Raw genomic sequence first — 144,179 nt, forward strand, 5'->3', positions numbered from 1 at the left:
CTGCCTTTTTAATTTTTTTGCCTTTTTTCAAAGGCATCTGCTTTGTGGTGCAGCTGGGGTACTGCTGTCCTTCCTGTTGTCTCCTGAAGATGACTTTCTCCAGGATTTTTGAGACATGTAGCAAGGTGCAAGGAAAAAGAGCGTGCAATAAAAGCACGAAATGCTGAAGCCAGGATCTATGCACTAACAGCCTTGCTCACCTGATGGTGGTGTGGACTGAAGGTCCAGGAAGGATTTGTCTCCTGTGCACTTCCTCTCTCTCGTATGGACAGACAACGGCCTTGGCTGTACCAACTCAGGTTGTCACCATATATCCCAGAGAGTCTTCCAGCACTTACGCAGCCCATGTAAGGCATAGGAATTGTCAGAGCTCCTTCCCAAATGAGCCAGATGTTGTGTACAACGAGGCAGCAGGAGACATCCCGGCTGTAGGACAGCACAGCCCCTGGCCAGCCTACAGATGTCGGTTTGTGCGGGGGGGAATGCGTGTGTATGAGACGGTGCCGTCTTTTAACCTGCTTTCTGCCTGTATTTCCAATTTTCCTAATGCAAATGAAACCAAAGGGGTACTTTAGCTACGAGAACTCACAGAAAGGAAATCAGGAAGGATTTTTAAATTTAGCAGGGAGAAGGTTGCTGTAAGAATACATATTTGGGACTTGAAGCTTGACAGAGACAAGCTAGAAATAGCGACACTTTTGAAGCATTCAGGGTGCATGCTTGCTACAACAATTTATCAAGGACTGCAATAGGTCTTCCACATGTAGATTTGTTTTTCTGTTGTTCAGATTGGATACTTTTCTCATCAGCTATATCCTTCCAGGAATCCATGTAGGAAAGTGTTAAAGCCTGTAGCGCTCAGGATATTAAAGGAAATTATTATTTGAGCTGTATCATTCTGGAAATCACCCTCCTAGAAGAGAATAAAGAAGAAAAAACCTGTGAGGGGAATTTCAGGAGTTGTCGTCCTCACCTGGGCTTGTTTTGTTTCTAACCATAAAGGTGAGCTGCCTGGTTGTTCTCTGTCTAGATTGTTTATCATCACAGAGAAATATTTATGATAGATCTCCTTGTCACTTAGACAGCTTGTCAAATGATGACTGAATAGCAAACGTCATTATTACTCATGCCTATGAATTACTGCAGCTACGCTGGAATGACTGGAAGGTCACAAGGCTTTTTAGCAAAGGGCAGGCTCTCTGAAGTGACTTTTGAAACTGCCTGTAGCCTGAATATACTTTCAAAGGGAGGCTGCTGCGCTTTCAGATTCCCTTTGTAGTCTCGGTAAAACCTTTTATTGACTTATTGTCAGGAGATTGTGAGGAAAAGGGGAAAAACATTCACAAGAAGCGATACCGTTTGATCTTTGCCCTTCCCCGTTGTGTTTATGATCAGTAGTCTTGCTTCAGATAAAACTTCTAGCGGGATTTTGTATTTATGTTAGAATGTTTCTCTCTCCTGCACCGGATGTGGTTTTGCTTTTTCTCCTGGGAATGTATGTTTTTGTTTGACTATTCAAGTGTTCCTCAAGTGGGTGAATGAATCATGGAAATTCTGTATGACGTATGGATGGAAAGATAATAAAGCATCATATCTGAGCCCTCATGGTAAGTTTGCTTTGTCTACTTTGCAGGTAAAACGGATTAGTCTCTGTCTAGTAAACATAAGAGTGTAGAGGATGGAAAAGTCAGCTGGGCTGTTTGGAGTTGTAATGCAATTATTTAGCATAGGCATTTCCAAACTTTTCTTAGCGTGCTGCTTGGGGGAACACAAGCAACTCTGCCATTGTGCGTTACCCAGCCCAGAGCAGGAGCCAAAATCAGCACCCAGGTGCCCTCATGATCATGATTCCTGGGTTAGAGAATCAGAAAACCTCTGTTCTAAGCTGCTTGTTTTGTGTTTGCTTTTGAATTATATTTTAACTTGATGAGGGTCCTGTTAGATGTCAGTCTCTGAGTGGATCCCCCTGAAGATATGAGCATGTGCTGACATGCAATGAGGCCTTTTGACTGCAGACATGCTCTTAATGCCAACCCTGAATCTTAGCAAAAGTGGGCAATCTATAAAGCATAGCACGCCCTGTGGCTTGTATCTGATGGCTTTGTGTTGAAGGACTGCTGACTTCTAGTGGATAATGGCACTTTTACCAACATTTTAAAATCATAGAATCATAGAATGGTTTGGGTTGGAAAGGACCTTGAAGATCATCGAGTTCCAACCCCCCTGCCATAGGCAGGGACACCTCCCACTAGACCAGATTGCCCAAGGCCATGTCCAGCCTGGCCTTGAACACCTCCAGGTATATGGGGCCTCAACAACCTTCTGAGGATGAAAAACACTGTGTGAGAACAGTAAGATGCAAAGCCTTTTTATATCAAATGTCAGGAATGCAGTGTTTTGGAGCATGGAGGGATAGTGGATGCTGCCTATTTTTCATCTCTATTCCCACTCTCTTTTCCAGGCAGATGGATCTTTTTTCCTAAAAAAAAAAAAAAGCTTCATGCCTGGCTTGATCCTCATCTCGCCTGACAGTTCTAGGAATGGGGCATTATGCTGGTCAATAGGAATCTAGAGGACAATCGCTTAATGGCTTCAAATCATTATTTTGCTTGGCAGGAAAAAAAAAAAAGGATCAATCTATCCAATAGATCCCCTTGCCAAGACCTCAAACACCCCCAAACTCAGAAGTACAGCTTAATGCAGCATCCAGGTACCCCTCAACCCCCTTCATGGCCACCATGAGCTCTCGATTAGTTTGCTAGACTCCCTTCCCCATTTGCTTGTGTGTGTGTTGAAGGACATGAGACCTAAGCTATTTCTGTCTGTCCCTCGGAAATCTTGCTGTAGTGCAAAAAACTCAACAACAGTCACAGAAAGAGACCTTCCAGGCAGTAATATCCTTTGATTTCTTTATGGTGATTATGTCTCTGGCTTGCAGCTCTTGGCAGTTTTTTCAGGTGTCTTGCACAAGGAGGTCTTTTTCCCTAGCTTTTAGGTTACACTGTCTGGACTTTTATCATTCACTTTGCATTTCATTCATAAACCTGTGGTTCATGGATTCTTCCCAGGAAAGATGCTCTATTTACCTTGAAGGCCAGCTGTTCACAGACCACAAGCTAAGAAAACAAATGTCAGAGGCACAAAAAGTGCTTATTTTAGGATCTTATCAAATTTCTTTGGAACTACTGTCGGAATATGGCACCAACGTCAACCATATTTGTCAATTCCTCTTTCTAAATGCATTGAACACTGCATTAAACATGTGCTTGCAATGCATTTTAGCTTTATTTTCCCACATGTAATTGCATTTCTATGTACCCTCAAAACGTCTTGCAAGCACGCCTAGGGCTTTTGAGCCGGCTGGGCTCTGTTGCCAAATTTAAACTGGAGAAAGAGGGTAGAGCCCAGGGGACCCCAGCTACTCAGAGCTTTCTAGATTTAGTTCAAATCCTTCATATTGCAGCCAAGTGAGCTGAGAGCTAGTGCAGTCCTGAAGCATGGTTGTTTATTTGCTATGGAGGAAATAGAAGTGCCATTCAGTAGGAATTGGCTCGCCAGCTTTCCCAGCTGCTGGATGACTAGCATCTCTCTTGGGTCAGCTTCTCTGTGGGAACAAGGAGCACCAGACTGTTCTTCACCGTGGCTCCCCTTTGGCTGCGAACAGCAACCTCGATTAGAGGCAGTCTCGGGCACAGGTATGACTCTGCAAGATGCTGAGGACTATGGGCAGGAAATCCTGGCTTCCCCTTCATCTCCTCCAGATAGGTAGCTCCAAGCTGGACCATCAAACTGACCCTATTTCCTCATCATCTCGGACTCTGTCCGGTCTGGTGGGAAAGGCTGCTCTTTCCAGCCAACATAACCAACCTCGTTGCCAATTCCTCTTTCCAGATATAGCTGGGTAAAACAGGGATATGGCTTATTTCCCTGAAGTCCTTTAATTTGCAAAGCTCTGCTTCCATCTGTAGGCTCGGTGGACACCCTATGCTGAGACTGCGGGGCATGTGTGTGAGAAAAGAGCTGCTGCCTCTTCTCCATTAGCACTTTACCATGCCCAGCCTGGGCCAGCAGCGCCGGCTGGCTGCTGCGGTGTGCTGGACGGGGACAGCCATCCTTATGGCTTGCAGCATCAGAAACCATGTTTCAAACACAGTGTGTGGCCATGAGATGCCCGTTTCCCTATACTGGTTGTCAAATAGTACTGTGGCTTCAGCATCTGGGTACTTTGAGATGCTTCGTAGGTATCGATTCCAGTGGTGACAGCAGCAGTAAAGGGCAGTCAGAATAGTGCAAGGTCTAGAAGAAAATGGCCTGCAAACACTGTATATATGAAATGGAAAAGTTTGCACAGTTATTATTTAATATATGGTTGAAGCTGAGAAACCTGAGCCCCACGTTATTCTTGCTGTTTTCTCCAGATGTTCTGGCTGGCTAAGCAACCTCACCCCAGTTGTGCAGGTGCAAACCTCCAGCAGGCGGCTGAACATGTTTTATAAAACCTTAGAACGCTTGAAGGCAATTTGCAGATATGACTATTTTCATCCAAGGCGCAGTCTTTTCTCCAGACTTCTTCTCCAGACACCCAAAAGCAATTTCAGCCAGCGTTTAACGGGAAGGCTGGAGGTCACCTGAACGTTTCAGCTCCACTGGTGGATCCTCATCCTGTGCCTTATATGTCGCTTGTTCATGGTTGCAAACTTTTTTTTTTTTTGGAAGGAGACTATAATTTAACAAAACGCGCTGTTTACAAGGCTGCTGCTTGGAGACCTGGCTTTCACCCTGCAGCTGTGCAAAAGGCATGGGAGGCGGGAGAGCACCGTCCCCTCTGCTTTAGAGGCTCTGAACGCCGTCTCCCGGCTAGTTACACCGTAATGAGATTTCTTTGCTTCCCTCTACCTTAGGGAGAGGTCCGCATGGCGGAGGCTTTATACCCAAAGGTATTTAAGACTACAGATCCCACATCAGCCCGGCTGCTGTGTCTGAGGGGCACCGTGGGGCTAACGCTGCGACACCCACACTTCCACGGCCCCGTCCTCTCTCAGGCCTGTCCTGATGGAGGGGACCAGAGTTTATTAACCCCGGGGCTTTGCCGTTGACGGTGGGTTGGGTCTGAGGTTCTCCATGTGCCTGCGGGGGAAGGCACTCCGCAGGCCGCGCCGGGCCGGTGCTTGACCGGGGGGGGGGGGGGGGGGGGGGGGGGAAGCGGGCGGGGAGGAGGAGAAGGAGAAGGAGGAGGAGGAGGCGGGGGCATCCTTGAGGCGGAGCTGGGGCGGGCCCGAAGGGGAGGTGGCTGGAAAACAGGCCGGCGCTGGTTCTCGCCTCGCAGTGCCAGCAGCCGCCGCCGCCGCCGGGAGCCGCCGGGAGCTGCCGCCGCCGCAGCCGCGCCGGGAGCCGCCAGACGCGGGGAGGGGAGCGAGGCGCTGAGGCGAGCCGGGCGGGCGGCGAGACCCCGTCCTCTCCGGCCACCGCAGAGAGAGGTACGAGGCGGTGGGGGGTGGTGGTGTGGGGGTGTGTGTGTGTGAAGCGACGGTCCCCCTCCCCGCCCGCCGGGGTCCCCCCCTCCGGAGAGGGCACGGTGGGGCAAGGGGCCCCCTCGGCTCCCCCGGCCCACCTCGTCCTCCCCCCGGGCAGGCACCTGCCGCGCCCCGGCCCGTCCTTTGGCCACCTGCGGCTGTCAGCGCCGCCGGCGTCGAGGGGCTGGCGGGAAGGCCAGCGCCTGCCTCAGCGGCGGTCGGACCGGCTTTCTCCTCCTCAGAGCGCGGCCAAGGAGGGTTCCCAGCCCGCCGTGGGCAGAGGGTGGCCGCCGTGGGGTCGGGCGGGGGGTGTTTTGCCTGAGGGGGTTGCCCCGGCTCCCCAACCCAGCCACCCAACTGGACAAAATCACCTCATAAACGTGCCCGGCACCCTCCTTCCTCAGCCCCGAGAAGCCCCGGCGGTGCCAGGCCGAGCCCGGGTGGAAGGCGGGAGGCTGTGGGTGGTGGTTTTATCCCCTTACCCGTGTTTTTGGGGAGGGGTGGGGGAGAGGTCCACCGCCGGTGCGCGGGGTTCGGCCCAGGGCAGAACGCTGACTGGTGAGTGCGGTTGTGGTGGTTGTGTTGGGGTTGGGTTGTTTTTTTTTTTTTTTGTTTTGTTTTTAATTTATTTCCTAACCTGCCCTCCCTCCCCCCCAGTGTGTTTATATTAGTGCATCGCCTGCACGCGATGTGCATCCGCGCGCGCCTCTGCTTTCTCTGCCGCAGCGTTTCGGGCGATGACATGAAGAATAAAGGTTAAGTAGGAAAGTCACCATAATCTGATGTGTGAGGCGGGATGTAAATTACGAGCTGTGAAGACTTGCAGTTCATTTGCGTTTTGGTGTTTCTTGTTTACACAAAGCTGTTACAATACTGGGGGCTTGGCAGTTCCTACCGATCTCATGTTTTCAGTCAAGTCCATTGACTTCTGCAGAATTGCTCCGTCTTTTAAATTGCTGCGGTGGATGAGGGATTAGTCCTGGACGCGCAGTAGTGAAATGCACAAAGCCAATTGTCGGTTGCTGAACCTGACCTCAAAGCAAAAGCTTTTTAGCAATTTACATCCTTGGCCCCAGAAATACAGCTGCTCCACTGGATCCCTGCTCTCTAATCACCCCTAAAAAATCCTTTGTGTGGTGTATAGGCATGCTGTCTCAAACCCTGTGCTGGGACCATCTGTAATTGCCCTGATATATTAGATGTAAACACAAGCTTTACATAAAAGTGAAACCATATGTATCGGGTAATGCGTGTCCACTCTGTGATCCTGCACAGAGTTGAGTCCAGAGCTCTGTCCTTAGTTCACCCTGTTGATCCACTTTTCCCTTAGCCTATACGACACACTCGTGTTCCTGGAGTTACCAGACAGGTTTAGTGGAGGACAAGAAATCAGCCTAGGAGCATTTCTGCCGGTTGTGCAAGAATGCTGTATGTTTTTAGTCTTTTACAAATGTTGTTTTATTGACTTAGTGATAACATTTTGCTCTCCTCAGTCCTTTTCCCTTTCCACGTTGTTAGCCCAGCACTTACTAATCTTTTATGGCACCGCTGTGGAACAGATGTACGATGTTTTTCAGTGAGTAGCAAGGTCCGTAGTTTCAGCTGGCTCTGGCTCTAAAAAGACAGTACTGTCTTTCCCTTGTCCCACTATTCTGCCTGTTTGTTGTTGAGTGGGAAGCCGGACTGGGAAACAGGTTCAGATGACTACTGAGCTGGCAAAAACGTGATGGTCTTGGCTCTGACTCAGTGCCAGGATCCCAGTCATCTCATAGCTGCTGAAATGTTTACCTGGGCATCTTTGGGTTTAGAGGAGCAACCAGATGGTATTTTGGCTAAACGATATGTGGAAATAGGCATAGAAGTTTGGGTCTTTAAGTCCTGAAAACGCCAGCTGATGTTGGGTGCCATGGTCATTTATCATCTCAGTCCTTTGGCTTGGCAGAGAAGCTGCTCTTGAGCTGTACCGTTTTGTGCCACGCTTTTTTGAAATGGCAGAGTATACGGCTGAAACACCACAAATACCCTGCGCATGTCCTGGGAGCTCATGTCCTTGTCCCTGCTGTTGCTGAAAGCATTCCTGGGGAGCCCTCTCTGGTTTTCACTTGAAGGGCTTTCTCTCTATTGTGTCTCTCCCACCAAAATGTGCCCGAGTGCTGCCAAAAGTTAACTGTAGTGTCTCTGAAACAGTCTTTTCCTGGGGTGGGGGAATCTCGGTTGACTTGGTGGGGATGGAGACACTGAGGTAGAGTTTGGAAAGCTTGGTGAAGTTGCTAACGTTCCTCACAAAAAGGAGACTGAATGGTTTATGGGGTGCCTACAGTACACTTTGGTCTAAAAGGTGCAATGATGCTCTTTGACATGCCTCCACCTTAACTGAGTAGTATGATTTGGGTTTTTCACAATCTTCCATCTGCAAAAGGTAGGGGACTCCTGCCCATCTCTGCCTCAGAAGCTTGGAGGGGTATTTTTGCATGTAGTGTATTCCTGCTGCCTGCTACAAAAGTGTAGCTGCCTGTCCTCTTTTCCCTGGTTATATCGCTTCATGTTTTCTGGGACTGTCGTCCCACAGAAAAATAATCCCTGCTAATGAAATCTTAAGATTCTCCATCCAATTTCCTGCTGGCCCAAATGAGGGTCTAGGGAGAATAGCAACACTGATTTCTGAAGTATGTAGATTCACTTACTTTGTGTTATTGGGCTGTATTAAAAAGAAACAAATTATTTTCTCTGTGCTTTTGACAAATATTATAATATAGCCTGCTGTATTTCACAAATCTAACTGCTGTCTCCTTTTCTCAGTAACTGTAATTAACAGACCAGAAAATGGAAAAATGTAGAAATATCCTTTCCCAGTGGCCACAAACATTAGTCCTCTCCGGAAGTTAATGAAGTCAAGTCTATGGAAACTAAATAACTGAGTTTTTTAGCTCTGTTGGTGAGCTAAAACATTGTCTCAGAGTGGTAAATAATAAAGAGGTGTAAACACTATCTCTTGGAAATGAAATGGGTGAAGAATGGGTTTGCTCTTCTCAAGAGAGTGTCTAAACCCTCTGGCTTAAGGATCTGCCCTGCTCTGCTTGGGTGCAAAAATTAACCTGTAGCGCAGCAGTAATGTGGGAGAGTGGTAGTGACCCACCATGGCTGGTGAGCAAGCTGCTCTCTCCTGGCTGTTGGGAGCTGGGGTTCAAATCCTCTTGCACACCAAGTGTGACAAGGGTATAGAAGCATAACTGTAAAACAACGAATGCAAGCAATTCCTTGTATTATGGACTCCTACGAAGTGAACAGTTTTAACAAATGGCATCACAAAACATTGTGGTATTTCCAGAACATGTTATCATCCTTGTTGTGTTCCTGTTGAGGGAACATGAAAATTTTCAACCACCTTGATGATGTGTCCCGTTTGCATCAGGTCTTGTTCATGTGTTCGCTTTGATGTGTCCAGGTATTCCATGCTCTGTGTAGAGGGTGTGTAGGTGTATGCACAGTAATATCATTAGAGTTTATCGTAGTAACCATGGAAATTGGTTACAAATCTTTGCTTTTTAAAAAAAAATCTAATGTTTCTGTGGTTTCTTTTTATTTTAAAAAATTCCAGAAATACTGTGGGTGGGAATATGAACTACTTGGAAAATAAAAATTCGTGGTGACTCCAGTTAGCACCATACACATTGTGACACCTGAAGAGCATGTTGATGTGATGCAGCTGTTTCACATGATGTGTGGCTCTGCTCTGGAGAGTGGCTTTGTAAGAACCTGATGAATTTGAGGTCCTGTGTTTGTGTCTGTGTACAGTTGTGAATGTATTTTTGGGAGCCTGTCAGGTTCAGCTCCTCTCTGTACCTTCTGAGAGTTCACTGCAACCTATAATAAAGCCTCTTGAGGTTAAACTTGACACATGCAACTGTCTTTTCTTAAGTAGGGTATCATCAATTGGTTGCAGAGGTATTGCTCTTCATCTGTGCTGGGCATATGCTCTTTATAGAGTTCATGGCACTGTCCTTTACCTTCACCTGACCAGAGGGTGTCCATAACATCACCAAAACATATAGCATGTTCTTTATTCATTGTATGGGAAGAAAAGTCTTTGAGTACCAGAGCCAGCATCCCTGAGGGACTATGGGGTAGGGACTGGACTGCAGGCTGGAGGAATGCTGCCGGTGGTGGGGATTCAGCTGTCAGCCTTATGCTGTCCACCCCAGCTGTGGGTAACACAGCACGTGGGATTTTTGTAACAACCTGTTTGCAGGCTGAACCTGACAGCTGCGTGACACGGACCTTTGCTTTGGGAGTTGCGCTGTATATATTGGTGACCTTTTCCTCTGGCGGTCTTTAAATGCAGTAGGTTTTTTTTTTTTTAAAGTGGTGTTGCTTTGGTGAATTTTAATCATGTTCTTCCTTGGTTTTAAGTGCAATTTTTTTTTGTTTTGTTGTGCTGTTTGTTTTTTGGTTTTTTTTTTTTTTTTTTTTTGGATGGCCACTGGAGTTTTTGTTTTGTGACGTCTTGGGGCCAGGGACATGAGGTTGTAAGGGTGTGGATGCAGCAGGGAGTGTTTTGGCACTAAGGAAGTCCTAAGTTGCTCTGAAGGTAGTGAGATAAGCTCATCAGCAGGTATGTAATGCAAAAGGGATCAAAAAGCCCCTCACTGCTACTCACATTGGAGTTTGTTCCCTGAGCTATTTCAGGGTAGCTCTCTGCTACCAGGCCGTCCTTTAAGGTTTTCTGCAAGTCTCGGTAAAACAAGACAGCTATTGTTAGTGCTCTCAGATAACTCAAAATGATGGTGGCTGGGAACTTGCTGGGTCTGAGGGAAACAGATTTTGCAGCCCCAGAGTAGTGATTTACACAGAGCTTTGGTTGTTGCAGTCTTTCTTTGGAGCCATTTTCCACATCATCCTCTGAGGCCATGTTTATCTCACTTCTGAGAACAGGAGGACAGAGGGAGAGAGCTGGAGGCCATGGAGCGGATCAGTGACAGAATGGAGGTCGCAGTAAGGGAGGCAGATTCTCAGCTGTGGGGAGCCCAGAGAGCTGAATTGATGTAAATAAAGACAACTTCAGCTTGTGGGGAAACTTTGGTTCTGGTCCCTTGCATTTCTTTTATCCAATAGGTCTTTAAAGGGCCGCAAAGTCTTTATAATGGTTTGAAAATTTCTTTTTTTTTTTTTTTTTTTTTTTTTTTTGTACCTACCAAGTTCAAAGGCAGGAACTACCTTTTAAGAAAATATTTGTTTTCCTGGCTGACGAAGTAGAGAATGAAATGGAGGTAGATAATTTCTGAAGAATGGATAGCTAGTTATAAATTTCTTCATCATTCATTATTTTGCATAATACCAGTTTGGTTTTTTTTTTTAAGTGTGTCCGCTAGATTTAACTGAGTGGCGTTTAACAGCGTAGGTTGCTGGCATGCTTGGAATGACTGAAATATTGGACAGGATGTGATGATGTTTGCACACTTTGGGGGGGGGGGGAGAAGGCACTTTTGGTTTGGATCGTTTCCATGGTGAAATACGTACTCAGGCTACTTTGTAGCTAATGTATCCAGAAAATACCTTGTGCTAAGCTAAGCAGGTAGTCCTGGCCTGGCCTGGGAATTGCATAGGAAAGCAGCAGTTTCTTTTCCTTTCTAAGAACTCTGTTCAGTTTAATTCATTTTGCAGGGCAGGTAGGGAATGGTTTTTCTCCCAGAGAGATTGTACAGGTGTAACACTCAAGTATGCTAACCTAATGTTTCTGCTGGACAGACAGACTTTTAGTCTGAAACTGAATTTAAAATTCTTCTGTCCCATGGGCATGCATGTTCCAGGATGTAGGTGTAACCTCGTGCTTTGATCTCCAGTCTTCTTCTAACAGGATTTTCTTTTTTGGAATCAGTTGCAGTTGTGATCCCAGAGGACTCTGCCAGGAAGACGTGCATCGTTAGTGTGTCTGGTAATCCTTTGGTTGAACTCCTAAAAATCATAGTCCCTTTCGGAAAGTCTGGGTTGCAAAACGACACTCCTTCCTGCAAGACACTGGCTTCAGCAGTGAAGCTGCATTAGGATATTTTCACTGTGCTGTCCTATCTGACTGCTTGTTTCCTCTCTTGCATAACTGTTCTCCACCCCTATCAGGACATAGTCTTATGGGTGACTTACACAAATTTAAGGCGCTACTTCTAGTGAAAGGATTGGTCCTATTCCTCTGTATATTATGGTGTGACTGTGAGCAAGAGATCTTGATCAGGGAGCCCACACACCTGGCAGCAGATTATTACTTATTTTTATAGGGTTATTTTTCAGTTGGGTCAATCCCTGGTCCGTCCCATGATTGCTGCTGTCAGCACTACAACAGGCTGTCAGCACTACAACAGACAGTCAGGACTGTCCTTCTTAAGGACAGGGCGAACTTAGATCTAAGTTTCCCAGGATTGCAAAACTGTACCCTCAGATTTGCTGGGGTGTATGCACAAACACACATGCACGAGTGGGTACTTCTACCTCGGACCACTTCTGTCATCTCGCTCACTGCATGCTTCCGCAGACGCACACGACTGAGAGCTTGGAGATTTGCTTTGCATTTGCAAGAATGAGCCGGGAAGAATTGTGGGGGGCACGCAAGGAAGCAAAAACTCCTAAAACCCCCTTTACTGCTGAAGTTGATTGCTCAAGTTCTAAGCCTGCGATAGAGGTTAGTACTTTGGGGCTTGCAGTTTACACTCTGCTGCTTGGACGGTCTGATCTCGCAAACTGCTATGTGCTGTTAATTAGTGCTTGCAGAAGCACGCTGGTCTAGTAGACTAAATTAAATGTCCCTTTTATAGTCTTGGGGAGCTCACACCATTGCTCCAGTTATACAATAGCATCTGGTGCCTCTATTTGGACTTTGAAGAGAACTTGTCCATTGTCACATTCAGCTCTTTGTCTTTAGAGTTAAGCATTGGGTCATCACCCTTTTTGTCCCCCGATTCCCTTGGGGTGGGATCCAGGTCCGTGGTGGCTTCCCTGTGTGGCACAGCGGAGCGTTAGGAGGGGATCCAAAGTTTTGATGAGAGCTTGGCTCTCAATAGCTGGCTGCTGTGGGCAAGCTGGTAGGAAGCACTGAAGGTTGCAGATCTTGGGGATGGTCAGTACTAACTAAGTGTTTCTGCAGTTTATGCAGGTGGGATTCCTCATGCGAGGCTCCCAGCAAGCAGAGGGACAGGCAGTGCTGGAGTGGAGATGAGTGTCTGTAATACTAAGATGATCTGCAAGTTGGTGTTTTTTTGTTGTTGTTAGAAGCACAGATATTTTGCTCAGGGCTTCCCTAAAACATGAAAGGGATCCAGTCTTGAAGATCTGACACATGAAAATATTCCAGGGAGGAACAGAGAATGGCCTAAGGGAAAAAAAAAAAACCCAAAACAACAAAAACAAAACAACAAAACAAACGAGCTCCTCTGACTGCAGGGTGAGATGTGAAGGAGGCAAAATGGGAGGAAAAAGTGTAGATGGACTCCTGTTAACAACCATCCATCCCCATGCTGTGGGATGTGAGAGGGACTGTCTCATTGAGAAGGCTGTGCTGGTGAGCTCCTGTTTGTGTGCCTGTTCCGTCAGGCCAACTGTTTGTGTTATCTTTGTATTGCTCCTCCAGGAATGGAGGGAGAAGTTACCACGTAGGAATGGGCAACTGCTGCACGCAGGATCTCACAGCATTTCTTTGACGTATTATGGAAATACTAGGGAAGCTTGTGTGCTCTGGGGCTGCTGTTGATACATTTTGTTGTCATATTTCTGTTATAAGCAAAGAACAGCAGGGCCGGAAGGGACTTTAATAAGTTGTCTAATCTGACCTCCTGCCCCAAGACTGGGTCAGATCTATCTAAACTTTCCCAGCAGATGTTTGTCCAACACAGTTGTTAAGTCTCTAGTGATGGACTTTCCCCATCCTCCCTGGGTGATCCTTTAAAGTCTTTCATTGTTCTTACCGTTACCAAGATTCTCCCAGTTTCTGACTTTGATTTCTTGTGCTACAGTTGAAAATTGCTGACCTCTTGCCCATTTGTTACTGTAGGGAGTGAGCTGTTCAGGCCTTGTTGCAGCAGCATTTGGGAATGTTTGAGCCATGGCTTTCTTGAGCTGCAGGGCCCAAAACTTGCCTGCAGTGTTCCATCTGGCACCTACCTGTACTGAGCTGACAGACACAATTTTATTACTCTCAGATGTAGACTTTGGGGTATGCTGGATACACTTTTTTTTTTTTTTTTTTCCTGACAGCAGCGTAGATAGTCTTTTGTCATGGAAGGTTTCATTCTGACTTTGTCTCTTTACCTGCTATAAAAACAGGGAACATGCTTTTCTTGCTCAAGGGCCATCTTTTCCACGGGGCTGTATTATGGATATTCACCACCTGTTCTAGAATAGTGCCTCTCTGTTGTAAGGTGAAGGTCCTTGCCAGCTGCTTTCCCTGGGGCTCTCCCCATGAGTAGCTGGATTGCAACTTGGGCAATTGTGCCCTCCTGATTTGACTTCCCAGCGGTGGTTCAGGAGTGGCCTTCTATTCTCCCTCCCTGCAGTGGTTGTGCTCTGTGCATCTGATTCTGCAGGTACTGCCTCTTCATTTTGTAAAGGATACAGTTATTCATGCATTTCTAAAGCTGATAAAATGTGGCTGTGAAGAGTATTCTGAGAGGAGATGTAGCACTCAAACCTAAAACGTGGCAGATAATGCAGCAGATAAGCACTAGAAACATTACTTACTAAGGTAAACTGGGTAACATGCCAGACGGCATTACAGGAACAATTAGCCATTTGCTTGAAGGTGATTGTTTTTTGGTTGCTGTATTTTTAGGAAAATTATTCCAAACGGCTGCTGTGTGACAGAGACAGATACCTGAAGGCTGCTTGTCCATCTGGGTGAAGTGAATTTGGGTCTTGCTGCTTCCAGGTGGACAGATGTCCACATTACACAAAACACTGAAATTTGCATTCATGGACCTTCTTGTACAGCATAGTTGTATCTATGTTGTCAGGTTTTAGGGGGTTCATTTTACAGGATACTCGGAGGAAGGGGACAGTTACATTTGAACTGTATCCAAGTGCTTCATTTTGTGGACTGCTTCACTTTATTTTTGAGGGAAAAAAAATGAAAAAAATTGTGTATGTTGTTGCAGGCATTTTCTCTAGATCTGTTAATACCTCTTATACCTTTCAGTGGGAGAGAGTAGGATGTGAGAAAGGTATGTCTACATACAGAGAGCCTTTGTCCTGAAACAACTGAAGACGCTAACACCAAAATGAAGGCTGGTCTGGACAGGTCTGAAACACCTCTTGACGTCAACTCATGTTTATTGCAGTGGGAAGAGCAGGTAGGGAGGAGCAGTCTTGATTTTGTTTGTTTGAACTATCAGTATGTATCTTCTTTGAATTCCTCAGTTTTCTTGCAGAGCATTTGTATGATAACTTGTATAACATGAGTCTCCAGTTTCTCTTGTTGTGTTTCAAATAGTGAAAGCTCTAGTGTTTTCCTTCTTACCTTTTTTCCCCTTAATTACAGATACAGGGATCTTTAGTCATGGGGAAGGTATTTTATTGATGGCTTTTGAGTCTAAAGTACTTGTTATCACTGAACAGGTGTATAGTACTGTAGCCTGCTGGGCAAAATCCCTTGTTCAATGTTTCTTCATAATGATTTTTTAGAACTGAAAAGTAATTTAGGTTGCATAGGACATCTGGAACTCTCTCATCTGACCTCCTGCTCCAGGCAGACCTAGAATCAAAGGTAGATTTCTTGTGAACTCTTCTGATCAAATTTCGGACCTCTTCCAGTCAAGCGTGGCAGGTTGCTGCCATGCTTAGTGCTCTCATGGTGAAGCATATTTCCCTCCTGTCTGATCAGAATTTCTTTTGCTGAAAGTTATGCTTGTTGTTTCTTGTCCTTTTGTTCATACTCCTTGAGAAGAGCCTGGCTCCATCTTCTCTGTAACCCCCCAGTTAGGTAGTTGGAGATAGAAATTAGATCCCTCACTAGCCACCTCTTCTTCTCCAAGTTAAACAAACCCCATTGCCTCATTCTCTTCTCTTACGTCATGTATTTCAGTGACAAGTGGTGCTCCACTGAACTCTGAATTTGTCAATGTCTTTTCTGGAGAGTGCAGCTAAATTAGACAGTGCTCCAGATGCAGCCTCCTTGGTGCCAAGAGGAGAAGAGGAGCCATTTCCTGGAGCTCTTGGCTGTTGTCCTTCCCAGTACAACCCTTTATGCAACTGGCTTGTCACTGCACGGGTACACTGCTGATTCCTGTTTGCCTTATTGCCCACCAGGACTGGCAGGTGCTTTTCTGAAGAGCTTCTCTCTAGCCAGTCAGTTCCCAGTTTGTGCGGACAATGGATATTTTTTTTGTCTCAGGTGCAAGACTTCACCTGTATTTCTCAGTCTCGTGAGTTTTCCTTCAGCTCGTTCCTCCAGCTTGCTGGGCAGTCCTGCTCTCCACTGTATCAACCATTCAACCCAGCATGGTGTTGTCTCTGAACTTGCTGAGGAAGCTATTCATCCCATCATCCAGGGCATTAAGATACTGAACAGTGTCAGTATCACTACTACCTATTTGTTGGGGAACACCATTCATAAAGGGCTGCCATTTAAGACTTCACTCCGTTGGATGCTGCCTTTCGAGCTCAATGATTCAACCAAATGTTAACCACCTTGTGTTCCACCCAATCTGTGTCTCCCAATTTGTGGGGACAGGTTAAGTGTGTCTAGGATGGAGGATGGTCGCTCTTTAAAAGATCTGCTAATGAGGGAGTTGCTTCAAAACAGTGAAAAAGTTGGGTTCAGACTGACTTATGGGGGAAGTGTGCTGGAAGAAGAAGGGTGTGAAGTAAACGCACACGGGATTCCAAAAAGCAGTTTCTAGTCTATTTTTAGAGATTGATTAGCCCAAGGACGCTTGTTCTTTCCATCCACATTCAAGGCCATTAGCTTGTTATTAAACAGAGATTAACACCAGAGTGTTAACCTCAGAAAAACTAAACTCTGAATTTTTCCTACTGTATATAGGAAGAAGGAGGCTTCCTCCAGGCTGTGGCCTGCCTGCTTGCCTGGGCTAGCCTGTTCTCAGGAACGTGTCTGGCTTAAATAGATCCCGCTTAATCTCATACCTGGTGTTTTTTAATTTTGTTGTTCTCCACAATACTCTCTCCAGTCTGCTTTTTAAAAAGACTTATTAGCTGCACAGCAGTGAGCAGCTAAGGGCAAAACTTTGCAAGCTAAGGGCTTTCCATGGATCATCACTGCAGGCTTAGGTTTGCCTATGTGCAGCTGTGGGACATTGTTGAACCTCGCAATTGTACCATGACCTTCTAAAATGCCAGAGCCTTTTTTGGAGTCTTGCTGTATAGGAAGTTGCTCCCCATTTTTGCATTTGTACTTGTGAATTCTCTTTTTTAACTGTTTCACAGAATCACAGAATAGTCAGGGTTGGAAGGGACCTCTGGAGATCTAGTCCAACCCCCCTGACAGAGCAGGGCCACCTACAACAGGTCGCGCAGGACAGCGTCCAGGTGGGTTTTGAACGTCTCCAGAGTGGGAGACTCCACAACCTCTCTGGGCAGCCTGTTCCAGTTCTCCACTACCCTCAAAGTGAAGAAGTTCCTCCTCATGTTAAGATGGAACTTCCTATGTTCAAGCTTGTGCCCATTACCCCTCATCCTATCAATGGGCACCACTGAAAAAAGACTCCTCCCATCCCCCTGGCACCCTCCCTTTAAGTATTTGAAAGCATTAATAAGATCCCTCCTCAGTCTTCTTTTCTCTAGACTAAAGAGACCCAAGTTCCTCAGCCTTTCCTCATATGAAAGATGTTCTAATCCTCTAATCATCTTCGTAGCCCTTTGCTGGACCCTCTCCAGCAGATCTCTGTCTTTCTTGAACTGGGGAGCCCAGAACTGGACGCAGTACTCCAGATGCGGCCTCACCAGGGCAGAGTAGAGGGGGAGGATGACCTCGACCTGCTGGCCACACTCTTTTTTGATGCACCCCAGGATGCCATTGGCCCTCTTGGCCGCCAGGGCACATTGCTGGCTCATGGTCATCCTGTTGTCCACCAGGACTCCCAGGTCCCTTTCCACAGAGCTGCTCTCCAGGAGGTCAGCCCCCAACCTGTACTGATGTGTAGGGTTATTCCTCCCCAGATGCAGTACCCTACATTTACCCTTGTTGAGTTTCATTAAGTTCCTCCCTGCCCAACTCTCCAGCCTGTCCAGGTTACGCTGTAAAGCAGCACAGCCTTCTGGCCTGTCAGCCACTCCTCCCAGTTTTGTGTCATCAGCAAACTTGCTGATGGTACACTCTATCCCTTCATCCAGATCATCAATGAATATATTGAACAGGACTGGACCCAGTACTGACCCTTGAGGGACACCACTTGTTACTGACCTCCAACTAGACTCTGCACCACTAACCACAACCCTCTGAGCTCTATTTCTTCTTGTTGATGTTGGACCAGTGTGTGAGGTTCATCTAGAAATCTGAACCTGCACACCATAGTACTTGCAAATCCTCCCAGCTGAATCATCTGTTGGTTTTATGGCCATACATTCCAGTCTGTCATCCAAATTGGTAATGAAAATATTGCACAGCTCTTGTGCCTGGCTGGACCCGCTTTCCAGTGCCCTCCCAATTAGATAGTAAACCCTCGATAATTATGCTCAGAGAACTATGTTGTCAAGCAGCCATTTTATGGTGATTACATCTAGTTCATGTTTTCTTAGCTGGATCTTATGGGAATGTCATGTGGAACAGTGTCAGAGCTAATAAAGACTGCATTTCTGAATATCCTTAACTTCTGTACAGGCATATATTTTCTTCCTGCTGATGCATAGATCTTTTATGGTTCCATAGGTTTTGGAAGCTAGAAGGGACCTTAAAGGTGATGAGATCTGTCTTTGTCCACACTAAAAGTTTAAATGTGCAAGCCGCTCCAGATTTATCAGGGCTTTTGTAATGGGACAGTTGCCATATGACAGCTCCAGGAGATCAAGAGGAGACAAACGTGGTGTGTTTATGGGTCCCAAACAAAATTAAATAATTACCTGAATCCAGTCTTCAGAGCAGCCTTTGAACGAATCCCAGCCCTTGTTCTACAAGAGCAGAACGTGTCTAATCTGTGCCAGATATCAGCCGACAGTTATCTGTGCCTACGTGCTGTTACTCAGATCTTGTTAGCTATCTAATTGGATAATAGGCAGTACACTTCACAACTACATAAGTATATTAAGCTTAATCTGTTTTGAAGCAGGGAGGGGAAGATGCACATGGTGACAAATGGACATAAGAAGCTGCACGGTGGAGCAGCGGTGTACATATGGTCCTGTGTTCCCATCACTTCCAGGATTTCCAGGAACTTTCTGCAGCAGAGGCTCTGTATGTCTGTAGCCTTTACATTAATATTTGAGTCCCATAGCAGAGAATTGCAACACTTTCAGATGTTGCCCATGTTAGCTGGACAATTTCACTTTTAAAAGCACAGTTCTAGTGGTTAAATACCTTTCAGAGATGTCTTTTAACAAAACATGCAGGATAACTTTGTTTCTGGTTTTAAATCCAGTGTGATGTAACAGAGATGCATCCTACGTGTGCGTGGGAAACCTGGACTTTGTAGCGGGTTCCTGGTCCTAATGCTTGTTTTCAGCATGTGAAGAAGATGCAGGGTGGACAGTATCAGAAATCTTGCACAGGGGTTGGCATGACCAGTTCTCTACATGGAAGAGAGAAACTATTTGGTTATGGTAATACTCTTCCCTTTTTTCTTTTTTTTTTTTAAATCCCCAAGAAGATGCAGTTACTTCATTTATCCGTTTTAAAACTTTTGGACTAGATTAGCTCTTTTCAAGGTTAACAAAAACAAAGTCAGACTCTTGTAGAAGATGTGTGTTTATATTTTCCCAGCAGCTAGCTTATTTATTGAAAGACATGTATATAAGCACATTTCACTAGTTGTCACCACTTATTACATTCTCAGGAGAAGGTATGCGCATGTGCAAGGGACGTTTCTGGGTACAAAAGATGCATCTGCCAAGGGGATCTTTAGCTCAAGGTAATGGGAGAGTGACTATGTGAAACATGCCTTGTCCAAAAGTTTTGTGGATTCCCTTGGGATCAATGGAAGCTTTTGACACAAGGCTCAAGTTGAGCCCAGCTTTTAGTCCTGTACTGTGGGTGAGGTGCCTAGGGCGTTTCATTTATAGCCTGCTTACCTCATCTAAAAAGTATCTTCAGCTCATCATGCTGTCCAGTATCTGTCTGTAGTAGGCAGAAAAGACAGTAGTAGACTCTTAATCTTTAAGTGTCTACAGCAAATGTAAACTCAGTTAAGTGTGTTTATCACCGAGCAGCTCATTTACCAGCTGTGCAAAGTACCTTGTAGTTCATTTATGTGGGAAATTTGAAGGATTCTCTGATGCTTTCTGTCTTGACATCTGTGATTTTTGTGGGCAGCAAGGGTTAAGAGTTAGGCACTTGTCCATGTGAGGAAACTATTCCACTGTAAAGTGGGGTGTGAATTTAAAGCATGCTGACTTTCCCATGGAAAATCTTGTTAAAGAACAAACCCCCTAAATTACTTTTATTTTGGATGAAGGGAAAAAGTTGCAGGGTAACAGTTTTTGTTCATGTCAGTGTAGACAAACTCACAAACCACCAATTTATTTTGGATGAACTAGAGAATAGTTGTTCAATGGGGAGGAGTTTTTATAGTATCCACACCTGATTTAGTGCCTGGGCAAAATGTGTGGTCAGCAGGGAAAATTGTGTGTTTTTTTTTTTTTTTTTTTTTTCCAGAGAGTAGTTCACATCTCAGCATCTAAATTACTGGGACAGGCTCTGGAGAGCGACTGTGTCCTTGTTTTCACTACGTAGAAAGCCTAACCTGGCTGAGGCGCTGATGGTGTGTAGCTACAGATAACTGTTCCCTTCTGTTGCTATGTGCCTGGGTCAGGTTTCAATTTAAGGCATCCAGAAGAAGTGAATGAGGGTGAAGGTTATATGCTCTGTAACAACACACATTAATGACACCTTTATCTACCATCCCAGTTTGCTCAATCCATCATCAACTTTGAGTCAGGCTAGACATCAACCTATGCTTATTAAAGGGTGAAGAATGCTCTGTCATAGGCAGTTGATAAGGGAATTCAGAAATAAAAGTGGATATTAAATTACCGGTGGCCTTTTTTCCCTTTAGCTTTAGCTGGGGAAAAAAAATGTAATAGGTTGTTTTCTTTCTCCTGCGTGGGCAATATCTAGACATGCCCAGCACTTCCACCAGTATGGTGGCCCTGTCTGGGCACTGCCTGCTGCAGATCAAACCCATACCCAGTAATTTATGAATCAAAAGCTGAACACTGCTTGCTTGGTCATTTGTGTCTTCTTTACAAAATGTTTTAAAGTGAAAGCCAGACGTGCAATGCTGTATGTTTTCAAGAAGACAAGGGGGTGAGATTTGCGATGCTTCTTAGCTCTTGGGGAGGATTCATCTCATAATTATGGCTCAGCATGGATGAGCTGTCCTTGTGGAGGGATCCACAGTACTCGCAGAGTGAACGTGTCACTCTAGGTCTTCATTAGGGTCTTTAAGCACTATTTTAAGTTTCCTAAGCCTAAGTCATAGAACATTGTATGTCTGGAGTCAAGGCCTTGACTGTGACAGGCAGCCCTTTGGAAAGCTGTGCAAAGATCCTCGTGTCTCTCAAAAACAACAGCCTGTATTTCAGAAGGGGACATTGTAAGTGAGGAGAACAAGTTTCAAATCACATGTCCCCCAGCAAGTACTGTTCTTTCGATAGGAAGACTTGTTGGAGAATGTTAATTGAGTCCCTTTTTAAATGAAGGAGGCTTTGCTTCCTTCCCAAGTTTTCAAAACAAATTTTCCAAATACAGAGCCTATGTTTCATTCAAGTGTAAATCCTTTCTCTTTAACCTGGAAGTTATCCCAGAAAAAAGCCTATCCATTCACTGCAGGACAGACCCTTGCGGTTGCAGTGGAAAGAAAGAAGTGGATAAAATTGTCCAAACAGGAAGGGAATTAAGAAAAGACCACTCAGGGAGCGGAGCTCTCATTTAAGTTTAAATGGCTGCCCTACAAACTCCGCTTTATATCTCTGTTGCTTTTGAAATGTTGCACGATAATTGAAATGTCTGCTAAATTTAGAAATGACAAATTTTTCTTGCCAACATGCCAGCCTATCTGTAGGCTGTATAGATTTCAGCATGTAGTTATGGGATGGATGCAAACAGCGATTTTTAAATTTACTGGCTTGTTACCTCTTCTGACTTCCACGTAGCTCAGTCCTGGTGGGTATCTGATACTTTACACTGATTCCTTTTCATTTGAGGGTATTAATCGAAATGCTTATTTGGCACAGCTAAGTGCTAATGCTGTTTTACATATGGTGAAGCTGAAGTATTGAAAGGATGAAGCGTGATGTGCTGAATAAAATGAGCTCCCATTTAAACACATTGAAATTGTGCTATATTTTTAGCAACTTATGGACAGGATTGTCATTCTTTTACCCCTAGTCACATGGGAAGGCTGTGGAAGAACAGACAAATCACAAGTGTCCCAGTTCCTGGTTTCTGCTGTTTACCACATGACTAGTCTTCCTGCTCAGTGAAAAATATCTTGGATCTAAAATCTCTTTTTTTCCTCAGCGTGTGCTGTTTAATTTTTCTTTCTGAGCAATGTTTTATCTTAATTCTGTGAAGCTGTTTGAGACACAGTTTCCTGAAGAAGAGTAATGCAAAGTAAACTTCCTTTTGGTTCAGTAAAATGTCTTGATTGTCCCAGAGAAGAAATGCTTTTGAGTTCAGGTGTGTCAGGAGGAATGAAGGGCACCTTGCAGAAGTAATAATCCATCATTAGTGTGCATCCCATGGCACTCCATGATACAGTTGCCTGCAGGGCACTTAGTAACCTCAAAGCACAAGAAGTCATCTGGAGGAGCTTTTCTGTTGGAATCTCCAGACAAAATTTCATCCTTGGTCTTTGTTTTGAAGTTTGCAACAAGGTGGAAACGAAGCCGAAGGTGTCACTGTTGTGTTTTCATCTCTTTCCTCTCTCACCCTTTTTTTCCTTGTCTTTCATGAGCTGTTTCTGTTCTCTGCTGTTTTGGTGTGCCTAGCACTCAGCAGGAAAATCGCTCAGCAGGGTGAATTGCTTCTGTTGCTTTACAGCAGGGATACCTTCCTGTAAAAGGTGTTTTTTTGAGCAGTCACCAGTTTCCTCTGGATATCTCTACATGACCTGAATGCAGACAGTGTTTAGTTAGGAGGAGGTCTGTGCTTTTGTATTGAAACATTTCTTGTTGTCATATTTAAAACCCCACACCTCATGCACCATGGGAAAAACACCTATCTCCTTCAAGGGAAGTTTCTGGTTGGGTAAAAATCTCAGAAAGCCAGTCTGCCAGCCATGACCCAGACTTCATCAAGATCTAATAACGTGCTTCCCAACCTGAATTCCCCTGTCTTGGGCTCTTGTCTGATATGTGAGGGTGTTTGTTCAGACAGCAGGATGGAGAAACCTGTCTGTATTGCAGAGTGCTAAAGCCAGCCCTGGTTGCGTGTCTGCTCTCATAGAGCTGGAGCACGTGGTTTGCATTTAATGTTCCAGCAAAGCACGAGCCCAGGAGAAGTCCCCTCAATACAACTCCACCTGGAGAGACATGCTTTTCCTGGAGTCACGTCTAGCCTGTTCCAGGCTGAAGTCAATCCAGTTACTGTGGGAGTAAATCTGTGTGGTGTTCAGTTTTTCTAATTTTGGTTCTCATCTCCTAGTGTTTCTGTTGCATTTGATGATTTTCCCTGTGGCTTGAATAGTAAAGATGTGGTAACTGCTTGGGGATGGCTTAAAATCAAAGATTCAGTGTGGGTGTTGCTTTCAAATAAAGAAGAAATGATGCTATTTAGAGAGTTGTGCTGCTATTTCAGGGCAGTTTGTTAGGTCTGGGTTCTGAGAAGTGGTGAGAAAAAATAATTGCTTTTGGGCTGGCGTGTCTCATGGTGTGTCCTGAAATGATCCTTATGTACACATTGACTTGGAACCAGTGCTGAGCCCCTCTGCATGCAGATTCATTCCCCATCTCACCCTCCTATTACACAGTATGGGAGGAGAAGAAAAGATTCCCGTTGAAACTTTGCTCCCAAGCTTGCTGCAATGAATTTTAAACCCCAAACCACAGAGAATTCCCAAGTGTAATATGGATACCAGTGTTTATTTGACTGAGACCCCATTGTGTTCCGAGTTGTGCAAACATGGGCAAGATTCCTATTTAATTAAGGCTAGTTTTATCAATAGTGTTTCCCAAACAATTGGAGAGAGAAGGAGGGTAGCGAAGATAAGATCGCATGGTTATGCAGATGGGATAGGGTACAGCTCTTTTTGGCAGTCGGAATACAAGTTCTGCAGGAAACTTGTTTGCAGCATTGTTCTGATCCATTATGCCAGTGTTTTTAGTTTGTAACCTTTTTTCCTGTAGTTTACTGTGTAGTTTACTGTCTGTCTCTCCTTCCTTTTACAGTCCTGAAACACCAAGCTTTGCTTTCCCTAGAAGCTTAACAGTGGCAGATACCTCCCAATACTGAAATGGATTGAGGAGCTGGAAATAAGGGGAAGGTGCCCGCTGCGGGGTCAATCAGGGCTTGGCAAGCTTGTAGAGACATGGTAAAATGCAGGCTGGTTTGAGTCTGGTTGCTGCTTGTCCTGGTTAGCTCAACAGCTCTGTTCTGAGCTATTAACCTTCTGTGTTGTCTGAGGCTAATACAGCCAAACTGCATCTTGTTGTACGGGTTTAGGTTCTGGCTGGCTCATGGTGTTGATAGGTCCCCAGTGGTCTATAGGATGTTGAAACAGTGATTTCTACCACAGGCGTAAGAGTTTGTGGCTAGATTGCTATTTCTATCACCAGGGTTAAGACAGGAATACCCCATTCACTGCAGCAGGTTGACATTCTGGTGTCCCTGTTTTCTCCAGTTGCTTCTGATGTAGCAGAAGAGTGTTTTGACAGTGTAAGCTGTCCCTGGTGATGGAGTAGATATTGTGGGATGCCTTCTAAGTAGGTGGGCTCTTGTACCTATCTCTGCAGCCTCTCAAAATAAAGGGGATGGTGATAATGCCAGCTACAGCATATATTTGTTCTGTCTTCAGGGGGTTTGTTGAGCAGAGGATTTATTGGATTTGCTCTTCTGTTGTGCAAGGAACATGCCAAAGCTGTGTTTTTTGTTACTGCTGTGAAACTTTAACTGTGTCCTGTGTAATACTGTAGCCTCTGGCACACGAACCACAGAGTGACAGAGTTCAGCTGCGTGGGCAGGAGAAGCTCCATAGGCCAGACTGCATGGCGCAGGGAAGTCATTGTCTCAGCTGCAGATGAGCTAATCAGCTTTATGTGACCAGAAAAGCTGCAATAAAAAGTAGAAGGAAGAGATTTATGCCTCAAACTGTCCCAAAAGCTCAGCCAGTCTGACCATAGCTGACCCATCTTACCATCACAAGGCGCCCTTGCTGTGTGTTCCTGAAAGGCCTTTGACTTCATTCTCAGCCCATTTCTCTGGGAATCACCCGGGGATGGTGACCACCTCCTAGCACTTCCATGGGAGCTTCTGATGGTGGAGGAAATCATCTAGTCCTTAATTTTATCCCCATGCTGTAAGTCAGGGTGCTGATCGGCTGGCCAAGGTGCATCCCAGCAGGCTGTCAGAGGGGCGTTTGAAGAGTAGTTCAAGACAGCCTGCTCCCTTCCCAGCATCTTGGAGCTGGCTGAGCCTGCTGTATTCTCATGGTGCTCTTCAGCCAGAGGAACACTCTTGAGAATCAGCCATGGACCAGCCAATTATTTTGATTGATTTCTTTTCTTTTCTCTCAGATGAGAAGGGTTCGAAAAATACATAATGGTACATTTTATCAGTGAGTTTTAAATGCTGTGATTCATCCCCTGTGTTCTTGGCATGATGTTCTTTGGTTTATTTTTTTTTATATCCTTGCAGTTCTGTTAGTGCCACACACTGTATGGAAGTGCCCTGTGGCAGACAACCTGCTTTGCCCATATGTTAGCTTTAAAAAAACAACTCGTAATAGGAAGTCTTTATACTGCATGCCAAGATGCTTGGGGCTTGTTAAATATATTCTACTTGTCAACAACTACCCAATTTAAAAAGTAGCCTTGGTGTGAATCAGCTTTGAACAAGTTCATTTGACTCAAGGGATATTTGCAGGCATTAAAACAAGTTGGATCACAGTGGTAAAAATGTGCAGTGGTTTCCTGATCAAAAGCACCATCCAGTGACCCTTTTTTTTTTTTTTTTTTGTTTTAATCTCCTCTAAACATTCAAAAGTGCAGAGATTTTCCCAGTTAGCAAATTTCTGGTGACTTTGGAGAGTAGAGGAGGCTTACTGGGCCAAGTGTTTCTGGGAGCCACTTGGTGTATTACTGGAACACTTGCTGCAGTCAATGCAAACTGAATGTCGGTGTGCAGGGGTATGGGTGGAAGAAGACAAAGCATCCTGACACTTCTTTGCCTGAAGTCAGTATTATTCAATGGGGTTCACTGGCTACAGCAGTGGATTCCTCACTGGTGTATAAATCACATGTGGTGTTTGTGTGCCCCTCAACACGTTAATTTATAATCACTGTGGCACCCATTTACAAAGTGAGCTCTGCTCCCTGCTGGCTCCATCTTTGCTGGCTTGTTGTCTGCCCAGCCTGCTCCCCTGCCAGCTCTGCAAATCATCTCTCAGCAGGGAGGCTAGTCTGCCTGTGATGGGTATGGGAGCCAGTGGCTTGTTGCAATGCTTCCCCACCCTTCTTGTCTTGAAGACTGAATTATCACAGGTGCTGTGTTGTCCACACTTCTACTCTCTGCAGGTTGCTGATCTGATTGCTCAGAGATTTGGATACTAGCTAGCTATGTCTTTCCTTACAACACAGCTTCAGATAAGCTGCTCAGAAAATCAGGTGGCAAAGGAAGTGCCCAGTACCTTTAAGCTAGCAGGAGATTTTATCGTGGAGCATTTTCCGCTGTCTTTGCTGATTCAGAGATAATTATAAAATGTCAGATTTGACAGTTTATTCTCTCTTGTCTCCCCCGCATTTTTCCTGGATGATGGAGTTGTGGGAGGAGGCAAAAAGGACAGCTGTCTTGTATCGTACTTATGAAAAATATTGTTTCTCAGAACAATTTTTGTTGTTGTTTAAGAACTTAAACATTTCTGCTTCCTTTTCTAGGCCAACAGTGTAGGACCACAGAGTGGTGCCATCGTTGGAGCCCATAGCCTGCATCAGGTCTGATGGCCTCAACTCTAAGGTCTAGCAGTTTTGGTCTGCTTCTCATTCATAACTAGTGGAGTAGCTTTACAGAGATGGCTCTGAATGGTCATGCTTATATGACGCAGATAGGTGAAATGGCTTGTCCAAGGTCCCACAGACCATGAGTGGTCATACTAGGAGCAGGAGTCCATTGTTTGTTGTGTGTGTATTGAAGAAGTATGGCTTCTTCCCAGCTTGGGAAGAGGAAACAATTTAGTACGGCCCATCTCTCCTGAGATGTGAGGAGGTGATATTTCTGGAAGTCAGGGGGTAAATGAAGATAAGGCTTGCAGTGTTTTTGTTACAAGAATAAAGGCTTGGCAGCCCAGCTAAGGTCATCTCCTCAGGCTGGAGGAGACCTGAGTTTGGACAGGCAAAGGTTAGTGCTGTAATTTCCTTCTGTCTCTTTTGGGATGTGTCCAGAGGAAGAAGAGTGTAGAGTCAGCCTGAAGTTCTCTGCCGCCTTCAAAAAAACTGATGCTGAGGAGGTTTGGGGTGCGAAGCTGCAGGTTTGGCATATGGGTAAAACGGGAAGCATTTTGTTCATGCTGCTGTCTAAGAGTACACGTGGTGTGTTTTTAATGTGTTTCCTTGATGTCTGATCCAGTTCTGCATTCACTGTGTGTCAGTCATTGGGGTGGGTCAGTAATTTGTAAATAGAGCTTGTAGATGATAATGTAAGATCAATGCTATTGAACTGCAGCCTTTTCAGTGCCTTAAGCCACACTTGATGGCTTGGGCTTTTACATGGGTGAATTTTAGTGGATGGTAGCGTTTCTCTTCGGTTCCAACTTGTTTTTCTCTCACAGTCACCCCTATAAATTCCAGCAGCTCTCTGGAAGTTGAACCACTTTGTTTTGGCTTCTGCCTGCGGAAGTATAAGGCAGGACATGAGTTGCTCATCTGCAGTAGGAGTGCTGGCTTGTTTTTGTGAAAAGCTGTCTGGCTTCCCTGCACCACCATGGTGAGAAAGATGAGCATGGTCATCTCTCCATCACCAAGGCTGATGGGCAAAGGTGAGGCACACAGGATAAATGGTTTGTATTGATGGTATGGGATGCAGTAGAGAGGGTGCTGCAGGGTTGATGGAGGTGCTCCACTCAAAACCTGCTTGGATCCAGGGAGAATTGCTCACTCAGGCTCACATGACCCCGTGCAGTATCTGCAAAGCTTTCTCCTCTCAGGCATGAAGTGGTGATGAGGAGCAAGGTGCCGAAGTTGCACTGATGGGAAAAGCAGGGGATTTTGGATCTGTCTTGCTTGTTTCAAGCACTGGAAAACACTGCATTCAGAGAGGCCGTGGTGGTGATGGTCCTGCTTGAAGATGGAGGTTGGACTAGGGCTTTCTAAGGCCTGCTTCTGAACAACACTTCCAGCTTCCGTGAGCTGTCAGAATAGGTCTCCTCTGCCAAGACCTGCTGCCTGCCCACACCTGGCAGCTGCCTGCAAAAGAGGGCAGCAGGACTGGTGAGGGGCTGAGTGACTTGTTCTAGCTGCCCACATCCGGCCAGTAAACCTGTTTAGACTAAAATACTGAATTGGATAAAGCCTTGAGCATGAGGATGATGATGAAATGCCACTCTCCAGGTGGTTTCAGCCCAGCTGGACGTGGCTTTCCAGCATGCACAGGCGTAACACAAGTTAACCTTGATCTCACTGGTGCGTATGCTGTCGGTCACACAGGTTTATGAGCTTGGGAAGGGCCCTGGTATGTACGTAGATGGCTGAGGACCATTATTCTGCTCCTGCAGCTCTCCAGGTAGCTGAGTAAACGAGGTGCGCAATAAACCTCCTGTTGTGCTGCAGACGCAACCTTGCTGGGTTGGTGTTTGCACAACTACTGTACAAAGGCAGTTTATAACAGCAGGCTTGTTTTACTCGCGTAGCTGACTGACGTGGAGTACTTAAGTTCAATTAATAATGCTCCTGCCTTCTGTTGAAAGGGTGTCTGTACTTAACCCGTGCTGGTATAAATGGTGATTCTGAAAAAGGTTGTGAGCAAGTTTGGTGTGCAACCTGCTGGATTAAAAACGAGGGAGGGTATGTGGAGAAGGAGATGAGGGACGTATCTTCCAGTTTGACATGTTTACAGCCTGGAGAGCTTGGAAAAAGTGTCTTGAAATAGCAGGCAGTAAGGATTAACGTGCTTGCTATTGAGAAGGCCGATGAAAAGGAAAAAGAGGGAGAAGTTGCAAAATGCTTGTTTATTGTGCCAGGAGCTGCGGAGAACCACAGCTAACAGTAATGGGAGGCACTGGCAACAGGCAGTGCTGGGGCCAGCACAGAAATCTCCTTCCACTTCATTTTTGTATCTACTCAGAGATACGATCTGCTCTGTCCTGACCTATGCTCAGTGGACAGCCTGAATCTGAAGCCTGGAAAGGTGTTAAAGGAGATAAAATTGCTCCAACTAGAATAATACTTCTAAGCACTTCTCCCTCGGTTTAGGAAAAAAGGTGCATTAGAGATGATAATTGAAAATTTTGTTATTGCATATTGCTCAGTACAAGTAGTGCTAGACTGCGTAATGAGTTAATGGCCTAAATGCTGGAGTGTCTTTACATCTGCTAAATAAGTTGTTGTTCTCTTTCTGTTGTGAAGCTTTTGCATTTGGGCTCTGCTAATAGTGCTTTCAAACACTAGAGATTATTACATCTGTTGGAAAAAGGCTTTTGAAACTCTGTATCAAAAATTTTGCCTTTTTTTTTTTTAAATTGTTTTCTGAAGCCCAGGAGATGCCCTGCACAGTCACTGTGTGACTGATTGTCATTCCTTAGGCACTATTAGAAACTACCTATGTGTGATCTCTGTCTCTACAACACTGTCTGTGACATTAGTGTATTAGTATGGTTTTGTGAGTGACAGTAGATTCCTGAGGTGCAAAGACCAGAAAGTTTTGTCTTGAATATCTGTCCTGGCCATCTCCATCATATAGGCAGGAGCATTCCCAGCACCACAAGCCTGTGTTCTGGTAGGACTGGAGTGTAAATGTCTGTGAGAGATTGGATCCTGATTTAAAAGCTTCAAACAATATCCTCTCTGTCCTTAGTGAAAAGTGTTTCAACAGCTGATTAGTGTCACTGTTAAAAATAGACATCTTATTTCTGTTCTGAATTATTCTAGCTTCTGCTCATGGTTGCTCAATCTTGCTTTGTTTCTGCTTAGATTGAATTAATCCTTTGGTGTCAAGTATTCTCTGTTTGTAAACACTTTCAGATTGTGATGACAAACCTGCATTATAAACAGATGTGTATGTAGTGCCCCTTCATGTGTTGATGGTATCTTGAATAGTTGCACTTAAAATAATAATAAAATAGGTGTGTGTTGATTTCTTGTGCTTCCATTTAGTATTTCAACTGAAATGAAGTTTTTTTTTTTTTTGTTTTTATCTGAGTTCCTTTCAAACACACACAACATTGTTTAGGTTTCTGATTAAGGATGATCCTTAATTCCCGTAAATTAAAAACCTAGAGGGAATAAAGTGATTCCAGTAAATTCTGGTTGGTTTATGCTGGAGCTGCTTGGTCTGTGCAGTCAGCAGGGAATTTGTTTGTGTTGATAATGTGTTTCTCACCCTTCAGACTGGCTGTTGCACTTGTTAATGTGAGGACTGTCAATTCAACTCTCTACAGAAGGACTAAAAAATTCAGGCAAATAGTGTGGTTAGGATAGAAACTCGTGTCCTTGTGGAGTAGTCTTGGAATAGCATGTGGAAGTGTTGCCACTGGCTGCCTCTTCTGGAGGTGCAGTTCCTCTCAACCTCATTTTACCTATCAAAAGCTATTTCTAGATCAGTAAATAAGTCATGGTAATATGAGGTGATGTGTTGAGTGAAGGTGTCAGTGCTGAGGTCCCAGTGTCTGTGAATGTGTGTCCCTGGAGGCTTCAGATTAGACTTGCTGTGCTCTGTCCCCATGAATGCCCCTTAGTGGCTGGAATGCATTTTGGCTCTCCTGAAGTGCATCTTCTGGTTTAGTTTAATCCACAGAGAGTGAAGCTCTTTGGCTGCTTTGATACCACTTCACAGCATGAATGAAAGCATGGGAAGTGGAGGTGTTGAGGTCACTCTAAAGCAAACTTCTGATCCTAGCTAAACTGCTAGGACTCAGAAAGGTTAGATGATTGTTTTACACTGGTCTGTAAGCCTCCTTTCAGCTTGTCCATCCTAAGACAGGTATGCCAAAGATCAGCAGGATGGATTACTCTTCCTCTCCATCACCTGAAAGGCTGCAGGCAGCAGATGCAAGTTGGACACCCAAATGATGAAATGTGGTGAGCCCCACCTGGGATGACCACGATTGTGGTCTATGGTATGCCGGGAGCTCACAGCTGTGACTCCTGAGTATAAGTCAACCTGCTGTGTGATATGAAGTCAAAAGGGAGAGGAAGGTCACTTTTTTTAAGACTAACCAATCCTGATTTAAAAAAAAAAAAAAAACAAAACAAAACAAAAAACAAAAACAACAACAACAAAAAAAAAACACAAACAAACAAGCAAACCAAAAAAGCCCAACCCACCACCAGACAAGCCTTTAAGCACGCAAACCTTGTTTTCAGTACGTTGCCTTATCTAAGTCTTTGTGTCATCACAGCTAAGACAGTGCTGCCATGGGTGAGCTAAGAATAGCAGATTTCCTTGAGAAATGTTTTTGTTTATTTTGGTTTTGTATTTTTAAATTGTCAGAGCCTTGGTGACCTTTTTCTTAAGGGTCCTAGAAGAATAGCCTGATCAGAGAGTATAGTTGTAATAAGGAGGGCAGTTGTGAACTGCCTTAATTCTCTGGCTTCTTCCTTGTGACCTGCAAGGTTTTACTGGCAAAATGAGGGAAAAAAAATAATCATGAAGTAGACATACCTCTGAACTTTATTGCTATTGCTGCTTGATTCAAGGTAGAGAAGGCTAGTGTGACATTTCCATTCATGCTATTCTAGGTTGCCATTGTCTGTGGGGCCATTGTAACTTAATATTTAAGTAGAAGGCACTCTATGTTAAAGGAAAGATATCCAGGATATATTTTTAATAAAAAGGATGAAACACAAGACTCTGTTCAAAATTATTTCTAAGTGATTGCTAGGATAGCTCTGGTGTGAAGTCCTGCTGAATGCTAACAAGGCTTCTCTGTGCAGATGAAAAGAGTAATTTCTCTGGGAGCAGTCAGTGGGCTGCGTGCATAACTAAGATCAGCAGAGATAAAGGCATGGGGAGCTCATAGGATTGAAGGGTACAAATGCTAGGAATGGAAACCCATGATTCTGGGTTGGTAGAATGATGGCCATCTGAAAAAAGATATTTTTGCAAAGATTCGTCTGCTGGGAAACAGCAGTTGAACTCAGAGGGTTTTTTGGTGGTGTTTTTTTTAGGGATTTTTTTAAGTTTTTTTTTTTTTTTTTGGGATTAAGGACATGGACAGTAGGGAGAAGGGATGAATGAAGGGTAGTGGCACCTAGGGAGGCAGGGTCAGAGTAGCGATAGAGACTGAGAAAAGGGGGCTGGTCTGGAAGAAGTGATTAAAATACCATGACTGAAACACTTGGACCACAAGAGGTAAGAGGATCAAAGCTGTATTTTTAAAAGAGAAGATCTGTATTTGGATTTTATTTATTTTATTGTGGATAGCTGGTGCCTGTTGGATGTCTCGCAGGAAAGCTATAAGCAAGACAAAGCAGGGGGAATTTTACTGTTAGTCAAGCTATGGTTTAGTACTACCCATCCTCTTAGAGGAACACGAAGTAAAATTATAGCCTCAGAGAGATGCACAGTAGAGCAGCTAACACTTCTTACCCCGTGATTTTAAAAAAAAAAAAAAAAAAAAAGAAACAACCCTTTTTGGCAATCAAGAAAAAGTAAAAAGCCAAACTGTCTTTGTCAGAGGACCTAGTAATATTCACTGGCTCAAGCCCTGGCTGGTGGCTTGGCAAGTACTGAAGGTAGAGCATTGCACATAATAGACTGTTTTATGTGCTTGTCTTACTTATAAGCCTAACAGAGTGTATAATTGATACTGAAATAAAGTGTAGCGAGGATTCATATATTTATATTGACTGTTCATTTCACAATGGAGCCTGTATCCTGGTTGGAAAGCCCAAGTTCTTGCTAAATTTTAATTGCCTTCCTTTGATCATACAGTAAAGGTTGTTGGCTAATTAAGGGTGGTTTCTAAATCAGGACTCTGTACACGCAAAATACCCTGTTATTTTCTCATCTGTCTAGACAGGTCACCTAATCCAGTATTAAAATGCTGAAACAGGAGGGGAAAACATTTTCTTGAAGCTTTCATGTGAAGAATTTGCATGAGTTCACCAGAGCCAGGATTAGGAAAGCTGTACTTAAAGAATGGAGCTAAACCAGTTCAATTTCCGTAGGACGTAGATGGCAGAAGAGATGTTTCTTTACTGTGGCAATTAAAATACATGCATCAAAGTGTTATCTGGAGACTGGATGAGAAGTGGAGAGTGTTACAGAGTTTCTATGGGTTGTGATAAATCCTGAAGATGCTTCTAGTAAGAGTTTATTTCAGCTGTGGGTTTATAACAGCTCAAAAATGAGGCAGGACTAACCAGATTAAGATTTATTCTTGAAGAGATGAATGGGATCATATATGAAGGTCCTTAGCACCAAGGAGAATGTGAACAGGGAATGACTGTTCAGTGTTTCTTATAACGTGGTTTTGGCGGATGTCCCTAATTTTCATTGGGTAGCGATTTTGAAACCACCAAAAGAACATTTTCCCTCAGTTGAAGAGGACCGTGTCAGAGACCACTTGGCCAAGCTGGACATTCATAAGTCCATGGGCCCTGATGGCATGCACCCGTGAGTGCTGAGAGAGCTGGCGGATGTTATTGCTAGACCACTCTCCATCGTCTTTGAACGGTCATGGAGAACAGGAGAGGTGCCTGAGGACTGGAGGAAGGCTGACATCACTCCGATCTTCAAAAAAGGCAAGAAGGAGGACCCAGAGAACTACAGACCAGTTAGTCTCACCTCTGTCCCTGGGAAGGTAATGGAGCGACTCATTCTGGATGTCATCTCCAAACACGCTGAGGAACAGGAAGTTATTGGAAGCGGTCAACATGGATTTACCAAGGGTAAATCGTGCTTGACCAATTCGATAGCTTTTTATGATGTTATAACTGGTTGGCTGGATGAGGGGAAAGTCATGGATGTCATCTACCTTGACTTTAGCAAGGCTTTTGACACTGTCTCCCATGACATCCTCATTAGGAAGCTGAGGAAGTATGGGCTAGATGAGGTGACAGCGAGGTGTATTGAGAGTGGCTGCGGGACAGAACTCAGAGGGTTGTGATCAGCAGCACAGAGTCTAGTTGGAGGCCTGTAACCAGTGGTGTCCCCCAGGGGTCAATACTTGGTCCAATTTTGTTTAATATATTCATTAATGACCTGGATGAGGGGACAGAATGTATCCTCAGCAAGTTTGCTGACGATACCAAACTGGGTGGGGTGGCTGACACCCCAGAGGGCCGTGCTGCCATCCAGCGTGACCTGGACAGGCTGGAGAGCTGGGCAGAGAAGAACCTAATGAGGTTCAACAAAAGCAAGTGCAAGGTCCTGCACCTGGGGAGGAAGAATGCTAGGCACCAGTGTAGGTTAGGGGCGGACCTGCTGGGAAGTAGCTCTGAGGAGAAGGATCTGGGGGTCATGGTAGACAGTAAATTATCCATGACCCAGCAATGTGCCCTTGTTGCCAAAAAGGCCAACAGAATCCTGGGCTGCATAGGGAAGAGTGTGGCCAGTAGGTCGAGGGAGGTCATTCTCCCCCTCGACTCTGCACTGGTGAGGCCACAACTGGAATACTGTGTCCAGTTTTGGGCTCCCCAGTTCAAGAGGGACAGGGAACTGCTGGAGCGAGTCCAGCAAAGAGCAGCTAAGATGATTAAGGGACTGGAGCACCTGCCTTATGAGGAAAGGCTGAGAGAGCTGGGACTCTTTAGCCTGGAGAAAAGAAGGCTGAGGGGAGACCTTATTATAGCGTACAAGTATCTAAAGGGTGGGTTGAAGGAGGATGGAGCCAGGCTCTTTTCAATGGTTCCCAGTGACAGGACGAGGGGTAATGGGCACAAGTTAGAACACAGGAAGTTCCGTTCAAATACACAGTAAAACTTCTTTACGGTGAGGGTGACAGAGCACTGGCACAGGCTGCCCAGGGAGGTTGTGGAGTCCCCTTCCCTGGAGATTTTCAAGACCCGCCTGGATGCAGTCCTGAGTAATGTGCTCTGGGCAATCCTGCTTTAGCAGGGGAGTTGGACTAGATGATCTCTAGAGGTCCCTTCCAACTCTGAAAATTCTGTGATTCTGTGATTAATGTTTGCATTAGTTTAATAGACTGTGGACATCTTCACCACAAAATTGTTGTGAAGGCCAGAAGTATGTAGGGATTCAAAAAGAAGTCACCAAACGCAAGGGGGAGAAGTCCTCAGGATTGTTACACTTGGAGGTCTGGACATTAGTTCTACCTTACAATGTTCTTTTTGGACTTGCTGCTGGAAGCCGGTACTACCAGAAGAGGGTCATTCCTCTTTGTACAAACCCCAGGCTCTTCAATAGGACTTACTTTGGCATTTCTTATGTATCCTTTAATAACTGTACTGCTTTGCCCTACATATCCCAGTGATGGACTTCCCTGAAGCTCTGAATACAGAGATCCCACTGTTCAGGGGCCATCTTAAAGATCTTAAAAGAAAACAGAGAAATCTCTCTTCTTATCCTGTTAGATTAAAAGTCAATAAATTGGCATGCTTAGGAGGGGAGGTAAAGGACCAGTGATTGACAGGGCCCAAGAAACCTAGTGGCTTCGCTCAACCTCAAGAGAAGATGGTGCAAACGACATTTCTTTGTAGGAAGTCTAACTCCTTCCTGTTCTGCACTGGTAAGGACAGCAAAGTGATGCTTCCTTGTTTTGGTTGGGTTTTTAACTAGAATGTTGTCCCTCGTCTCTGTTTGTGGTGTGTGTTTGTGTGAATCTGTTGAGGAGTGGTCTCATCCTCATTTGGGCTCCCCAGGATTTAACCTACGCAGCAGTTCCTGACTAACTCCCGAGGGAGGCCCTCCGTACCTTGAGTGCCAAGTTCCTGGTTATCTTAACCCATTCTGAAAATCCACTTTCAGAGTGGATTAAGATAAAAAGGAAAAAACCCACTCCTCTCCCAGGTGAGGAAAATCCACGGGAGAAGTGAATTGCCATCAAAGCCAAGTAGAGAAAAGTCTTAAGGTGTCTGCAACTGGAAACTTGACCCGTCTCACCAACTGGTTTAGGCAAGGAGCTTTGCATCCTCCTCTTCCCTGCCTGCTCCAGATCTTTACTCTTTCTTGTGGAACCAGGGAAGAAATAATTCACTGTCCAGTGTCTGGTTTTGGCTGCATACAGCTTTTCCGCTTGTCAAATGATTGTGATTCATGACTTTTGCCATGGACTAGAAAGCACTGGATGCTTGACGTGTTTGACTTCAGCTTGGAAATAACTCTCCCAACACTGATCTCTGGCTCCCTATGACAAATACCTGCTAGCTGAGATCTGTTGTTCAGGAGATGAAAACAGTGAGACGATCGGTGTAATCGCAGGTAGAAGTTTTTGAGCCAGCTCTGGCTGCAGTCATGTTAAGGTCACCTGTTCTTTTGTTCAGTGGCAATTGTAACAAGTTGTATTGGCAAAAAGCAGAGTTTTTGTAGGCAGTGTGCTAATCTCCTTTGCAGCTGAGCCCAGATAGGGTGGATTGAGCTGAAGTTATTCTGGTTGAAACTAAACGTTTTCAAAATAGTTGTCAAGAGCTCCACTAGGACCACCTTAATTTTTATACCACTGCTTAAATCACTACTGACTGCAGTATGGTGTCATCTCTGTTACAGAGAGCGGGAGATGCTTGGTCAACATACATAAATGTTTTAAGAGCCTGCAGGAAAAGGTACTGTCCAAATGAAACCACTATTGCTTTGTACTGCATTAGTACACATGATCAAGTACTGCAATAGCCCAGCAGTGTCTTAAGCATAAAGGTTTGATTATTCTCCTGGTGATGCAAGAGAGAAATAGATGTCTCTGACAGTGGCCAAGAGTTTGGCGAATTGGGGAAGAGCTCAGAAGGAGTATCCAGCTGCTTTTTAACAGGGAGAGGCAGTATACGAGCTCCTTGGATTTCACTGTGTTCAGTAAACATTGGGTAGGGAGGATGGTAAGGCTAGGAATCATGGGTGCACTTTGTCCAAATTGTTGGGCATCAGCTGGCTCAAGAGCTGATGAGTCCTGGGCCTGTTTATCTTTTGCAAGTCAGGACTGATGTCTTCTTGGGCCTGGTGGAGTATAGGTCTCTGTACGCTGTTCCTTCATGCTCTTGAGGGCAGGCATGAATCTACCCAGAACCTGATTACTAGACGCTGACATTCATGTATAAAGACATCCTACATCGGTGATCACTGATGGGAGCCGAAAACTAAGGGTATACACAGTTAAAAAGATGGCTTCTAGGAGTCTGCAAAGAAAAATAGGATACTGTTTGGAGGAGCAGCTGGATGCCTTGGGTAGGTGGAGGTAGAATTGGACTAGTTAGGACTGGCATGGGTTTGAACCTCTCTTCATCAAAGACTGAGGCTGATCCTGCTGTGACAGGACAGTGGTGGCTCCAGGGTCTGCATCACATCATGCAGCTGTGAATTTTTCAACTGGCCCTCATTGGTTTTCATCAGTCGAAACATTTTTCCGTCTGTACCATTTCTGTAATGATTGGTTTGATATCTGATCTCTATGCTTTGAACTAAATCCTCTTTACCTAGTCCAGTAGTTATATGATCTGAAGCTAATGCTTTGTGGTTGCCACAGAGGCAAAGTGAAGCTTCATCGCTGTGTTGTGGAGCTTGTCAGCACTGGGCATGTGGCTTTCTTTTTTTTTTTTTTTTTTTTCTTTGGAGTCTTTACCACAAAATTGCCACTTTCGGAGGCTATATAAAGAGATGGGAGTTTGAAAATCCTTTGACTTCTCTGGAAATAGTCTACATGGTACCAGAGGGTAGAGATTTTTGGAGTTTCCAGTACTAGTGCTCCAGGGCAAAAAGTTGTTGGATCCCAATTTGACCTCAGTTATCCTTCCAATGCATCCCATTTTGATGGCTGGGTCTAGTTCACAAGTTATCTTTCTTCCCTGCTAGACTTATTTTTTTTTTGGTAGACTTCCTTAGGATTTTTAACTGCAGTGGATAAGTTTGAGCCGAGTTCCCTGAACACGCTTGTTTGCTTTTTCCATAGGTTCCTTAGAAAGAGAGCTTGGACGGCATGCAAAGTTGTGAAATATCTGCAGACAGCACGGATGATCCTCTTAGTAGTGGCCTACGGAGAAAACGACAGCCTCGAATAGTAGTTATCGGTGCTGGGCTTGCAGGCCTGTCAGCAGCAAAAGCGCTCTTGGAAAGCGGTTTCACGGATGTAACTATCCTTGAGGCGACTGACCGAATTGGAGGCCGCGTCCAAAGTGTGAAACTTGGTAAGAGCAGCATTGTGGGAGTAACGCGCTGGGCTTTCTTTATTCTGCTAGCATGACTTCGTGGTGTTACTAGGTTAATTTGACCTTGGAAATGTGCTTCTTCAGTCAATGTGCATGTGGAAAAGGTTATTTGAGGTGTGATTTTGTCAGGAACATAATCCTTGGGCTCCTTTCAATGTGGGTGGGTAAATCTGAGGTATCTTGTGCATCTTTTCTGAGGGACAGCTGCTCCAAAACCATGTTTCTACAAAAAAAAACCAAACAAACAACTCGGTGATTGTTTTCACTTGTACAGGAAGATCCCTGTGTAACAGGTCTGTGAGAAGTGTTCTGTGATTAAATAATTGTATTGGGACAGTTTCCACCAAAGTTTTCAAGCTTGACTCTAGCCTAGGAGTAGTCAATAAATCTCCTGGCTAGCGAAGGGCTATTTCTCAGTGACTTATGTGACTTGTGAAGGGGCAAGCTCCAAGCTATTCTGTTTCACAAATAAGCCCATTCATTTCCCTAGAACTAATTTACTGTGTAGGGCACTACCCACTGTGAATCAGGCTGCTGGAAAAACCTCTTCAATGTACCCTTTCATCCTGATTTGCAACTTTCCTACCTCTGTGGCTTCCTTTCTCAGTGTGGAAAAAAAAAAAAAAAAAGTGCAGACACTGGATATTTTAATCCTGTGTCGATTGGAAGGGCTTCTAAAACCTTTAAATGCAACACTACCAGAATAAATGTTGCCAGTAGTCAACAAAACTGTCCCTGGTATCTAGAATGGCATTGCCTGTCTCTTCTCTGCAGGAGGCAAAAAGCTCCTCACTTTTGCTGAATTGCTTTCCTGATTTCAATTAACTTGTTCTGTTTCTGATCCCACTCTCTCTCATTAACTTTGGCCTCTTGCTGCCCTCCTTTCTTTTTATTTGTCAGGTTGCTTACATCACTTACTATATTTTACTCGATAAACTTGCCATAGTAAATAAACAGCAGTGTCCTATGAACTTTCAGAAGGGAAATGAATGAAAAGACAGACAGACAAATCTAATCTCCTGGGTTTGAATAGGGCACTTTACATTCTGGTGAGACTTGGCATAGAGGTTAGAATGGGAAGTGTGTCATTTATTCACAATACACTGTATTAAAAATATCCTGGATCATGTCTGTGAGAGGAGGGAAGTGTTAAAGACCTGAAATCTTCAGGGAGCAGTACATAATTTTGTCAGTGCATCGGTGAAATAGTTTTGTTGTGCTAGTGTTGAGACCAATTCTCTCGCCTTTGGACATCTTCACCGGTCACTCATATCTTTGCCTTTGCTGAGAATCTACCTCCTGTTTGTTAACTCTTCTTAACTAACATGAGACAAGAGCAGGGTTTTCAGCCTGGTGGAGATCTTGAAGTTTGTAGATGCATCTGCTATTTGCAGAGCAGAGGACTAGAACCCAAAGCCTTGATCTTCTAATACCTTTCTTAAAACTACATACTCTGTCTTTTCTTATCTTCTGCAAACTATCAAAGTTATGCTGTGTGGGTATGGACTGCAGTTCTTTCCCGAGGTGGGTCCATGTTCTGGCCCCTTGTGCACTTTGCAGATTCACATGCCCTTTAGCCAAACAATTTTGGAGCTCTGTTGGGTGGTGAAATCTTCAGAAGCAGCAAGTACTTAGAATCTCCTTTGTCCTTGCTACAAGTGTGAAAGGGCAGCATGATCCTGGGCTGTTTTCTTCTTCTGTACTGCCTGAAGCAGCAAGATTGCAGCTGGGGTGTGCAAGACCTGCTCATTTTTCCGAATGGGCTAAAGCTTGCAAAAAAACTGTTGCAGAAGTGGTTCTTCCAGGTCTTTAACATATTACCACTTTGATCTGCCTCTCTAAATGGCGTTTAAATGTTAAACTTCTCTGGCTGCTCCTCTGTCCGCTCACTTGACTAAAGATCCAATTTAAATCCTCAGCAGACCTATGATGGCACCCTCTCAAGGTTAAATCCTAGTACTTCCACTCTCACTTAGCCATGCTGTGTCTTGTAGGGGACAGTATTTTCCCTCAACTGCATAGAGTATGTTGCTACTCTGCACAGGGGAATAATTTGGATTTTCAGAGGTTTGGTTTATCATCTCTAGCACAGATGAGGCAGAGGGATTTTGTGTTTGTGGATTGTAAACGTGTGTTTTGTACATGATCTACAACATCTGCATCCACTGCAGATACATCACGACAGGATGCCCAAGAAATAGTCAGGGCTGCAAAGGGAAATATGAAAGTTCCCTTTTGTATTCAGAAGGCTTGATACACAATCTGCATTCCTTTGGAAATTTGCTGATATGGTCTATTGTTGTGTATAGGCCTGTTTTGACTGCTACTTGTGCCTCAGTAATTATATTCACAAAATAGGAAGCAGATTTTCTTCTATTTTTGATGTATTGGATGATTCACTTGAAGTAGATTAATACTGAAACTAAAATCGTGTAAGGTCCTGAAAATAAATTAGCTATCTGTTTAAAAAGATGTTATTTAATTTTACACTTTTAAATAATTTGTATTGTAACTTACACTAGCTGACAACTGACTTATGTGCTTGGGAGTGATGATAGAGAGTTTCTAAGTATTACAGGCAAGAATGCCTTTTTTTTAATTTGTTGGTGTTTGGTTATATTCCACATAGCTACTGAAAACAGGAGAACTTGGAACGCATCATAATTGTTACTGAGTACCAACACAGAGGGACCTCCTGGCATATTTTTTTCTTTCAAAGATCAGGTGCCCCATAAATAAGAGCTATATACAAGAGGATTGTTAGTGTAGCAGAGAGCGAGCTCCTGACATAAAGCAGCAGGCAATATTCCTGCTGCTGATCTGGCATGTGATGACTCGCAGGAGGATTGCATTAACAAGGTGACTGCCACATGCAATATTTATAAGCTTTGTACCTTTGGCTGCCAATGTACAGCAGTCATTTCCGCTAGGCTGGGTGCTCTGGGAGTATATTGGAGTTTGTGGCGCCTTAAGTATTCACACGTTTGTGACTTGATGCTGCACACTCTGAAGCACATGCTTTGTTTCAAGTACACATAGAAATCTTGTGCTCTCAAGTCCTGTAATGCATATTTTGAAGGGCAATCGGCATGATCCTTAATGATGAGGTGGTTATCTGCTTGAAAAACAAGATATGTGGAGCTTCCCTTGGAGTCAATGTCTCAGCTGGAGAGCAGCATTTCTTGGAGCTTTCACCCGTTACGCTTGACTGCATTATAGCATAGTGCTGCAGTGTCTTTCAGTCTGAGCATATATTTACATGTTAAACAGTATATGATGACTGGTAACTGCATGATCCTTTCTTCATCAAGCAGGATCCTATTAACTATCCCATTTAATCAGGCATTCACACACCTCTGCAGAGTGAGCTGCACAGTGTGGTGTTGGCTGGGATGCTGGGAGAACACAGCTTTGTCAGACTTTAAAACAGTTAGCTTTGGACTTCTGAGAATCTGTAAAAATGCGGGTGGAGGATATGACCGAAGCCTATTTTTAGCACTCTCTTTCTTCTGCTGAACATCTCCCTGTGCTATCAGCCTAGTTGTGGCAGTGCAGACTAAGGGGGGGTGTGTGTCACAGCCCTGGTGCACACCCTGTTAATTATAAGGAAGGAGAAAGTGAGGCTGACCAAGCTCTTTGTTTAACCTGACAGTGCATCATCTTAAAAAAAAAAAAAAAAAAAAAAACTAAAAAAAACCAAACAAACAAACAAACAAAAAACTGATTTAAATTTTCAAAGGCATAAATAATAAAATATAACCTCTTTACTCATTTAGGGAATAGAAATGCATTTTACTATTTCAGTTAATCTGAGGTATATTTGTACTTAACATGCATTTCTAATCACAGGACAAAGTTCAGTATGCAGGCCAACGTTGCTATCCCAGGACAATCCAAATTTTCCTACATCTCCCTGCTGTAGTGCTTTTCTTCCTGTGTCTGGGTATCCATCCACTCCTCTCAAACACAGTGGATATTTATAGTCTTTAGGTACTCTCTTCTTTCCCGACAACTGTAATATTTATGTAAGTATCCTTATATGTCCTTTTTGCAATAGTGCAGTGTGGCTTCTTAGAGCTCTTTTCTTTCCGACACCCCCTTCACTAGTATGTGGCTTGTGCTGCAGCACGAGCAGTACATTCTCTGCTTTCTGGTCCTGTTCTGAAGTGCAGGTTTAGAGAAGATGATTTAGAAAGGCCAAGTAGCAAGGATAGAGCAGCTAGCAACAACCAGGATAAGAACTGGGAACTGGAATTTCAGAAGATTCTGAAATTCGCCTTAAATATCAGAGGTGTGTCATTGTGTTATATCTTTATTAGAAACATCCCATCTTTCTAGTACTGTCTAAACTTGTATCCCGAAGGAGTGGTTTGAAGAACACTGTCATTGCCCTTGTCTAACAGAAAGCTGCTTAAGTGATGTTCAAATATGTGTTGTCCTTGGCCATTTGTTCTACTTTTGCGCATGTACTTTTTATTTAGGGTTCAATAGAACAAGCTTTCAGGAAAATAGGCTTCAGTAACTAGTTTGCTTGGTTTACGCTCCTGCAGGGCACGCCACTTTTGAACTGGGAGCTACGTGGATTCATGGTTCACATGGAAACCCGGTCTATCATCTAGCAGAAGACAATGGTTTACTTGAAGAGACTACCGATGGTGAGAGAAGTGTTGGACGGATCAGTCTTTACTCCAAGAATGGAGTGGCTTATCATCTTACCAACAACGGGCAAAGGATCCCGAAAGATGTGGTTGAAGAATTCAGTGATTTATACAACGAGGTTGGTATTCAGCTGCTTTGTCAGGTTGTAGATTTGCCTGAAACAGTGAGACCCCTTGACAGTTACAACGTTCTGGGTACTGGACAAAGGTAGAAAAACAGTAATGTCTTTAACTTCTTTGCAAAAAATCGACACTTAGTTTGCTCTCATCTGCTTAACTGTACCCCATTTGTCCCTGATGTGAGATTAACTCACTGTTGTTAGGAAGAATGATCTTTCTACATTTGTCATCAATTTAATCACTTCCAGCAACTATTGGTGGGGAGATCCAGTGTAATTTGCTCTAGAAAGTTGCTACTTAATTAAAAGAGCAGAAGAGGAATCAAATTACTAAACAAAGTAGAACGCAAAACCTTAGCAACAACCAGCTAAATATTGTAGCCCTGTGACATTTTATTGATGTTATAAATACCATAGTGTGCTGTGTAGTATGCCAAAGTCAGCGCAGTACATAGGAATTACAAGTTTTCTTGCATCAGAAGGAACATCTTTTCTGGTAGATTCAGATGAATGTGGACTTCAGTTTAAGGTTATTTTAATTTCTTTCGGTCAATGTTCAGTGACATTGTCTTCAGTTCAGTGTAGATGAGTGCCTCTGTATGTGACAGAAGAGTCAAAAAGAAAAAAACCCAGCAACTACAGAGGCTGAACCTAAAAATACTAAATAAAAGCCTGCAAGATGGAAATGAAAATGTATGTTTAGTGGAAAGATTAACCTCTGCTAAAAGAGCAATACGCCAATGTTTGACTCCCACAAAAAAAGGCCAAATTTACTTTCATAGAATCATAGAATCAGTGAGGTTGGAAGGGACCTTTAAGATCATCAAGTCCAACCATTAACCTACCCTGATAAAAACACCACCACTCCTAAACCATGTCCCTAAGCACCTCGTCTACTCTTTTCTTAAACACCTCCAGGGATGGTGAATCCACCACCTCTCTGGGCAGCTTATTCCAATGTTTAATAACCCTTTCAGTGAAAAAATGCTTCCTAATATCCAATCTAAACCTGCCCTGACATAACTTGAACCCGTTTCCTCTTGTCCTATCATGTAACTTGGCATTGCTGCTGTCATCCTAGTGTTTCTTTCAGAGGGAAAGTGAGGTTTCTTATTAATTTGTGTGTGGAACGCACATGAAAGATTGGTAGTAGTTTGATCTGCTTTCATTGGGTAGACCTGGCCTTACGTAGAATGAAGTGAAAGAAGGAGACTTGCCAAAGTTAATTATAATTATTCCCCACGTTTGTTTTTTTTAATGTCGCTTATGAAGTGCATTTAGGGGGGTCAGTGTAGAATGTCTAGTCCTCCAGGTAATGTGATCTCTCAGCAGGTTATATAAAATGGAGCAAAACAATATTTTTACCAGCCTGTAGCCATGCCTAAAACCTTCAGTTTTTCATCTGACAGTGAACTTCACCAGTATTTGATGCTTGGCTAAACACACACTAGATTCAGGTTACTCTTGCATACTTTGATACTTTGTTTAAAAATATGTCCATGAGCATTTAGAATATCACCAAGAGAAAAGTCACTGTACCCTGTAAAGAATTACCAAGAATTGAATGGGGAGCAGAAATGTGTGTTTTTTTTTTTTTTTTTGTTTTTGTTTGAAAAGACTTTGGACACTGTCCTGGAGCTCTGAACTGGAATCTGTGATGGGATGCCACAAAATCATTTCAGTTTTAGAGAGGGGTAGTAGAAATTTCTAAGAAACCTCATTATGGAAGGAATTTAGCAACCCATGTGTCCTGGTTTTACCTCAAACCAGGACACTCTGTCAGGGAGGGAATTCTTCTTGCACAAATGCAGGTGGAGATAATTCATCTGAACAACTTCTTCACATTACTGGATTGAAAACAAAACCAGAGTCAGCCAGGAAAAAAGACAGCTGAGGTGTGTGTGGAGCAAGATTAACAGCAACTAAGACTAGAAAAGAGGGAGTGAGTAAGTGAAAATACTGCAGTGAGCAGCATTAGTTATGTAAATGGAACACTGCCAAACTGCATGCAGTGATCATCCTGTCTCAAAGATGATAGGAAAATCTCCAGCAAAGGGAGAGTGGCAGAAGCAGACAGACTCTGAAATAAGATGAGAGCTACTCAGCTCTGAGATACAGCTGATAAGATAAAGGCTATAACAAGGTGCCAGTGTTTTAGAAATTATTAATTTGGTAAATCTACCCTTCCTTTTAAAGGAAGAGAAAGGGGACAGCCAGTGACATGAGAGAACAACACATTAAAAGTTAATCTTCTTTACGCAATATGTAATTAGCTTATTGTTGCCACAGGATATCTTTATCGCTAGGAGACAGAAAAGGCTTTCACGTTTATGGATTGTAAAAATGTCTACAGCTACTCTTTGCAATAAAAAGTATGTAAGGGACAGCTTAAGCCAAGAAGAGGATATTGGCCAACCTCTTAATTGTTGTTGCTGGGGAGGTGCTTTCTCTATCTTCCTTGAAAGTGTGCTGGAATTTCTTGTGGGAGCAGTTCATGGTTCTGTTGAGCTTTTGTCCCAGCTTCTTTGGGGTGTCAGATTAGACAGTCTTTAGTGATTTAAGGCAGCTGACTGTTCTTCCCTGTGCTGCTTAGGAAAAGTGGGAATTAAGGAGAGCTGTGTGATCTCCTGAAAATCTCCAGTTAAAAAGACTGTATGAAATACAAGTGCCCCAGTGGGTGGGCAGTCAGGAACATGTGCAGCAGGCATGGGGATTTGGCGACCTTTTCCTCTGGCTTAAGGTGCAGAAAACATTTCTGTTTATACATGCTGAGTCAGCCTGGTGCATTTCTGTTTGGATTTTTTTTTTCCTTCCTCCTCCACCATAATTTTTTTTTTTCATCCTGGCTTGCCAGTACTCTCTTGCTTTAACTGGTGATGAAATGGGTGCTGAGGAGGAACAGTGGGAATTTGGTCTTCAGTTCTGCATCTGTTTTTTTGAGGAGGCAGTTTTTTCGAGACGTTTTAACAAAACCTCTCAAAGTTGTCTAGGATAAAAAGCCAAATCCTGAGGTCAGGCTCCTCCCTTGCCTCATAGGATGTCCCAGACCCTTCTCAGAGTCTTGGGGCAGCCTGCTGTTAGCAATTCCACCATCAAGTCATCTTATCTCTCAGGCTGCATCTTCCCCTTTAGAAGAGGCTTCGGTAGCAAAGGCTGACACACGCTGTCCTGACTTGAAAAGGGGAAAAAAAAAAAAAAAAAACAAACCAACCCCAAAACAACCAGAAACCACAGGATGGGTACAAAGCCTAATCAGGGATGGAGCGCTGGCATTAACAGTGGAAAATGTAGTCCTGAATGAACAGGGCTAAATTTTGCCTGCCCTCCCCTGCACAGCTGGCTCACTTCCCATGCACTCTCACACTGCCCTTCTTTTGCTGCAGCTGCTGCTGTGTGCTTGGGCTTGAGCATATGCCTTCAGCTCTGCTTCTCCATCTGTGTCTCTCTAGCTCCAGTTATCTTGTCATATGGACACCAAATTCTAGCGAATGCAAAGCGCAAAGGGTCTCCCTCGAGTGTTTCACTTGGGTATGGGGAGTCATTGAAGCTGGAGCATAGCAAGGCAAGGGCTCTCCTCTGCGTGCTGAACTTTCCTGGTGTGAAAGACAAGGCACCCCAGCACCTCCAGAGCTTTGCCTTGCTAGTTCATTTGTTTCCAATGTTGTCCTTACGCTTTTTCCAGGCACTTGTCCAATCTTTTTTGGCTGGCTTCTTCTACTTCAGTACAAGTTTTGCTTCTTTTTGTTTGCAGTAGCCTGAATTTTTAATAGCTGTAGGGATGCCTCACAGAAGCCTTTATTTGGTTACGAGGAAGCGATCAGTAAGACTGCTCAGCTCTTCATTTCTGCAGAAAGTTCCCTATGAGAGACTGTCTTAACTGAGAGGCTCTTGCACTGCATTGAAGTCAGTCAAGATTGATCACGAGCTTGTGACCGAGGTGACTGGAATCCTCCTCTGTGAGAGCACTAGAAAACTGATTAATGCCTGCAAGGAAGGTCTTCAGTGCTACAGAACAGCTACCTGGATTTCCAACCACGTGTTGCCAAGCGATGCACCCTGAGAAAGGGCATTGAGCCTGCTGTTGGCAGGACAGCTCTCCAAGCCACTGTTGTTTTAAGACTATCCTTCTTAGACTGTGTACTCTGTGGGGCTGGCACTGCTCAGGGTTATCATCAGTCCATTTGGTCAGTCTCTCAAAGGAAAGGGGTGCCAGCACCCCTGGATGTGATGTCCATGCCATGTATTTATAATGTTCCCACCTTCCTCTCCACTCCTGCTAGGATAATTGGGGGAATTCTACGGCTGGGGTGGATTTTGTCCTCTGCCTGCTTAAACCACATCTGCATGACCCTCAGAGAAAAAGGACAGGAGTGTGACCTTTGAGGGTAATGTCTGCAGCTTCAGTGTCCGTGTGTGCATATAACTGCTGGGAAATCATGAATAAGGACAATCCATCTCGGAGTTGCTCTCCCGTCCTTGCTAAATCCTCATTTTCTTCTCCAAACAGGTATTTAATGCCAACTCCTAGGTATTTGTGAAGGGTGGGAGGGAGGTGGTAAGCCTGACAAGTTAAATGCAGGTGAAAAATCACACTGCTTTGCCTGCCCAAGAAATTCACAGTCCATTGGCCAGCATGATTTAGAAAAAATGCCTATTTTTACTTCTGTTTTCAGTAAGGATGTGGTCCCTAAAGACCTATTTCACAGGAAACCTCCTTTTAACAATCAGCTAATTAATGGCCTTGTTATCTGTCAGCTTTCTCATGTGTGCTGCATAGCTTCTGGGGGAGGGATGCAGCCAAAGAATGACAAAGTTTTCCACCCTTCTCACCCCCACCCTGTGCTGGGCTTGATGCCATCCCCAATTAAGCTCCAGTGCCTTGCCTTGCGTTATCATAGAAAGCAGGACCAAAGGGCCACCGACAGTCACCGTTCCCTCCCTGCCCCTCTATTACACTGACAGATGTCTGGCCTGGTAACAGCATGGACCTATCTCCATCAGGGTTTTTGTACTGACCGGGGATTAAGTCACTGCAGTTTTTAAGCCAAGTAAGAAAAAGACAATGCTACAGATCGTCACCGGCACTGACAGGAAGGAGTGTGGATTGGGATGTGCTTTCCTGACCTCCTTCAGTGCTGAGAAACTTCTTTATTTAGATTTGTTCTTCCTAAGAGACTGCCTCTTCCTGTGGTGGAGGAGCACGTATGTAGTAAACACGTGTAGGTGGAAGCCTGTAGGTAGCAGAGAGTACATCTCTGGTGGAAACCATGTTCCCTGCAGACACCCTGATTGTGAGGTGCCCCAAAGTAGGTCATAAAGAAAACAGATGTAAGATGAAGTGAATCCATTTTAGGATTATGGCCATTCAATTAACTCCTTTTAATTTCTGACCTTCAGACCCATTTCTCTGCAGTATTGTATGTCAACCCTCAGAATTAGAGATGGAAATCTGCTTAGAATGAATAGTCACGTGAGATGTTCTGCATCTTTTGCTTCTACTGATGGATCTTGCAGACAGGCTTCTACAGAGAGTTGTTCTGCCCAAACCCAGAGGAGCTTTAGAATCATAGAATAGTTTGGGTTGGATGGGACCTTTAAAGGTCATCTAGCCCAAACGTCCTGCAATGAGCAGGGAGATCTTCAACTAGATCAGGTTGCTCAGAGCCCCACCCAACCTGACCTTGAATGTTCCCAGGGATGGGGTATCTACCACCTCTCTGGGAAACCTGTTCCAGTGTTTCAGCACCCTCAGGGTAAAGAATTTCTTCTATGTAGTCTGAATCTACCCTCTTTTAGTTAAAAACAATTACCCCTTGTCCTATCGCAACAGGCTCTGCTAAAACGTTTGTTCCCACTTTTCCTATAGGCCCCCTTTATTCTGAAAGGCTGCAATAAGGTCTCCCCAGAGCCTTCTCTTCTCCAGGCTGAACAATCCCAGCGCTCTCAGCCTGTCCTCATAGGAGAGGTGTTCTGTCCCTCTGATCACTTTTGTGGCCCTCCTCTGGACCTGCTCCAATAGGTCCATGTCTGTCCTGTGCTGAGGGCTCCAGAGCTGGACGCAGTACTCCAGGTGGGGTCTCAGAGTGGAGTAGAGGGCAGAATCACCTCCCTCAACCTGCTGGCCATGCTTCTTTTGATACAGCCTAGGATATGGTTGGCCTTCTGGGCTGTGACTGCACATTGTCTGCTCATGTCCAGTTTTTCATCCACCAGTACCCCCAAGTCCTTCTCAGTAGGGCTGCTCTCAATCTCTTTATCCCCCAGCCTGTATTGGTACCGGGGGTTGCACTGACTCAGGTGCAGGACCTTCCACTTGGCCTTGTTGAACCTCATGCGATTCACATATGATCACTTCTGAAGCCTGTCCAGGTCCCTGTGGATGACATCCTGCCCCTCAGGTGTGTCAACCATACCACTCAGCTTGGTATCATCTGCAAACTTACATCAAGTGCACCCTCAGCATCAGGTCTGTGGTAACAGAAAAGGGAGATCAGTCTGGACTGTATATGGCGTAGCTCTCCATGCTGATGGGCATTGTGCTCTCAGTTTGGATGCATGGATATTTTGTAGGGTTAACTAGAAAATGAGCAGAATCTTTCAGGTGATTCTTGATGCTACCTTTCACCAGGCTCTTTGAAATAAAGCTCACATGACAGAAGCGTTCCTGAGGGAGTTCACATCATGATGAAATGATTAAAGGAGAATGTGGTTTTAAATCTCGCAAATGCCTATTCCCAGTGACTTCAGAGGTGGTCCCATAGGCATGATGATGCTCTCTGTTATTATGAGCAGCTTCCCACCTGAGGAAGCAAAGCTGAAGTAACTCCAACTCCAGACAGTACAGTTTTGTTCCTACTTCATTAGAAATGCACCTTAAATGGGACTTCTAGTGAATCTTTTCCATGGTTTCTTATACAGAATTTGTTTGCTGCATGTGTACATTAAAGAATACATTTTGAGCAACTTCTTGATTATTTTATTAAGACAATGTATCTCTTAACGTAGGACTTGCTGTTGTTTCTCCTCTTGCTTCTTTCCTACAACAGCTTTTCCTTCTATTCTTCATCAAATGCTTCAGCACCCCCAAGAAGAGAAAAGCAAGGAAATAACAGGGATTCTGAGGAAAAAATAGTAAATCCTGATGGTGATTATACTTACCTGCTGTGTGATTGATGGGATGACATATATAGGAAAGACTTCACTTGATGTTTACAGCACAGAGCACTATGCATTTCTGCTTTTTTCTCTGTTGGGCAAGGAAGAATACAATGGTTAGTAAAAACATACCCATGGCTCACTTATCCTTTTGGCCAAATGGTAGCTGGGTTTTAACACAGCTTTGCTTGTCTTGTGAATGTGTTATCTGCTTATAGTGTGCAATCAGCTTATGAAAGCTGAGCTGCATTATGCTGACGCAAGGTCTATGCAGCTTGTACTTGCTGGAAGTGGTTTGGGCCTCAGAAATCAGTGGACCTGAGAAACGTGGGATGTTGAAACTGCTGAAGAGCTTCTAGCATTGGGGGACAGAGAATTCACTATTTCTTTTTGTTTGGTGGGAGCCTTCATTTCACATAGGTCATTGGTCTCCACCTTTCTTGTCTGGAAGTTTCCTTGGAAAGGCTGTGTCCGAATCAGTGTCTATAGTTCTCTTCTGTATTCAGCAGTTCCACTAATTTTTCTTGTGATTACTTCTCTGTGGGTTTGTTTTTTTTTTAGTTTATTTTCCCCATTTTTCATTCTTTCACTTATTTTTTTCTTCAGTTTCCTCTCCATCCCTTGGTAGTCCTCATCTAGTCTCCTTCCTCCATTTACTCACAGACATGCTCTCTCTTGCTCTTACCACTATCATGCATTTTCCATCACTACCTCCCCTTCCTTATTATCCCTCTATTTTGCCTCCTTATATTCACTTTACTTCTAAACCCTAGGAGAAAATTAAGCTTCTGGGGGTCATTGGGATGGGAAGAAACTAAAACACAATGAATTAGCCATATCAGCAGAAACTGAAAAGTTGTAGGAGCCCTTGAAGGAGTGGCTGTCACTTTTTTGCCAGCTTCCTACCAGGCATTTACTTTTGAGTTGAACTCCTCAGTATGTCTGAATAATCTGTCTCCGAAGAAGGATCATAAGTTGTATACAAACCATCTTTGACAGGAAAAACTCACCAAGCAGGGATCTTGCCGCTCTATTTGTAAGAGTACTGTGCACTCCTGTGGCATGATATAAATGAGAAGGTGACTCATTCTGGACAAACAAGTCATTAATGAGATGAGTTGCACTTCTGGGAGGCATCTTCTAAAAGCTTTCCTGTGTTAAAAGATTCCTTGGAGTTTTTCCATGGAAATGTAGGGCCATGATTCAACTGCAGGCTCTTCTGGTAATCCTACAGACAGAAGCAATGATTACTCCAGCCAGCCACAAGCAGGTGGCCAAAGTGGATGGTTGTTTTCTTGCTTTTAAGTAGCTTGTACGGTAGAAAACTGGGGTTAAAAAAATATTATGAAGATCTCGTTCAAAGAAGAATGATTTGTTAGAAGGGTTTTTTTTCTTGTGGGTTCTTCTCAGGCTGGCTCCTGGTGGAGGGCTACTGAGGATGTCTGTTTTCCATGATTCTGTACCTGTCTCATGCTCAACAAGTAAAATGTGTGTGCATACAAAATTCCTTTGCTAAGCCTGTGTTGGTTGCTTCCTATTTTTCAGGGGACGACAGAAAACTAAATATGAAACTGAATCACCCCAGCCTGGTAGATTCCTGGGCATTATTAAGAAATAATTATTAATAACTATTATAATGAGGGTGGAAGGGCTGGTTCCAGGTTAGCGCACTCAAAGATCTGAGCCCTGCAACCTGAGAAAGGTTTTGGATATGGAGTCTGCACCTGGGATTGCACCTAAGATACTGAGGTGGGAGAAGACCTGGTGCCTTATTGTCAGATGTGAGGATGCACATGGGTCCTGCTGCTTAAGCTCACTCCCTGTAGACTTTGGATGAAGAATGGGGCCAAGTAACTGTTCAGCAGCGTGGTAAACTATGCGTAGCAACCCAAGCTTACTCTGTAGAGATGCTCTGCAGTCTGTGCTTACTTGGCTTACTGATCCAGCTGCGGTATCTAAACACCTGGTTGAACAACCAGTTTTAGCTACTGAAAATGGCAGGGCTGCCTCACTTGGTCTTTTGCAAGTGATAGAATGGACAAGCTCAAATTAAAAAAATAACTTAATAGTAAGTTAATAGTAACTTAATGACTTAATAGTAACGACCATGCAGGTGATAACCAAGGGTGGTTATCTTTGGCTGGAGGGAAGTGTTGCTTCCTGCCATCTAACCAGCATAGCTGTGAGTGCAATTTGACATGGCGTTGGAGCAGAGTGCACAATAAACTACCGAAGTTGATCTCTAAAGTTGGCAAGAGAAGGTGATCTGAATGTGCTGGGTTTGGATGGAGGAAAAAGCATCCTGCTTGGGGCTTGGATTCTGCTGTGAATCACCTTGTTGCTTTTTTCTGTCATGTCTCTGGCAGGTCTATAACCTGACTCAGGAGTTCTTCCAACGAGGTAAACCAGTCAATGCTGAGAGCCAGAATAGTGTTGGCGTCTTTACACGGGACGTAGTGCGCAAACGTGTCAAGGCTGATCCGGATGACACAGAGGCCATCAAGAGGCTGAAACTAGCCATGATCCAGCAGTACCTTAAGGTGTGTGTACACATCATCGTTTTTTTGTTTTAACTAAGAGCAGATAAATCTTGAACCTCAGACACCTGGCTAAGCCTTGCCCATCACTGGGGAATTGCTTTATGTTGTCTCTTACAGATGGGACAGTTTGTGTTCATATTGACAACTTTTCCTCACAAGGCATATCCAAAGACAGTGGGCTACAAGAAATAATGCCTTTACTCTTTTTGTTTGTTTGTTTGTTTGTTTTTCTTCTTACCTTAAACTTCTAGCTTTCTGATTAGAAGGCGCTTTCCTAGGCCCTGTTAAATTTTCCGGTGTGATATAATGCTTGCTTACCATCTGAAGCTACTCTATTGTTTGGTTCTTTTAGAAATGTCTTGTCTTGTGCCTTACATGAGGAACCCCATGATCTTGCCTGAGTATCTTTTACCCTTCTGCCTCTATCCATATTTCAGAGACCAGAAGTGTAACTTTGATAGTAGTAATTTGCTGAAGAAATCCCTAGAAAACATTTTGAAGGTAAAGCAATAAAATCAAAGGTAGATTGTATAAACCCATGTCCTAATCATCTTTCCTCACGGCTTCCCTAGTTCTTTTTATCTCCTTGATGCCTTGGCCTAAATGAAATCTCTGTGGGATGAGGACTTAATGCTGCATCAAGCACTCCACAAGTAAAGTGTAACAGTCATTCCTATTTCAATTAAAGGCTTATGAATGAGGCAGGGGAGGCAAGCAGCACTCTGATGTGGGTAAGTGTATGGTATTCACTATTTACAGGTGGGAGGCTGAAACAAAGAGAAATAAATAGAGACTCAGAGTCTCACAGGAGATCTGTGATAAACCTGAGATTTGAACCCAGGCGCCCTGAGCACTGTTCTGACATCTCAGAGTCCTAACCCAAGAACTTGTATCACAGGGTATCTCCACATCTGCCACATAAAGACCAGTTATTTATTGTGTTATCCATGTAACATCACCCATGCAGACAATGTTAGTCATTTGATACAGCTCTGGTTTTCCTGGTAGTTACTTCTGTGGTTCCTACAGGTTGCCGCAGTCAGAGACTTTTCTGCAAGTCTTGCAAATCCCTTCTCATGTGTAAATACCTGAGAACAACAAAGCTGCTGATACTTAAAACTATCAGATCAGAGTGGTTGCTGAGAGAGAGGGGATTAACTGATGTCTCAGGCAAAGTATAGCTTTCGTAGTTGCCTGTTTTTCTCTGGCATTTTTCTTTCAAGGTTGAAAGAATCAAATAGCCATTGCTGTTTGTTGTCTTCATAATGTGGAGTGTCCTGTTGGAGCATCCAGGCAGGATGAGCAGCCTGTTGTGTGACCCAGGGTGCAGGGTTTGTGTTGTGGGCCAGCAGAACTGACCCTGGATAAGTGTTAGATAGTGCTCACTCAGCCATCAGATGGGGTGGAACCACAGCAGACTCGGAGGATAGGTCGTCTTCAAGTCCGAGCTGCTGCCGACCTGGCCCAGTGTGCCTGATCAGTCTTCACTGGAGTCATTGGGCAATGACCAGGAAGGGGCAACTACCTGCTTTTCAATAGAGTCACAGAAGCAGCCTGTGAGCTACTTAGTACAGCTTTGACTTGCTTGTTTGACACCTTAGCACAGCACAGAGATTCCTGCCCTGTACCAGGATGTTCCACGAAGAGAGAGTCTAGGCTTGCCAGGCTTCCAAACATGGTCAATAAAGTGTGGAAAGGCTGGGAAATTGGACAAAGAGTGATGCAAGGAATTCCCTTTGCCTGAAATGCTTAAAGAATTACAGTGTGTGAATCATTGTGACTCCAGTGATTTGAAGATTTTAAGATCACTGTGTCCCATGCCTCAGTATTATCGTTAGAAACTTACCGCAAGACAGGCTAAACATCCTGCCTTTGTTCCAGGGATTGTTGGAAGCTGTGGCTCTGCCTAATACTCCTGCAAATATTAACCAACAGGTCCCGAATCTAAACCTTTGATAATCACATCAAGTGAATCAAACGCAAGTTTCTCACATCTTGGCATTTCCCTTTTCTGTCTCCTTCAGTTCCTTCTGTGTTGGGTCCTCTCATCTCCTGCAGATTGTTAGCTTGCTGATTGCTGACTGTTTGAAAGCATGTTGAAGGCTGAAGGCAGCAGAAATAGCTGCCAAAAGTTTTTCATGGCTCCTCACAGGAACATTTATTAACATTGGAAAGAGCATCTGATTAACATAACTCCAGCTTCTGTTGTAGGAGCATCAAGCAGCCAGTCCCTGGCCAGTGAATTGGGTTTTAAATGATAGAAAACAGTCAGAACTGTAACTCAGAATCATGCAGAAGCAAAGACATCATCTCTGAACTCTGGATGATGCTAGCAAAGCTGATGCAGCTTGTTACCATGACAAAATGGTTTCTCTGGTTGAAAGGAAGGCTGGGGATTGATCTTGTCAGATCCTATTGCCAAACATTTATTTCCTAGCAAAAATAGTGTGGATTAAGAGTGGGATTCAGGACTCCCAGCTTATGCAGCTCCTCTGTGCCCTTGCAATGTTGTGCTGTGGTAAAATGAGTTGCTCTGTGGCAATGTTGCTTTTGTGTTGCTTTTCCTTAGGTAGAGAGTTGTGAGAGCAGCTCCCACAGCATGGATGAAGTCTCACTCAGTGAATTTGGGGAATGGACCGAAATCCCTGGGGCTCATCACATCATTCCTTGTGGTTTCATTAAAATCGTGGAGATTCTGGCCCGCTCCATTCCCGAGTCTGTCATTCAGCTCCGCAAGCCAGTCAAGTGCATCCACTGGAACCAGTCAGTCAGCAAGGAGATTGAGAGGGTGGCTGACCACAACAGTGACCTCCCTGAGGGGGACAAGGGCTCTGATGTCTTCATAGAGTGTGAGGACTGTGAGTTCATCCCAGCTGACCATGTCATTGTGACTGTGTCCCTGGGAGTCTTGAAGAAACGCCACGAGAGCCTGTTTCATCCCCGCTTACCCGAGGAGAAGGTGATGGCCATTGAGAAACTAGGAATTAATACGACTGACAAGATTTTCCTGGAGTTTGAAGAGCCTTTCTGGAGCTCTGAATGCAACAGCATCCAGTTTGTGTGGGAAGATGAGGCAGAGAGTGAGAGCTTGACTTATCCCGAGGAGCTGTGGTACAAGAAGATCTGCAGCTTTGACGTACTCTACCCACCAGAGAGGTACGGCCATGTCCTCAGTGGCTGGATCTGTGGAGAAGAGGCTTTGATCATGGAGAAGTGTGATGATGAAACTGTGGCAGAAACCTGCACTGAAATGCTACGTAAATTTACAGGTCAGCTATGGTTTTGTTCCTTTGGTGAGCGGAGAAGAGAGGGAGAGTGGGGCTGGGGTGTTGAATAACTTCTAGGAAGGAAATGCACTAAAGTGATTTTTAGTTCTTTGGTGGTTTATGTCCCTTTGAATGGGCTGTGTGTGTGCTTCCAGCATACCTCCTTCTTGGGTGTGCCTGAAAGCTATTTATACAGAGGGGCTGATAACCAGCTCAGGAAGTGGTGGGCAGATTGAGGATTCCACATCCTCTGTGTTATTTAATGACAAATAACTCTTCAGCATTTGGAACTGTTGGACTCGGTACTCCTGAGGGCTGATCTCAGCTGTGGAAAGCAACATAGCTCTTTTAGAGCCAGTGGAGTTGAACCTGTTTAGATCTGCTGAGATGTGTGGTTCAGTCACATCCCTGACTTCCATTCAACATGAGGCTATATGGAAATCTCATTGGCTTAAATTTTGAGGAATCTATTGATCTTGAGAGTTCCTGTTTTATGGGTACCTCACTTAAACCTTCCTGGACTTCACAGATTTCATGTTTACTGAGCACACATCACATTAAAGGCAGCAGTTGGAGCAAGACAGATCTTAGGTGTATTATACTGAGAAAATCCAAGATGAAATCACTAAAAGTAGTAATACTTGAACATGCTGCGCCTTTGTCTGCAGTCACTTCTCTAGAGGTTGCACACCTTCTCAAGAAATGGACTTTTTGTGTTTGCTGAGGTCTTTGAGATCCTCTGATGGAAAGCACTGTACAAGCACAAGTGTAAGGTAGTAGCACTAAAAGAAATAGGGGTTGACTCATTGGCAGTCTTGAAATAAGGATTTTGAATTTATGCATAATTATAAGCAATTATTATAGCAGCATCCTCCAAGATTAGATGTATTTTATGCTATTCTAGAGATGGGTCCTGTGATTAATCTATTTGTGTCTGTCTGCTAGCCAAATCTCAACACCCAGTGGGTTTCTAGCCTTACTTCTTGTCCATGGACCTCCAATTAACTGAAGAAATTTGTCTTCACAAGTGTAGCTTTCCCCTGTGCTTAAAGATCATTTGTGACCAACAACATGGAGATCTAGACAAAAGGTCCTGGAAGCCGAGGACTGCCTGCATAACTGGGTGCTGCCAAAAAAGGTTTTACATTTTGCTGCTCTCTTCAGAAATGGTAGGGTAGACAGTGGATTCAGAAACCCTAAAGCAGAGATCAAAACTGAATCCTTGTTTCAGCCTGGTCAGTGTTGCATTTATGTTGAATGATGAACCTGTGGCTCCTCTGCAGCCTGCAGAGAAGAAGGATGAATCAATGAATGCTCAACTCTGGGCAGCTTCTGCCTCCTGCGCTGCTTGTTTTCAGTGGTGTTGGGTATCCCTACGTTATGTCAATGTCAGTACATACGCGCCTTCTTTCCTCCTGACCTCAGCAGGCCAACTGCTGCTCTACTCAGGCATAGCAGGAGGCTCTTCTCTTAAGGCCAAGTTGTTCCAGTGCTGACGTCTCCCAGAGTGTACAAACAACGTTGTTTGTTGCAGCTCTCCTTGTTCAAGACCTCTTTTTTTTAAAACCACCTCGATTCGTCAGTGGGAATTTGGCTCTTGGGGTCTGTCTTAGTTTGGCAGGTGGGAGTATACTCTCCTTCTTCCTTTTTGTGCTCCTTCACTGTTATTATTTGCATGTGTTGGGTGTTCCTCTCTTCCTCTCAGGATTGAAATATGTTGGCACTGGGTCATTGGCATGTGCTGCAGTTGCTGTTCCAGCTGATACTGCACCTGGTCACTGTCCATCAGACTCTTCAGTGGTGTGATCTCTATCTCAGCCTTCTGCTAATCCTGGGTTATCTAACCCTGGAGAAGTTTGGACTGAATTTACCAGGGCCTTGCCCTGCAATGAGTGTTTTGTGCGTAAGCTGAGAGAGTGGCCTCTCAGCTGCTTGAAACTGCAAGAAGAAAACCCGTTTCTGGAGCACCTATATCGTGGTTTAGGCTGGGCGCAGTGGCACGTGCCTGTAGTCCCAGCTACTCGGGAGGCTGAGCCCACCGGATCGCTTGAGCCCAGGAGTTCTGGGCTGCAGTGTGCTATGCCGAGTGGGCATCCGTGCTAAGGCTGGCATCAATACGGTGAGCCCCGAGGAGCCGGGGGCCACCAGGTTGGCTAAGAAGCAAAGTTACTGAACAAAATTGGTTCTGTTTTACCTCAAACCAGGACAACCCATTACACACCATGACCTGTTCCGCTTTCTGCCCCAAAAACTTGTTAGTTTATAGAAAACCTTTCCAGAGATCTTCCAGGATGGCCTTGCTAAGGTAGCTGGGTTTATCCTGTTACCTTTGCTCCCGTTTCCCCTAGCAGGTTCACAGAAGAAGCAATATGACAAGGCTAATATGGGCCAGGTGCCAGGCAGGCTGAAATAACAGAAATGTGCTCAGCTCTTCATGCATCTACAGTCTTCTCCACTAATCTGTTTCACTGGGTGTGTGAGAGTGGGTTAGACCAGCTAGGGGTTGGTTGGCGAGAGACAAAGCAGCCTTCTGTCTGTGATTGAAGTGTAGACATTTCTGAAAATGACTGGACTCTTCTGGTCCAATATGCACCACCAAACCCAGCTTTTAAAGTGTTTCCCACCACCCAGCTTCATGTAAGTCAGCCAACTGTGTTGGGAAACTACTCCTCGGATCCTAAGCTCAGTGGAAAGAAAGACTCTTCGATAACACAGTTCAGATCTTCCACACCTCACTTGGTGCTCTGTGACATCTTTCTTCAGAAGCTTTTCTCTACTGATTATAGAGTGAGCCTTATATTAAGTAATGAAAAGTAGGTAGTATGACCCTTTTCATGTTCACTTTGCCTTTTGTAGCTTTCATGTTCTGGGTATGAAATCTCATACATTCTTATTTCTCATTCTTCTATTAAAGAATTAATGCGTTACCAGGTGGGTTCCCATCTTCAGCTGTGTTTTCCAAGTCTGTTGCTCTTGGAGGCCTTTGCTTTAGTTTCAAAGGGTGTTAGACCAGTCCTATGTTAAATCTGTTCTTTTAGATTTACACTGAGAATTTCTGTCTGAGAAGCAGCCTTAAATTTCACATGCAGGTTAGCGTTGCAGATTATCTGGCTTTGCTGTGAAAAGCTCTGAGGATTGTTCTAACCTAAGAACCATTGACAATTACTGCTTTTCACAACTGGATGGCTGAAAAGCAGTGTCCTCTAAATCTGATTAAGTGGGATGCCTTTGAACAAGACTTGCTCTGGTTTCTTTGTTGGCTAAGCTCCGAGTGTTAAAAGCCAGAAGGCAGTAATTGCAGGCCTGCTCCCTTCTGAAGGGCTCGCTGAGTTGTCAAGCTGCAGCTGGAGATGCCCTGAGTTGTACTCCTCGTCCTCTAGCTTTTTCTCTAGAGGGGAACAGATCTCTTTTTGGTTCTGCGTCATATCTACCAGCCCCATGTGGATGCCTGGGATACCCTAATATCTCTCTGGTGGCTGTATAAACAAATCTGTGGGTACTAGCATAGATCTCTGTTGGCTGTGATGGGATCTTAGATACTCTGCTTTCAGGTAGGCAACTACATTTGGGAGTTAGATCTGTGAGTTGATTTTATGATAATCCTCTTTCTCATAATCAGCCCCATAACCAATAAATCTATGTAGCCACACCTCCCCATAACTGAATAAAGACGGGATTGTTTGAGGCACAGGCAGTTATCTTCCATAGCTTCACAAGTAGAAATCTGTGGCATAAAGATATGTGCCCGATATGTACCCTCCTATTTTAGTGAAGGCTAAGATCCATTTTTTAGCTGTTATATCTATCTCTGGACAGTGGAAATTTAAAAGTTTCCACATCTGTATTAATTGTTGCTTTTATCTGTAGGCAAAGGCACATGTTTACCCATCTATTTAAAAACAGATTGAGAAAATCCAATTAAATATGTTCCTTGAATGAGTGTGGCCCTCCCAGTCTTTGTAGTTTCTGTCTTGCAAACAACAGTTCAGGATCAGAGCTTGTGTTACGTGTTCCCATCTGACCTTCAACCAAGCTCCTCCTCTCTCTGCAGCAGAAATGAAGGTCTCCTGATTTTATCTTAGAAACAGCTCCTCACATTAAAAGGTACATAAATGCAGAAGCGCAGGGGCACCATAATTGCACAGTGGACACTCGGATCATGTTCACACGGTCTGATGTGCTGGAGAACTTTAAAGGAGCTCATGAGAGCTGGTACATCTGCACCATGCAGCAAGGTACTAGGGAAGGAGACTGGCTTCACTCCTGGGAGCTGTACAGCTGCGTTTTAATGTGCCCAGGCTCCTTAGCCCTGCTCCACGCTGGCAGCTGGCTCAGGCACCTCTGTGTGAAGTTCTGCCATCTGCCCAATGCCACATGCTTCGTGTTGCTGTGCTGCAGTTTCCCTTGTGATGAAGTTGCTACGTGAAGAATAATTCCTCGGTGGGAAGGCTGCTGTTTACCTGCTTGTATACACAGTACAAAGTCATCCATGGGAAATGTTAGAGAGGGACAAAGCTGTTGCTTTTACCAGTTTGAACGATTGCTCTATTAAATATTGCTGGATCTATACAATTGTTGATTCAGCTGATAAATCCACAAACATTTTCATTAACAAATTTCAGTTTTTTACCAGATCTGTGGACTTGTCTGCAGGCTGACAAGCCGTCATCTCATTGCATGTGACACTGAGTTCATAATTTTAATCATCTTTTTATCACCATCTTACTTGTTGACTCCTGTATTGAAAATCTTCTCGGTACCTTGACAGTGGAACATGAGAACATGCACAAGCTATGGAAGAGGCACCACCAGCCCACCTCAGAGACTCCTTTTATTTGAAAATACATTGTGTGATTATTTTTGTGTACTGCAATGTGATGGATGACTGCTTTGTCCTTGTTTGGTGGTGTGTTGTCTAACGGCTTCATAGTGTGGTGTGTGCTCCTACAGCCCTTAAAAATAAAATGTGATAACTTATTTCCTTGACACATCTGAGAGCTCCCTGTTCTCAGACTCCCTTGGGCTTTTCACTTCCATCCCAGGCATTCCTGCTTTGAAGATTCTTTTTTAGAGGTTTTGTTATGCTAAGTTGTTACTCCTGAAACAACATTTAGTTGTAGGATGTATTTTGTTTGTAGGGTATATTTATTTACTAGTCTGTCCCATATTTTGTTGTGGGTGTTAGTGGTTAGAAAGTGTTCACAGTGTACTCCGGCAAGCCATCCAGGTGCCTTTGCTCTGTTTCAGCCTTGTATTTCATAGTTCTGGTTGACACACAATACTCCTAAAAGTGGTAGCTGAACCAGGGAATAAACTTGCTGCTGATTTTAAGGAGTTGAAGGCATGAGTAAATAACTGTTTTGTAGAACCAAATAATGTAGTGCCTAAGTAGTCCTTACAGTTGGATGTCTCCCTTTCTAAGCCGTGATGAAGAAAGTCGAGGGATTTGGATCGTCTTCATACAAATGGGTCTGTTGGGTTTTAGGTTTATTTTGGGGCCAACTGGGTAGCAGTTGGAGTGAGTAATACAGGTTTTAAGAACTTTCTGACAGGTTTTCGTAAGCCCCCGCGTAATGAGGATTTGCCTTCTAACATCCTTATCTCCATTCCTCTTTGGAGGCACACCTCTCTCGCAAGACTACCTAAACATCCAATTTAGACTGGACACCCAATTAAATACCTAAAATTAGGTGAGATCAATCATATACTTGATGACCACCAGGCTCCCCATGGCAAATGAGACCAGGAGGTGCTCTGTATTTTCAACCAGACTGTGTCCAGGGTGGCCCGAAGCTCCCCGGTCTTTTAGGAACATAAACATTTTATCGCTTTCCGAAAATGGTAGATTGCAGCTGAGATTAAAAGGGATGCTGTTTCTGTTATATAGGTACTTAGAACTCAGTAATAGAAAAGAAATCTGATTTAGGGCCTCTTCCCTGTAGCCTGCAGGCTCTGCTAGGATGTATTTTCAATAAATCAGACTGAATACATGCCACCCTGCACTTTGCACAGGCATTGCCGTGTTTTCTCTTGAACACAGTCTTACTTTTTGTTATCTTCTGCTTTCCGTCCAGGGAATCCAAACATTCCGAAACCTCGCCGGATCCTGCGGTCCTCCTGGGGCAGCAATCCCAACTTCCGTGGATCCTACTCTTACACCCAAGTTGGGTCTAGTGGGGCTGATGTAGAGAAACTTGCTAAACCACTGCCTTATGCTGATAGCTCCAAAACTACTGTAAGTATGGCCCAAATTGGTTCTCTGGCAATAAGGCTAACATGATGCTGGGTAATGGGTTTTCTGGGAGGGAGGTTCAAAGAAACAATATCTGGTTGGGCCTCCAGTAGCGTGCTTTCCATTTTTTTTTTTTTTTTTTTTTTTTAATACACACTCCTCTGGACAAATGATGTATGTAGGATTTTACCTCTTTAACATTTGGAATGCCAAAATCTCAGGGATGCCCACACCTCTCTGAAATTATCAAGAGCTGCTCATCCATGTGGCCTTTGGAATTGTCATCTCTGCGTTTAATGATGATTACCCATATTGGCCAGTTCAAAATTCCTTAGGAAAGTACGGTTTATTCTGTTTTAAAGCATAGTCTGAATGTGTAGCATTAAATATATGACCCTGCTAATGTCTGGGTCTGAATGTGTCTGAGGTGCATATTAGGAAATCTTTCTATGTTGGCAGTAGAGGGTGAGGGAGGCCCAGTCCTTGGCTGGGGGACTCATACATTGGCAGGGGACAATGAATTTGCTCCTCAGACACTTCCTTTGCTTTCTGAATATAGCAAGGAGAGCAAGAGCATGTATGGAGATAGTTACCACAGCTCAGCTGATGAGCAGTAACGTATTAAGCCAAACTCACCCGATCATTCAGGGTTATGTGTCCAAATCCAAAGACAACGGGTGATGAGTATGCAGCCTCCAAGCAGCTGTCCAGTCCATTTCCTCCACCCAGAGCCTGAATCCAACCATGTAATTTTATTCAGCACAGAAATCTATTAAAAAAGATAGCAGGAGCTTTAGGAATCTTTCTCTGTAGTTCTCAGGGAAGAGAGGTACCTGAAATTCCTGCCTCAGAACTGAGTTGGCAGCAATTTTAGCAAGCACCTAACTATTGGTGTGAGAAATAAGGCACTGTGTCGCGCCCTGTGGGTTTTTAGACATAACTATTTTTCCTTCTGAAATTGCTGTCCAGAAAAAAAAAAAATCCTAAAAGGTTAAAGTATAATTTAGGGGAGCAAAGGGAGAAGTCAGAGAAGTACGGTGCTCTGTGACTTGTGCGGATTTGTTTTAGGTTGTCTGGGCTAGTATTTGGCTCTGAGATGGTGCCTCAGCCCTGCAAACAGCTCTGTGCAGGCATATAGCAACGAAGATGAGCTTGACACTGACAGACATGTGCTGTGCCTGTCCCCGTGGTGCACCACATTGGGATTTCAAGAACCAGCACTCTGTGAACACTGGTGTCAGCTCATGGGGAGGTGGGAGGGCGCAGAAAGTTTTGTCTCATTTTAGCCTCACCTCTGCTTTCCAGTAAGCGCTGCTGAGTTTTTCTGCTTTTCTTATCCTCTCCAGCCGATGCAGGTGATGTTTTCAGGGGAGGCCACTCACAGGAAGTATTATTCTACTACCCACGGTGCTGTGCTTTCTGGGCAGAGAGAGGCCGCTCACCTCATTGAGATGTACCAGGACCTCCTACAGTGCCGGAGCTAAAAGGCCCCATGTTTGTGAACACCACCAACTCCCAAACCCTTGTACAGGTGTGTGGAGGGGTTCTTTTTTAATTTCAGTTCACAGTAGAACAGCCTTTATCTTTTTCTATTAAAAAAATAAGTCCTAACTGTTTAAAAAGTTAGTCACCAGTAGCTTCATTTCTGTGTGCTGTATTGTTAACAGGGAAGGGTGCTCCTTTGTCTGGTAAACTGTTTCTTTGTCATTTTAATTCTAACTTCACTTTTGGTGCCTATCATATTTTTTTTTTTCTTTCTGTATTGTAAGTGCCTTCTATACTAAAATAAATGTTGTAATAAAAAGACTGGGTGCTTTGGTACTTCCTGGACACTTCACTCAGTAATTTGCAACTCTTTTATTCAGTGTTTTAAAAATAGGGTTTTTCTCCCTTCCTACAAAATTTGGAGTAGGAGGATCCTGAGGTAGATCTGGATACTCAATGTACCAGTTGATCTTAACTCTTCGTTCAAAGAATTGTGCCTCAGAGACACAGTCATCGCCTCGTACAGATTAGCACAGAAATCACTCTGTACATATTTAACTCCGTGTGTCACCTGTCTATCAGCTTGTGCGGGCCTTTGTGCTTCAGGAAACCTGCCTATAATTTTGTGGGGGGATTTGTCTTCTCTCTGGGTTCACTTATCCAGTCTGTGGGAAGTTATCAAAGGAGTTGCAGCGCTGCAAAGCGGAGAGACAAACAGCCTTGATGAAAGCAGCGTTGGAGACTGTCCACATTTGGTCTGGAACAGTGTCTTGGTTTTGAGGGGAGTGCCCCATTCATTCCCACTTTTCAAAAATTGATTTGTTTCACAAAATGGTTTTGAGGTGTCCGAGTTAGGCTTCTCTCTAAGGAAACTAAACCAGAAGCATTTCTCCAGGAGCTCCCCAGGTACGGTGCAATCTGTAAAGAGAACATCAAAGTCTAATCTATCACTTGTCATTCAAAAATTCTTGAACCACAGTGTGGAAGGAGCATTCACACCTGTGCACCAGACTGAAGTGCAAAGTAAAACCCCCAAACTACCTTGGTAATGCAACTGCAGCTGGAGTATAGTCTACAGCTGTAATTGGGGTGACTAATCCAAGTGGAAAACACCATGCAAATGTTTGTGGGAGTGTGGGCAAGAAGGAGAATGATGAGAAGCAGCATTCTTATACTACCTCTGTGATGAAACTATGTTTTGTTGGGCAGCAATACTGAAAACAGGTGAGTTTTTCACTCCCTATCCCCAGAAAAGAAGCTATTTGGTGAGGTAGACATGCTGGAGGGGAGGGATGCCATCCAGAGGGACCTGGACAGGCTGGAGAGGTGGGCCCAAGCCAACCTCATGAAGTTCAATAAGGCCAAGTGCAAAGTCCTACATCTGGGTCGGGGAAATCCCAAGCACAAATACAGGCTCGGTGGGGAATGGCTGGAGAGCAGCCCTGAGGAGAAGGACCTGGGTGTGCTGATTGACGAGAAGCTCAACGTGAGCCAGCAATGTGCAATAGCAGCCCAGGCCAACCGTATCCTGGGCTGCATCAGAAGAAGTGTGGCCAGCAGGTCAAAGGAGGTGATTCTGCCCCTCTACTCCACTCTTGTGAGACCCCACCTGGAGTATGCATCCAGCTCTGGAGTCCCCAACATAAGAAGGACATGGACCTGCTGGAGCGCATCCAGAGGAGGGCCAAGAGGATGATCCGAGGGCTGGAGCACCTCTTCTGTGAGGAGAGGCTGAGAGAGTTGGGGCTGTTCAGCCTGGAGAAGAGAGGGCTCCAGGGAGATCTTATTGCGACCTTCCAGTACCTAAAGGGGGCCTACAGGAGAACTGGGGAAGGACTTTTTACTAAGACGTGTAGTGACAGGATGAGGGGGGATGGCTTTAAACTGGAAGAGGGCAGGTTCAGATTAGACAGTAGGAAGAAGTTTTTCACTTTGTGGGTGGTAAGGCACTGGAACAGGTTGCCCAGAGAGGTTGTTGAGGCCCCATCCCTGGAGGTGTTTAAGGCCAGGCTGGACGTGGCCTTGGGCAACCTGGTCTAGTGGGAGGTGTCCCTGTCTATGGCAGGGGGGTTGGAACTTGATGATCTTCAAGGTCCCTTCTAAGCTAAACCATTCTATGATTCTATAACATTGATGTTGAAGAATTTTCTCAGGGAGGTCAAGGCTGTTCCCACTCATAAGGAATTTTGAAGGAATGTAAAAGTTTGGCTCAGTCATGTTACATTTGGATTAAAAATACATTTTTCCATGGAGCCTACATGTAGTACCTGACACAGGCTTCAATTAGAACTTCTTAAATGCAATTATCCCAGATTTGTGCTTGGTCCAAAGACAAGCTGGGTAGCCCTCTGAAGAGTTGAGACCTTAGGATACAGCTTGGAAAGCTTAATTTTCCCTGTAGGGATGCTGCATCTCACACTTCAGTGATTTTTATTTGTCCAAGAGGAAGTGACACCCCAGAGCCTCTGATATAAGGTGAGTGTCCCCGTGTCCCTCCCTTGATGTTCAAATTGGGGCCAGTTGTGTATAAATGTGCTTGGTTTATCAACAAGTTTCATTCTCATGTTAAATTATTTCTGCAATAAAGCAGAAGGCTGGAAGACGTTGTTTTAGGGGACTGCCAGACCAGCCAGCAATTGAAGACCGATTGAATAGATGTTCCTTCCTTTGCTTGGGTGGAAGCAGTTTCTCCTCCACATTTTGGGCAGAGAGGCCAATGCTGCTGAACCATGAGAATGAATAAACACCAGTCCCAAGGATAAGGAATGCCTGGCAAGGTTTGTTTATGATCCTGCCAGCTCCTCCTTGTGTTATCTGAAGAGCATATAATCTGAAGAGCCCCTCTGGCAGTGACACCTCTTGCAATGACCGAGTAGAACTTTGAAAATTCATTCAAATATGCTTGAAAAAATGGCTGCAAATAAAATTGATGAAAAAGGGGAAGTTAACAACAAAAATCTTTGAAAATTAACTTGGGATGAATGAATAAAGATAATGCAAGCCTGTCCTAATGTGCACCACTTCTCCCTTTGGGAAGACGCCCAAGATAAAACTTTCCTTCTGGGTGGAGCAGCAAACTGGTTCTCAGTGGAGCCTTAAGGTAATCACCTGTAGCAGTCCTTATGGAAATAAACAATTCTGATTACACAGTGTCAGAAATACATCACATAAATGGTGTTTGTATGGAAGAATCTCTCAGAACTGTGGTTTCCCTATTCCAGCAATATGATCTGGACCAAAGAGGTCCAGTTAGCACAAAGCAAACAGGACTGTGGTGAATGGGAAACTATCTGTGTGCTGTGTTCAAGCTGCCCCTCAGTTTAGTGAGAGAATTCTCTGTTGACCCAAATAGGCTTCCTGAAAAGAAACTTGTTTATTTTTAAAATCGATTCTAGTTTTAGTCACCAAAGCATATGTACGTGTGTGTTTGTGTGCATGGTTTGTTTCCCTCAAAGCGTTCTCTGATTGTGTAGGCAAGTATTTGCTGGGACATATGTTTCTTCCATAAACCGTAAGCCCAATGGCAGCCACGCCAACTTCCAGTATGTCCTGAAGAGGAGCTGGGTGCAGAGTCAGGAAATGTGCAGGCTTCAGGGATTGTCAGGGCTTGGGATCCCCTCAACTGCGTGGGTTTAGCGAGAGGGCTTTAGATAACTCATTCTGGTTTTGAGGCTCTGCCCAGTCTGGCAGCACTTGATGCCACTACAGCAAATGCAGAACATGTGTGTGCGTGTCTTCTGCACCGTTGGGCTGGGGTGTTATAAGCTGTGGTGCATTGAGGCCAACAGCTCACTTCTGAGAGTGGCACTTCATGCTTTGGTGTCACCAGGGCTGACATGAGAGGTCACTTTCTTGCTGGGAGGCTTTGCAGCATGAAGGTTTGAAGCTCAGGTTTTTGCTTTTGGAGCCTTTGCCCTTTTGGCAAAGGGTTGTCCTTGCTGCAGGGGTGGGTGTTTAACCTGAAGAATGTTTGGCTCTGCTCTTCCCCTGGGTTAGCAGCTTCCATGAGGACTTGTATACAATGTGCCCCCTTGTTAATGAGTCTGTTGACTTATGCTTTAATTACATGTCCTCCAGCTTAACAGGAGTACTGTCCCCCAGTTTAAGCAGCCCCTGAACTGTGCAGATGTGTGTCACTAGGCACAGATGTTACTAACTAGCAAGGTTTTCTCTTGACCATGTGAAAGGTGCCTTCTGGAACAAGAAAAAACATTTTTTTTCCTTAGATATATAAATCCTTTTTTAAAGTCAAGGGAATAAAATGTAGACATCATCATAGTTTGAAATTGTCTAAACAGTGTTTTTCCAAAAATAAAAAAGTCTTCAGGATGAAGAAGACGCATGTTTAGCTGTTGCCTTATCTCTCTGCATTTCATTAATCCATCCGGCTGGCTGCTGGCCAAGGGTTCTTGCAAGGAGTGAAGAACGTGTCTGTTTTGGCATCTGCTACCCCACGTGAAGCGTGCATACTCTTTGTGCTTTTCTACGAAGCATCTGGGGTGGGAGTCACATTGCTTAACCACAGCTATTTAGGAGTGGGATGTCCAGTTGATAAATTAGTCACAGAGGGTCCTTCTAGAGCCAAAAGAAGAGAGGGAAAGGGGCAGAGAGAGGGGAAAAAACCCTCTCCAGAGGGTGAGTCAGTGCATCTCAAGATAGATCTGGAGAGGAGGCACCATCTCTGGCTGGCTCTCTCCAACCTCAGCTAAGTTGTGCTGATTCTCTGCTCTTGTGTGGAGGAGGGGTGCCTTCCTGGCTGCTGGAAAGGACTGCAGAACATCGGCTTTATGATGTTTTTCTCCCATTTTATCTCAGAAGCAAACCCCTTTTCATGATGTTACTGAGTTGAGAGAGAGTTGTGCCGCGGGAAGAGAGCGCAGCATGCTTTAGTTGAAGATAGAAACAGAAGATAAAAAAAATCTGTCCAGTTTCAATCATTCAGCTTTTGCCAGAGCTTAATCTCAAGGAGCCAGAGTTGATTTCCCAGCAGCCAGATCTATTGCGAAGTGGAAGCAGAAGAGAAAACCAAATCCTTTGGGCATATGAGGCTATGACCCAGGAAAAGCCAAAGGGTTGCTTTGTCCTGTAACTTCTTTATCATGGGGTATCCAAGAAAAGCTGCTTTCAGGTTTTTGAAGCCCCCTTTTCTGCTTTGTGCAGACAATATGACGATGGTGTCTGGTTTTGCTAAATAGGGCTGGGTCTATGTCAGTACTCGCTCCATCAATAGATCTCTCAAGCCACATTCAGAATCGAATGTCCCAGGACCCTGGCTTTTAATAAAGGGTCTTCTCTCCACAGCTTGTTTCTCTCTGTGCCATTCAGCCTTGGGTCCTGATGTACACCCCACAGGCAAGGGGTGTTGTCCTGCTCGCATCACCCAGTTCCACGGACCTACCTTTTCCTGGAGAGGTTGAGCATTTCTCAGCGAAACCCAAAGTATTCCTCCTGCCAGTGCAACACGCTGCGGTGTTGCTATCCCTTGTGCAACCCAGCAGAACTTGCAGTGCCAACAACTGCTGGGCACAAACAGCTGGACATGCAAACAGGCAGCTCCCAACAAAAAGGGGGTATGCGAGCAGCAGTTTGGGAGCCCTCCAGGGGAGGGGGAGGGCTGGTCCTGTTGCAGGTTGCGGCACAATTCCCCTCTTTGCTGGGGTTTTGCTCTGCCTGAGAACTGGAAACCTGTGTGTGGGCAGGTTGGTGAAGGAGGAGAGGTGAGGGACAGCGCTGAAGGCTAGAATGAAGCTTCACACCTCCTGGCCTGGTGGTGGTTTTCATGCTCCCTTCTTATGGGGCTTCAAGGTAATGTCTCCCCCACCAGAAAAAAATCTTGCAGGGCAATCCCACTTTGCCCCTTCACTCCTCTGCCTCTGTCACCAGCAATCCAGCCTTTAAAACGAGGCTTATGTTTCTCTTGGAGGCACTAAATTTAGCAATTGTTTACTAAGAGGTATTTAAAATTAGCAGTGAAGGCCACCTTGAGCATGTGACTAGGAGAGGTGGCATCACCATGGGGCTCTGTGACCCCCCTCACCCTGTCTCCATTCTCCAAAACCTGCAGCGTCCTGTCTCCTGCTGTGTCCACCATGTGCTCATCGGTAGGACAAAGGTCAGTAGAAAGCAGATGCAGGTGCTGTGACGGTAAAAGGCAACCAATTACCCAGGGGTAATTAAAGAGAGCTTCTCCTGGCTGGCGGGGTTGGGAAAGCAGAGAGTGGGGAAGGCAGGGTGCTGGCAGAGGGGAGTCATGGGTGGTGGTACCATGGGAGGACCATGCATGTCTGATCCCGGCTGCCCGTTTCCTGGCTGATCCCTGAACTTGTTAGGAAGACGTGCTTTAAAAAAGAGGTGGTTTGAAAAGCTGAAGTCAGCGCTCAAAGCTTCTCTTGCACCAGGAAGGTGGTGGTGCTATGGGCCAGGTCCTGGCTTTTGGCTTAACATCCCAGCCTCCTTGCACAAAGCGTTACTGATCTGTGGTGAGCAGAGAACCCCTTTAGTGTTGCCATGTGGTTAAGCCTGAGTCGGTGGCACTGAGTGGTCTGCAGTTGTCCATGCTGCCCCACACAGAGGGGACCGTCTGGACTACATCTGCACTGGCACGTTTAGTGCTCCTAGTATGACGTTTTGGCACAGGGCTGTGAATATTTGCGGTGTTTTTCCCTTTCCCCCTTGCCCTGCAGGAGCGGTCCAGGACCTGTGCTGGTCTCTGGACTGAACTAGTGGGCACAAGCTGGGCTCGTCCAGGAGCTGCTAATTACACAATAGTGCAAAGAATGGAGTTTGGTGCCCAGGCAATTTCCCTGGTGCTGATTTATTTGCAGTAGCAAACACTAAGCAGAAAAGGACCCCCTGGGCAATACGGAGGACACGTAGCAGGAATTAGGAGAGGGGACAGGAAGGAATCCCAGCAGCAGCTTGGGATGTACCTCTGTGTCTCTCCATACCATGTCACTACCTTGGCTTGTCCATGTTCTTTTGATTTTGCTGCTGCTCAGGGCTCACTGCAGCCTTCGCCTCCTCTTTCTCAGCCCAAACATCCCCTCTTACAGAGGCTTTTTCCTGCATGGAGCTGCAAAGCCAGGAAAAAAAAATAATGAAGAAACCCCTCAGCTTTCTGCTGGGTGCCCTCAGGACTGATCTGCCCCAAATTCAGCTCATTAATGTGCGGGCTTTATTTGCCTCATCTGCAGTGACTAACACCCCTGGGCACATCAAACCAGCTTCTCCAGCACCTCGGTGCTGTGGGGTGAAACGAAGAGGCTCCGGGGTCCAAACCAGGCTTAGAGTCACCTCGCAGCTATTGGATGAGTGGCTGAAAGATGGACAAACTGAGCAAAACGAACGTGCTCGCAGTGAGTGGATGCTGAAATTGCAGATGGCTAAGTGATGAAAAAAGTGGGTCCCGGCTCTGCACCTGGTGGGATTGGATATTTTCTCCTCCTGTGGCCGCCCCTGGGGTGAGACCGCTGCCTTCTCCATGGCACAGGGTCTGGGGGACGTTCTGCAAACGGACCGCAAACCGGGGAAAGGTGATTTTATGCTGCCACCTTGTGGCGTTATAAATCTTGTTTAGAAACGTCAAAAAATTATATGCTGTTAAGAAATATGTGCCTGCCTCCACACGTATATGTGAGCGAAGTAAAAGAGGTGGGAGCCCCGAAGGGTGAACGCAGACAGGGAGCAGGGCGTCGATCAGCCGGTTTTGTTTCCAGTCCGTGGGGTTGAAGAGCCCGATAGCGCGGGGCATCTCAGGGTATCTGAGACATCGGGGCGGAGGGCTTGGCAGGAGCTGTGGGAGGTGGGCTGTGGGTTTGTCTAGTTTGGAGAAAAGGAGGCTGAAGGGCGACCTCGTGGCTCTCGACAGCTTCCTGAGGAGGGGAAGCGGAGAGGGAGGTGCTGAGCTTTTCTCCCAGGAGAAAAGTTTTCTCCCAGGACAAGTGGGAACAGTTCAAAGCTGCTCCAGGGGAAGTTTAGACTGGACGTTAGGAAGCATTTCTTTACTGAGAGGGTGGTCAAACACTGGACCAGGCTTCCTAGAGAGGTGGTGGATGTCCCAAATGTGTCAGCCCTTAAGAGGTATTTGGACAATGCCCTTAACAACATGCTTTATTTGGGCAGCCCTGGAGCAGGCAGGCAGTTGGACTAGATGATCGTTGTGGGTCCCTTCCAACTGAAACAGTCTATTCTTATCTACTTTTAATTCAGTGTCAGATCACATCTCCAGAAAGTTAAGGCTTGACTTACATCAGCTGGCTTCAGCTGTGCCGTGCTGATTTGTGGCCGTTGAAGATGCAGTCCTCAGTTTCTGGCATCAGAAGAGTCAAGATACTTCAGCGATTTTGGGGAAGTGGGTTCTCTGTGTGGGTGTAAGGCCCTCAGCTGAGTTGTAGAGTACCAAATTTAAACTCCATGCTCTGCCTGAAACTGTGAATTTTCTGATGCAGAAGGGGTGTGGAGACTGAATGACAAAATCTATTACAATTTGAGTAAACGAGAGGGAGACACAGAAAAGAGCCACCACAAAATATACCTTTTTCATTGCCTGAAATTGTTTTAAAAAACTTATGAAGTTCAGTTACCTGAGTTTATACTGTCTAAATTGCATGTCAGTAGAAATTGTAACATTAGAAGGATGGGAGAAGCTGGATGATCTTCCATCGCTCAGAGCCTGTGTGTGTGATATATGTGTGAGGTATTGGCCATGCTGCAGGCTCCCTGGGAGCCCCGGTGCCAATTACTTGGTGTCTTGGGCAATGGCACTCCACCTGCTCCCCATCTGCTTGGCCCACAGGAGCTTCAAGGTCAGCATCATTGCACGACTGTAGCAGCTGGCACATGAACCTCCACCTCCCCCAGGGTCTTTGAGTATCCCCTTGTAGAAAGAACGGTCATTGATCAGGACCTGTGTGAGGGTCTGACAACGATGTGCTGAATATGGAGGATTTCCACCAGCTGCAGGGACATCTGACAGCTCAGCACCTTCCAGGATCTCCCTCCCTCTTCTCACCCTCTTCCCCTGATGTAGTCCCTTGCTGGTCTACAAGGAAAACTGGTCACACGTGGTCATGGGCTGGTGACCATGTGGATTGGCCTCCTTTCTCATGGGCAGGTACCAGTGATATCTCATTAGAGGGACAGGCCACATGGGATAAGCAACTGGCCTGAAACTGGCCCAAGCAAAGGACTCGGATCCCAGCCAACTTTGTCCAATGCAAAAAAAAACTTTGCGAAACACAGGGAGAAATTTCCTAACCTCCGTTAGCCTGGTGGCTTCGCAGCAGGGTGGTTTGCTTTGGGTATCTGTAAGATGAGTGATGTGAGTGTGAGAGCAGCAATAAAACAAGCAATTACGTTCAGAAGAGACACAACAACGTCGTTTTTCTCATGGGCAGCATGGCCCCGGCCAGGGTGGCTGCCAGCGGGCAATTTGCAAGGCATTTGGCAAATGAGCATTGCCTAGTGGAAAGGCAATAGCACAGGCAGTGATTCAGGGGCTGGAGAAGTTGATTTATAAGGGGAGAGATTAAAAAAAAATAAAAATTACCAGAGCTAAATATGTCGTGTTTGGCTGGGCAGCAGGCGAGGGCTGAGCCGGTGGGATGCCAGGAACGTGGGAGGATTTGGCAGAGGGTCAGGGGAAGATTTGTGGCCATCATGGGTGGCGCAGTTGGGTGCAGGGGATGACAGCAGAGCAAGAAGAGAGGGTATGCAACCATCCTGGTGATGGGAACGTGGATGTGCCAATGCTTGCAGTAGCGCTGTGCTAAAACTCACCAGCTGAGGGCCTTAAATCTCCAGAAAACTCCAGTACGGGGACATCAGTACAGAAGCTCTCCTTCCCTGCCCTGACACTTCATTTCAAACACAGCTGGAAACACTAAATTTACCTGTTTACAAGTAAGCATGCTTTAAAGTCCAAACCGGTGCTTTTTCCCTGACCTGGGGATGTTGAGACCACCTTGGTAACACCTGGACTTGCTTGGGCTCGTAAGGATGTCAAGAAATCATTGCTTATTCCTGGTTGTGCTGCTGTTTCCCAGGTGAATGGGTGGAATTTTTACCTGCTTTTGTGATGATGAGCATCGTGCTCCTGCGTGGTAAGAAGAGACTTACACAAGCCAGGAGCTGTGCTCCTGTCCAGTCCCACACTTCTCCCTTCTCTGATCTGGACCATATCTGCCTGCTTCTTGCTAACTTGAGCAGATATGAACATCCAGCAGTCATAGAGGGACGGCTGCTTGTTGAGTCAGTGACCTTGTGCCACCTTCCTCATGTTTCTGGATGCTGCAGTGCTCAAGGGGGAGACATCAGTTGACCCTCACAGCTGTCATGTAGGATATTTCCTACAAGGGGAATCAAGGGGTATTTTGGCCTCAGGGCAGAGACATGGCTGCACTGGCTTTTGGTTCAATTTGTAGTCACAAAAAAGACCACGAGCAAGGACCTTGTTTTGGGCTGTCCTCCTGTATCGCTGGTTTGCATCCATTTGTTGGGTGCCACCACTCACGGCTTAGCAGGAGAATCCATCTTGTCCTGGTATCTCTGCTCCTGGATCACTTTCTGCTCTCAGTGAAGTTTCTGCTGAGGGCCTATGGTCCAGGAGGGTGTTCCTTAGCTTGGCAGTGAATGTCTGCTGATGTGTCCCTGAGGTGGTCCATGAACCCTTGCACTGCTCTGCAAGCAAAGCCAGAGTCTGAACTGGACCTGTTGGCACAAAGATAGACCCAGACCCCTGTTTTGAGGATGTCTATTTTGGGATGGCCACCTCAGAGACTGATTTTGGCCTGAGCCAAATTGCCAGAGCAATTACCTGGTGCACACATCATTCCCTGGCACCATCCCTCCTGATGACTCTCCAATGTAGGGAGGGAAGGGGTTGTAGCCTACATGAGTTGTCCTCAGGTCCTGTCTTTTAGAAATGTCCCATCACCTGTCTGCACGTGACACGTGGCTGGCATTGCCACATGCTGGGCACATGCTCGTGCCTGTTGGCCCCTGTGCATGGGGCTGGTTTCACCCCATCCTGCTTTTCCATGATACATCAGGTCTCAGTCAGAACCTGATATCTTCCATCTTTGCCCAGGTTTAGGGCAACCTACTGGAAAGGTTCAGCTCTGTTTTGTTTTGAAAAGAAACCAACCACAGTGCCCCTTTTTGTCTCATTTCATCCAAAAACCTCAACAGCTCCTCTGCTGAGGGTGTGTTTGTCCATCACGTTTGTTATGGGAGGACTCTGGTGCTCATCTGTACGTAAACAGGAATGTCTGGTGCACCATCTCGCCCCTCCTAAGCAGAGCAACCCTTTTGGATCTTAAAAAAGCCCCCCCAACAAATAAACTAAAGTTTGACCCTCTAATTTCTGCTGCACTTCCGATTAAAACACCCCTTTAATTCCCACGTAACCGCCTTCTGATGGGGCTGCTGGGAAGGGCTAGGTGATTTTCCATGGCCATTTTGTGATGCTGAGCCCACGGAAACCTTTCTGCTATGACTTTTAAACAGCAAAAAAACTTTGCCGTCCCCAAAGAATAGGAATATCAAGCTGCCTGCTGACACAATCGGCTCTAAATGGGCCAGGCTTTCAGCACAATCAGGATGGAGGAACAACAGCTTTTTCCCGTAATACCTTTTCAGACAAGGATTAATTTTAGGTCGACCGTCTCCGCTGCCCGAATCATGTCTGGAGACGGTGCAGTCGGTGTATTGAGTGTGGCCCTCTTAGCAAGGGACGGCTCCTCTAGTAAAGCCCACTTCTGTCCTGCATCTCAGAATCACATTTTCATGATGGAAAAGCTGTATTTGAAATGCTGCACAGAGCCCCACTTCATGAAAAGCAGCGCTAAGGTATCCCCACTTTCTGATAACCTGTCCTCTCATATAATCTGCACACGAATGAGAAGCAGTGGGGTAGGGAGAGAGCCGGAATAGGTAACGACAGGTCAGAGGTGAGTGAAAAGGGTGAATTTGGATAAAAGCGCCCCTTAAATTATCTGGACCTGTAAGCAGTTGTCGCTGTAGCTGAGTCACAGTTTTACTTGCTTGAACTGAAAACTCTTGGTAAATATATATTTATAAATATGAATTATATCTATTTATAGATAATTTATATATATTTATAAATATAAATTATATATATATTTTATATAATTTTTATATTTTTTTTAGATATGCAAAATTGCAATGACCCTCATTCCCAGGGCTCTCCTAAGCAGAGGCTGCCCATGCAGTGGACTTTGGAAAGTGGCTGCATGGCCTTGAACTCATCAGACTAGCTCTGAACTCATTTTCCAGCAGGATCCCTTCCCAAAGCTTGCTCGAGCCCTGCGCTCTCCACCCTCCTTCCTATTCCCTTCAGCCTGTGCACAGCGTAATGTCCTTGCTATGCGGTAGCGTCACTGCAGCCACGCCTGTTGTCCAGGACAAATATTTCCACTGGGAAATGCAAGAGTGGGAGAGAAGGAGGTTTGCTGAGTCAAGCAAGGCTCTTTGCCGCTCATCCCTCCTCTGAGGACAGCTGAGACACGTTCTTCCCAACCTAAAGCGACCCATCTCAGTTCATCCTGGTTTGGGGTAGGTTGCCTTTTGCTGGAGGATTTGGGTCAGGATGGATGAGGCTGATCCACTGACCAGTCCTTCCAGGGGACGCAGAAAGGAGCTCCTCAGTGGGTAAGGAGAAAGAAAGAGCAAATAACAAGAAAATCTAGAGAGAAAGGGGAAAGGATGTGATTTTGGAAGAGAGATCTGCAAGAGACAGGTGCTCTGAAGACAGTCCCAAGCACGCTAGTTGCTGGATGTAAATAACACCAGGAAGAAATGCTATTTTTCATCACCCTGAAAGTGTTCGATATAAGGGCAGATGTTTTTGCACTGCATTTCAGTGAGAAATTTTCAACCTCTTCCTTTCACCTGAAGGTAGATGGCCACGTCTACTAAAGATTTTTCTTTTGTGGCATGTTCCATGATGTAGATTAGCCCTTTAGCTTAAGCAGGTCAGTCCGTGCAGGCACTTGCTTATCAAAAAGTGGGACGGTGGGAGGTTCCCAAAGCTGCCTTCTGATTTTGGTAAAAAAAAATATGTGTGCATGTCCATCTTTGTCCTGCTGCTGCATCCCAATGTACCTTTCCGGGTACACAGCCTCCAGTCATCTGATGGGGAAGTGGATCGGGCCCTTCCTGGCAGTGCTGTGAGGGGCTGCACGCTGCAGGTGGGGCTGTGCGGATGAGATGCCTTCATTGCCTTCTGTTCCCTGTTCCCTTTCTATCAGGGTCCTGAGACCAGAGCTGAGCTGAGTGTCAGGCAGAGCTCCTAGCAGCTGGGGATGGCACGGAGCTACTGGGAATGAATACCCACGTGGCCTTTGTCTTCTGGGCTGTGACAAAGGCAGAGCCTAACCGTACTCAAAATACATAGGAATATTTACCTGAGCAGGAAAATATCAAGCCTACAAGTGTGGCAGTCACAAAGAAGAGAGAGTTGCTAAATACATTGGATACAGGGATTTTTCCTTTGGGATCAGGACCTTGTGGCACAGCAGGTAGCTGACCTGCACCACAACGGGGCAGAAAAGACTGCTTTCCCCGTTCCCTTCTCCCCTTGCCACCTACTGCTGCACTCTTGCCCTTGATTAGATGTGGGCTGCTTTGGCCCATCTGGAGAGAGGACACACTCTGACCAGGGTGCAGGAGGGGAGAAGAGAAAGGTGAGGACAAGTGCCCAGCATTAGGTGGAAAACCTCAGGAAGAACATCTGCTGAAAGTAATGTTTTTTGGAGAGCGGGTAGGTTTTAGGAGGTTTCCAGCAGCTCCCTTCTCTGAAGGGCGCTCTCTGCCTGGTGCTGAGCTGCCCTTTGCTGTGGACACTCTTATAGGGATTCTTTTCTAACATAACACAAAGTGGCTGACAATAGGTAAAGCACTCAGGTTTTGATAGCTTAAAAAAAAAGAAAAAAGAAAAGCAGGAAAAAATATTTTACACTGTGATGCAAGTCGAAGAATCCAGGGCCTCATCCAAAGCCCATTAATGATACGGGAAAGATCCAGGATGACTTCAGGATATTGGGGGTAGCTGGTTGCCAATGGCTCTGCATCATGTAGACACTTAGGAGCTAGTTCAGTGATTATCTGCCTTCTGCAATATGGCACTATTTCCGTCTCTGTCCAGCCAATTCTGATTTTCTTACCTACTTCCCTCTTATTACGTATTCTTTCTGGCCTACCCAGCCCTTTGTATTTGCTGGGCAGAAACCCCATTGACCCAAGGACATAGAACAGGAATTATTTATAGGAGTTTTTAAAGCCAAGCCCCAGATACAGGAATGGTTTCATTACAGAAGCTCACAGTAAAGCGCCTGATGCTGTTTCCATATGCAACGTGGGACACGTGAAACCATATGTAAACCGAGAGGTTCCTCCGATACCGGAGTCCCTCTGTGGAAACTGAGAAGAATAACTGGAGAACACGTATGTCTTAAATCCAAATAAACGTGTGAGTGGGGTGCGTGGAGGGGGTATAAAATTGCCAGGCACTGTGACTCCCCTGACCCTCCCTGGGCTTCAGTAGAAAGTGAAGAGGCTGAGAAGGACGACAACTCTCAAAATGGTGCTTGCAGTCTCTTTTTGATCTCCCCCTGAGGCATTATTAGCTGAAGCATCTCCCCATGCTAATATTTTGGCATGGTTTCCAGAGATGATCTGGCTCACACGTGGGTGTCTCTGCTTGATAGACTTTGCAGTTTTAGTGTTGGGGTTAAAAGTACATGAAGTGGGCATGTCAGTTGTCTGCCCTGTAGACCTGGCTGCAGATCATTAGAAAGAAACCCAGCCATGAACTGCAAACATCCACAGCTTGTCTCGGGAGGCCTCTCCTGGGGGTCTGGATTGTCTGGGCAGGCATTTTTAAGCAATTTAAATAGGACTTGATTGACTTACTAAGGAAAAGAAGCAAGGACTGGGATACAGGTAAGGTTACTTTTATATTCAAAAAGCCTTAAGGTGAGATTGGAAGAATTACAGGTCATCCCTCCTTACATGTGTCCTGGGGAAATTAGTCTGAATTTCTATTTAAAAGCAGGATAATGAAGTTTCAGGGAGATAGCTCATGATAGGAGAGCATGGACCCAGCAGCTTGCAGAGAAGAAAGGCCTCACAGAGGGATCGCGACTCAACGACCAGGTGAGGAAAATGGTGGATGAAGGAGACCTGGTAGATATGGTGCATTTGGATACCCAGAAGGTCTTTAACAATGTCAGACTGAGGAGCCTCCTGAGGGAGCTAAGGGGTAACAAGCTGAGTGGGAAACTGTTGTCGTGGCTCTACAGCTGTCCTAGGAGAAAGCAAAGAGGAGGATTAAAAGGTCAATTATGGCAGAAGGTCACAGCCTAGTGCTTAGTTCCAGGAGTGCTGTGATGGTTGATGTACTTATACCTGGCATAGAAATAGAGGCAGATGAATCCACTGATGGCACAGAACAAATGTAGACAGTCAAAAGCAAGGAGGAACCTCACAGACACCTAAACAAGCCAAGGGAATTAGCATCACCATAGCAGATGCAATTTAGCACTGATAAAATGCAAACTAACACCTAAGAGAGGAGAAATCAAGCAAACCCTGGGCTGCACAGGATTCTCAGATAACATGTGCCTGGTTGTGAGTGACACCTCTGTATCAGGACAGACAGTTCAATACGAACCTCTTTTCACTCTATAATTGCAGTCAAGAAAGCAAACAAGACAGTACCTTTTATAAATCCTGAGATGCTGACTGATAGCACCTCCACATAAAAATCAATCCATAATCCTCATAAAAATAAGGGCAAAATCACTCAGATGGTGGTAAATGAGATTCAGGACCTAGAGACAACTGAGTCACCGGGAGAGACTAATAAACATTTGCATTATTTACAACACAAATAAGGGGGTTGTTTTGCAAAAGCATATGAAATAATACACATCGTTTGATGTCACAGGATGCAGAAGACCACAGGTGTGCTGGGACTTGCTGCCCTGCAGATTCAAAATGAAAACCACTCCTGGGGCTAGGTTACCTGGCCAGCTCTCCTTCCAGAGGAGGTTAATGAGCATGGCGGAGAGCCTGCGTTGCCTTCCCACAGTACCACCAATATAGCACCTCACTGGGCCATGGCATGACAGGACCTGCTCCCACTGTCAAAAAGAGGTGGGTTTTTTCTTATCTCACATACCTTCCTTTCGGTGCCTGTCATCTAAAAACACCAGATGGACACTGAAGGTGGCAATCCCTCTGGAGCCCCGTGTCTACCTGGTACAGGCTGTTTGCTTCTGAGAGCTGCAAAGCTGTAGAAGTGCTGCCGTTCTGACCAAATGCAATTTTGAGACGCTTGATCATAAGCACTGGCCATGTTCCAGAAAGTCAAAATGTCTGGAAGCAGCAGCCATATGAAAAATTTGACAGCTTCTCTGCATATTTTGAGTCATTCACAGAGGGGAAAAGATACTTCAGGAGAAGTATCTTGGACTTGCTTCTAAATTGGAGAGACAGGGATTTGATGATCGGTGGATAAGGAATTGGCTGGATGGCCACACTCAAAGAGTTGTGGTCAACAGCTTGATGTCCACGTGGTAACCAGTGATGACTGGCATTCCTCAGGGGTTGGTACTGGGACTGGTGCTGTTTAACATCTTTATCAGCAACATGGACAATGGGATTGAGTGCACCCTCAGCAATTTGCCAAAAACACCAAGCTGCGTGGTGCAGTCAACATACTGGAGGGGAGGGATGCCATCCAGAGGTACCTTGACAGGCTTGAGAGGTGTGCACATACCGACCTCGCGAAATTCAACAAGGCCAAGTGCAAGATCCTGCATGTGGGTTGGGGCAATCCCAAGCACAAATACAGGCTTGGCAGAGAATGGATTGAGAGCAGTCCTGAGGAGAAGGTCTTGGGGGTGTTGGTTGATGAGAAGCTCAACATGAGCTGGCAATGTATGCTCGCAGCCCAGAAAGCAAACCGTATCCTGAGCTGCATCAAAAGATGTGTGGCCAGCAGGTCGAGGGAGGTGATTCTGCGCCTCTACTCTTATGAGAACCCACCTGAAGTACAGCTCTGGAGACCCCAGCATAAGAAGGACGTGAACCTGTTGGAGTGAGTCCAGAGGAGGACCACAAAGATAACCAGAGGGCTGGAGCACCTCTCCTATGAAGACAGGCTGAGATAGTTGGGATTGTTCAGCCTGTAGAAGAGAAGGCTCTGCGGACACCTTATAGCAGCCTTCTGGTACCTCAAGGGGGGGGCTGCTGGAAAGATGGAGAAGGACTCTTTATCAGGGAGTGAAACGATAGGACAAGGGTTAATGGTTTTAAAGTGAAAGAGGGTAGATTTATGTTAGATATTAGGAAGAAATTATTTACTGTGAGGGTGGTGAGGCACTGGAACAGGTTGCACAGAGAAGTTGTGGATGCGCCATCCATGGAAGCGTTCAAGGCCAGGTTGGATGGGGCTTTGAGTAACCTAGTTTCGTGGGAGATGTCCCTGGCCATGGCAGGGGGGCTGGAACTAGATGATCTTTAAGGTCCTTTCCAACTCTCACCGTTCTATGATTCTATGATACACTTCGATGACTCTTTTTTTCTGATGTAGGCACTTACTGGTGGATCTGTCCTCCATTTTTTCCATTCATGTATGATTACTTAACTTTCTTCACTGATGAGTTTGGGCAGGGAGTTGGACTTGATGATCCTTATGGGTGCCTTTAAACTTGAGATATTCTATAATTCTCCGTGGGTGCAATCAAAATGTTGAAATCTCTCTCATGTACTCAGCAGGGGACTTAACCCACTGAGGTGTCTCTGGGCTTTTGTGAAGTCTGTGTCATGTTAAGTCTTCAGCAGGTACTTGAGTGCTATGTCTGTCCAATACACACAAGACAGCTTTCCAGATCCTGTCACTGCTGTGTCCTCCGGCCTCATCCCACCTCTGTGCCAGGGTAAGACCAAAGGTGCTCTGTCACCTTCGCTTTTGAGCTGGAGAAAAATATAGTGGGGAGATGATGGGGAGGAAGGACCCGAGGGTGATGCCTGTGTTATGAAGGGCCCTGATTAGGCAGGAGGGCTCAATGGCTCCACTAACCCCAGTGTAATCACCCCTGTTAGGGGGTCACACACCCCTCTTGGGATTTGGTAGGTTGGTTGTCTCCATGCTTGCTCACCCTCCTTGCCTGTGGGTTGCTTGTGCTATGGTGCAAGGAGACTGTAAATCTTGCAAAGTTTAATGGATTCCAGGTCATTGGTGTGGGTATTGTGGAGGGATGGTGGCCTGGAACAGATGTCCTTGCAGTGGTGGAGGTGAGGGTTAAATTGCATGCTGGGGAAGTGGGGCTGGAAGTGTGGAGATTTTCCAGATCCCTGCATGAACGAAGGGTATTCTGACCATGATAAAGATTAATAAAGTGGGTAGAGAGAGGAGGAGAGATGCTGATGTAGTTCATAACATTCCTGGTTAGAAAGAGATCTGAGCCAGCCACAACAGAGAGAGCATCAGGTGAGATTAGAGCAGGATCAGTGGACTTTAATATAGTGATGATTACAGGCAACCATCCTGGCATTTGTTTCCTTTGGAGCTGATTTTACCACCCTAGATCAGGGTGCTTTGAGTTAAGTGTTGCACTTTGGGCCTTTATTGAACTACAACTATTTTAGATCAGAGCAACATCCTTACAGTAATTGTAACAATTTTATTCTCCTTAGCTCAGTACCATTAAGAAGGAGGATAAAGAGAAGGAGAAGGCGATGAGAAATGAAGTTGTGCACCTCAGCAGCAAGAGGCAATCAGTGTCACACTAGTTGCAGGTGACCAGGGGCAAAGAAGATGGAGGTGTGGTATCCACACGAGCCAACCTCTGCCTTCATACAGAGATACCTGCTCAGCAGGTATCTCTGCTTGCTTTGCTTGAAAGCAACACTTTCCAAAGAGAAAAGACTGTGGAGAAGTTACGGAGAACAAAAAAGGGAGAGAAAAATAATTTTTTTCTGAATAACTGTGTACATATATAGAGAATATGAAAGTGCTTTTATCATAAACTTCAATTACAATAAATAGACCATTTTATGCATTCACTGGGGAGATCTGATGAAGATGTATTAGCATAAAAGTGACTCTATCTCTAGATGCGCCTGAGTACACCCCATTTATTTTCCACTTTTAAGGACAAATTTCACTTTCAGTCATCAACATTTTTTTCTAGCTGATGATATTTACACGCCTTTTGTTTTGTAGTGAGTTGAGAGAAATGCAAGTAAGACTGGCATTTTTGGTTAAATTTCTCTATTATATGGGCAAATGCTGTTTGTGCCCCCAAAACGGTGGTGGGTCCTGGCTCCTAGACCCTGCTGAGCTCAAAAACACGGGCTCTGGGAGGTGTTGACTGTCACCCATATGGGGTGTCCTGGAGAAACTGGTCACAACCAGCTCCTGCTGTGCACTGCTTGTGTCTCCTGTTAAGCCCCTTGGTGAGACTCAAACAGTAAACACTGGGGTGTCAGGGTGGGAAGGTCTTTCCCTTGGATGTACATTGCTTGACCTCAGTGCCCTTTTTGTCACTGGTCCTTCTGATGACAGGACAGATGTAATGAAGATCTATAACCAGTTTGAACAAAGTTGGGTGATGAAAACTTAGGTCATTAATGATTTACGAGCAACCCCGGGGTTCGGGGTGTGCCGACCTTAAAAGTACATCTGAAATGAAACAACAGGGACTGTGTTTTCCCCTTGATATAAGTAAATCAAAACCAGCAGGGAAGAAGAGCATCTTTACTTTTTTATTATGTATTTAATATTCTGGACAGTGGCCAATGTTTTTCAGTGAAGTGTCTTTAAAAAATGCACCCAGCCAACTCTGAGGCTGTTTGAGGGGTGTACGTATGGCTGCTCTGCAGCCTGATAAGAGCTGTTTCTTCTAAGGCTATTCAGAGCCTCTAATCACGCCCTCCTGTTGCTTCTCTCCAGAACAAAATGACCACTGTAAAGCTCTGTGCTCTGCATGTCATGGAAAAAAGGATGGCATTTCTCACTGGAGCCTCAGAGGAATTTAGCCCAACACAAATGGTAGCCTACAAAAAAAGCATCTCCTAAAGAGGAGAGCTGGAAACCTTACACATATGTGATCTCTTTCCCACAGAATCATAAGCTTGAGGAATAAACAAGGTTGGAGGTCTGTGTTTCAGCCCCTTACTCAACATTGGGCCAACCTCAAGGTTGCTCAGGGTCTTGTTCAGTCTAGTTTCAAGTATCTCCAAGGATGGAGGCTGCACAGCCTTTCTAAACCCCTGGTCCAGAGCTGCGCTGTACTCAGAGGAAATATTGTTTTCTTTGTATCTAATAGGAATTTCCCTTGCTGAACGTTGAGCTCATTGCATCCGAGGGGAGCCTGGCTTTGTCTTCTCTGCAACCCCGTTACAGCAGTGCAACCAGATGCCCATCTAAAACCTTCTTTTCTCTAGGCTGGATGAACCCAGCTCCATCAGCCTCATCTTACATGTATGCTCCAAACCTATGATGCCTGTCGTGTCCTCCTCTGGACTCACTTGTCCAGGTCCCTTTGCACGGCAGCCTGGCCTTCCAGCAAGTCAACAACCCTCCCCAAACTGGTGGATCCCAGGGGCATTGCCTAGAGATCTGCTGATGCATCAGGATCAATGCCCAGATGTCTCCCCTGGGCGGGGAAGCAGGATACTTGCTTAACTTCTCTTTTCCTTGATTAATTATTTATGGCCTATGCAATTGTGTTTTTTTTTTTTTCTTTTTCCTTTTCCCCCCCTTTTCTTTTCAACTGGCGATGTTATTCTGGCTGCGCTGTTTGATCTAAGACTCTCAAAGAAAGAGGTTCATCCAGCTCCTCTTTCAGCCTCTCTGACTGAGCTGCAGAGCAGGAAGCCTTTTTCTCCTTTGTTCTGCACTCAGCTGAGAGATTCCCATTTCATTTGAAGAGATTTCCAAATCCCTTTGCAGTTATTTTGGTACCTGATCCCTCCATTAGATATTACCTCCTGAAGACCCCTAGGGGTTGGAATATTTTTAAGCTACATTAAGTATTTGTAACCTAGTGCAATTATGGATTTTGGTTTTTCATATTTACCTAAATTATTAATGGAAATAAGCTAATTCATGCAAAATCTGAGTTGTATCTGTTCACTGCCCATGCCTTTTTTTTTTTTTTTTCTGTGCTGCTAACAGTATTTTTAGGAATACATTGGCACAAGAACTATTTTCTTGTTTAAAATAAATACATGACTCTTTCACTTTGCAGTTGCCCGTCGCATTGACTTTTGCTGTTGGGCTGTCCCTTGCTCCCATGGAAAAAAGTATTTGATCTACTGAAGTTGGCAAGTGACGCACGCTGTACACAGTATCCATAAGCTAATGGCCTTTGCAAATTCCTCTCCAGTGACATCATCCATCACTCTTCCTCTTCTCTTTCCCATATAGTCAATATTGCCTTCTTTTATGAAGGTTTTATAGTGTTTACAGTCTTGTGTGCAATATTCAGCCTTCTATCCTGAAACACCTTCTAGCTCTCTGTAAGCTGTCATGGGATAAGGTAAAAGGTCTTCTGGTTTAATAACTGGTGGAATAAACAGAGAAGAAGCAAAAAAAAAAAGTAGGATTACACAGTCATTTCTTACAGTGGAGGAAGGCTATTAGAATTTCCTTAAGGTAGTGTTGGGTCCCATAATAGTCACTGTACTCCCAAAAGATCTGGGAAAAGGTGTAAATAGGTTGGTGACAGTTTGCTGACAAACCTTCATTATTCGGGGTAGTCAAAGCTAATGCTAAATATGAATATTTGTGGAAGAGATGTCATGATATTGGATTAGCAGGTGGTGAATTTAATACTGATGAATGCAAAATAATGTAGATGAGGAAAAATGTATGCATAGGTGGCCATGCACTCAAAAGTAGTCATTAGTATTCAGGAAAGAGATGCTGAATCTTTGTGAATAGCTGAAATGGGAACCTCAGCTCTGTGCTTAGCAGTGGTCAAAAAGGCCAATAAAATGTTAGGAATTACTAGGAAAAGAATTGAGAATAAAGAAACATATCATTATGCCATGTGCTCGATGATGTTATGAACTTAATGATATCTCTGGTGGAACTACAACTAAAACAGTCAGGTTAATTTTGGCCGCACCCTTTCAGAAAGGATGTAATGGACCCAGAAAAGGTCAAGGGAAGGAGAGCATTAAGATGTCTGGAAAAACTTCATATTCAGATACTCTAAATAGGCTAAGACTCCTCTATTGGAAAAGAAAAGAGACGGTGCAGATGGACATGATGGTGAATAAACTGTGTATGAATTACACCCATCCATAGACAGCAGATAGGGAACAGTTACTCATCTCGTGACAGAGTTGAAAATGGGGAAGCACTGGGCAGCCCATCTACAATGGGCAGAAGTTGTTGCCACGGGGTAAACTGGACACTGAACATAGAGGTGGGATAAAAAAGGGATTAGAAAAATTCACCGACCCGAGGCCCATTGGTGACAAATTCTTTACATGCCCTGAGTGTCAAAATTCAATTCCTTGGCTTAAAGAGAGGACAGATAGAAAGAGAGACCTCTCAGGCTGTCAGTCAGTTTCCTTTCTCTGCTAATAAATCCCTCCAAAATAAATACCTAAATGAAAAGAGTAAAAAAATAACTTGTCTGGCCAATTTCCACCAGCTAAAAATAGCTGCAGGGGCCCTTGCTAGAAAAATGTAATGCAAAGAAAATGGACGCTAAAAATAAAGTAAGAAATAAACAAATTAGCGAGAGGAGAGGAGAGGAGAGGAGAGGAGAGGAGAGGAGAGGAGAGGAGAGGAGAGGAGAGGAGAGGAGAGGAGAGGAGAGGAGACCTTTCCATCCAGATTCCTTTTGGTCAGCAGCAGATGTCTCAGCACAGTGTATTTTCCTCCTTTCAGTAAAACAGGTGCAGTGTTTGGGCAATATTTCGATCCCAGCAGGACTTGCCAAATCAGGCAGAAAAACGTTTATTTTTAAGGCCAGACAACATATTTTGATAATTTAGCCTGACTTCCTGTATAAGCAGGGCAGGAGAGCAAATTTTTACATCACGCCCATTACTTCTCCCTGAGCCAGAGCATACATTATAAACTAATTCTCTCTTTTCCTCTCTCCTATGTTTTGCATCTCAAGAACCTCTCGTATTTTTGAGAAAATATGTTCCAGTTGTTAATTACTCCCCATGATCACTTTGGTTTTAATTTTAATTTGCCTAACCTCAGCTACCTGCCGGTGGATTTACTAGTCCTTTGCCTGTGGAAGGAAAGCATCCTGCTTACCCAGATCCCAAGAGGTCACTGCTGTAGATGTGGTCTGCAGCGAGAGGAGCTCAGATGAAGCTCAGAAGGAGCTCAGACTCTCGGGAATAACACTGTGCCAGAGGAAGGATGATGGTTTAGAGGCTAATAGGAGAAAGTGGAGTCTGGAAAGAAAAGCTAAACCATGGTTATTGGTAAATTAATCAGTGGGGGAATGTTTATTCCTTTTTAGAGGCAGTTTGCTAGCACAGTTGTTCATCCTTGCTTAGTTTTAAAAGCTGGGTAACACCCATCGTGCAATCAGCAATAGGTGGCCAATTCAGAAAACTTGAAAAAAACTTTTTCTAATTCCTCAGGGGTAGGGTAGGGAGAAGAACATACGGAGCAGTATAGAATATGGAATTATATGACTCACAGGAACCTCAGAAGGCTTAAATTGCCCCCCCACCTGCAGCAGGATCTGTCCTATCTAAAATGCTACGTAAGACAAATATTTGCCTGGACTGCAATGATGGAGAATCCACATCCTTTCTGGGCAACTGATTTAAGTAACGGAATATTAGAAAACTCATTATTGGTTTCTGTGTCACCCACGTGGTGATTCAGCAGCTGCCCTCAACATGCTGACTTTTGGGCAGTAGATTCTGGCTCAGGATGACATGGGATGCAGCCCGGGTATGAAGTTATCCACAGACAGAAGAGGGTTTTTTTGCCAAAAAAGCATTAAAAATTATTTGAAGGATAAAATCTATACATATTTATGTGTGTATCTCTGTATATCTATGTAGACATATCTATTTATACACATATATGAATATATACCTATATAAAAATACATTTATACACTGCCAAAACTCCCATATCCTAAAGCTTTGAGAAGTAACATCTAAACTTGCAAGCCTAAAACAGGTTAGAAATGAAAGTGCTGCAGCAATCAAAGTTAAATTGGATTTGTACTGTGAATCATCTGTGGAAGACTGTAGTAATAAACATGCATAAAACAATGGCAATTTAGTCACAGATTAACATTAATGCTGTCAAGGTAGCAAACCTTTTAAATCCATAAAACTACCTTGCTGTGATAAAAACAGGGTTACACAAGGGTAACCAATAATTTGTGGAGAAATTCCAGTCTATGTTAAGGCAACTTGTGAATGACAAAGAGCTTTTGGGATAGCTCAGTGTAGCTTTAGTTTTGCCTTGCGTGTTCAAATCAGTGTATGCTTTGAGCTTTTTTGGGTCTTTTTTTTTTTTTTTTTTTTTGTGTGTGTTCTTGACAGGTTTCTGTATTCGAATTACCTTCTGTGAAACTCTGGAAATGGAAACTCTCCATTTCACAAGGAGAAAGGCTTTTGCAATAATATTCTTCTGACTGTGACACCTGAAGCTTCCTGGCCATGGACGGGGCTAGGCTTTGGGATCTTCTCTTTCCAAAAACACTCTCCTGCCACAACAGAACTCAAATTTCTGACTCGTGTGTTATTCTATCAGGCCTTACAGCAACCACAGATCTGCTGGGAGACAGCAGTGTGGTTTGAACAGGCAATGCTGTGTCTCAAGCAGTGCTGCTGCTACTTAATTATGGTCAGATTTCGATGAAATTTCAGAATCAACTGTAGCCCTAAGGGAATTTTGGTTTCCATCCTGAAGGTAGTAGCTGTGGAGGGAAGAATAGTAAAATATTCATCATGGGAGCTGAATTGGGCCTTGATTTTTTTTTTAATTTTTTTTTTTGTGTGTGTGTGAATTACCCAAATGATTTCTTTAATGTCTAAATGAGATTTTTTAGCATTGGACATTTATCATGTATATTTTTAGCATTTAGCAGCTGGACCTACCATGAGCAGATTCTGTCTTCAGTCTTTTTGAAGGTAGAGGGGAGAAGTGCAGAAAGCCCAGCAATTTCCAAAGTGTGTGAAATGTCCTGCTTGAGGCTGTGTTGTGAAAATGAAATTGGAGAGCTGCGCATAATAAATGATAGATAGCATTTCCAGAAAATGCATAAAAATTATTTTTGATGCCTACATCCTACCCTCCAAACCCCAAGACATCTATTATCTACCAGCATTGCACACAGGAAATCTTTAAAGTTGGCTAAGTTTGGTTTACTGAACTGAACAGAGCTAATTTTGCTCTAAACCCTTTTTTTTTGGCTTCATGAGACTTCAAGATAGGTTACTATCTCTGACTTGTCCTTCCCACCCTCTTGGCAGGACTCTGTCTCCCAGGGTACCGTAGGGACTGGGTGGTGTGGTCCATCCTGCAAGTCAAGCATTCATCTGACTTTCGATTATACGTTCAACCACAGTAAATATCCCGTGTCCTCTTTCCCCTAGGGAAAAAGGGGGATCAGACCTTCACTTTTGGTCTGTTCTTTGCCCAACGTTTACTTCTGCTCCCAGCTTACAGATCAGGTCCTTCTGCCGTGTTCCTGAGTCAATTTTGCACAACAAGTTTTCTGTCCTATTTCCTGGCCATGTATATGTCTTGGATAGCCTAGGATGGCTCAAATGGCACAAACCACCTATATTCAGGCAACAATTCTTTTTTTCTCTCTAGATGTCCTTAATGGAGTTTAAACATCTGGTTTATACACAGACATCTTACTGGAATGGAGATGTCTTAATCTGTGAGCTCAATCCCACTGAAGGTACCTAGGAAAAGCAAACCTACATTTCAGTGGTCTTAATGTCACTGTGCATGATGTGTGTCTTCATGGAGGGACATTTAGAGGTCTGAAAGTGGAAAAGAAATTGAAACCTTTGCACAAGATGGCTGAAGTTTCTCGGGAAATCTCTGGGCAACTCTCAACCCTACCTACTAGCCTGTCTTCTGTGGAAGGATCTTAAAAGTCAGTCTACTGAGGAGATGGTTTTCAATTTCTGAGTAGTGTTCAGTAGCAGAAATTTCCCTGCAGGAACTGGCACACAAGCGATGACAAAATGGTATGACCCGGTTGATTTAATGTGCATTGGAGACTAACTTTGAGCTTTCTGTATTCTTTCTCATTTTAGCCTATCAGCAGAGAAATGAATGATGTGGCATGGATGGGCTACCCAGCATGCAGATGAAGGGGACATACAAATGGCTGTACCAGTTCAGAGCCTTGGTCCTTCTAGCTGAGTTCCCACTCTCTGACTATGGAAACTTCAGGAGGGATAGAGGGAAAGAAAAAAGCCTACAGTGAAATATCCCTTGAAATATTCTCCCAGCTGACAACAATTGCTGCCTCAGGGACTTCTCAGCTCAGAGATTATAGAAATGTTTCCAACAACACTTAAAGGACTCTTCTGTCATGAAGATACCTAATTGCTGTTCTAACCCCTATAGACTTTTGGCAGATGCAATATCTTGTGGTGATGACTTCCACCATTTAAACATGCACCATGTGAAGAATTACCTTGCTTTGTTCATTTTTATAATGGGTTTGATGTCATTTAGCTCTTGTATTATGAGAAAAACAGAGAACAATCATCCACTATTCGTCTTCTGCCTGACAGTCCTGATTTTATAGACCTCCATTGTGTTCTCCGTCAGTCATCTCTGTTTTCCAGGAAAGTGCCCTTTGATTTAATTGTTCTTTGGATGGAAACTATCCCATATCTTTGGTCATCTTTGTCAGCCTTTTCTTAACCCTTTCTAAGTACATTCTATCATTTTTGAGCTGGGCTAATCAGAAAAGCAGACAGCAGTCAAATTACAGATACATAATAGATTTATTCAGAGGTGCAACAATATTTTCAAGGTTATTCTCCACCTATTCCATTCTCCATCTCTTTTCAAAAATTCCCTGACATGCAGTTTTCACCTGGGACTGCTATCAACTATTGATCCAATGTTTCCATATTATGTCCACTTTTGATTTTCCTTTTAGCCTTTCCCTTTCCTATCTCAGATATATATCATATATATATATATGTATATGTATGTCTTATATATCCCATCAGGTGATCCTCCACATAACCTCAGCAGCATTTTTGTTAAGCTCTTGCAAGTGCTGTGCTGTCCCTGAGAGGTTTTCCTGGTGAGGTTCCCACCTTGTGGTGTGCCAGGCTCAGAGTGTTCTCTAGCCTCAGCAAGGGTGCTAAACGAAGAAGCCGTCCCCAAAAGTATACTGATGGTCCCACCTCCAAGGCAGTGTCCAGCGTGCTGGGACCCATATACAGCAGCTCTGCGAATGCTGAGTCTCAAATGCTAACAAGTCCATCACAGAGTGGAAAGCAACCAAAATATCAAGCGATGGCTTCCATCAAACCTGAATAAAAATGAAAAAAGCAAAAAAAAAAAAAAGTAATGGGCTTAGTGGGACAGTTATCGCCAGGCTTTTAGGGGTGCACCTTATCTCACTGGCAATCAAAGAGCACACGCTCCTCATAACTGACTGCACCTTGGATCATGGCCAACAGTACAAAGATGTGCTGCCAATCACCCGCCCCCCGGTTACCCACCAGAGCAGAAGAAAGCCTCTTCTACAGCTGGAGGTTGTGTACAATGGACACGCCTTGAGGAACGGACACCAAGGGCTCAGGTGAGACAAGGGAACCAAACTCCTCCCAGGATCAAGATGCCCCAGCACTCTTCTCCTTTTGTGTGGATCCACTCTGCCTGGGCAATGCCAGCCAGCTCACAGAAAGTGTGAGGTGTCATAGCATGGATTTTGGTGGGCAGGAGGAACAGATTTGGGGATTCATGGGGCAAGGGAGAGAGGGAGGCACTGGGAGTTGTGCAGGTCACATACGATCCCCATGATGCTGCATTAATAGATGTACGGTCTTTAAGGACTACTGTGAGATGAGGCAGATGAGCACCAGCCCGGGCTTTGACAGACACCAGGCCTGCGTAGCCCTAGCCCCTGACCCTGTCTGCGTAGCTCAGGGCACACAATGTTCTTACGGGATTAAACTTGGGACAAGGAAGGATGCCAAAAGCAACATACCCAGCCCAGCCTTATGGCTCTGAAGGCTCATTCAGATGGTGTGGCCGTGGCATGGGTCTTTCTTATCATACCCTTGGGGAGGTCAACAGCAAATCTCCTAATGCTTTCTTCCTGGCATCTGAGCAGGGCAGCAGCCTGGCTTGACAGTCACACAGAAGGGAAAATGTCCCTTTAAAAAGTACGAGCAGCATCAGTCAAGACTGTCCTTTTCTGCGGGCTCACTAGGGGACACACCATCCATCCCCTTCCCCAGCATCAGTCTGACTCAACCACACAAAGAATTAGTGAGAATTTTAACTTTAGAAGAAAAATGAAGTTTTTCCAGAGAAATCTTCAATGAGCAGGGGAGTTGGACTAGATGATCTCTAGAGGTCCCTTCCTACTCTGAAAATTCCATGATTCTGTGATTCTGAGCTGAAATATCAGTTTTCATTAAAAAATCCTACTCTGATGGAAATTCTTTCACCAGAGCTTCTTCCTGACTACCAACTACACAGCAGCCTTCCCTCCTCCTGCCCTCCTCCACTCCCATGGGTCATGGCTGCATCCATATTCCTCCTGCTCCAGGGAGCATCTTGGAGAAGACATGGCTGGTACGACCCCTTCATCCATGCGTGGCACAAAGCTGAGAGTCCTCTTCTGACTTTTTTTAAATCAGAAATTCTTGCATGTGGGAGCAATTATCCTTGTGAAATTACAAAAAAGTCTTTGAGAGAAAAAAAAAGCTGGATAATTTGCAGGTTTTTCTTCCTCCCTCCATCATCCCCTATAAGCCCTGTTGTAAAAATCAGACACAGCAACAAATCACAGCAACTTTTTAGACAGGATTGTGCATGTATTTGGTACAAACAAACAAAAATATGTGCATTTTGTTTCATAGAGCTTACATCAATCTGACAGAACTTGAATCACAAAACAGAAATACTCCGGCTAATAAATACATCTGGGGATGAAAAATAAAAATCTATACATAAAAAATTCCAATGTCTGCTAAAGAAAATGTACACTTATATACACACTGTAAACAATAGTAATGCAACCCAACTGCAGTCCAGCTCAGGCTGACAGGGACCTTCCTTCCCCCTTAAATTGGACTCTTGAGAATCTACTGACATAAAAACTGCTGTTCACCATCTTGCACGCTCGGTTTGTCCAAGCAGTAAGGTCTGATGATGCAATAGTGACACAAAGCCAGAGCAATGAGGTGAGAGCTGCTGCGTAACCAAGATACGGGTGCTTTGGGAAGTGGCCTGCTTGGCAAATTTGGAGAAATGGGGCCATACCCTCAGCTGGTCACATCCTTGTGGGTCCAGAGAAGTTGGCGGGATGAGACCAAAATGACCTCCTGAAGGTCTGAGCCCATTTTTCCAAAGTTGGGAGAGCTTGGAGGTTAAGGGAATCAGAGGGAAATGCACAATTTTAGATACTCGGTTCATATTTCGTACAGCATCGTCCTTCCTCCCCTGCCAGCAAAGGCAGCCCTGTCTACTCTAAATGAAGCTCCACACGAACAGCCTTAGAGTCTGGTCCTGGCATTGGCTCCTCTGATGCAAGGGGCTAAATGAAAGGGAGGCCCTGGCTTAGGTGAGAAACAAGCATTTTGCCCAAATGCAGCACAGAAGAGCTCAAGACTTTCCTACAGCACCTTCAAGGGTATCTCTTGGGCACTGATCAAATGCAGTAAGTAAATGAGCCAGAGTTTGGGCATTTCTCTGTGTGTATGCATATGTGTGCTTAAACAGATTTTATTGTAATTTTTCTCCCCCACAGGTCTGTAAAGAATTGGGATGGAGAGGCAGTAAACCTCCAGACTAATCTTTTTGTTTCCTTTCTGGATGCTTTCAAGGGGCAGGAGGCTGTAAATGTAAATATTTCAAAACTGGAAAAAAAGAAAGAAGTATATTTAAAAGATCAGGTAGAAGCGCAACCAATACGTTCAACTCTACATTCAACTCATTTGTGGGAATGAACTGCTTGCCAGCAATTGCTAAAACCCCTGCAAAGTCTCCATTTATAGGATAAAGTTTGCCATTTTATACATATTTTTATGTATAAATGTAGCAAAATGTGTATGTGTATCTGTATGGTCATGTATGCACATGTTACTATGTGCTGTGAGTGTCTGGCTGTGGAGAGACACCAGAAAAATATGCTCCTGAGCATCAGAGAACATTTAATGGCAAATGTCCATCTTACCTCTTGACTAGACTTTCACTTCCGATGATGTATGTATCAGCTCGTCCTAAACTGTGCCCCCAAATTGCTTATGTTACGCACTTGCATGTGTTAGACTTACAAAGTTGTGTCACCAGGGGTCAAAAATGCAGGTGTGTGTGCATTTACTCCCTCAAACAGTGGCATGTGTGCACGTGCATCCCAAGAGGTGGGTGGAAGGTGGGGGGACTAATGCTTTCACCTTGACCTTCCAGGCATTTCTGCTCTTCAGTGACTGCCCTCTCTTTGATGCCTTCTCTGCTACGTCCCCAGTGCCAGCAGTGTGCTCTCCTGTCAGGATCCCCAAAATGCCCAGGAAACCAGTGGCAGCTGCAGTCCTTATACTACTAAATGACTTCTTGTGTCACCACTGTAGAGTCTGACTTCCCTTGAAGGCCAAAGAAATGGGGAAAACTCCGATGCATTTCCCCACAGAGGTCCCCATGGGGTATTGGGCCCTTGCTTTGGTAGGGTTGAACCTCTCAAACTGGCAACCTCTAGCTGATTTTGCAGACACTGGTGAACAGGCAGTACCGAGTCTGGGTTCAGTGTAAGTGCAGTGCTGCCCGTGAGCTTTGGTGGGATTTGATGCTGGGAGGAAAATAATTGGACAAAATCTGCAGGTCTTTGTGCAGTATTTCGTCCAGTCTGGAGTCTTGCATTGAGTAAAGGGCAGAAGGGTGTTAAGGGTGTTGAGACAGGGCCAACTCCAGATATCATGTCTCGGTATGCACTGTACAAAAAAGCAAAAAATAAAAGAAGTCCAAGTTTTCCTCTGTTTCAGTTTCCTTTAAAGCAAATGAACAGGAGAAAAAAAGGTGACATTCTCTTTGCTATGCCTAGGAGCCTTTAATCTCCTTTGATAGCCACCCTTAAAGAGGATTAGCTAGATGTGCTGGAGGCATATTCATGAAAGACTCCTAATGGATTTGAGGGACAGTGCTGATGTGAATGAGTTGTCATTCCATGTTCAGTGTCATGTCTCCACTCCTCATTTTCATGTTCCTATTCTTTACTCACCTGGTTTGAGACACTGCATGTCAGATCCAGACTTCGCCTCCATCACCTACGAGTCTCCTGCCTCCGCCCACAGCTTAATCTAATATCTCTTTGTGACTCATCACCTGTCTGAAATTTGATAAAACCAGTGCCTGCAATACATGGCCAAGCAGAGTTTGGATGACCATTTTTTTGAGTTACAAAGCACGGTTTGCCTGGCCAAGGTGGGCCTGTCTTGGATCCAACCTACCTGCATTCCTCAAAGGAGGCCATGGTGCACTCCTGAGGGGAGGTCACACTCTGGGGCTGTGAGACGGGCAAAAAAAGACCTCACCGGCATTCCTATTGACCACGCTAGTGGACATAACCAAGGGCAATTGTTGATAGCCCCCACAGCCTTTGATGTTTCAGGTACGTGGGAAGCCACTTGGGAGAAGAGTCAAGGGCGTGACCCTGACTGGGGTGAAGATCCATTTACATGAGGGACCTCCAACTGCACATCAGCTCCATTTTAGCTTCGACTCTATGGGTAGTAGAAACTGGCCCCAAACTCAGCCATCCCACCTTTCCTGAGCCACAGCACAGGTTGACTGTGGACCTGAGTGAAGCCCCTACGATGCATCTTTATTCCATGTTGTTTGAGAGGGACAAGGGAGGGACAGAAAAGGCTGGGGATGACCGACACCAAAAGGACCTGCTTTCTCTCTGTATCACAGAGGGATGTGCACTAGAGCAAGGTGGGTTGCAAGCGTTTCACTGGAAAGTGACATGAGAAATGCATCACAGGTTGGAATTAGAGAAGAGAGACCTGCACACCCATTGGCATCAGTGTATACATCTGGACTGCTCCTCTGGCCTAAAACCAGATTACATGCAAGGTCATTACAGACATGATGGCAGAGAGCCAGAATCCTCCCACCCTGCTTGGGTATATCACAGTCTGCTCACCCTCCAAAGCAAGGGCCTCAGCTGGAGGTCTTGTCCAGCCCTGTAGAGCTACAAGCTCCCAACCCATTATCTAAAGGATCAGCTGCCACCTACTGCTCAGCAGCATCTTTTCTGGGTAGTGCCTCTGGATGGAAACATGATCTCATGTACTAAGGCAGGGTTGGCATCTTTTGGGGTTTGACCTTTCCATTAGATTTTGTGGTGGTGTTTTTAAGGCAAAGGAGGCATCCTGGTTTCCCTTAATTGCACAGCTTCTTCCAAAGTCAAAGATAACCATCCACTGGAGGAAACAGCTCTTTTCCTGGGGCTATATCCACAGCATATCTTCCCCTCCTGCTGTGGCTCATTAAAATGGGATACGCCATTGGGTCTTTTTTGAGGAACCCATAATCCCAGAGAAGGGGCTGACCTCTGCGTAGGGGATGCTTGTATAACCTTTGGGCAACTGCATTTTATACCTGATTGCTGCTTCCAGTCTGCCTGACAGACCCACAGATGATATCCCTTCACGTTTCTGCTAGATATCTCTAAAGAAACCATTGACAGTTGTCCCAGTGGCTTCAAATATCTGTTTCTCGCAGCCCGCAGCAGTCTGTTAAGTCATAGGTTTGATAGTCGATGGTTTCCGCGAAGTCATGAGGGATCCCGATAGAGACAGACTCTACCTCTGTTTTGTAGGTGGCTGTCATTCCCCCTTTGCTGGAGCCACCCCGGATTTTGTTAGAAAGGCTGTTCATCTTCTCCTTCAGCTGGGTGGAAGCTGGTTTCTGGAAAGGAGTGAGCATTTTCCAGCCCTTGAAGCTGAGTGTTCGCCTCTTACTGGCTCTCTCCTGCAAGGAGGAATTAAATATGAATGAGCTGTTCAAGGTGTTAATCCTGGGCCTCAGGTCCGTCTCAGGGTCTTGCACTGAACTGTTCATGGAGGCCCCTCGCCAGTGATGGTCGTAGACACGCCAGATAGGCCGTCTTCTCCGGTGGCATTGGCACTTGAGCAGCCTGATGAAAGCTCGCTTGAACTCTTTGCTGGAGCATGGGTAGATGATGGGGTTCACGCAGCTGTTGAAGTATCCCAGCCAGAAGATGACCTTGAAGACAATTTCAGAGGGCTTCAGAGATGGAAAGAAAGAACCTTGGAAGAAAGTAAAAGAAATATGGTTAGAGAAAGGGGAAAGGTATGGCAGCACAGGGAAGCAAGGGTGGTGGTCAGCCCAGTCTGGAAGAGGCGAGACCTGCAGAAAAGGCTGAAGGTGTGATTCTGCTGTTAGGTCCTTGGCTTGCAATGCTGTTGCCACCAGAGTGAAGAACTGACCACTACAGAACTGCAAGGCATCAACCCTGAAGTGATAGTGACTGATAATACTATGTCTTTGGCAGAAGCCTCTTAGCCCCCACTGCAAAAGGGCTCCTAGCAATGGACCCAACACCCTCAAACATATCTATGAGACATCAAGGCAAGCCCATAGAGCTTGGAGGGAGGCTGTTAATTGTTGCAGCAGCTACATGAGCTTGAGGTGGGGAGTGGAAGAGGATTTTTCTCGAACCTTTCTCCAGACCACTATCCAGCTAAAGCCAAGTCCAGCATGTACTCTGGAGGAGAAAGTCCTGCTGCAGGACCAAACAGCCCTATGGCCAAACCTGTCTCCCTCACTGAGGGTTCAGCCATCCTGCTATGAATTGATGCAGGAGACTTGCACCCAAGAGCTATCTTCCATATCTAGGGGCTGGGCTGCTTTCTGAGGCACTACAGCATTAGCTGAGGGCATCATTTTTGGGAACAAGTTCAGTGGTCCTCATGCCTCCCTAGTTTATCAGCACAAGACAGCCAGGCCCCATCCCATTCCACATCAGACTGAGAAAATCGTTGCTTCGATGATGATGGGCTGCATCAAAAGAAGCATGGCCAGCAGATCAAGGGAGGTGATTCTGCCCCTCTACTCTGCACTGGTGACACCCCACCTGGAGTGCTGCATCCAGCTCTGGAGTCCTCAGCACAGGAAAGATATGGACCTGTTGGAGTGGGTCTAGAGAAGGGCCACAAAAATGACCAGACAAATGGAGCACCTCTCCTATGAGGACAGGCTGAGAGAGTTGGGGTTGTTCAGCCTGGAGAAGAGAAGGCTCTGGGGAGACCTTATTGCAGCATTTTAAGCACTTAAAGAGGGCTTATATGAAAGATGGGGACAAACTTTTTAGCAAGACCTGTTGTGATAGGACAAGGAGTAATGTTTTTTAACTAAAAGAGGTTAAATTTAGACTTGATAGAAGGAAGAAATTTTTTATGATGAGGGTGGTGAAACACTGGACCAGGTTGCCCAGAGAGGGGGTAGATGCCCCCTCTCTGGGAACATTCACGGGGCTCTGAGCAACCTGATGATGTTGAAGATGTCCCTGCTCATTGCAGGAGGTTTGGGCTAGATGACCTTTAAAGGTCCCTTTCAACCCAAACTATTCTATGATTCTTTGATTCTATGTTTTGCAGGGATTGGTCCTTGGTGCCTGCTTCTTCCTACGTGTTGCACTGCACAGTTCGCCACTGCAATGTGAAAGGATGGATACATCCCTGGCACCTGCAGTAACGGAAGAGCAACACCCCTTCACCTCCTACACTCACATATTTTGGATCATCAGTGTCACATAGTCTCTGTTCAAATTTTGCAGTGATGCTAAAGTGGACACTTTAAGTGGACTCAGGTAACATCCACCACCCCAAGCTTGTACCTGCTACTTGAAAAAGCTCTTTTCGTCCACCTCAACTCCTATTTACGCTATTGTGCTGGAGGTTCCTAGGGGTTTTCTTGGCGAAGAAGCTGGCGATTTTTTTGCGACCAGAAGATGTCAGTGTTGCTCGCATATGGGCCCATTACTTAGAATTCCCCACTCAGATCTGAAATAATTTTCTGACTCAGCCTTAATTTCTTTTAATTTTAGCTCTGAATGACAAATTGTGCCACCATGTGACTGAGCGTTAATTTGTATTTTTGTAAATAACATTAGCTCTGGATATCATTATTAGTTTTCCTGTGCTCAAAAGCCTGGTGTCAAAACAGGTGCCAGGAGCCAGGAATTTGGGACTGACGCAACATAAAAATCTCCCCAAGCTGTTTGCTGGAGAAAACCCATCATCCAGGAAACCCAGAGCACTGGTTCCAGCACAGCTTTCTTAGACCCATCCCTAAAAAGTTCAGAAATTACAGCCATACTCAGCATTAGGTATGTGGGCTACTCCATCATGGAGACACGGGAGAAGAAAGACAGATCTCAGCATTTTCTGGTGGTTAGGCAGGGAAAGCACAGATGCAGCCATACAGCTTAAATGCCTGCTGAAGGTCAACCCAAGTTGTAGGGCTGGAGTGCACACTGGTTATCAATATGTGCTGAAGGAGGCATTGAGTAAGGGCAGTAAGCAGGACTGACATCTCTGAGCTGGAAAGACCTGGGCCCTTCATGGAAATGATTGGCGTTTGCAGTTTAATGAGCAGCTGCTGGTGGTGTAGCCTGTGGTTTTGAATAGAGCAGTAACACTGGGGTTAGGTTTTGTAGAAGCTGTTTTTGATTTAAGGGGTTTATTCTTTCTGGGACAGTGGTGAGCTTTATAGATAGGCGCTAGGCTGCTTGAATCACCACATCCAATTCTAACCACAGCAGAAACACCACCCCTGAGTGTTTACCCAGGAGCTTTCAAACACCTCAGTGATGATGGGGACAATCCCCCTTTGCATTGCATGTAGCATCTCCATTCTTCACCAACCCGATCTTGACCAGCATCTCCGACCCGACTATGGCTTTGAGCCTTCCCCCTTTCTCACGCTGCCCTCAGCCCACCACCTTGGACCTACAGGCACCATCCGATGGTTTGGGTAACGTGGACCAGTAGTGGCTTTCCAAACCCGGCATCAATTCCTCTCCTCAATCTCAGGTCTTGGCAGTAGCAGATGGGTCTGTTTTGCTGCCCAGACTCCCCTTCTCTCCATCCTGCCCACAGACCAGCCTCTACCCAGAGCCCTGTGCTCTCCGCAAGGCGATCCCTGGCTCTCATCCCTAAGACATTGTCCCAGCTTGACCCTGTCATAGCTCAGTGTGAACATTGGGGCCAAGACAGGTGAAGGACTTCATTAAGCATGTAATCCTGCTCATTCCCTTGTTGGTGAGAGGTTTCGTGCCTCAGTTTCCCCACTGGAGAAAGGGGCTAATTACCATAAACTCTTTCACAGAGTTGCTGTGAACCCTGTTTGCAGCGCGCACTGGGTTCTCAGAGGAGCTGCAGCTTTATGTAGCATTTTTTATCTTTGAGAGAGAAGAAAAGAAAACAAAAAGCTATGGTAACAAAGCAAATAAAAGAAGGGTCTCCTTAGAAATGAGACTAGTAATTACTGCTTGAGCCAGGCTACTTAAGAGATTGGTGCTTGCTTAAACAGCCTGATGGTTGTTAAAATAATAACTCACATCTAGTGTTTAGCGGCTCATTGCACAATGCAGTTCCTGTACTACATGCTTTGTCTTTTGCATCCAGATAAAAAATACAAATTGAAAAGAGAAAAAGCTATGAATTCTCTGAATTTCAACTTTGGCTGTTTTTCACCCGCTAGAACCTTGTGTACATCTGAAGACAAGGGGCTTATTACCATCCTCATTACCATGCAAATAAATGTGCCCCTTAGAAGAGACGTGTACTGAGTGCATCCATAGTTTCCTCATTTGATCGCACTGGGATGAACAGAACTAGGCAGGGAGTTCCCAGAACAGGTCTTTGGCTGGTAACTTTGTACATGCTGGTGCATCAGACTCTCTTGATAGACAGGCACTGGGAAGCTGCACATAAGGAAGAGTTGCAGCATCTTATTTAGGGCATGAGTAAAGAATGGAAGAAATTAGCTCTTGCTTTCATACACATTTTGAGAGAAGGAGGGGTTTTGGGCTGGGCTTTGTAACATGTACTATAAAGGAGCATAAATGTTGTTAGGATGCATGGAAGACAGTACTGAGTAATGGACACTTGAAGTGATCAGGAAACACAGTCGGGTGTGTACAAGGTCCAGAGACAGAAAATGGGAGTAAAATATCAGGTATAGCAACACAGAGTGATGCACCAGCACTTTGGCCTGATATCTCAGTATAAGAGCAATTTTTGATGATCTGGCCCCAAAAGCATCAAAGCTAGAACAGGGCAATATCAAAGAACAAGAAGCCCAAATATTGTAGGACCGATGTCACAGCACAAGTTTGCAAAACCTGGTCTTGTTTCAAAGAGGAGCTCTTCCTACTCACTCAAAATAATCCCTCTGGACAACTCTCTTAAGCATCCAGCTCAACATTTCATGCCAAAGTTTGTTGTTCTTTCCAAAGGAGGAGGTGCTGACACCCACCTTGGGGACATCCACCTGTGGGGTGGTCTTGGTGTGGTGAGCACTATGTGCAGTATGTGTGCTGGGATCCAGCAACCCCCTGCCATGCTGGAGCATCTGGAACCCCAGAGCCCTCCCTCACAGGGAGAGGACAATAGCGACTTGCCTTGCCCTCACTCTGCTTGCACAGGACTGCTGCATCCAACTTAACCAAATCATAGAATCATAGAATGAGTTGAGTTGGAAGGGACCTTAAAGATCATGTAGTTCCAATGCCCCCTGCCATGAGCAGGGACACCTTCCACTAGACCAGGTTGCTCAAAGCCCCAGCCTTGAACACTTCCAGGGATGGGGCATCCACAGCTTCCCTGGGCAACCTGTTTCAGTGCTTCACCACCCTCAGAGTAAAGGGTGAAAAAGTAAAAGAGTAAATCCACATGTGAAACACAGAGACAGCCTGCGGATTAGGGACAGACCTCTGAGGTGCCCCTTCTCTCCTCTGATTGCCTACCCAGTGGTGCTCGCTCTCCTTATGGATGGAGGATCCTGGTTGTAGTGTAGGATGCTCCCAGGGAGAGTTGGAATGCAGAGCCTCGTCCTTCATATTTCCCACTGCCTTGTTGAGAAGGCTCCATGTTGGCTTATGGACATCCTGCTGAGGACTTTGTCTTCTCCTAGTAAATAACAATTTTATAATACTGCTGTGGGCTTGAAAGTCCATTTAGGGCCTTTATACCTCTTGTCATTTTATAAAAGGTCATTCCACATCTTGCAAAGTATGAATCCTAGTCATAGAGCTGGATCTGAGCAAGGACTACAAGTCCTGTTGTAACCCTAGATAATTATCTTCAGGATCATTAAGAAATTAAAAAGTGACTGGACTCACAGACTAAACATAATCTGCAGACTGAATTTAAGTTTTTGGTGGTGCAAAAGTTGAGCCAATAAAGTATGTGCTCTGAAGCGAAAGCAAAAGAGTAATTTATTTGCTGTTCTTACAGCGTGTGTGTATGTGTGTGTGTGCAGGATGTGTATATGGGTTTGTATGCTGTGTGTGCGCTTACACTTCTTTTTTTTTCCTAGTTAATATCACCCTGCTCATATCTGGGGAAAAATCGGCCAGGTACAAATCACTGAAGCCATTGGCACGCTCCCCGGTGCTGTGACAGCCTGTGTTGGGTGGCTAGTGGATGCAATCTCCCCTTCACATATCCAAACACATATCCCATTTTTTTAGGTTGTTTGGGCTAGCACAATCTCATGATTTTTCCTTGTCTGCACTTCTCCACCCTGCCCTCCCCATGACTCACTTGAAGGTGATATCACTGGATTGTTTGGAGAGTTGCTGGTCCCAGTGTTCAGTGCTCAAAAAAATAAAGCAAAACAAGAAAAAAGACAAATGCACAAATGAAAATGGACCCAGTCCAATCTAAATTCTGGCCCCAGCTCCCAGTATGCAGCCAAAATCTGTGAGCAGACTTGCTTTCTGCCGCAGTTGGCAAGGGCATCTTTGTTTCAAAAGGTCCTTGCTTTACAGCATGTCCTGAGTAGTCTGTGGCACAAAAAGGCTGCAGACGTGATAGCAGATGGGAAAAACCTGCTAAAAAAAAGTGCCAAATTCATGCCCCAATGCTGTCCCACTGTGAATGGGAAATGTGAGCACCACAGGACTGTTCACGCTGACAGGGGACCTCGTTGTTGCTTGGTGTGGGCTTTGTATGAGGAATGGCCCTGGACAAAAATAGATTATGGAGAGTTGGACCTTGCAGGTGTTGATGGAATGCCATGGAGAAGGTAAATAGGGAGCTATTATTCACTGTCTTTTCCACTACAAACGTCATCACAGGAGATGGACACTAGCGGGTGGTAGGTTAAAAGCAAAGAAGAGGAGATGGTTCATCTCATGGCACGTTGCTCAGCTGTGGATGTCCCTGTAGCAAGAGGCTGTGGATGCTGAAAAATGATTGGCCAAGCGAATGTAAAAGAAAAAAATCTACCAAGGTGCAAACCACTCTGTTCTGGAGTTAGGAAGCTCCAGAAATCCATATATAGGCTTAGACCTGTGGTGGGGACAGATGTCCGATCACTTGAGCTGCTCATGAATGTGGTCTCAAAGGTCAGGAGGGGTCTGAGGACTCCCTCAGGATGTATCAGAGCAGCGAGTCAAGAGAATTGCAGTTGGTATAGGAAAAAACTCTGACACAGGAGGTACTGTAGCTGCCAAAGCTCACTGTGGGCTCTCCTGGCCAAAAAAAAAGTCAGCCTCTACCTTCTTTTTTTTCTGGCTCTCACAAAATAAATTAATTAAATATGGTCCAAAGTAATCATGAGCTGCCACTTTCTTCTCATTACCCAGCTTGCATCCCTCCTTGCCAGCTCCTTCCTGGGCCCCCATGACAGATAACCTCCCTGATGCGGCTGCCAAGCTATTGGAGAACAGGCTGGATATGAGCAAGGATTTCTATGAGTGGAACTGGGAGTTTCACCTTCTGACCAGTTTTTCCTGACCTTTTCCTCCATCCACTATTGACCACCTTCGCGGGGCATCTGTAAGCTGTCAGGGTCCCTAGAGGGTTAACACCTCCTTGCAGCTGGTGGCATGTTTTGGAGTGACGAGGGAGTTCACTGCCCTTGCAGGATGGATCCAAGAGCCGTTTGGCATAGGGAGGAGGACAGCATGTTCGCAGTGACTCCAGTGTTTTCCCTGGAGGACGATGGCGTTGGGATATCGGGTGGAATTCCTCAGGCCTGTGAGCCTTCCAGCCGACCCCATAAACAATGTCAGAAATAAGTGACAGCTTCCGTCACGCCAATGAAAGCCCTGACGAGCTGCCTGCGTGCTTCTCTGTGCATAGGCATGCCTGCTCGCTCCAGCTTCTGCACCCCGATCTGGCCAAGAAAAAAAGCAGGGAGAAGCCCTTGGCCATGCCAAAGCCCACGGTGGGGTGTGCATATCTGGTGTGTGGGGTCCCCATGGGGAGGGAGGGCAGCCTGTGGTGTGGTGGGGCTCAGGGAAGCGCGGTTTAATCTGGGGGTGATGGGGTGGTTGCAAAGGTCAAGGGCTCTGAAAAACACTAACACTCTCAAGCAGGATCTCCACGTTGAGGTCTGAGTGCAGTTTGCCTGTCAGCAATAGAAGGATAATGCAGCAGAGCCCTGTTCTGATCCTTTATTGGTCTAATTCATGGTCCTCAAACCTGTCTCCATAACCTCTAGTATGGTCCTAGTGACGTCTCCAAAAGCTTCCCTCTAAGTTGCAGCACATCAGTAGGACTTTGTCTGAAATTGCCCTTCATTCCCCTCAAAGCTCACGTTGGAGCTTTTCTTAAAGCAATCCCATGAATCTGGACCACTGATGGGAGTTATTGACGTGACGATGTTTCCGAGGCATCAAATTTCCTGAAAACTGTGTGTCTCTTTTGAATCACTTAACTGAATTTAGGTATCTGAGCAGGTCCTTGGGCTCCTCTTACAGTCAATGGTTTAGTTGGTAGACTCTGTGGCGAGAGTGGAGCAACCCATCTTATCCTAAGTATGTACTGGGCAGGTGGATCACAGTAGGTCTCAGGACTCCTGGCTCATGGGCAACCACATCATGGGCATCCAAGGTTACTCCTGATGGATTTCACCCTTAATGTCATTGGCATCTGGTGGTCTCCTCCTCTCTTAGGAGGAGTTGCCAAAACTTCCCGTGCATCAGTTTCTCTCCTGTGCGGGATAGGACTTTCATCACTGGAAGAATTTCACCAATGAGCCTCCCATAGTGGTGAAGGGTGACATAGTGAAAAGCCACACAGGTATATTTACACCTTTACCTAACAGAAAGCTAAAAAGTAATTTCAAGTCTTGGATTGTGCACAGTGCTGATTTGCTTAGCATGGTCCAGCTAGACCTCTCCAGATAAATTTGGTCCAGGGAACAGTTCACTCCAGAGACCATTCCGAAAAGCCTGTAAGGAGTTGACTGTGCAGTCCTCCAACATTGTCCCAGTAGGGTCTGCAACCTTAATTGCCTCCATATGCCCTCATGCCACATCACAGGCCATGCAATGCAAAGCATCTGTTTCAGACTGAAGATCCACTCTGGTGACCTGCCACACAACATCCCATGCTCTTCCAGAGACTCACAACTCCACAAGACAGTGGTTGCGGAAGGCGATGTTGGCCCATCGGCTTTCTCATGCCTGTGATGAAGTCAGGACTTGGGCTCTGTCTGAGGACTGCTGCTGCCATTAATCCTGGGCCACCTGATGAGCTCACCATCACGAGTGCTTTGCTTGCTCTATGGTGAAGAGTGTGGCTGGTTCAGTGTTGAAATGGGACTGTATGGAGGGCCTGGTAGCCCCAAGCTTTGTGTTAGACATTGTCCTTTCCATGCCCTCCAACCAAGCTGTCCATTAACTCACCTCAACATTGCCCTGCCTGGGAGTAGCCTTTTCAGGTGTTTGGTTCATCCTCCAAGAAGAAGGGCTGGGCAGCAGATTCAGGGCCACAGACAATGCTGAACACAGCAGGGTCAGCAGGAAAATGGGCTTTGAAAATGAATCACAAAATCAAAAAGGAAACAAAGATGTAGGCTTTTTTTCATCTGTCTTTTAGTGCAGTGTGAAAGAGCAGACTCCCTTAAAGGTAATATTTTTGCAATGTTTCTTATGTTTGAGAAAGATACATGTGTATCCAACTGCCTATTCATTTATAATTCACAGATTATAGCCTGACTCCAGCCCCAAAGGGGACTTTAAAACAAATCTTAAAATCATGAGCCTCAGCAAAAGGACATAAATAAAAGCAGGAAAAAAAAGAAACTTCTGGAAGATTGGCCAGTCTGGCAAATCCAAAGGGAGTTATCAGGAAGGTTCTTATTTGCCAGATGCAAATGAAGAAAAAAAATATAGAAATGTCTCTTGAGAGAAGGAAAAAGTCAGGGTAACTGAGTCACATGTCAAGAGCTCTTGTCTTGCTGTCTGAGCTGGAAGAAGACTGGAATCCACGTGCTGACATTAGAGTGAGCACTGCAGAGACCACAGTGAAATTCTTGCCTGGCTGGTTCAGCAGAGGAAACACGCTTGGCGTGGTTTTGAAAAGAAAATTTCCATCTGGTTTAGGATTTGAATGAACACAATGGCCTTGTGGGGTTGCTAGGTTCCCTCCAGGGCAATGCAAAAATCGGCGTGCCATTCAGAGAGGAGCACTCCTGTGGCTCTCCATTCTGCAAATGCAGGAGCGTCCTGAGCGTGAAGGTCTTGCTGCATCTGCTCCTGGGAGTCTCTTCTCTGCATGATGGCATCTTGGGCACACTTCTGGGTAACACAGCCAGTATGTCCAGCCCTCGGGGAAGGGAAGCATTTATGGACAAGCTGACTAGCTGCCATCTGCAGCAGGAGGAAGCCATAGGTAGTGTCTCATGAGCAAAAATCCAACCATAGGCATAGGTTGCAAATAATAATAATAAGGAAAGATGCTGCTTCTTCAAGTCCTGTGTGAGCTTACCAGTGACTCAATGGTATGATGGCAAACCATGAAAGTTCTTGGCCTTGGATAACTGTCCTTAACTGCTGGTTTGCATAATGCTCTCTTTTGACGGACCGTAACTCTTTGCAGTAGGAGGCTATGTCCTTAGCTTCCTGATGCTTGCATGGCTGCCTCACTGGTGTGACTTGGTTGGTTAAACATAGGAGGCTAGAGCCATTTTAGACACCCCAGTGTATCTTGGTCTACTGCTAATGTTTCAAAAGCGTGTGGGTCCTCTGTAAATTGTCTCATATCAGCCAGATCTGTGCAGGTGCCGCAGAGACTGGGGTAGTTCAGATGGCACTAGAGACTGGTGTTCAGGCTGCTGAATTGAGCCCTGGATGTGTGTCTTTTAATCTAGCACAAATCCAGCTCAGCAAAGCGAATCTCATGCAACTGGTGACAAACTACCTTGGGCTTTGACCTGTCCATCTCCCAAGCAAACCTATGCTATGCCAAGTCCATGTTGGGGCCACAAAGACCTTTAATCTGGCACTTTCATGAACAGAGAAGCAAGGGAGATATTGGTTACTATTAACTCCTTGCTTTGAACTCTTGTAGCAGTTGATTTGGGACCGCAGGAGGCCACTCCCACCACAACCAAAAGTCTCCCTCTCCTCACTCTGACATGAAGAATTGCCTCAAGTGATCCCTTTTAGGAAATACAAGAAGAAGCTACCGAGCAACACAGGACATCACTATCATCAGTGCCTGCTGCAGGTTTTGGTTCCCTTCGTGGTGAGATGCAGAATTAGTCAGGAAAATAAATTCTCACATGACATTTCTCAGGAGTGGGGGCAAAATTCAACGTGGGGTTGGATACGAATATAGCCTTCACATTCCTGTGTGTCGAAAGCCCCCTGTAAAACGAAGTATGTGGGTTATGGAGGAATTTCTACTTCTTTTGGGTCCCAACCAGCTTCGAGTGGCAGTCCAGCAGACCTGTGTTTCAGTCTATTGCCCAGGCACCTCAATGGCTCACCGACCACCTGAGACACTATCCTGATATACCGTGAAAACATCTTACAGGGTTTAGCTTTCAAAGCCTGGAATAAACAGAGGGAAGAATTTATGCTCTCAGCTGGGTGGAGGTTGCAGACCGTGGAGAGGGACAAATGTTAGGAGAGGTTCCCAACAGACCTCACACTAATGTAACATCTAATTGGTATTAGGAAATATTTCACGACCTTCTTTGTTAAATGTTCCTTTCATGGACTACTCTAAAAAATCAACAAGAACTTCATGATCACCAGCATTATTATTTAGAGAGATGAAAATATTGTATATAAAGGGCAGAGAACTTAATTAAATACATACTGAACTAAGAATAATTTCTGATAACCAAGGAAGAGAGGAGCCAAAAAGGACTCTGGAGGGTCAGCTGAAGATTCACCACAATAATCTATTTGAGGAAACTCTAGGTATTATGATGAGAGAAGCAATGACAAACTTCCCAGCAAGGTGGGTAAGTTAGGACAAGCACTGCTGTGACTTAGCACTGTGATAACTCCTTTGACACATATATTTCATGGAATGTCATCAAAGCTTTTTTTTTGCAAGAAGATAGCAAAAATGTTTCTTCAGCCCTTGCCACAAAGAACTCTCTGCTTCTGCATCTATAAACAGTGAATCGACACAGCACAGTGCTTTAGACCAGAAGTTCTCCAACTTTTCCGAACCAAAATCTGTCAATACTTCCCATTTACCATTTACCAAGCCTTCATAGACCATCAAGATCTGCAGACCACAGTTTGGGAACCACTGTTCTAGACTACTGGTTCTTGCATTTATTGGCAGTCACAATGGGACTTTGTGGTGAGCGCTCCAACTGGCTGCTTCTGTGCAACCCCTTTTAATAGCTTCCTTAAACCTCCTTTTGCAAGTAACTGATGTTCCTCTGTGGCTACTGCAAACAGAAGCCTGTCTTCAACTCACCTCCAAGATAAAATGTCCCTTTCTATCAAGCTGTCTCCAACGCTCTGCTCAGAAACAGAGAACGTGTATTTTTCCCAACTAAAGAGTGAGCTTGGGAAATCCTGTAGAAAAAGTGGAGGGGAATGATTCTCGAGCAAGTCATCCAAGTCTTGGAAAAATCACCGTGTTTGCTGGGTCAGACCCAAGACTACTCTTTGTTTTTCCAACTCAGAAGTTCTTTTCTCTGCACTTGGTTTTCTAAGAATGTGAACTCACCCGCCCCGTCCTGTTTACAAGCTCGTAAATATGTAGATCAGATTTGGCTGTGGGGTAGGCATTGGAAGGGCCGAATCCTGCTGGGAACACATGGCATTTTATGTACAGCGAGGCCAGATCTGAGCTGCACAGAGGAAAAAGGCAATTTTTCATTGGGCCCAACCCAGGAAAAAATTCTCCCCCAGAACAAAATGCGTGAGTCTTGACTTTCATTTACAGCGTGGGGTGAGCAGAACTCACCTTGGGTGGGTAAGCATCACCAGGACCCAAACAGAGATAAGACCATTGGTCTAGAAGGATGCTACAGTGGAAGGTTTACTTAAGCTGATTGCTGGCAAAGGTGGTGGCCCCGAGTCTGGAGAACTTGCTAGTGGCAGGACGCCAGCGTTTGGAAAACACACTATCAAGGGGAGGTGTGGGAGCTTCCTCAGTGCGTTTCCACCGTGCCGGTCCCAAGGACATTCTGTTTATATCAGAATTGGGCAGACAGCACGTCACCGGCCGTGGAGCCTGGCACCGCAACACTTGCAGCCCATATCCCCCTCTCGGTCTTGCCGGCTGTGAAGGATGCTGAACAGCATCCTACAGAGAGCCGCACCACCAGACCCGGGCGCTGTGACGTCACGGAGGAAAGGGTGGGGAAGAAAGGATGGGGGAGGTTGATATTTTCAGCTCTGATGAAAAATCGGGACTGGCTTTGCAGGCTCAGGAGGGGTTATTCAAGACCAGCCAGCCAACTTCTTGTTCCTTTTCAGGCTTAGAGGGGAAAATCCTCCAACGCCTGCCCTGTTTCCGCACCCAGCTCCAAGGCACAGCCCTTCTGGCTTTAGCTTGCATGAAAAAATCTGCAGAGTTTCTCATCACTTGCCTTCTCTTTCTTTCTGTGTTTTTTTTTTTTTTTCTTTTTCTACAAGAAGGGAAACTTAAAAAAAAAAAAAAGTCATATTTCCTTCTTGTCCCCCAACCTGCAATTACTCAGAGGAGATACCAACGGGTTGCTCTGTCTCTCCCCAGCCCTGAAAGACAGCTTTCAGCTGATACCAAGCTCTAAAAAACACTGCACTTCAAATAGAGATATCTTCTCCCTCTCAGAAAACAATGGGTCAGTGTAACAGGGCTCCAAAAATATAACAGGAATGGTGAGATAACAACATCCTCATCGCTCCCAACAGTTCTTTAAGCCCTTGACTTGAAGGGATAAAGTCTCCTGTTTAATGCCGCATCGGTTGCCTGTGAAGGATCCCTCCTACTCAGTCCTTTACCCTGTCTCCATGGGGGAGGGTCATGTCACGTCTGATGTGACCGGCTGTACATCTCTTATCTGGTTATTCGGCAGTGATGCACTTAAACCATATCATTGTGGGCACAGCAAACAGGGGCAGGATAAGGGACCAGGTTTTGACTAAGGGGCACCCAGGCTTTTAGCATGGACCCTGGCATTACTTTGGTATGGACGTGGTGCAGTGGGTAGCAGAGCCAAGGGATGTACCTGCATGCAGATCCCTGTTTGGAAGGGTGTAGTTGTAGCAATGCCAGGCACATGGCTAACAAATCGACCCCGGTGCCTTTTATTTGCTAGCGTCAATGCGATGGGGGGACCACACTTTGTGCTGGGTGATGTACAAACAAGAAAACCTGTCCCCAAAGGCAGTGCTTGCTACCCAACGCTGAGTAGAGGTTTCCTGCCTGCCCACAGCACACACAAGGTTTGTACCCCAGGATTTGTGATCCAGCAATATATCTGGCAGTGTGGATGGGAGAGACTGCATGGGTTGCACTGTGTCACAGGAGGAGAGAGCTTGCAACGCCTAGACTAGAGCAGCCTCCGGCAGTGCTGGTGGCATGATATAACCATGCACAATGGTGTCAGGACCTGTCAACGGGAAGGGGTGACAAACCCAGACAACCCAGAATACTGATATGTTTTTTTACCTGAGCAATCCACCTGGATGTCATGGATGAGTAGAAAGTAAAATGACATGAGGCAAATACTGGCTGCCTGGTTGTCTTAGCTACAGAGCTGAGCCTGGGACAAGCATGGAGAAATGCTGGAAAAGACCAAGACCATCATACCATGGTGGTTTTGTTTAAGCTTTACAGCCACATGTAGTTTTAAGGAGACATTTTAGGAGAGAGAATGCAAGAACCTTGCTGCATTGCCTGGTTTAAATGCATGCACAAGGCAATGGGATCTCTGCTGAGAAGAGATGAGTGTCTCAGAGTGCCTCATTATGGTGATGAGGCTCATTCTCCACTGACATGCTTCCTGCTCCATCTCTGCCCTATCTCTGTTTCTTTTTTAATCTCTGATCCTAAAGGGAAAGGATGGAAATTTGCATGTGATTTTCATGGCAATTTGAGTTCATCCCACGAGATATCTGGCTGCCTCTCTCTCGCCTTTTCGTTAGATAAACAAGCCTTTTTGCCTCCTGTGCTCTTCACTCACTGCTCAGAAATTATAACCATGGGATCTCGGGTGCACTCCCTGTCTTGACATGGCCTTGATTCCTAATTAACTTTTGGATATGCTAATTTCACATATTCACTTCTCGTTCCAGGGACATGACCCTAAGTGGACTTTCCACCCCTCCTTAGGAAGGTGCTGCTTTTGAAGACAGCCCTTGTCAAGACTGGGTGTCATCCCAGGTAATTATTATCTCCACTTCTTCCATCATCACCAACTAACTTCTGACTTGCTACCTCCCTCTTAGGAGACTTTGATGGGTCCTTATATCAAGGGAACAAAAAAACCCCATGCTATATAAAAGTTGCTTTGCTTGTGCATTTCCGCAAACAGTGCTGTCTAAAGAAGAGGTATCTGGGACTGCAATGGGGGGCTCCCAGTGGGTCCCCAGGATGTCTCAGTCAGTAGGTCTGCAAACAGAGGTGTTCAGTATCATCTTGTGCAATGAATCTATGGGTGGGTAAAGAGACTCCACATTTGCTGTGAAACAGGACTCAGCTTTCCAACAAATGCACACCCCCCTACTAATTGCTTCCAAATATTCAAAATGCTAAAAAAAAAACAATTTTTCTGGCAGCTGAAACCATCTGTCTCAGGCAACACCAGTGATATGCTTCTTCAAGACTATCAACTTGTCTGTACCCAGAGACAAATACTTTGTAATACTGGGTGAAACTAAGACTAAGATGATCCCTAATATAAACGTTATGGCACAGATTTTAAAGGTAGCTACACATTGAACTCTCATTAAAGTCACAGGCGTTAAGCATTCAAATATCTTCTGAACATGAGGGTTCCCAGAATCAATCCCAGTATTGCATACATTAGCCATACTGTCAGTTCTGGACCAGTATTGATGCCCACCCTGAGTAGTAGCACATAAGAACATTTTGGTGAAATGGTTCTTAAGAGGGATATCATAGAACCATTTAGGTTGGAAAAGACCTTTAAGATCATAAAGCCCAACCATAAACCTAACACTGCCAATTCCACCACTAAAACATGTCCCTAAGTGCTGTGCCAATATGTCTTTTAAATACCTCCAGGGATATCTTTCCATCCAGTAACAGTTGATGATTTGCTCTTACAGCTACTTCCCTGACAGAAGGGCTGTTGGCGAAAAGGCATGTGTGATCCACCTAGGAGTAGCGTTTCACAGAACGGTATTAATAATAATGCAAAGTCAGATCATAAAAAAGCCAAGAACAGGAACAGATGAACCAGACCAAGGAAGACTGAAAAATGGAGGTCGCTCATATAGAAAAACATGTCCCATTTTGGTGCCCACAGTTCAGAAAAAAAGCCAGGGAGACAGAAAATGCTTTGAGGAGCTCTGTGAGACAACACAAAGGTCAGGAAAATTTGATTTAGAGCATGACATTAAAGGATCTAGATCTATTGGCATTATCCAAGAGAAATTGAAGTGACTTGTTCATGCATTGCTGTGAAATACATGGGAAGTTGTTTCTGATAGCAAATGTGTGTTTAATCTAGCCAAGAACGGTAGAAAAATGTAATGGCTTGAAGTTATAGCTAGATCGATTTACCCTGGAAATAAAGCAGTCATTTTTAATAGCAAGAATCTAAAGCAACTGGAAAAAGCATAACTAGAGACATTGGTTCTCCGTTATTTGCAGTCCTGAGTTAATGCTGAATGTCTTTCTAAGTAGAAAACTGGTTTTGAGTAATGGGGGAGTGGAAGAAATTATTGAACGAGGTCCTTAGGGTTGTAGTCATCTGTAAATCATAGCAGGTAGTCTGAGCAGTACCTTCTAGCCTTGCAAACTACAACTATTAGCAAACTCCATTCCAAAATGTAGGTCCTGAAAATAGAAGAGTTGTAAAAATCACCATGTCACAGGGAGTCTGCAGACACTGTAAGAGCAAGAACTGTTTGGGAAACAGCTGATCTGTTCCAGAAACTGCTTTAACTGAGAATAGCAGTGGACTTTTATTCCCCGCTGCAAGATCTTTCCCCGGGTTTGACACACGCATGCTGTGATGTCTACATTTCTATGCATTTGCTCTTAATTAGAGGGACTGACAATGAGTCAAGCATCTGTGTCAAGGGGTTTAATTGAGTATAATAAAGGTTTTGCTTGTTGGGGATCATGTCAACATTTAATTAATTACAATGAGCTACAATGTTGGTATTTGAGACCAGTTAGTCTCTCTGCACTCTCACATCCAGAGCTAATATCCTATGGTGTGCTAGTAATTACCCAGAGCAAACAAAGCTGGGAAGAAATAAGCATTGCAGAGCGCATTCTGGGTCCCTCTTCTCAAAGCAAGCTGCTGCCTCTTGCTGGCACTGATGGCAAGGTCGGCAAGGACCTGTGGGTGCCACCAGCAGAGACCTGAGCCAGCTGTGAACAGCCGTTCAGGTCCCGGCAGCATTAAAGCTGCATTTTTTTGTGCTGCTGAAGAAATCAGTGTGTGACATGATAATGCTAATGCTGCTTTGCAGTTCTGGGGACAGCTGGTGGAGCAGCCTGGGGCGTTCTTGTGCTGTGCCGTTTGGTGCCTGCCTGCCCTGCCTTGTATTTGTGGGGCCCACAGCCCCCCTGGAGGTGGTTCTAAGAACTCCCAAAGGAACTGGAAGAGCAGACGTGTTGATGTAAAACTCCATGAAAAAGAGATTTCCTAATAACACTTCTTCCTCCTGACGTGCGAGCTTTCCCTTCTCAGTCCAGCAGAAAATATATATAACCAAGATCAGGAGAAGAAAAAAACCCTCAATGAACCAAAAGGCCTTATTAAGAAAAAATAAAAAAATCTCCCTTCTCCTTTCTATACCTAGTGCTTTCTCTGGGGAGACTGTCTTAAGGCCCCCATCAAAACATCCCCTGCTCCCTCTTGGGGCAAGCAAACAGCCTCTGCCAGTGACTTTCTCCTGTGCTTTCCTCTCCATGGTTGCGTCTCACTCGCGCAGGGACAGGTGCCAAAGGACACACGCTCGTTCCTAGCCATGCCCAAATGAGGAAAATCAAACCTAGGGCAGCCCTGCCTGCAAGCACTTGGCAAACTCTGCCGGTTGCGCAGTGGCACTGGAGTCCTGCACAGCATCAGCACTAGGAGTTGGGAGGTTTTGTGTCGCAGTGCTCCCATTGTCCTGCACTGCTTCTCTGGGAGGAGGAGAGGTGACTGCCTTGTTTCTCCATTCCCTCTACCTGATTCCTCTCCCCAAAGTGTTTCCACCTTATTTCCTTGGCTTTTTGCTAAGGTTTCCACCTTATTTCCTGAGCTATCCTGTTCAATGCTGGCTGCCTGTGGCCTTTTGCTTTGCCATGCCCCTGCCACCCATAAAGAGTGAGGTAGACATCTGCTGAGAACCTCAGAAATGAAGCTAGCCATGCTAGAAACCAGCTGACATCTTCAAGATAAGCCACAGGGACAAAAGCAAATGATGGGATGGCATCACAGCTACTCTCACATTTTCCCAGGAATATACCAGTTTCCCTCAAGGAGAATGCCTCAGTCCCATGAAGACATATCCTCAAATGTCTATCAGGGTGAGTGCATCTGTCCCTTGCATGCTTGCCCATGTAGATCTGTGCAAAAGGAGGTTATAACGGTCACTTTTCTCATGTTCGCTGAGTCCTTTGACTCCAGGTATCAGACACCTTGTAGGAGATACATGCTTTCTCACAAAACGAACTCAAATCCCATAACTGTAGCACAGAAGCATCTGGGATATTATTTTATCCTGCCTGCAGATGTGGGTCTTCAGTAATCATCCCCCTGATTCTGTCTTTGAGAGGTCCCTTTACCTCCTGCTGGCCCAGAGGAGACAGGGCTGATCTCCTCAGTGAATCAGTTGGAGTGAATGTCACCTGGACCTCCTGCTGCAAGGTGCTGAGGGGATTCCTTGAGGACAGTACTTCCAAAACCTCATTGCTCTTCTGGGCCAGACTGGGCAGCTAGAGCTGGTCCACTTTCCAAAATGAAATTAATATTAAGAAAATAATACTAATTAAAAAATAGCTCTGATATATTGGTCAGGATGCTTCTTGGGATAGAGAAGAGAGAGGCTGAGATACTGAATGTGAATGTGGAAGAGGAATGGCTGGGACCTAAGAGTCTTGTGTCCCTGGGAAGCATGTCAGCATAAGACTATGAGAGAAAAGGATGGCTCTTTTTCAGCAAATATCTTGAAAAGCACTGTGGGCCAACAAACGCATTTTCCTCAGTGCTAGATCTCCAGCTGGAGCTGCAGTGCTAGAGTTGTCCTGGATGGCTGGAAAGAGGGATACACAAGGCTATGGGAAATCACACCTGTGTCTCAATGCTCCTTTCTGGGAGTCAGATCTGCAGGTCCACCTGGCACTTCGGATCTCTCTCTCACCACTGTGTCCTTTTTTTGGGAGGAGCAGACTGTTGCACTGAGGAGCCAGATGCAGCTCTAAGAGGATTTGTAGAGCCAGGACTGGCCTTGTGTTTCCACTGTCTGCCAAGAAATCACTGCGGATGAGTGCCTTAATAAATATAGTTTGTTCCAAGTGTACCTTGGATGCTGAGCTCTCTGTTGGGCTGAGCATGATGACACAGAGTGACCTCCTGGCATTTGTCTCTAGAGGAAAGCAGATAAATACCCTGATTGCGGCTATTCCAACACCGTATATGCCAACGGATGCTATTTCCAAATTATGCATCAGGCCACGTATCATCGCTTGGATACCCTGGTCTTTTCAGCATATGCATCTGACTTCCAGAGTGCGTGACCCAAGATAGCAGGGAACGGGGTGGTAATTACCATTTGCAGCCAGACAACTCTTTTGCTGTTTTTTTTAAAAAAATTGTTTTTCTAACTGAACTAAGCTCTTACTTAAAATCTTGATGTACGTGTGTGTATGTGTTGGGGTATGTGTATGAAGAAAAAAGTGTTTGGGCTGCTGTTCCTGTGTATGGGGCCCAAAACACAGAGAATATATGGGGCTTGGCACTTCTGCCTTCAACCCTGGGTATCTGGAGGTGATGCCTTACCTAGCACCTCTGAGCGTTTTTGGATCCTCCCATTACACATCTACAAGGCCCAAATCATTCCACTCCACTGATGAATTTTCCATGAAAGTAGGTTCCAAAACTGCACATAATTATGTGATTGACCAATATCTAATTTCTAGGGTTGGGTCTTTCCAGGTGTATTTTTTGCTACTGTCCTCCAAGCTTCAAAGCTCAGATTAGCTCAGCTGTGCTTGCTCTGGTCCAATAACCTCTTTAATACCTCTTAGCAGTAACTACAAAACATCACTACACTGCCATTACTAATACCATTTAGTCCGCGTCTGAGCAGAAAACGAGCTCCTTGCCAGACATGGAGTTGAGTCTGGACTAATCCTGGATCCAAGCAAACCCATTTCAGGTTTGCTGACACGTCTCTGCACGCAACACCTTGTGACAGATGTTATATCGATGCAGGAGTAGATAACCAGGCCTGGGCTGAGGTGCATCAGTAGTAGAAGAGACAATAGCAATGACAAAAACAATTAGATTGCAAAAAGTGAGTTAGAGGCTCCCATGTACCTCCATAATTCCCTTGAAGATAAAAGGTCAGCTTGTGATAGATATTTCAAGCTGTTAGGTTGCTCAGCTTGCTTCTGAAAAAGTGCAGTCCCCAAAACTTTGCTATTTCTCTTGATTGCTACCATGAAGTGCTCTTATAGACCTGAACAGCAGTTCAGAACAACCACAAGTTTCATTGCAGGCTCACCAGGCAGGAGGAAGGTTGTCCCGTTAGGGCAGTCAGATCATTCCCCCAGCTGTTTTCTAACAGGAAGGAGACTGGGGTGGACTCCTCCTGAGTTCAGCTGGATTTCATCCCCTTTGTGCCAGCAAAGCGAGCATGGAGGAGCCAAAGATCAGAATTTGCAAAGCATTAAGCTGTTCATCAGATGTGTCCTTATTCCATGCTTAGGACAAAACATGGACAGATGAAAAGATTGACACATCCGAGTTCTGCTTCAGTAAAGAAATGGGAATGTTGGCTCAGAGTCCTTCCTTGATAGTGATCCATTTAAAACAAGGACAGGGTCAGTGGATCCCAGCTGCCTCTGGAGGTAGTGGGTCCTATAGCAAAGAGCAGGAGAATCAAGAGAGCTGCACAATGTTCACCTAGGTGCACACATGAAGTCAAGTTTCACTCGAAGGTGGAACTGGTTGAATAAATACAGGCGACGATGTGGAGGGAGCAGACAAAATACTTGCACAATACTAGACTTTGTTAGCTTACGGACTATGGTTGGACTGAAACAAGCTGTTTAAAAAGGAGATCCACCAAATGGCAGAGAAGAAGAATAAGATATATGGTTTCAATGAGCAAGAACAGTTGTGACCCAGTTTATTAGGGGTCTTCAAGGGTAGGATTCATCTCGCAAATTGACACCTAAATTTAGTCATCTGCATGTGAGTGAAAGGCTTAATTCCAATGCCCATGCAGAGGTGCCTCATGCTGTTTGGCATGACACAGGACACCCAAAACTTTCACACAGGACTGGCAACTGCAGCACAGGACCTACAGGAGATCTGCGACTTTCTGGAGTAGAAATTGGAGGCTAGCTAGGACATTCTAGTACATCTTCAGTGGAAACAGCATGACGCTTCATATCTCCCTGGACAGTGATGAGGGTTTAGGTACCTCCCTCCATGTAGATGCCTGGATGCATACATCTGTCTTCCAAAGCGTTAATATGCCAGACAGTTTTCCCCAGTTGTGTATTCATTGACAGTTTTAAGCTTGCCTAGGAATATCCCCACCACTGAAACAGACAATTCCATGAAAGCAAAAAGGAACAACTTTGGTCTGTGCAACCAGCACAAGGTATGGTGTGGGACAGGAACTTCCCAAGGTCCACTGCCAACAGGCGGCTTGCACACAGCCACCCTGTTTTGAAAGGTAAGAGAGTTCACTAGCTGAGATGAAGGCTGTCATCTGCCAGCTGGCCTGAGAGTGTGGGAACTTCCCAAGCATTTAGTTTACTGTTATAGATGCAGCTTACTTGTCTGAAAATTTGAGACATAGGTGGGCATCAACTATCTAATGATATAGACATACTTCCTGACACACTGGATCAAAAGGCCAAGAGTGGAATAAATTAAGTGTAAAAAACTGTGTCAGTTATAAATTTACTGATTTATATGGCTCTCCAGTTGCATCTGATTTTAAAGACATAGAATAAGTGAGTTTGGAAGGGATCTCTGGAGGTACTTGGTCCAACCACTAGTAAAACCATGGCCAACCAGGTTTTCTGCGTAAACAGCAAAGAGCATGGCATTGGTGCCCATCTCTCCCATTGGGCTCCAAGCATCTGGTCAGAAATATGGAGATTTTTCTAAGTCAGTAAATCAACCAAGGCACAGCAGAGCATGCCATGGTTGAGGGTGGCAAAATTCCAGCATCACATGAATGATGGTATATTTTTAACAAGCAACAATATTCACCAATTGTACCCAAAAAATGGCATCAAATCAGGCTTTAATCTGTTTTAGAGATAAATAATTACTTCTGAATAACAGATACCGTTTTCACGCTTTTAACCTCCATATGAGATAACGTGCACTCCTTTGAAAGTTCTGCTGCTTGGAAACATCTGCTGGTAAACCATACTCTCAGCCAACTCATACCATAAGACAATCAGGTCTACTTCAGAGAAAGAGTGCCAGTGTGTATGTTGTGTGCAAGGGAATCCTAGGATAAAGAAAACCAATTAGAAGAGAATGGGGCAATGGAGATATTGAGAAAGAGGAGCCAAGCTTTGCAAAGGCTGGAGCTAATTATCAGGAGTTGGATTTAGGGTAAATTTATGTCATACAGTTTATACTTGCACTGCTGTTGACGGTAGAGCCTTTTCCTCAACAACAACCCATACAGAACAGACTGCAGATACTGCCTGAATTACACGAAGCAGCAGAAGCAGACCTACACACTGGAACAAGTTTCATAGCACCAGGGCAACCAGAACTCCCATGCAATGGAAATACTCTACTACACGCTCATTATATAGGCTAGATCCAGTTTCTCTGACCTGAGGTCAAGGGATGGACTAGATCATCTCTTAAGACAATTTCCAGCCCCAACAATCTATATTTCTACAAAGCCAGTGATTTTAATGTGACAAGATGGAATTGCTAAAACTCAGTTTTTGCAAAGTATGTCAATCCATCCTTGGGAACAGAGCTATCTGGAAACCCAGATGCTGGGTTTGTGGGAAATTTCAGTGTTTGATATTTGTTTTCTTTCAAAAACCAGAATGCAATAAAAAAATTAATGAAACTTTCCGAGGAACCATAAATTTAAAAAAATGAATTCTAAGAACCTCCAGTGCACACTGTTGTCTAAAAGGGATGTATCCCTGGAAACCTGACAGCTACCAGCTGATGTGGAAACACTTGTTAACCCATGGAGACATCCATGCCAACAGTCAACCACCACTAGACAGATCTGCACTGTGGGGTAGGCTCCCCCTTTTCCCCTTCTCAAGCCTCCCCAGCCACAGGGTACAGAAGATGCAAAGTCCTTGGCCAGCTATGTTTCCTGGGCTTTCCTTGGGCTGAGCAACACAGGAGATCGGGCAATGGAAGTCCTGCAGTCCTTGGAATTTATGAATCTGGGAATCTGAAATGTCTTAAAGTGCCCCAAATTAACATACTTGTAGCGGGAAGCCTTGAAGCATGAGAAACCCCTTTCTGGAGCCAGGATGCTCGGGGCTTCCAGGTTACTTGTGTTGGATCCAGGAGTCAGCCCTGGGTTAGTGCAGAGCTGCCAAGGTTTTCACTCTGCTGGTCGCATGGTAAGAAAGCCATGGAAACTTGGCATGAACGGGCTGCCCCGGAGCTATGAGTAGTGATTGAAGTAGAGGTTGTTAAACCTGGGATATTTCCGCTTGGTTTTCCAACTGGCATTTTCCAATGAAATCCTCCTTCACTGGCCAGTGTCCAGTGGGAATCTCATGAGTTCAGCATCTGCTTAAGCAGTTCACTTACTTTGGGTCACTGCACCCAGAATGACAAGTGCTTTGCAGATGTGCAAGAGGTTGAATCAATGCCCCAAACATTACAATGAGAACATCAAATGAGACTTATTTGCATTTGCTGCTGACTCTGAATTGACATTGGAGAACACAGGGCCTTCTGGCATGGCTGCATACATGAAGAAAGAGGGGAGAGGTTGCACAGATGGATCTTTTCTCCATCCCTGTTATAACCTGTGCCTCATGCTTTTGTTTCTCACTCCTCCTTCTTCACTTATGTAACACACCATTTCCCAGCAATTTAAGCAAAAGATCCAAATCAATCACCTGCAGGCAGGTAAACTGCCATTTTTGTATCTGGAATAGCCATTTTCAGGTTTGCAGATGTGAATACATAGAGGTCTGCCTGACAATGTTTGTGCTTTGCAGCAGCATAGATGCCATCAGACATTTCAGCCCTGCACTCCTGACTGCTGTGGAAGCCAACACTGGGCAGAAAATTAAGCTCTTATTTGGAAGTACGAAAGTGATGCAAGCAATGGGAAATAGAGGTCTTGTATTCTTTTGATCACTGATGAGAGCCGAGGACAAAATTCTTCTACTCAGACAATTTCACTTTCTGTTTGAAGAAAGTCTTCCAGTCATTGGAGAAGATCAAAACATGCCTTGACAAATGAGTGCTGACTTTCAGGTTGTTCTGGAGGGGAGAGGATTTCCCATTTGAGCTCTCTAATAAGGTAACTTTTGCTTCTCTGCAAAATCAAAGCATAGAGACATTCTGCTGAGTTGCGGAATATCCTACACTGACCCTGTGGAGAAGGCAGGGAAAGGAGTATAGCTGTCCCTCTAAGCCACAGTTTCCAGATGACTCCCAGTCACTGGGGTGATGTAACATCAGAATCATAGCATGGTTTGGGTTGGAAGGGACCTTTAAAGATCATATAGTCCAAACACCCTGCCATGGGCAGGGACATCTTTCACTGTCTCAAAGCCCTATCCAACCTGATCTGGAACATTTGCAGGGAGGGGGAATACACAACTTCTCTGGGCAACCTGTTCCAGTGTCTCATTATACTCATCATAAATTTTTTTGTCCTTAAATTTTTAAGGAATCATTTTAGATTTAAAAAAAAAAAAAAATTCATTCTGAACCTATTCTATTTTAGTTCAAAACTGTTGCTCCTTGTCCAGTCACTAAAGGCCCTCGTAAAAAGTTTCTCTCCATCGTTCTTAAAACCCCTCTTTATATATTGAAAGGCTGCAATAAGGTCTCCTTGGAGCCTTCTCTTCTCCAGGCTGCACAACCCCAACTCTCTCAGCCCTTCTCCATAGCAGAGGTGTTCCAGCCCTCTGAACATCTTCGTGGCCCTCCTCTGGACCTACTCTAAAAGGTCCATGTCTTTCTTTTGCTGGGGACCCTGGAACTGGACACAGTACTCCAGGTGGGGTCTCACCAGAGGGGAAAAGAGGGGGAGAATCACCTCCCTCGACCTGCTGGGCATGCTTCTTTTGATGCAGCCCAGGATACTGTTGGCTTTCTGGGCTGTGAGTGCACACTGCTGGCTCACATCCAATTTTGCATCCACTAGTACCCCCTAAGTCCTTCTTGGCAGGGCTGCTCTTAATCCATTCATCCCCCAGTCTGTACTGACATCCTGTCACTGTACTAGGCTATTTTAACAAGAGGAGGAAAAAGTTGGGTGAGATGAGATATTTCCATGGGTGCTGGGTCACAAATCAGCTCAGATTCCACTGATAGATTCTTGTCCTCGGGGAAGGAGGGGTGGCGTTGGACCAGCTGGGAGAGTGCTTCCCAGAGGAGACCGTGGGGTGAAGGTGGTCTTTGCTCTCCTCACACTCTGGGATGTTCGTGCTCCTTTGTTCGTTCTTTTTGACCTCCCTTGGCTTGGTTCCCTCAGAGACCTCCCTGAGGAATAAAAAGGCCTGGTATCAATTAGCTGTATGAGACAGCTGGTTATAATCTCCTCTTTGATGTGCTGGCATGGAGAAATCCCTGGATGTTCCCTTTGAGAGAAACGAAACTGTCCAATTTATGGGCTGGACCTGTAGACTGTGAGGGCTCCCTTGGTACTTAGCCTGGGAACCTCCACGATCACGAATCTGTCTTTGTTCCTCATCTCCTGTGGAACAGGTGTCCCTGCTGTGGCCCATGTGAGGAGGTGTGGGCGATGCCGTTTATGCTCAGAGCCCCAAAGAGAGATTTTGAGGTTACACGGGGAAGAATTTGTCTCCATGGCTGAGCCTGACCTGGTGCCTGGCCTTAGGTACTGCTCCCACAGCCAAGTGCATTGACATCTTACAGGCCAACAATGTCAAACTGACCGCTCCTGCCTGGAATTTGGGTTAGCTCAAGGGTAATTATTTTTTAAGGTCTGGGTGACATCTTTTCTCTCTCTCTGCCACTGTGAACAGTCCACAACCTTCCTTTGAAAGAGGTCACTTGCTCCCCTAAAATGGCTTTTGGGATATACAGAGCAACACAGGTACATTTCAGTCTGGGACTTGTTCTGCCAAGGGAAACTGAAAAATGGGTACAGCAAAGAAATGACATAGTTGTTCATAGCAATAACATGTGTCTGCTTTATTATCCAACCTTCTTAATCATTTTATACACAGAGATTCCCAAGAGCTTTGCGGGCTATACTAGGATCTCTCTCCTGACACCATTCTCATGCAGCCTGCCAGAAAAAAAGACATCTGACGATAACAGGGGAAAAATTTATTGGTTGCCTCTTTCATTCACTGGAAAGCATACAGATTGGAGTAGACAAATACAAATTTTCATGTAGTGCAAACTCGTCAAATTATTTTGGCCAAAGCAGACGAGAGAGAAAGAGAGCATTTGAAAAGCAAATGCAAAGTTTTAATATTGAAACTTTCCTAAGCAGAACTTTTCTTCTTGGGTAGGGAGGAACAGGCATGCCAAAGTACTTTCTTTAAAATTTGCTTACATTTAAGTTTACAAACCAAACCTAATCAAAATACAAAAGGGAATAGGCAACTATGGGTCAATTTGAAAAACAGAGTTTAATTTTCTTTTGTTGACCCAAAGATTCTCTCTCTTTCTTTACTAGATCCTAAACCTGATCCTAATGGTCCTAAAAGACCATTATCAGCCTTCTGGATCTCCCTTGGGTGATTTAACAACCTCATTATCCAACTTTTCACTGAAAACATACACATTTTAATGCTTAATATTCTTACATGCATTTGCTATGGACCACTTGTGATAGTCCCACAACCTAATGGTGGCCAGAGGTCAACAATTTGCACAGTTAAGCTCAAAAAACCAAGCCAATGAAGTCTTTAGAGTGAGGAATTACCATCTTGCTATGGGAGTTCCAGCTCCTACATGCATGCTCCTGGATGTAACTGCAGTACAAGCAGATTTTATTAGTAGGAATAACAAATAATGAATTGTTCCCAAATGATCACATTCTTGCATTCTCTGTTGTTTTGCTGGTTTTGTTTTGGTGGTTTTTTTTTTTTGGTTTGTTTGTTTGTTTGTTTGTTTTCTGTTTGCTAATGGCAATAAACAGCTCCATTTGCTTTTCATTTGTAGGCCTTTCCTGCCTGGTCTTGTAGGCGTTCCCGAATTTAACGGAGACATCTGTCTAGTGGGATGCTTTTTGCTCCTTGCCAGTATTTGGGGTAGCAGAGGACAGCTACTGCTTAGCACTGATGTCAGCCCTGGTGGTTTCTGCCAAAATCTGCAGGACTCAAACTCGAGTTTACCATTCAAAACCTGCCATAGTGTTACTGTTTTGTGTAGGGAATGAAATAGAGCAACATGCAATAATGATAACCTAGGAGAGGACGAAATCAAGGGAAAATTTGCTAGTGCTGAAACTTTCCGGAGTGACCAGCATAGCACTGGAAGAGTTGGTTAAAAGAGGTATTCAGAGTGGGATGGAGACCAACAGCCACTAAAAGGTGAGGGATTCAACCATGTGAAGGAAGGAAACAACCTCTGGGTACAAGGATCTGTGCCGGTATCAGGTTGACAACAGCGGTGACTCTAGTGGTGACCCTAATGCAGACACTAAATTCATTGTCTTACTTTGCAGAGCCATTAAAAATGCCCACACCATTGCCTGGGTGCCTGCCAGACCCCTGAATAGGATTTTTTCTGGCACCAAGAGATAGAGGTGTCCATTGCTATGAGAAGGGGAGGAGGGAGAAAAGCAAAGCCCCCTGCCCAAGCGGCTGGGAGCTGCTTGCAAAAAGAGGTGAGTCCCAGGGGACATTTTGGGCAGTGTAGATGGCAGAGGATGGGACAGCATGGGTAAGCATAAACAAAGGGCTAGCCAAGGAAAGAGGTTCCTAAATTTTTCATCCAAGGGGGGCTTCTAACCCTGAGATGCTTTGCTCCTGTGACTGGTGCAAAGGTGTTTTCTTTTTCTTGGGTGCTGGGTGCTAAGCACTGGAGGTATGATAAATGATCATATGTATTGAAGAGAGCCTGCTTTATTGCAGCGCAGGCAATTTCCAATGCTTGTCCGCCTGAGAACCTTATTGATGGAGTATTGATGGGAAACCAGATCCCGATACCACCTATGGCTTTCCCAGTCCCTCTGTCTCTCTCTTCACAGACAACATGATTTCTCATGGACTGTGACACCTTTGTCATATGCGTGTGGTAGAATTGCCTCCTTGATGATTGCAGTTTGGAATAAAATAAAGTCTCCTTGGTCCCCTGTGAACTGCTTTATCCTTGAAATGCAGGCCACTCCTGGGCTGGAGAAGGAGAACTGTGAGAGGCAGGCATTTGGAAGTGACAAGAAACAAATAGGGAGAAAGAAAAATGGACTTTCCCAGACCATTTCTCTGAGGTGCTTGACCCAGTCACCATGGTGACCATAAGCGAGTGTTGGAGAGGCAGGATGACTCACATCTGGCAGTGGAGCAGCACTTCTTAATCCACATTTCAGCACTGGCAGATGGGTACCTGGTGGCTTCGAGGTGTGCCCCCTCCGGTGACTGGGGGAGTTTGGAAGGACGGTCCTTTGGAGAGTTCCTTATGGAGCAAAATAGCAGTGAAAAAGATGGGCTTATGAAATACCCTCTAGTACAATCCTGAGCATGCACTTGAACATGGCAGGTAGCATCCATTTATTTTTTTAGGCACTCTTCCTTGGAGATCTCTGTGGCAGGACTCAGAAGAGTCCAAACCCAGTGCTGACTTAACAGCCAGAGCACCAAGCTGCATGGGTTGTGTGGTGGCAACCACAGGGGACATCATCCAACACAGCGCAGGTGGTTGTCTTCTCCACCTCTTCTCCAGGTGGAAGGTGTCATCTGCCACTACCTTTGCTAACAGGGACATCAGGATTACCACAAAGGATTGCTTGCCCAGACACCCATTTGTTTACTGCATCTTTGAGAGTGTAAAGTGCTCCCAAAGCATCCAAATCATCAGTGATATTCTAAAGGGGAGTTAATCCAGATGGATCAGTGGAGGAATATGGTTGATAAAAGAGAATTCATTAGGTGGGATGAATTTTTGCTTGTTCAATGCAGCAAAAAGAATCTACAGGGGAAGAAGACCTCTGACCCCATGTCTGACAGAAGGGTGAAAGCCAAGGAAAGAATATAACTACTTAAGGAAGATGATATGACACAAAACTAAATGAGTGCAAATGAGACACAGACACGTTCCCACTGCAAACAATAAGGCTTCTAAGAGTTGTATGTAATAAAATCCAGAGTGGCCTCCCCAAAGGCGCAGGCAGCAGAAGGTCAGGGACCGGGACACACGTGAAGCTCAAGTGATTTTTAACAGGATCATCCAACATGGTGATCTGCAGTGGCAGTCACTCCTTTCTGCAAATGGTGACAGCTGCCGGTGGTATTTGCACACCAGAGCCACAGAGGGGTACAGATAGGAGAACAAACAGGAAGAGGAAGAAGAAGATGAAGAGCTATGAAGGAAGAAGGCACTTGAGGGATTGCCAGTGCACTTGGTAGGATGGCAGATGTGATCACATTTCTGGCTATGTTGCTCTCCAATGGCTTGTCTGAGTTCTGCTGTGAGTCACCCAGTTCTGCTTTGAGCGGTAAATGCTTGTTTTTGGAGCAAATTATTTTTGTTCCATACATTAGGCTGCTAATTTAATTGCCTGTGGTTTCTCTAAGTGCATGCTGATGGGTGTGCAGTGAGAGTACACAGAGAGAAGGAACAGACCTTTTCCAGCTGAACGTGTGGAATAAATCCTGACAGGCTGATGGCTACATTCAATGTAAACAATCTCCTCTTAGCCCCCTACCCTTGCTGCCTTTAACTCATACAGTCTCAAATACTGGGAAAGTTCTGGTTTGAATGTAAATACTTTCCCTTGCCCTGTCATTCTAGCAGGAAAACGAAACCACCCACGTCCTGATTCCCCTGACCTCTGGGGGAAGTTCATGGATCCGTCCTAGAGGAGAGAAGTAGCTATGCTGCCTGCTGGGGTCATCAAGGGATGGTAATGAAGCCCAGGAAGAGCCTGCACATCACATGTGTCATGCTGTGTGTTTCTGAGCTTGTTCTCACATGTCAGCATTAGCAGGTGGGCAAAGACCTATAGCTGTGATGGGACAAGCTTCGTGCACACCACCACCATATCCAACAGCCTCACTATGACTAGATGTCCAAAATGGAGAGGCTAAACCCACCACTGGCAGGTAACTCCATGTTTTCCGTCTATTTGGCCAGCTGGATCCTACTTGCCTGGATAAACATGTCAAGTGATGGAACCTACAGGAGAAACAAACAGGTCAGCCCAGTAAAGTCACTTAGATGGTTTTCGTTCTCTGCCTCTGCCAGTCAGCAAAGATTAAGTCCTTCCTTCAAAGACTTTTCTACATATTTGCTACTACTCCTGCATTGAAGAATTAGGTGTGGTTTTTAATGCTTGATAGTGATGTAAATGAAGCCAGATTGACTCCACATACGCCATCAGAGAAAGCAGCAGTGACCCCTTTATTTTTATTTTCAGGACACAGCTTCAGAATTAGCCTGTGGAAGGGTGCATCTGAGGGGAAGGTATTGACACACCAAGATACCAAGCTTCAGGGCACAACCTACACTCCAGTTTATGGAAGAGAGAAAGAAATGTTTGTGTGGGCAGGTTACCAGAAGTATTTTCGATGAGGGTGTCTGGTTTTCTTTTGAAAGTAATCTTTCTTGGGAAAGTAATCCAGGGTGCAATCCAGGTCATCCTAAAGTAGACACAGAGGTTGCCTATGTGTCTTGTACCACTGCAGATAAATGCCCCGAGATGTCCCTCTAGAAGAGTGCAGGGCCTCTCTAGGTCCTGTCTTGCAACCAAGGGGATCTTGCAACCTTAGGGGATCTTGGGCAGCACTGGACATCTCTTAGGGAAGTAAACTGCACTCCAAATCTGGTTAGCAATCTAATGCTCTAAACATGGACAATACTGGGACCTGAGACATCCAGCTCATTGCAGACACCTACCCATAGACAACTATACGTAGAAGTTTTCACCCTTGAGTCCAGTCCTACCCCTAACCTCTTTGCCTATCTGCAAACCCAAAATAATGACATGCCTCGTTTATCAGAGAGGGATGGATGAGAAGTGAAGCACTGGTAAGGAGGTATTGAGGGAAGGGGACTCAGGGAGGGAGGGCAATAGCCACGGAGGTGATCAGATGCAATGGGAATAGGGTCCTTCTCCTTGGTTGCTTTTCTAGGCTAGCAGAAGCTACCTGCCAATGCTTAGACCACTGTTTCCTACCCCTTTGCTTGGATGCCAGGAAAAATCCAGTCTGCCTGCACACAGATACCACTGGGTGCTCTCCTGCCTCCCACATTCATCTGGATCCACCACTTTGAGCTCCTCTGGGCTAGAAATAACATCACTGTTTGTACAGCACCTGACACAAGAGGGGCTGAAGCCTATGAGTAACGGGCTTGTGCATCATTAGGATCTCAGACAGACCAACCTGCAGAGAGCCCTGAGGTGCTGTAACCCTGTGGTATCACTTGAAGTGAAATATGGTGTGATTAATCCCAAATAACTCTGCTTTTGCAAGACAGAAGAGAAGGCGACATGCAATATTTGGAAAACTGTCTGCACTTTGCTCCTTCCTCCCTTGATGTTGCATGCTCTCTAAGCAAGGAATACACAGAAAGCAAACCCGGTGACGTGAAGTCATTCTGTTTTGTTTCCCCAAATCCCCAGCCTGAGTCCAATATTGAGGGAGGCAGACAAGCCTGTGGCTGGCCGCCAGCTCGACTTCACAATGCATCCTCACAGCTTTCCAGATAATTCCTATGGAAGGGACCATGGGAACAGAAATAGCCCACGGCTGAAAAACTTTTCTGGTGCAGTTTGACAAGTCTCTCCTAAAGAACTTGGCTTTAAAGGCAAAGGTTCAAGAGCTGGCAGCGGCTCTGAACACAAGGCCACTGATGTCTGTGCTCTAACTAGGTTGGTGAGCAGTTGATGGTGTCTTCACTGTTGTGTTGTGCATGTATGTGTGCCCCATGCCCTTCCAAATTGCATTTCTGAAATCACTTATGGGGTGGAAATACACGTCAGGTCCCCCGACTGTGACACAGGTGAGAGGGCTCTCATTTGGTCAAGAGATAGCATCATTGCCAGCTTCACCTGGTGACCTAGGGGCTTGAAAGTGCCACCGAGTCCCCGGATTTTGGGGCCAGTGTCCTCCACGATCCCTGTCATTACCCGCGGGCTGTTTGTCAGTGATCTGTGAGGCTGGTCCGAGGAAATCTGCAGCTGGAAAAGAGCCAGGGATGAGACGTAGCATGAGCCCGATGTGCTGGTTACCTCCTCCTCCTGGCCCATACTGGGGTGGCAATGCCTGGGTCTGGACCATCCTTTTGCTGCAGAGAGGATTCCTATCCCTTTCCTGGTCATGTTACCCTAACCCACTCTTGGCTCATTGCCACAAGAAAAGAGCACCACGCCATGATGATAGCCCCACTATCTCTATACTAGAAATCATCTGGTTTAGGTTAGGATCTGAATTTCCTCTAAACAGGTTTGTTTCTTTGTTAGCTTTCCCCCATCTAAATGCTTTCACAAAGGTCTTGTCCATGACAGAAGACCTGGACCCAGCTCCAGCATTGTCCCTCCAGCAAAGGCCAGGGCAGCCTTCTTTCATAGCAGGGGCTGTCCCTTGCTCAGTCTTTGCATAATTGATCCTTGCATGGAAGATCTCGTGCAGGGCTTCCATATGTATTAATTTCCTCTGTCATGGACATCTTTTGGAGGATTTGCAGCCTGGCTCTTGTCTTGTGCTTTCTCAGCCCTTGCAGCCTTGCATTGCAACAGTCTTGCAGGGGAATGCAGCCACGAGTTCTTTAATTCAGAAGATCAGGTGCGATAACTCCTGTGACTTGCTCTAGCCTTATCTCACTGGCCGAAATGTAGATCCCATTAACTGTAATAAATAAAGAAACTACTGAACAGAAGAGGGGCAGGTCTGATTCCACGTCCTGAACCTAAGTGGCACCAACCACCTCATGTTCATACTGCTCTAGGCACACTTCTTGAGCAGATTTGCATTGGAGGGAGATGACTGGCACCAGTCCAATACTTGCTATCTCCTACCAGTCCTGCTTTACTGAGTGCCATCAATGTACCCACTGTGAGCAATGGGAAAAGCAGCTTGGACTTGTCTGGGGCAGGGATTTCTCCCAGCAGGCATCCCTTGCAAATGTTTGGGGTTTGTTTGTTGGTTGTTTTTTTTTTTTTTTTTTTCACCTACTGGAGGGGTAATAATAAAAGTTGTATTTGAGGGGCCTTAATAACTGAGTTGTGAATTGCCTCGGGTTGGAAACTTCCCAGGAGGAGGAAATGCCCTCTCTTTAGTGAGCTGGCAGTTGGTTTTCTGCCACTGGACCTGGTGGTTCTCTGGCTCGTCTCCAAATGCGTTAGCTAAGGAGCCCTCTTAGAGAAAGGCTATTCATTAGGAGTAGCTAAAAAGCTATATCCTGTTCCAGCCACTCCAGTAAATCCATCCTTGTGCTAATCGTACCCATAAATTACGGTGCAGAGAGAAGTACAGTCTTCTGTTTCCATGTGACAGTTTTATACAGCACTGAAACAGAGAAAGCAGGACAGGCAGAAGCAGCTGGTGTGTTAGCATTACTGGAGAGCTACCAAGTGACCACAGGTACCTAAGTGGTGCCTCAGTTCCCCTAGCCAAAAATGATGATGAGCAGTGTTGCAACAGACAGGTTGTCTCCCTCCCTGATGACATTTGTGTGCGTTCCCCATCTTCCTATTTAGTGCTTCGAACTATGGAGCTGGCACCAGTGAGATAAGGTTGTCCCGTTGTCTCCAGCACATGTTGCATGAGAACATGTGAGTGCTACCTCTGCCACTCAGGCGGATTTCTTCACCAGCTTGAACAGCAGATAGTCAATGCAGCAACAAATCAATACCCACCAGAGACTTCATTTTTGCATTGTGGTGGCTGGAATTTGCTTTGGAGGAAGGAGGAAGATGATCATATTTGGGGATGTGTGTTCAGGTACAGGTGCAAAGGGCTGAAATATCTCAGGATGGAAAGTGCTCATAAAGGCAATGACTTCAGAAGGAAGAGCTCATCACTCAGTGTTCCTAACAGCATTTTAAAGGAAATATTTACAGTAAATAAGAATGGCAATTAACTGCCAAATCAGAAAGCAGCTCTCCTGTGAAAGCAGCCAGCTGCTGAACTTTAATACTGAAGCTATTCCTCATGAACTACCCTTGCTTCCAAATCCCCAAACCCTTTCAGCCACAACCAAATTAAGAGCAGGTGGGTAAACAAAAACAAGACCATAAAACATATTTGGCCATTGGAAACACTCTTGTGAGTTTGAGCATTAGGAGAGAGGGGACAGCTCTGTTTTGGGGCTCAGCAAACCCTCTGTTGCGGGGTCATGCAGGGAACCTCAAAGCCTTGCCACCTCAGGGCTGCTGGAGACAAGAAGGGCTCCCAGTCCAGCCTTCCTGGCACCTTGCGAACCTCACCGCACCCCAAGCCCCCTGCTTTTCCTCCTCATATCCTACTGTGCCTTCCAGACTTCCAACTCCTTTCCTTGCCCCTCATCACAGATCTGGCACAGAAACAAGCTGCAATGGATGAGGGGATCCACCATAGCTACAGGGGGCTGGCTGTCTCCAACCCCAATGTCACTTTCAAGAGGTCCCTTGTGACAGAGAGATGAGTGCTCACATGTACTCCACAGAGAAGACCTTGCCCACAGGGAGTTACCACCCAACAGGTGCTACATGGTAACCTGATGGGACACATATGGATGGGCCCCATATGTGAGATCCTCCTGAAAGATAGGGCACTTGGATTACCTAAATCCTTCTTTGACAGGTTACCAGCAACTGGTATGCTATTGTAGACCCCTTTGCATTAAAAAAAGGCTCAAAATAGTAATTAAGTCTTACAGCCATTGAGATACCTTGTGAAATCCAGAGAAGACCCTGTGTCAATGTGGATGTGCAAGTCTCTTCCAAAGAGGACGAGCCCTGAGTTATGTGGATGTGAGTCACTGCACTACTTTGCTGGGGAAAGTGCAGGGTTTGCTTCCTGGAAATGCGTGCATTTATCTAGTGGCTATAGCCATAGCGATAATCTCAATGCAGTGCCTGCTGTGAAGAACGAAACACCACCACCCTGAACTTCACAGCAGCTACCCTCCTCTAGGGCCTGGCCCATCAGCAAAAATCACCAATGCCTGCACCGCCAGTTAACAGCAATGCACAGAACACCGTCTGTCCTCAGATTACTCTTTTGGGTTGAGGCATGCAACAGATCTGCCTTGATGACAACCCAAGAGAAAGTGAATGACAATCTCAGGGGTATGAGACCACACTTAGCCTTGCCTCATTATCATGTGACAAGGAAAGGAGACAATTAGTTCACAAAGTAGAGCAGGAAACCAGATTTACACAGTGTAGTTAGTACCAGGTTTTTCTGGGAAAAGGTCTGCTTAGGGAACACAGCTGATTCACAACCTCCAGAGAATCCACTCAATGCAAGAAGGGCCAAGTTATCCTGTAAGGAATGATGAATCAAAAATCCCGCTTTGTACCCTCAAAGCTAGATACCTTAGGAGGACCTCAAAATTTTGTGTGTAAAAAGAATAAGGAGATAGAACAACTTGGGTTAGTAAAAAAAGTCTAAACATCTATGAATCAGAAAACTGGATTTTTCACTAAGTACATTGCATGCCAGAAGCTCTTTACAGCCTTCTTTTGGCCAAACACCAAGCGAACAAATCCTGAAATATTTTCTATTGTCAATGACAATATCATTCTTCTGAGAGTTGCTTTCCTATTGCTCCTTGTCTGGAGGATGGTATAACCCGTGATGCAATCAAGGCTAGCACTTGTGTCTTGGCTAAGTGGGAGACAGTGGGGTACACCAGCAAATGTAGATGAACTAGGAGGATCACCATTTAAAGGGCATTAAGGGTAAGACACATACAAAATATGTACCCGATCATGCCATGTACCATATAGAGATACCCAGGGGTAGAACAGTGGTTTCCTGAATTGAATTTATATGGAAACAGAACTTTAAAAGAAAAACTCTGTTTTCTCAGGCAGCTCCTGTCCTCATCAGCCACTTCAATTTGGGAGTTGATATTAAAAAGTAGACATTGCTGCAGGCACCGCTCTAAATCCCACCAGTGTCCATGGAAAGATGATTGCAGAAAATGGGGTGAGTAAACCACAGCCTTTGCAACTGCTGATTCTGGGCTTCAGCTGTTGTAAAGATGTATTTTCTCATACAGAGAAAAAATATTTTAAAAGATTTTCACATTCTTTGCCTTGCAATTGGGTTATGCGTTAAAAATTGTCTTGTTTAACTCCACTACTACGGTGAACACACAAAACGATAGCTTGCAGACGAGTTATACCGTATCCTATATAATAAAACTGCTAAGTGAACACTAAGAAAGTTGCAAAGTTACGGACTTAAAAGATCGACGTCAAAGTGAAAAACACTTTTGCAAAACTTTGGTTTCTTTTGTTTAAAGAATTTAATTTCAGGATCATGCTCTATTGTCTCTGCAGTGTCCCTGCCATACCAGTTGCAAGGAAAAGCGGGTGCTTAACTGAATGAGAGCTGGATTGAGCTATTCAGTATCTCCTCACTGGTCAGTATGTGGCTCCACACTTTACAAACTCACCCTGCTCAGCTCTGCTCTGATGACAGAACTATTTCTTTCCTCTTGGATACCTGAAGGTACTTAGCTCAGTTATGTCCAAACATTTTGCAAACATATATCTATTTCTTTTTGCCACTCTCCAAGGAGAAAAAGTTGCTTTAGAGCCATTTTACCACCCCATCTACAAAGCAGTGACAAAATATGTCTGTATTTTGAATGTGGATTCCTGAGCCCTTGGTGTTATGGAGCACTTCACATCCTTAAAGCGTAAGTCCTACCAGCTCCAGCTGAACATGTGTAAGATTTTGCCAAAACTGGTCCCAAATTTGGCTTCACAGTGAGATTCATCTCAGCTAGTTTAGATGTTTTCTGTGCACCTTGGAGCTAGGGATCTTTGGCCTCCCTCAGGGGCACTGAGGAGACTGGTGTTTTGGGCTGTGACTCATCTGACCGGTTTAGATAGCAATATTAGGATGAGAGGAACTGCAGCCTCAAAATACCTATTTTTTGTTGTTGGTTATGTAGAAAGCTGATGACCAAATAGCTGAAGACTGTATACCATTGGCATCCAATGCTGGGGACTGTCTTGCCTTTGGGAAAGATGGGAACAGTGTGGGAATGAGCAGTACAGGGGAGTGCAGAGGAGCAGAAATGCCCATCAGCCACCATCAGGTCATTGCTCTTAAAAGCCCTTCCTCAGCAAGCTCCAGTCTTGCTAAACTGCTCATCCTTGACAACACCTCAGAAACGTGCTTTCTTCTCAGATGCCCGTAACTTCGCAGAACTTGGTCATATTGGGCCAGCTTTATCTAATTCCTGCCCTGTCCTGTCATAAAGGACCCTCCAACCCCGACAGAGTAAAATGTCAAGTTTTTGCGCTGACTCACGGTACTGCTAGAGCTTTTTAAACTCAAGGCTGTCCCCATAACATTTCTTATAGGAACTGAACGCTGTGTTTTTTCCTGTCATCTTTCTCAGATATGGCTATCTCATTTTGTCTCACATTTGGCAGAACAAATTCAGCCTGTCACAAAGACATGGAACGGAAAACTTTACCTAACAGATAATGTTTGGCACCAGAAACCAGAACTTTATTCCAAAAGGGTCCTGTAATGTTAATAGGTACTATCAGCCCTACCTAGAATATAGCACAGTAATCACATCAAGTAAAAGTGCTGATTGATCGATCAGAAGATAACGCAGGTTGCTTTCCCACGGAAATATACTCATTTTCTGAAGAGCCTTGAGCATAAGTGCTGCCTGTACTAACTAAAGTGAGCACACTTCTATTAAAACCCTACAGGTAACAGGAAGCTTTTACACTGTTAGTTGGTAACATGACACAGTTGCTACTACCCAGTTAATGCTGTCGGTTGTGGCAAAACCAATTAAAAACAAGCTGGTAGCAAGAGATTAAACAACCACCTTGCATGTTCATGCCAAAGAGCATCCCCACCCTTCTGCTCAGTCTTTGTTACGTCTCATTAACCAGATTATCAGAATTAATGAGCAAATATTTGTCCACATATGAATTAATGAAGATAGATCAGGCTAATTAAAAGCTCCTTCCCAGAATATCCAGGACAAAGTTTTGTGTGTGCAACTACAATAAAACCGTCAGACTCAGCTTAATATAGATGTATTCAATGTTATATGGTGTATTTTGGTATCGGTTCCAAAACCCCCGTTGAGAGATTTTATAACATTTTGCCCACTGAATCACAGTAGTTTTAAATTTTTCAGGATCTATTTTTTCCTGTTTGTGGTACATCCATTATAGCAACTGCCTCCAGATGCGTCAAGCCACCGCAATATAAAAACAGACATCTGGCTTTAAATAGTTTTATTTGGTGGTGTGGTGGGTAGACTGGAAGCAGAGTAATCCCATACATAGGTCATGGGAGATCTGGGTCCTATTCCCAGTCACTTCACTGAATCACTGCATTACTTTGGCCAGGCAGAGGCAAAGCACATGTTCAAACATGGGTGCCCAAATCATCCTTTGAGGTCCAGAACACTGCATCTCTTGTAATAAAAAAAAAAAAAAACTGTACTAAAAGCCTCCACCTGCCCCTGGCCTTCTGCACAGGAATGGATAGGAAGGGAACCCCACATGCTCATTTGGGGTCCAAATAGTAATTTTTTTGCTGGCTATTTCCAAACACACATAGACTGTTTCCCTGTTCTGCTCTCTGGTGGCTTCTGCACTAGGGCACAAGGAGTGAATCGACACCATCAAATGCTTTAAGTGACATAATTTACTTGCAGACTCGTTATCCATGTGTCTGCTTGTAATTCTCTCCTGTGCCCTTCTGCAGGATGTCAACATGTTCTCCCTGGAGAGAAACCCAACTCACAGGCTGCTTTTCCACTGTATTATCTCTAGGCAGACACAACCAATGCAGATGACTCCTAGCCAGGTCCCCTGTGCCTGGACTATTTGTCCAATGCTACCCCGGTGGGCTGTATACCCCCATACACACCCCCTTCTATCATGCTCTAGAAATAACATTCTGGTAGGCTGCAACACAGCCCTGATGTAATTTCAGACACTCTGAACTGAAAAAAAAAAAAAAAAAACCAAACAAAAAGAAAAAAAAAAAGAAGCAGAAGTCACATTAGAGAGCAACAGTATATTTTGCATTGCAAACCAATGGATTTGCCTACCCTGCAATGTTTAGTCTTCAAAAAGAGGTCAAGAGTGCTTGGGGGCAAAGAGATTTTTCCCTGAGAAAGGGAGATGGGCTGGAAGACCCATCCAACCTCTATGATTTAATGAATTTATGCTAATTTGGCATGAGTCCATTTGACGGAAATATCTTGTGGTGCAAAGCAGACAAGAAGAATCTTGCCTTTCGCCTGAATGATGTCCAATAAATCAAATTGGAGCCTGATATCTAGCAGCTTTTGAGACTCTGGGCCTGTGTCTTTACTGGTATTTTTAATGAATGTATGGACCAGGATCAATGGGGGACATGTGGCAGATGGAATAGGTCATTGCAATTGCTCATGTTCCAGTTTGATTTGATGCTCTTGGCCATAGCTAATTATGTCAAAGCAATTGCCCATTCCTTTTTCCATGCCAATTATGCCACTTCCACCATGACTTAGAAAATTTCAAGAGATGCAACAGACTGCCCTGACAACCAGAGTAATTGAATAGTTTATCTTTCATCCTCCTCCTTTTAAATCATACTTTTGATCAGGTCCTCCTGTGCACAACAAAACTAAAGAAGTTTGGTTTTTTTTGTGGAACTGTGTCCTGTGCTAGATTTTTAGTGAGTATTTTGTGATCTAACCAGGGGCCGAGCTCATTCTGCAACCTTCCTTCTGTGGGGGAGAGTATAGAATTTCCCACTCCTTTACCCATCTACCCATTTTTATAGGAACTTGATATATTGAGGACTTTTAGCACTTTCTCAAATATGATTGAGACTGATGAAACAATTCAATGGGTGGTGGGGAAAGGCACACAGAGTGATGACATAAGCCCTTTTTTTTCTTAGGAAACCATGCTAAATGCTCTTCTACCAGAATAGAATTAGATTCTCCTCTTCAACAGAAAAAGGCTTTGTCTCATCTGGAATGTGCTTCTACCTACATTGTCTTCCTCATCGTTTATTTTACAAGTGACAGTTACCAAAGCCTGAACACTGCTATGCCTCTGAGAGCCCATCTTCTGCAAAATGATTTGTGAAAGGACTTCTGCCCTGTGAAAAACAGCATCTACAAAAATATTTTTGGTTTGGCTCAGAGGAGACCTTTCTGAGCCTGGTTTGTGTAGCAGCTGCCTGTCCTTCAGGATGCAGGTAAAAAAGCCAGTACACTCTTCTCTTGATTCATACCTGGGAACGAGTACCAACTTCCACTGCAAAGACAGGCAAGTCACCACTCCAAGGCAAACATAAGACCATGAATATGGAGGCGTTTGCTCATGCTGAGGGATCTCTCAAGTCATTCCTTCTCTGGGTAACCTGTTTCTCATGCAGGGACAGGCTGAAGGGAGCCTTAGGTTGTGGCCTTCACACTTGTGTGGTACTAGCTATGGATGCTCTTGTGCCTTTCTCACACCAGCCTTGATTTCTAACCAAATCCAAAGAATCCCAAACATGGGAGCCCACCACCCAGACGAGACTATGCTTCTTAAAAAACAAGAGCCCTTGTTTTTAAGAAGCATAGTCTCGTCTGGGTGGTGGGCTCCCATGTTTGGGAGTCTAAATTGCAATCCTGGGTACTGGGTAGTGCATTCTTGATCCCAAGGGATGGTTGTTTCCTCATGAATACTTCTGGGGTGGTGATGGAGAAGGTCTTTGCCTCCACTCCTGAGATGGTCCCATTTGGGGTCCCACACTGTCTTTGCATGCTCCCCAGCCACTGAAGAGTGGATGGGGAGCAGGGCTCCATCCCTCCTCCTATCCTTACTTAATTCCTACTGGGTCAGGTTTGAGAAAGGAGGTAACTATCTATAGGTGTTTTATAGAGGGTTCTGGTTCCTTGGCCCATTGCATAGATGCCTTAATGCAAGGACAAATTCAGCACCTAACTTTTAGCGGGGTTTTCCGTTAACAGAAGAGTCAGTGAAGCCCCTAAGGTTGTGTGTCTTAAGAAAGAATTTCTATGTCGATTCTCCAGTGTCTCATCAAGTCTTGTACCAACACAGGATTGAGCTTTCCCTCACCCGGGCACCTTGTTTCCATTAGACTTAAAAATGTCCAGACTAGGATACATTCCACCTCTCTGTTAATACCTGCAGTGCAGACATCACCAGCTGGTTAGTTGCCCCTGGCTGTAAGGAAGAGTCAAGGGAGAGGAAGAGGCAGATTGACACCACAATTCATGTCCAGAATAGGCCGGGTGAGTCACACCTTCAGGCACTCCTCTTGGAAAGAGAGCTTTGGCTGAATCCGACTGATTGGTCTGGTATGGGTGTAAACATTGCTCAGAGAGGGAGTTGGACCTTCAGAGGTTCCGGTCCCTTCCAACTAGCATCTCCATAATGCTATGACTAGCTGAGATGAAGGCACAGATGCCTGAGACAACCAAAGGGAGACAAATCCCATCCTGCAAAACACCCTTAAACTCCTGGCCCACATCTCTGAGAAGCCCCCCAGTTATGTTCTCGTGACAGGTCTTTGCTAAGGGAAGAGGCACTCTGGCATAAATGACACAACCACCAGCCAGGATCCCCAGACAAAGCAGCTCAGTAGAGCTTTGCTGCACACCCGGCAAAATATACAACCCACACAAGAGTTGTGTGGGTAATTAGGATTTCATCTCTTGTTGAACAACCAGCTGCTTAAAGAGTCTCATTAGCCGTGCAGACTGTTAATTGTGTTAAAACTCCTGGTGATGGCATCCTGTGCTTGGGGACATGTATCACAAACCCAGGCGAGCTAAATTACTCAGCTGATAAATAGACTGTGGAGGTATTGAGGAGTTTGATCTGATTTAAAGAAGAATCTTTGTAGATTATCCAAGCACGGAGAAATGGCTGACAACGTTCAGCACGTACATAGGTTCTGTTATTTAACATTATTGGTTATTTCAGCTTCTCCACACTGGTGGGATAAATATCATTCCTTTTTAACTAAGATGGAAACTATTCAGAAGAAGGATGCAAAGACGTGTGCAGACTCACGCAGACACCGACGACAGGGCTGTTACAGAAGTTTCTGATTGCCAAGTCCATGCTAAGTGGAGCTGGGAGTCTTTTTTCAGTTGACAAATTTACTTATCCCTTAAAAGTATAACCAGACAACAGTCAGCCAACAGTGTAAGTCACTCAACGGCAACTTCTTGCAAATTCATGTCAAATAGAAAAAAAAAACAGCAGTGAAAACATTTCGATATTTTTAGAAGATAATAGATCACTTACTGATTTCATTTTAATGTGACAGTTCATTTTGAAATGTATATCTGAGTACTTATTTTTTAATAAACTTCCATTCACCATTTTCTTAGATTAAAACAGTATGTTTCACTTCAATCGAAAGTGATTTTTGTTTCTCACCGGTGTTTCATTTTCATTTAAAATGCCTATCAATATAGATTCCAGTTGGCCCCAAATTATTTCATGTAAGTTTGTCTAACAAGCAAGTAAAAAAGCCGTTCTACTTAACCATTTACAATCTTCTTTTCAAAGAGAATTTGCCCCAGCGTGTTTCAGTTTGTGGATTTTTGGTGAGCTTTGCTGATTTCTCTGAGTTTCAGACCTGTCTCCTGAGCTGCAAAATCATGGATTATTCCTTGCAGAAATGTCTGTTCTCCTTCTGGGTAGCATTGAATGGTTCTCAGATTCAAATAGGAAATTGCAACTAATAAAAGCGGGGTGAAATCAAAAGCAGCATATTTTATAGTCATAAAATAAATGAACTTTTGCTGTGTTTATATTACAAATATAATACAGCAGGAAGTAAAGATCAAAGCTACGTTTATAAAGAACTTGGCAAGTTGCGTGCTTGGAGGAAGCAAATGGGTTCACGGGAGGTACTTCAAGAATGGAGTCAGGATTTTTAGCTGATGTAAATCAGTGTCTCCTTTGACTTCAGTGCAACGGTAATGATTGACATCAGTGAGAAGCTGGTTCAAGAGTTTCAAGGAAGGACAGATACAGTAAACCAAATTAAATATTTTTTCTGCTGAAAAGTATTTGCCTGTTGTTTGTTTTCTATTTCCAAGTACTGGAGGTAACTCAGAGGAACAGGATCCCGACTCCCGGCATCATTAGCTGTAAGGTGTAAAGGTGTGAGTGAGGTTTGGAGTTGGTTCCTGCCCTTCTGATCAGCTAAGGAGGTGAGTGTCAGACCAGGGCTGCCCAGAATGCTCAGCCTTTGCGTACTGGCATCTCCCTGAGCCCCACAATTCCCAAACTATTTATTTGCAGGCTACAAAAATCACCCAATGCCCCTGATCAATGAAATGGAAACTGAGGCACAGTCAGATGGGATAATTCATCTAGGGTCTTGCATGAGAGAAGTTCACAGCAGCCTGAGTTATACTACGAACCCCTGTGCTCACATAGGGTGAAAACTTTTTGCATCAGTAATTGCAGCCCTACAGACAGCTGAAATAAACTCACCAAATACCACCTTCACCCAGAGAGAGAAACCGAAGTGGGGAGGTACAAGACAGCAGCATGGTGAGACCAGACACCCACACTCTTGATCCACCACCCTAGGGACACCTCAGCTCCCAAGGCACCATTGATCCTGGTGAATTATCTCACTGGAAGGCAGATGGGGACTGAGTGGCCTCAATTAAGGTGTCTAATAGCCTTGGGCTCCAGCTGTCCCCAGGGGGACAGTCACAATGCTGGAGGGAGATCAAAACCTCAGCAGGTTAAAATCAGTCCTGTGGTCACGATGCGGTTTGCACTGACTTGAGAGGCAGCCTTGAGCAAGAGAATCTGAAAAATCCTGAGAAAAAGTGCAGAACCAGCCGTATGTTTCCCTGGCTGTGGGGTTACTTGGACACAAGTTCCCGGTGGGCTGTGGGACATGCAGGTCCCACTGAGAAGATGGAGTGACAGACCTTTCTGCTTTGCTGAGCTCTGTGCAAAGGCCATCCTTTATATTCATAAATTATTTAAATCTCTTTTCCCCCTCCCTAGGTTTAGCTACACCACTCCAGAGGGTTAATCCAATCCCCTGAACCAGATGCCTGTTGTTAGATGAGGTGGTGATGAAGAGCGCTCTCCTTCCTGCACTTTACAGGCTACAGGTAGCACTGGTGCTGGAAGGGGATGTTGCTTTAGGCATCACTCTTTCCTGACGGGCTCTGTGCCTGCTCAGCCTGCTCTGCACACAGAGGACTGCATCTTTTTCAGCTGGGCAAACAACTTGCCAAAACTTTAGAGCACAACCTGTCAGACAACCCTAAATGAGCACCCAGTGACACGGGCACCATGGCAGGGCCAGGAGCTGTGGGCACGACTCCTGCAGGAGGTGGATCAGTCCTGGGAAATCACCTGGGAAGTCAGCAAGACTTATTTCAGACTCTGACACGCTCCTTGGGGGGATCAAACCTTACTCATCTCCAACATCTTCACCAGTTTGCAACAGAGGTGGGAGCCCTGGGCCCACAGAAGCAGATCCAGGTGCCCTCCCCCAAACTGGGAGGAAGGGAGGCTGGGGGCAGGGATGGCAAAGTTGTTTGGAGACCACTGTGCCGTAATCACAGCCTGTTTGAAACAGAGCTGCTTCCTCCTTAGCCTGAAATTCATTAATTAAACTGCTGAATGCAGAATGAATTAATTAAACCAATTATTATGCTGCTATTTTATTCATTTGCTATTTACTTTGATTGATTATATGACTGATTAATAAATATTGAATGTGTTAATTAATTGAATTAATTCGTTGCTGTTTTATTCTCCTATCTGTTACCTATCCCTCACCTCCATGCATGAGTTGTGTCCTTAAAGTTTGTCCCAAGCAGCAGGTTCCCGGGGGCTCAGCCACAGGCAGCGGGGCTGGGATAGGGGACGGGGTCACTTACCAAAAGGCAGGACAAAGAAGAACGGGAACCAGCAGAGGATGAAAACACCCACAACAATGGCGAGAGTCTTGGCTGCTTTTTTCTCACGGGAGAACTTGAGGAGCCGCACGGAGAGGGAGCTCCTGAAATTGTGCCCCTTGCTCCGGGTGCTGGAGAGAGGCTCCTCCAGCACGCTGCGACAGTGGATGCGTAGTACCACCTCCATGGATTTATTCCTCTCCTTCTTGACCCCTGCCTCCAAGCTCCGGGTGGTCCGCCTGGCCACTACGTAGATCCTGAAGTACATCACCAGGATGACCATGAGGGGCAGGTAGAAGGAGAAGAGGGAGGAGAACAGTGCATAGCCCGGCTCCTCCGTGATGCTACAGATGCTCTCATCCGGCGGTGGCGGCTCCTTCCATCCCAGTAGTGGCCCAATGGAGATGACCATGGAGGAGAGCCAGACAACCACGAGAATGACCCCGGCCTTCTTCTCGGTCATGATTGTGGGGTACTTGAGGGAGTATTTGACACCGATGTACCTGTCCACAGAGATGATGCACAGGCTCATTATGGAGGCGGAGCAGCACAGCACGTCCACTGCTGCCCAGATGTTGCAGAAGATGCGCCCAAACACCCAGAAACCCAGCACCTCCAAGGTGGCGGAGAAAGGCAGCACGGTGGTGCTGAGCAGCAGGTCGGCGATGGCCAGGTTGACAATGAAGTAGTTGGTGACTGTCTGCAGATGCCGGTTGCAAGCCACGGAGAGGATGACGAGGATGTTCCCCACGATGGCCGAGAGGATGAAGACAGCCAGGAATACCCCGACGCCCACCGCCTGCACGTCCAAGGCAAAAGTCAGTGTGGTGCCGTTGCCCTCGGGGGTCTCCTCACCTTGCAGCCCCCAGGACCGGTTGGCACCGCTCTGGCTGCCCTGTCCCGTCTGGTTCCCACTCAAGCTGCCATTGTTCAGCTCAGGGAAAGTCATTGTAGAAAAGGTCCGGGCTCCATGGAGGGCGAGGAGAAAGCGATGCCGAGGTGCAGCCCCCCCGGCATGATCCCTGCAGCCCCCTCCAAGTCTTGCTCAGCACCTCGCTCCCCCCCCCACCTCCTCCCCGGATCAAGGCTCGGTACCCCCAACCCGGGATGGAGGGATGGAGGGCAGGCAGGATGCGCTGCTCCTCGCCCCCTACCCCTTTCTACTAGCCCGCTTCACGCCGGCCGGCCGCGCTGCCCCCTTCCCCGCCACCGGCTCCGGCCACCGCTCAGCCCCGCCGCCGGCCCGCCCGGGGGGGCAGCGAGGTCGGTGCCCCCCCGCTGCCCTCGCATGCTCCGGGGGGCTGCGCTGGGCAGCGGCCGGCAGCGCTCGGCGGCTCCGCTCGCCTTCCCCCGCTCGCACGGGAGAGCTCCGGGAGGGGCGAGGGGAAGGAGGGAGGGGTGGGCCGGGCCGGGCCGGGGAAGAGGGGGGGGGACGGAGGGGGCTGTCGGGAGCCCCGCGCGTCAGGTGCCGCCGGAGGAGGAGGAGGAGGAGGAGGAGGAGGAGGAGGAGGAGGAGAAGGAGGAGGAGGAGGAGGAGGCGGCGGCAGCGCTGCTCTGCGGGACGAGGCGAGCCTGGGGCAGGGCGAAGCCGGTAGCAGCGCCGGGCGCTTACAGAGTCGGCGGGGGGAGGCGAGACCATGGTGGGGGGCAGGCACGAACCTGGGGGGCCAGAGACCCACTCCGGGGAGGTGGGAAGGTGTGGGGGGGGCAGGCACCACTGGGGGGGGGCGGCCCGGGAACCGACGGAGTGGGCAGGCACGTCCTTTGGGGGTAGGCACCCACTCCAGGGGAGACGGCACCCCCAGGGGCGGACAGGCACCCACTGGGGGGGAGGGGGG

At 45.3% G+C, this 144,179-nt stretch overlaps 2 protein-coding genes across 2 annotated transcripts; one reads left to right on the top strand and one right to left on the bottom strand.

Moving 5' to 3' along the window:
- Positions 1-5,350: 5,350 nt before the first annotated feature.
- SMOX (spermine oxidase) lies at positions 5,351-64,367 on the top strand. The gene is made up of 7 exons (XM_082482235.1): positions 5,351-5,477; positions 38,084-38,318; positions 42,890-43,116; positions 52,638-52,811; positions 55,381-56,080; positions 62,152-62,312; positions 63,656-64,367. The coding sequence occupies exons 2-7, from the start codon at positions 38,111-38,113 to the stop codon at positions 63,791-63,793; spliced, it is 1,608 nt and encodes a 535-aa protein (XP_082338361.1). The 5' UTR covers positions 5,351-5,477; positions 38,084-38,110; the 3' UTR covers positions 63,794-64,367.
- A 32,380-nt stretch (positions 64,368-96,747) lies between these two features.
- Positions 96,748-143,290, bottom strand: ADRA1D (adrenoceptor alpha 1D; the record flags this gene model as incomplete). The annotated part of the gene is made up of 2 exons (XM_082482037.1): positions 96,748-97,316; positions 142,324-143,290. The coding sequence occupies 2 exons, from the start codon at positions 143,288-143,290 to the stop codon at positions 96,748-96,750; spliced, it is 1,536 nt and encodes a 511-aa protein (XP_082338163.1).
- Positions 143,291-144,179: the final 889 nt, after the last annotated feature.

The sequence above is a fragment of the Vanellus vanellus genome (assembly GCF_965231255.1).
Source record: "Vanellus vanellus genome assembly, chromosome: 4".
Taxonomy (NCBI): Eukaryota; Metazoa; Chordata; class Aves; order Charadriiformes; family Charadriidae; genus Vanellus; species Vanellus vanellus.

Coding starts and splice junctions, on each gene's coding strand:
- SMOX (XM_082482235.1), top strand. CDS start 38,111: ATGCAAAGTTGTGAAATATCTGCAGACAGCACGGATGATCCTCTTAGT. Junction 43,117..52,637: donor TCAGTGATTTATACAACGAG/GTTGGTATTCAG, acceptor TGTCTCTGGCAG/GTCTATAACCTGACTCAGGA. Junction 56,081..62,151: donor AATGCTACGTAAATTTACAG/GTCAGCTATGGT, acceptor CTTTCCGTCCAG/GGAATCCAAACATTCCGAAA.